Consider the following 143,276-nt stretch of genomic DNA (forward strand, 5'->3'; position numbering starts at 1 on the left):
TTTCTAACCTTGCCCTTGTTAGCAGCCCAACATATAACCCACTACGCCACCAGGGGGAGAACAAAGTCAAAATGACTTGTCTGAGAAAGAATGTAGGGAGTAGGGTAAGATACCCAAGGTTTCCAAGAAAGCATCAGTGGTATGAAAGAAAACAAGGAATGTAAAAACAATCCCAAAGAAATATTAACAGAGCTTGCTGATTGACTCGATTCAGGGAAACTAGGAGAGAGGATGAAAACACAGGGCGTTGCATTTTCCAGTCTGGGATGGCTGTGTGAAATGGATATGTTTCGGTATACACTGTGATGTTAACAATGGGATGTCTTTGGTAAGAGGTCTGGGTCAGGTGTATATGGACATGGCTTTGGAGTCATGGAAAAGGAGGAACAAAGCTCAAAGCTTTGTGGGGGCTCCCATTTAAGGGGTGGAAGAAAGCAGAGGGCAGGCAAACACACCTGAGGGGGGAGATTATTAGCAAGGTCTTGGATGACATTCATAAGGATTTTGGGACTAGATGATGTAGGTCCTATTAGCCCAGCACCTTTGTGAGTTCTCCCCTAGGTAGGACTAGTTGCTATTTCTGTGCTCATTCTCACAGTCCCCAGAACCCCTCGGGTGTCACAGATAGCATTTAGAACGAATTCTTTGCTGGACCTGGTAGAGAAGTCCCCTTCTGGTCTCTAGCTGCAGTTTCGGAGCTTGGCCACAGAGGGCGGACTCTGCGGCGGCCTGGAAAACCGGCGGCGGCTCCAGTCGCCGCTCTCTCTCCGGTCAGGCTCCGGGCTCCCGATTCCCAGCTTCCAGCTCCCGGCGCTGAGCCGCTCCTCCAACGACGCGCAGCGGCGGCGGGTGGGGGAGAGGACACGGGGGGCCAGCGACGTCCGATCCGCCTGCAGCCCGCAGCCCCGCTGAGGCCGGAGGCCGCCGGGATGGAGCTGCCGCTGCCGGTCGGAACCCAGCCCCTTGCTGTATCCGCCTGAGAGGAGGGGGAAGGGAGGCCGCGCGGGGCCCAGGGTGGCGGCCGGGGGACTGCAGAATCCCGGGACGCGGGTGGGGACGGGCGGGCCCCCCGCGGCCCAGCCATGCCACGGGTGCGGGGTGGCGTAGGAGGCGACTCCGGGTGGGGAGGGCGGGGGTCGGGGGAGGTTCCGTGCGCAGCGCGCCACCCTTCCCGGCCGCCTTCTAGAGGAGACCCTTAACCAGTGCCCCCATACTGTCGAGGGTATGGAGATGAAGGGCCCCCTCCGGGAGCCTTGCGTCTTAACCCTAGCCCGGAGGAACGGGCAATATGAGTGAGTAACCCCAGGATCCCACTGTGGGCCAACCTGCCATTACCCCCCCACACACACACCCAAACCGCGAACCCCCCACCCACACCCCAACCGCGACCCCCCCACCCGCTCCCCCCATCGCTGCAGGTCTCCCGCCTCAGCTGCATAGGCAACAGGTTCGGGTCCAGGTGTGAAGCGCCAGGGCTTTGCGACAGGATTGTGCATGGAATTCCCTAGCTTCTTGCTTGGGCCGGGCAGTGGTTAGGTGGGAGGACTTCACGGGCAGGGAAGTAGGAAGCCTGGGTTCTTTTTCTTAGGTTCCTGCGGCCGCCACTGCCCTGTGTTGTGTAACCTTGGCCAAGGCCTTTAAAGCTTAGCTTCTTCCTCGGTTAAATAAGACTGAACTGCCTTCCCTTAGAACCTTTGGAGTTATAACGGGGAGAGTAATCTATGTGAAAAATAGGGACGCAGAAGATGTTATAGAAAGGCCTCATGGCAAAAGTTACAGACTTGCCTTTTCATAACCCCATTCAACTGGTTCCTCCAGTCTTCCCAGGCTCCAATCTGCACAATTTCAAGATTCCTTGCGGTGAGGTAGAGGTATGCATCATCTTTAATTCAGTGGCTTTAATGTAATGGCCTAGTTGAAGGCCTCAGTTGAAGGCTTGACTCAGAAAAGAAAATTGTCTCTGTGGAAGTGAAATGACATTTGGCATTTTTTCACTGTGTGTATTACCTTTTGCTTGACATTTAGGCTCAGGAAATACTGGTGATGGATCAAAAGATGGTTTTGATAAGGTATCACTGTCGCTGCTAATCACCTTGCCTCAAACATCTCACCTCAAAAGTACCCAGGGTGACCAGGACTTATAAGCTCCTATCCCTGTGTGCCCAAGTGACCTCCCTTGGGTGCCCACTGGTTTCTTGAGGTCAGATTTCTTCTGAGTTTAGGTGTTGACTTCTTTTTGATCTTGTCATCGCCCAAGATTGGGTTCTGCCGAAACACCATTTCCTGCGGCCCTCACTTTCACAGGCTCTAGCATGTGTCTGGCTGGCTGATTGACACGAGAGAAATCCCCATGGGCCACTGCTGAGACTGGAGCCACTTCAACTGGACCTTCTTTGGTTCTGTGAAGTAGTTCTCTAGGTCCTGCTGGCGTCGTTCTGTTGCTGTGGGAACTTCCTGGTGTTGTCCCAATTTCCTCAAACCCTAGAAGCCCTATTTCAGAAAAACAAATTTAACTGAATAGTGAATTGATACCTGGACCACCACCACCAAGGCTAAGATGGGGTGGGGAGAACACAGGATTTGGAATGCACAGACCTGCCTTGACATCTCAGTTTCATTGCTTTTGAAACGGGACCTTTGAGCACCATGTTGCGTGACTCAGTTTTCTCTTTTGTAAAAACCAGATGCCGAGGATTTAATCAAATAGTTTCCTTCTTGAGATGGCCATGGTCCCGGAGCTGGCCCCTTGGTTGCACAAGGTTGGAAGACTGTGCAGCTCATAAAGCGACTGGCCTTGGGAAAAGTGCTTCACCTGGGCTGAGCACTTCTATTAAAGTACTTTTAAACTTTACACTGTAGCTCTCCTGACTCTGTATCCCCTCTCCAGAGAAATCAAATTCTTGTATTCTAGGTCTGTAGACATCTGTGGAAGCAGTAACCAGCATTCAGTAGCTTACTAACTGCCAGGTCCTCACCAGTCGGTTCATTTAGCTCTCCTGGGGTGTTCTACATGTGTGGAAATGGAGGTTCAGAGAGGTTAGGTCACTTGCTCACAGGAAGTATCAGAACTGAGTTTTGTAACAGCCCTTGCAACAGCCCTGTTGCCTCCTAGAGATGTTGCCGTCTCAATCAGGAACTGACTGGAAATACCTTAGCAGAGAAGCTTTTGTGACAACACTTTCATAACACTATCTCGAAGTCATGTCTTTTGGGGTGCCCTTCTCTTATTGAGGGTCCCAAATTTCTTTTACCTTTTGACTTTTAAGAAACTAAGAACTTGAAGTTGATCATCATCTCTAGTTTGCTCACAGCCATGAAGGAATTTGACTTGAGAGGCCATTCAAAAGTGTTTAAAAAAGTGTCTTTTGGAAATGGAAGCAAACCTGTCCATTCTTTTAAGGATAAGTGGTTATGATAGAAGCTGTTGGTTTACCTTAAATCTTCCTTGAACCAGTCAAAGGATTTTTCTCCCTAGGGCTAATGGGGAGTCCACATGGCAGTTTGTTCCTTTCTGTATGAAACGGCCAGATCTGGGTTTCATGGTCTTGCCCTTAATATTATACACACACACACGCACATACACTTCTATCCACTCACACGCGCAGAAATAGATGTATGTATTTAGAAATATGTATATAAAGAGAAATACATATATAAAGACATTTCTGTATCTATATTCTTAAATGTAGTTATTTCTGTATATATAGGTACATATGCAGAAAGATATTTCTGCTCTGATTTTGATGATTCTTCCAGTGAAGTAGAATTGTTCCCACCATTTCTTTGTTCCAAGATGGTCTTTTAAATTTCAATGAAAAGTATTCTCCTCATGTTCAACCCCCTTCCCTGCCTACTGAGATTATATTGGTTCATATTCATTTACCGCAAAGTCAGCTCGTCCTCCTTGACCCTTGATTCATAAACATTTTTTATCACGCATCTGGCCTCCACCAAAGTTTACAGGGTTCCAGGGACCTCTGAGTCCCTAGTTTTGCCAGCTAAGAAAGACAGAGCTTTCTATTCCTATAAAGAGTTACAGTCTCGTAAACTCAAAGGGACAGGTCTACCCTGTTCTGAGTCGGCATAAACTCAATGGCAGTGAGTTAGGTGGGGTACTTTTTGAGAAAGCTCTACCCGATTTTCTCCAATTACCTTAAAATGTCAACCTCTACAAACAAAGCAAACAGGATCACAGCAGAAAGGCAGCGTCCTTTCTTTTATTTCCTTTAGTTCCATCTTGGAGCCCAGTCGGCCCGGTGATTAACGTGTTCAGCTGTTAGCCAACAGGTCAGTGGTTAGAGCCCACCCACCACTCTGAATGGCAGTCTGCTTCTGTCAAGGTTTAAAGCTGTGGAAACCTTTAGGGCAGTGCTTTTCAACCTTCTTAATACCACGACCCTTTAATACAGTTCCTTATGTTGTGGTGACCCCAACCATAAAGTGATTTTCTTTGCTACTTCATAACTTAATTTTGCTACTGTTATGAATCATATTGTAAATATTTGATATGCAGGATATAGTTTCATTGTTATAAATTGAACATAGTTAAAGCATAGTGATTCATCACAAAACAGTATGTTGTTGTATATTGTGAAATATTTGTTTCTAATGACAAATCAAAGAAATTTTGTCTTGAAGCATGGTGTAGCAGGAGTAACAGTCTTCACGCCAGGTGCTTGTATATGGACCTATCTGCTTGTGGGTGGACCCGCCTGGAGACGGATAGAAGATCGGTGTCTCGGTTCCTAAGATCATCAGAAATGTGTTTTCCGATGGTCTTAGGGGACCCCTGTGAAAGGGACATTCGACCCCCAAAGAGGTCACGACCCACAGGTTGAAAACCACTGCCTTATGGGAAAAGCAAACTCTGTTCTATCAGGTCTCTGGGAGTAGGAATGGATTTGAGGGAAGTGGGTGAGTTTAGGTTCATCTAAGCAACTTCCCCAGGCCTTCCCCTTCCTGATGAATACATTGCAGGGTGGGAGTGGGGTGTGTGTGCAGGATCCAAAAAGCGAAAATAGTAAGCCCCCAAAAGATAGCATAATAGAAATCAAAACCTTCCAAACAAATAGTTTTAAGGTCCGAATAGCCATATTTAAAATTTAGCCTCTATTCATAGCTTAGTTAAGCTAGTTCATTTATTCCACAAATATTTATTGAATGCCTGTAGACAGAATACAAAACGCAATATGATTGGGTCCTTGCTTTTCAGGAGCTCAAATCAGTAGAAGAGGAGAAATACTGATATAATACACACACCCCCCTAAAAAAAACAAACAAAAAAACTCCTCACTGTCATCCAGTCTATGCTGACTTATAGTGACCCGGTGAGGGTAGGACAGGGTAGAACTGCCCCTGTGAGTTTCTGAGATGATCACTTTTTTTAAAAAACATTTTATTAGGGACTCATCCATCTCTTATCACCATCCATACATACATCAATTGTGTAAAGCACATTTGTACATTCATTGCCCTCATCATTCTCAAAACATTTGATCTCCACCTCAGTCCCTGGCATCAGCTTCTCGTTTACCCCCCCCTCCCCACTCCCCCTCCCTCATGAACCCTTGATAATTTATAAATTATTATTTTGTCATGTTTAGCCCTGTCCGACATCTGTCTCCCTTTACCCACTTTTCTGTTGTCCACACCCCAGGGAGGAGGTCACATGTAGATCCTTGTAATCGGTTCCCCCTTTCCAACCCACCCTCCCTCCACCCACCCAGTATTGCCACTCACACCACTGGTCCTGAAGGTATCATCCATGCTGGATTCCCTGTGTTTCCAGTTCCTATCTGTACCAGTGTACATGCTCTGGCCTAGCCAGATTTGCAAGGTAGAATTGGGATCATGATAGTGAGGCGGCAGGAAGCATTTAGGAACTAGAAGAAAGTTGTATTTTTCATCGTTGCTACATCGCACCTGACAGACTCGTCTCCTTCCCGAGACCCTTCTGTAAGGGGATCTCCAGTGGCCTACAGATGGGCTTTGGGTCTCCACTCTGCACTCCCCACCTCATTCACAATGATATGATTTTTTTGTGTTCTGATGATGCCTGATACCTGATTCCTTCTACACCTCGTGATTGCACAGGCTGGTGTCAGGCTGGTGTGCTTCTTCCATGCGAGCTTTGTTGCTTCTAAGCTAGATGGCCGCTTGTTTACCTTCAAACCTTTAAGACCCAGACGCTATATCTTTGATAGCCGGGCACCATCAGCTTTCTTTACGACATTTGCTTATTCACCCGCTTTGTTTTCAGCGGTTGTGTGGGGAAGGTGAGCATCATAAAATGCCAATTTAATAGAAGAAAGTATTCTGGCATTGAGGGAGTACTTGAGTGGAGGCCCAATGTCCCTCCACCACCTTAATACTAAACCTATGGTAATATGGATAGATGCAGAAAAAGCATTCGATAACATCCAACACCATCCCACTGAAAAGGGGGACCAGACAAGGATGCCCCTTGTCCCCACTCTTATTTAATATTGCGCTGCAGCTTTTGGCTAACAGCATAAGGCAAAGAAAAGACATCAAAGGTATTCGCCTGGGGAAGGAAGAGATGAAACTATCATTATTTGCAGATAATATGATTTTATATATGGAAAATCCCAAAAGTTCCACAAGGGGAGTACTGGAAGCAATAGAGGAGTTTGGCACAGTGGCAGGATACAAGATCAACAAACAGAAGTCCATCGGACTGTTATACACATCGGATAAGACCACAGAAGAGGAGATCAAAAAGGTGATTGATCTTGACAAGAGTAGAAAGCTCTTTCTTTTTCCCTTGGAGTAGCTGGTGGTTTTGAACTAGTGACCTTGAGGTGAGCCATGCAGCACATAACCACTATGCCCCCAGGGCTCCTATACAAGTATAACTGAGTAGGGGAGCTAGAATTTTCACTAGCATACTTCCCCAGAGGGGCAGCAAAAGGAACCAAGGCTACTGGCTCTGCTTAGGAATGTTGGGAAAACTCCACGTAGGAGGTAAAATTGAGCTGGACCTTGGAAGCTAAGTAGATGTTCTTTGAGGGGCGGATGGAGGTAGCATTTCTGGCAAAAAGAACCATTTGGAGAGTGCTTGTCTTTAGGCAAGGGACGAGACACTCAGAATGGCTGTTACCCCTTAGGCTCTACCTTGACAGGGTAACCCTTGGGTTGCTAACCACAGAGCAGTGAGGAAGACGAAGCTGTCCACTCCTGTAACAGTTTCCAGTCTTGGAAACCCCGCCCTACAGTGTCTCCATGAGTGGGAGTGAACTTGATATGCGGTGGGAAGGCTAAGCAATAAACCAAGATGACTGTGTCAGGAGCGCACCGAGTTCTGGAAGGCTTGCATTCCACTCAGAGGAGCCAAGTGCAGTAATCCCTATTCAGAAACACCAACACGAAGTTGGAAACCAAAGGAAGAGCCCTATGCGACGTGAAACCAGCGGCTCGCTGACGTCACTCTGATGGACCTGGTGCACTGACACCACCTCCTTTGGGGAGAGCAGTTGGAGTGTAATTGGAAAGTTAACATGCATTGTCTAATTCCTTCAACGAATAGGAGTTACTGCTACATGCCAGGCACTGTGCTATTTATTTATTTCTATTATTACTGTCGTTGAGGCAATTCTACCTCCTGGTGATCCTGTGGGATAGAGGAGGACTGCTACTGTGGGTTTCTGAGACAGTATCTCTTTATGAGAGTAGGAAGTCTCATCTTTCTTCCACAGATCAGCTGGTGGTTTTGAACTGCTAACCTTGTGGTTAGCAGTCCAACATGGAACCCACTATACCGTGAGAGCACTGTGCCAGGTACTAGAAGTACCGTAGTAAGAAGACAAACATGGATCCTGGCCTCGTGGCTTTCACATCTAGCTGTTCTTCACCCTGGCGTGGAGGTGTAATAACTGTAATTCATGCTCTTAGGATGAAAGCTGTTTGGGGGACATACGCTGTTGAGTGGGTTTCTTTTTTCAGGACAATGTAGGTATTCAGATATGGTTCTAGAGCAATATCTAGATGGAATAATGCTTAGATCCAGGGAACTAAATATAGCAAATCTAATAAATACAGATTTGATTTATCTAACCAGACCACACTGTATTTTGTTGCTAAACCTGTGGGGTTTTTTTCACTAAACTTCGTTGATACATTCTTCTGTTTCCTAGGTTAATAATCCAGTTGTACGAAAAGGAACAGCATGTTCAAGATATCATTCCTATAAATAGCCACTTTAAATGTGTTCAAGGTACTAGCTTTAATTGCTTAGCTAATTTTATAATGTTTCCTTAGTCATTATTGCACTGTGTAACACTACATAACAAAAATGTACCATTGCATGTAAACTGGAATAAATTACTCTTTGCATTTAAAGGATAGCATTACTAATCCACCATCAAGAGAATGCTGATAGAATGATAGTAATCTTTATATACATGTATAGACTCACCTATTCTCTGGCCAGGATTAGAGATGTATGTGGTAGCTTACATGTGTATAGTCTTTTATGCTGACTGACTTATATCTGGATTCAAAGGGCTATCTTGGACTTTACAGACACAGTACTCATTGTAATGTACCAAGGTCTCTTGGATTCACACACATTCAGCACTTTCTTCTTACACTATTTGAAAATAAAAATGTTTGACTACAAGCCTTGCCAGATTGTAATACCTCACACTCAATTGTGCTGATTCGCAAACCCTGGCATTGGTGAATCGTAAGCAAAGCAAAGCCCATTGAGGGAGTAGATGGCTTCCTACCCTCAGATTTGGGGACTGAGAACAGAAAGTCTGTTATTTCCTCTGCTAAAATGAGATACAAAAATTGGGAAGTTTGTGTTGGAGGTGTTGCTTCTGTCATCTCAGATTGCTCTAGATAGGAAATTGATTAATCGAGAACAAATGCATCAGCAGGCAGAAATACTTGTGGATCAGTTTTTGCTTTGGGAGAAAGCCAGGGAAAGCCTGAGAAAAGCTCGTGGAATCCTCTCATGCATTGATTTATTTTCCCTTCTGGAATTTACCTTTTAAACGTTACCTACCAGAGAAATATACTTCCTGTAAAAAGTTTGGAAATCCCAGAACAGTGTAAAGAAAATAAGTGGCCCAAATCCCATTCTTCAAAGCTAAGCTTTCTACACATGGAGCTTTCAGTGGTGGCAGGACTCCCAACAGGCTGTACAGTGTTTTAGTCTGTTCCACATGCTGTCAGACTGTGAACTCTTGACCTGACTCTTAGGGACTGTATATGATTTCACTTTATAAATGGCCCATTGTGTAACTATTCAGCTGTAGTTGACACTGGATTTCTACGCCCCCCCCCCTCTTTTGTGATGAACATTACTGTACACCTATCTTCCTGCTCATCTCTGATCTCCTTAGCATGTATTCCTGTAAGTGGCAATACTAAGACAGAGGGTATGATTTTTAGTTTGTTTAAGGCAGCATGTTTCAACATCTTTCTGTTGTACCAGGGTCAGTTAAAAAGTACTGCTGCTAGGTTTCCAATCCATACATGCACATGCTTTACCCAAACAAAACGTGCTTAGGCACAACTCGGCCATCAGTGACTGGCTGCAGGCAAAGTCTCTCAGTAATACCCTTGTCTTACTGTTGTTAGGTTGCCTGAAAAAGGGTACAATCAAAATAGTGGCTTCCAAGAGCTAGTTATGTTCATGGTCAGCTCAGGAAGCTATGGAGACTTTTATTTTTGGGGATCCCGCCAAAGGAGTCTTCATAGATTTTCTCAAAGGATATAGGAGAGTTATGGGGGCATATTAGGAAGAAAGGGAACCCTTGTAACATCGGTACAAGTTGGCCTGCTAACAACAAGGTCAGCAGTTCCAATCTACCAGCTGCTCCTCGGAAGAAAGATGAGGCTTTCTACTGTGAAGAGTGGAGCAGTTCTATCCTGTCCTATAGGGTCTCTGTGAATTGGCATTGACTTGATGATAGTGTATTTGTTTATTTTTATTATATTTTTTATTAGGAAGAAAGATCAGGAAAGTTGTGCCAAGGACAACCCCCACCCCTTCAGAACCGTGTGCCTGGTGTCAACTTCAAGGGTAGCAAGGACTGTCCTAGAAGAATTTCTTTGGGAGACCTTGACTCATCCACTCTTCAGCCCCAATCTTTCCCCTTCAGACTTTCTGTTCTCCAAACTCACAGACTATTGAAAGGGGTTTTGTCCCTTGAAGATGCTGAATTCTTTGAGGAAGGATTGTTGTTGTTGTTGTTGTTGTTTGGTGCCATCGAGTCGTTTCTGACCCATAGCGACCCTGTGTACAACAGAACGAAACACCACCAGGTCCTGAGCCATCCTATACCTGACTCCATTATTGCAGACCCAGTGTCAATCCTCCTCGAGGGCTTTCAATGCCCCTCTTCCCAACCTAACATGTTGTTTTCCAGGAACTGGTCTCTCCTGACAACATGTCCAAAGTATATAAGACAGAGTCTCACCATCCTTGCCTCTAAGGAGCACTCTGGCTGTACTTCTTCCAAGACAGATGGGCTTCTCCTTTTAGCGGTCCATGGTACTTCCATTGTTCTTCTCTAGCACCATAGAAACCCTCCCTTCAAAAGTGTATGGACCAAGATGGAGGATATGTTGGGAACCAGTAGCTTCCCATTCTTGAATTTTTGGTTCATAAAAGGTGCTAGGATTTTGGTAGCAATACTGGGAGCTAGGAAAGGCTGCAACTGCTCCACCCTAAGTCACTCTGCCTAATCCACAGGGGTTGGTGCTCAGAGTTCAGCTTGCCGGAAGGGTCTGGCAGATGCCGAAAGTTAGAGAGGAAGAGGTAGGTTGTGCCTAGACACCAGAAGTAAGGAAGGAAGTTCACGAGCCTGAGAGGTGATTACTCAGAGCCCTGGATCCTGTGGCTTTGTGCTCTCTGTGCTTTGTGTTGGGGCGGTAGATCTGGGGTCCACAGGTGTGTGATCTGGAATGTGAGTTTGTCAAAGAACGTCTAGTAAACGCTGCTTCTGTCCCAAGCAGGGGCAAATCCTGAGATCCCTGGGAAATTTCAGAGACTAGAGCTGAGCTAAGAAAATCATTCCCTTTGGAGTCACTTCCTTGACCTGTCAGAAGTATTTAAATGATATGGATGGATCATTATAAAACCGCTAATGCTGTAGTTGAGGGGCCTTATTAATATGCTGTTACATACATACCTGCTATCCACCTGCCATCTCACACTTTATTCTAAGGAGTTTTCACTGGTTACAAAACGAGACCTGGTGGTGCCATAATTGAAGAACTCCCCTGCAAACCTGCAGGTCGGTGACTCGGGCTCACAGCTGCTCCATGGGAGAAAGCTGTGGCAGCGTGCTTCTTTCAAGAGGACAGTCTTGGAAACCCCGTGGGCTAGCTCTCCTCTGTCCCGTAGGGTCGCTGTGAGTCAGAATCAACTTGACAACGATGGGTATTTGATAACGTGTTCAGTTCATTTTCCTTTCAGTTGACATGTTCATGGTCTTTAGAGTCGAGTACTTTTAAACTCCTTTCGTAAAAAGAAAAAAACATGCTAAGCAAAGGCTTCTTTGAGAATGTGTTTTAAGACCTAAGAGTGATGACTAAGAAGCATTTCTTTAGTGGAGCAGATAATTCTTTTAGTTGTAATGAATGGTTTTCCCTTCCCTGATCCTGCTCCTTTTTTTTTTCCCCTCCTCAGAAGCGGAAGAAACACTTTTGATTGACATAGCCTCAAACAGTGAGTATCATGCTGAATGGAGTTGAATTGCATTGCACTGATAGCTACTTGAAGTCTCACTATACTTAAGACACCTTTTGGGGGTGAGGGAGGGACAGCTTGCATTTTACCATCTTGTGTCAGTCTTCATTTTCTTAAAGCAGCCATATGAAGCAGCATTGAGAGGAATGCTAAAAAAAGAAAACATTTAAAATGGCAGGAATCTTTATAAAAATGTAAAATATGATTTATTCTTTCTTACATACATTTTTTATTGTAAACCGGGTGGGGTTTATATTTCCATATCATTAACTTGGTATTCAGCAGTTGAAACTACTACCCCCCCCACCGATAGTTTACCTTTTCACCCACTCCTTGCTTTCTCTTCTGCCTCATGTGGATCACTATCTTCTATTTTGCTCAAGTTAACACTCGTCTAGCCCATCCATTACTTTTTCTGCCCTTTCTTGCCCTTGCCACCCTCACCCCCATCCTCCCCGTGCCTGGCAATCTGGAGTCTGTTCCCTTTGGTATGAAAGTCTGTGTCTCGATGTTTTTTTTCCCCTTGGTCCTTTTTGGGATCTGCTTTTCCAAGCCTGAACTCCTTTAAGCTATCGATATTGTTGCTATCGGTTAAATCACTGTGGAACTGTTCATTGCAGGACTCAAACCCAACTCACTGTCATTGAGTCATTTCTAACTCATAGCAATTCCATAGGGCGGGGTAGAACTGTTCCTGTGGGTTTCTGAGACGGTAGCTCTTTGCAAAAGTAGGTAGCCTCGTCTTTCCCTGTGGAGCAGCCCGTAGTTTTGAACTGCTGATCTTGTGGTTATCAGCCTAGTCCATTTGACAATTGTAGGAAGGGCTAGTAAAATGTTCGAAGCACATGAGGTTTATGGATTGTTTGTTGCTCTCTTTTTACCTGCTGCTAATACTTCATGCTTTTATTATTATTATTAGTATTGCCTGAAGCCCTGGTGGTGCAGTGTTCAGCTTATATATTGGGCCGCTGAACACAAGATCCGTAGTTTAGACCTACCAGGTGCTCTCCAAGAGAAAGATGAGGCTGGCCGTGCCGAAGCCGTTCGGTTGAATTTTACCACCTTATCAATTGATCTGCTTTCTTTTCCATTGAGATTTTTCTTTGTTACTTTTTGTTGGGCTTGATTCGTATATGTTCCTGACTGTGAACTCCAGGACAAGCAAATCTATCATGAGTGTAACTGGATTCCTGGTTCTTTGCGGGTATGGCAGGAGAGTTGGGGGAAATGGAGAGCTAATAAAGGAGTACAAGAAAGGAAAAAAGAGTTCTAAATTGATTGTGTTGATAATTACACAACTGTTAACTATTGAAGCCTTGAACGATTGAATTGTATGATATGTGAATCATATGCCAGTACAACTTGAAGAAAGAGTCACAGCCTTGGAAAGTCTCGGGGACAGTCTACCCTACACGCTATAAAGTTGCTGTGAGTGTGCATCAGCTCGTTGATTGTCATTTTGTGAAAATTTAGATGAACTTGTTGTTCACTAAAGACTTCCAAGTCCATTCCAGTTTTACTTTTCCTGCCCCTTTTATTAAGCCGCTCAAACCACTATTTAGGTTGAGGGATAAGGAATCTGGAGTGATTTTTTGTTTGTTTTTAAGAAATACTATATTATATAGCACAACCAAGAAATTAAATCAGCAACAATACCCTGTTATCATTTTTGTTTTCTGTTGTTTATTACTTTGGAAGGCTTAAGAGTCCATTAAATTGCCTGTCTCCAGCATACTATTTTTAAAAGGCAATATTGTTCATCTTGTTTTAAGCCTGGTCCTTTCAAGCCAGCTGATTCGATAACAGAGGGAACATAGTCTACCTACCATCTTGTTATCTCTGTTCGCTTATTTTTATCTGTTTGCAGCAAAGCATCATTCACTCTCTGTCCAAGCTGTTCCTTGTTTATCATCTAATTGTTTTTGCATTAAGGAGATGAGAAATGGGCTCTCCGCTGCCAGGGCTGCTCTCTGGTTACTGTGGAAAAGATTATCTGAGCGCATGAATTCAAATCAAACAGGTGCCTTATCAGCTTGCAGTGGGCTGTGTAGGCCTTGGCTCTTAGCTAGGGGCTGCACATCATTTTGTTGAAACAACCCCTGCCCTTACCTCAAACAGCACTGCCATCAGGTCAGTTCCGACGCATAGTGACCCTCCAGGACAGTGGAACTGCCCCTGTGCAATTCGGAGACGGCACCTCTCTACAGGAGTAGAAAGTCTCATCTTCCTCTGTGCAACAGTTGGTGATTTCAAACTGCTGACCTGTGGTTAGCAGCCCTACTGATAGCCCATGGCACCATCAGAACCAGAAGGTGATTGCTTACACGGGTCATGGCGCCAGGAGTTTTCATCGACCTGGTTAAGTAATCATGTTCGGGTGCTGGCTTCATTGTTATTTTTGGAAGCTTTAAGGGCCCATCCCAAACTGCTAAGTAAACTCCGCTGTTTCTGCTACAGGTATGCAAGAATGCAAATACTCGTTTACAATCTAGCCTATCCTTTTCTGCTTAGAAAGTGGAAGGGAAAATAGCACTAAAAAAAGGCAGAATGAGAGCTAGAGCAGTTCAGCAGCGATGACTATCCTTCCAGAAATGAGAGACAGAAATGTCCTCTTCTGGGTGTAGGCATAGGGCATTTGATCCAAAGCTTTGTGCCTTTGCTGTGATGTGGACTGATTTACAGAGTTGGTTCTGTCCCCTGTCCTAACTAATGCATTGCTTCGTCTAGAGGTCAAGATACTGGGCCATAGTTAGGTGACCATATGAAGAAAAACTTCTGTAATTTCGCCCAGTTAGTAGTATTTACATGGAAATTTTATAAAGAGCTTTGGTGGCCCAGTGGCAAAAGCACTCTGCTGCGCTCTAAAGGGCCTGCACTTGGAGCCGCTGCACCAGCCACTCTGTGGGAGAAAGATGTGGCAGTTGGCGTTTGGAAAAATTACAGCCTTGTAAACCCTGTGCAACAGCTCTCCTGTGCCTTCAAGGTCACTGTGCATTGGATTAATTAAGGGACCTGAAAGTAGATAAATACATATTATTCAATTATTCATTCTCTCTCTCTCTCTCTCTCTCTCTCTCTCTCTCCCCCCCCCCCTCCAGACCCTGGGGCACCTCAGTTGTTATGGCAGGCCTGATTTTATTGTAAATTGGCTTGTAAATTTTTTTTCTGATGATAAAGGGTAGGATATCTTGATTACATGCAGTTTTTTAGGTTGAGTATTTTATGGTGGTGGATTTAACCTGTGTGCGTGCTGCTTCAGTGGATTTGCTGTTATTTTTTTCTGAATGTATTCTAATTGTTTATTATTATTAGTTTACAGAAAGCGTATTGTGTTTCAGATAGTTATCTTTTATCCAGCCATGTCATTTAAATTTATTTCCATTTTTTTGCCTTTGGTAGTTAGAATTGTATTTTCTTTACAGTAGCCTAATGAGCCTTGCGCTATCATTCCGTTTTTGTTCATGTTGATAACATTGAGAATTGGGGGGCCAGTGTTTAATAATGCGATGATCCATGTTTAACACCTGATTTAAGCTACAGTATTTCAAAGGTTGCTTCACTGTTAAGGATATCCTTTCCTGTTGAGAGTTTTGTTTCAAAACTCTGGCCCTGTTGCTGTAGTACTATTAAACTGCTAACTATAAGTTCATCAGTTCAAAAACACCAGCCGCTCTGCTAGAGAAAGATGAAAGTGTCTACTTCCATGAATAGTTCTAATTTTAGGAACCCACGGGGACGGTTCTGCTCCATCCTATAGGGTCACTATGAGTGGGAATCGACACCGTGGCAGTGAATGAATGACTAAATTTAACCATATTATGAAAATGCATCGATTTCAAGTTTATGGATTTTTTACAAATTAGGACTGTATGTTGAATTTAAGGAACCCTGGTGGCATAGTGGGTTACGTCTTGGGCTGCTAACCATAAGGTCAGTAGTTTGAATCCACCGCTGCTCTGGAGAAGAAAGATGAGGCTTTTTGCTCCAGAAATATTTATAGTCTCAGAAAACCATCAGAGGCAGTTCTACACTGTCCTATGGAGTCACTATAAGTCAGAATGACTTGATGGCAGTGAGTTTGTTTTGATTTACCATATACGTGTATAAGCCGAGTTTTTCAGCACATTAAAAAAATCATTTTATCGGGCACTCGTACAACTCTTAATCCGTACACATATCCATTGTGTCAAGCGCATTTGTACATTTGTTGCCATCATCATTTTCAAAACATTTTCTTACTATTTGAGCCCTTGGTATCAGCTTCTCATTTTTCCTCCCTTCCCCACCTTCCCTCATGAAACCTTGATAATTGAGAAATTATTATTTTTCCATGTCTTGCACTGTCTGATGTCTCCCCTTACCCCTTTATCTGTTGTCCATTCATTCCCCTGGGAGGAGGTTATAGATAGGTCATTGTGATCGGCTCCCCTTTTCTCCCCGCACCTTGCCCTTACCCTCCTGGTATGGCTACGCTCAATATTGGTCCCGAGGAGTTTATCTGTTTTGGATTCCCTGTGTGTTGGCTTTTATCAGTACACGCTCTGGTCTATTTCAGCATAATTTTTGTGGTAAAATTAGGTGCCTCGGCTGATATTCGGGTTGGCTTATTGTACTCGAGTATATACAGTATGTTGAATTTTATTAGACTTTTTTCCCCAGTATTTGTGGAGATGGTTATATTGGTCTTCCGTTTTTGACCTGTTAGTGGCTTGTGTTATACTGATTCCTAATTTTAAATTCCTCTCTAATTTATTCATTATTTACTATGTATTTTCTGAGTGCTTTCTATTTGCCAGGCGCTGTTCTTTTTATTTTTTAATTTAATAAATCTTTTTATTGGGGCTCAAAAAACTTTTATCACAATCTATACATACATCAATTGAGTAAAGCACCCTTATATATTTGTTGCCCTCGTCATTCTCAAAATTCTCCTTCCTCTTGGGTTCCTGGAATCAGCTCGTTTTCCTTTTTTTCTCTCCCCCTCCCTCCCCGCTCCCCCCTCTCCCCTGAACCCTTCATAGTTTATAAAAGTGCTGTGGAATCCTGGTTCCTGCTTCTGGGCTATCTGGTCCTAGAGTCAGTCACATAGATGCCTGCAGTTCATGATATGAATACCTTTTATGTGCTGGGTTGTATGGATTGTGTCAGAAAAACATATAGTCATGGAACTCAGTACAAGAAATGGACTTTAAATCAATAAGGTGTAGATACTTACACAACTACAGCTTCAATAAATGCTATCAAGAAGTACAAAAGTATATAAGAGGGATAGCAAAATTAGATAGGTGGTCAGGGAGGGTCTCTTACAGGTGGCAACATTTAGTTTTTATTTATAGATTTGTTTTTATCTGAGCTATTTCTTTTTATTATGACTTTCCCTCTGTTTTATTGGAATTTAATTTACATATCATACAATTCCATAGTTCACATAAAATTCCATAGTTCAATCACATCAAGAAGAGTTGTACAATCATCACCACAATCAGTTTTACATTTATTTCATTCTCGTATTCATTATTTTTGGCTCCTGAATTCCCCCAACCTCCCTTGCCATACCCCCAAGGAACCATTAACCCAGTTAGTGTCTCGAGATTTATCCACCCTAGATCTCATATACAGGAAATATTTTTAAGAATCAAAACAAAAACTAACAGCAATAACCAAGTAAAACAGATAAAAACTTCAATCGAAAGAAAGAAAATACTGAAAACTGAAACAAATTTAAATGGCTCATGAGGGAGAGCAAATGATAAGAATGCTAAAATGTTACCCTAACTCCATCTGCAACTTTCCACTTTCCAGTGTATTCTACGTGCAAAGCTAGCCACACCCCTGGTACGTGGTCAGAGGGGAGTCACCAGGGACATAATCCACGTTTATTGCCCTTTCACATTTTTTTAAACTGAGAGCTTTAAAATGGTTCAAAGGGAGATCAAATGATAAGCAACTACATTTTAACCTAATTACGTCTGCCTGAATCGACTTTGATAACAGGGCTAGTCACGTCCCTGAACTATGATCAGAGAAGAGTCACCAGAGGCTTACACCATATGTCAACCCTGCAAATGGATTTTGGGCTTCCGCTGTCATCCATAGCCTTCTGCAAACCAGGTTTTCACAATTTAAGCTCTGATACCATTCCCTCTTTTAGATTTAAATTACATTATTTAAAATCCTTGGATCACACAGGTGGTGCGCTTCTTCTGTGTGGACTTAGTTGTCACCTCACCTAGATGGCTACTTGTTTGAAGACAAGTGTTTAAGACCCCAGATGCTGTTCTTTATGAGAGCTGGGAGCCATCTAGTTTCTTCATCATACTTTGCTGTAGCAATTGTATTTTAATGAGGGTGAGCAGCCAAAGGGCCATGTCATAAGAAATAATTGTTCTTAAATTGATACTAGAATTAAGTGTGTGCCCAAAATCTATCATTCATCTATGGTTTATTTATGTCTCTGGTTCACCTCAGAGACATCATTGTCATTTTATGTTAGAGAACCTTATTGATGATCCCCCTGGAGCATCACTTACACTGGGGGGAGGCAACACTTAAATTGAGAGAAGGACCATTATTTGTTTGCTTTTAAATACTTTTATTGGGGCTCTTACTTCTCTTTTAACAATCTATACATTCCCTCAGTGTGTCAAGCACATTTGCACATATGTCACCATCATCATTTTCATAGTATTCTCTTCCCACTTGAGCCCCTGATATCAGCTCCCCATTTCTTTCCCCTCCCTCCCCTGCCTGCTCTCCCTCAGGAACCCTTGATAAGTTATAGATGATTATTTTCATATCTTACATCGTCCTCCATCGCCCCTCACCACTTTTTCATTGTCCATCCCCGAGAGGGGATTCTAGGTTGATCCTCGTGATTGATTCCCCTTTTCTCCCCCCACCCTCCCCTAATCCTCCTTGTATCTCTACTCTCCTTGTTGGCTCTAAGGGGTTTCTCTATCCTGGATTCCCTGTGTTTCAGGCTCTTATCTGTAGCAGTGTGCATGCTCTGATCTAATCTGATATGGAAGGTAGAATTGTGGTCATGATAGTGGGGGGAAGGAAGCACCAAAGATCCAGAGGAAAGTTGTGTGTTTCATCGGTACTGTACTGCACCCTGACTGGCTCATCTCTTCCCTGTGACCCCTTTGTGAGAGGATGTCCAATTGTCTACAGATTGACATTGAGTCTCCACCTCATGCCCCCACCACATTCACCTTGGGTATGGTTTCGTTCTGGGTCTTAGATGCCTCATACCTGATTCCATCACACCTCATGATCACACAGGCTGGTGCGCTTCTTCCATGTGGCCTTTGTTGCTTCTGAGCTAGATGGCTGCTTGTTTTTCTTCAGGCCTTTAAGACCCCAGACGCTGTATCTTTTGATAGCCGGCACCATCAGCTCTCTTTACCACATTTGCTTATGTACCCGTTTTGTCTTCAGCAATCGTGTGGGGAAGGTGAGCATCACAGAATGCTGGATTGTTAGAACAAAGTGTTCCTGTGTTGAGGGAGTGCTTGAGTTGCGGGCCAATGAAGGACTGTTGTTTTAGTGTTCTCTAGTCTCTACTTGTTGTCTCTGGGTTCTAATATCCACTGTCATGACTACACAGGGCTCACAGACAAATTCATGATTAAAGGGTTTATTAGGGAACTTAACAAGTTGTGATTCCATTGAGAAATGCTCAGGAATGAGTTGTTGAGCAGGACGTGTTACAAAGTTCTTTCAGGTCTGCTAATAAAATGCTCACAAGAGCACATATCTCTCCACTGTATGCCTCAATCTGAAGGCATTCTGCTCAAGCTCTGTGGGTCAGCAAACTCAGCTCCCTAAATTAAGATCCAGATGTTCCACATTCCAGTAAGCTTCAAGCGAAAGGCACTCAACTCTACTTCCATGTTTTAGCTAGTCCAATTTCCCCACTTAAGTGTCCAGAGGCATCCCACTCCACAACCCAGTCTCCTGCACAAAAGCACTCAGCTTTACTTGGATTGGGAAGTCTACCACTCAGTTCCAAGTTCTTGCTCCTTCTTCTGCTGTTCCTCTGATGTTGCAGCTGTCATCTTGATCCAAGAAGGTCACTGCACAGGGATCTTGGATGCAGAGGATGGGACCCATTCCAGGCGCTTGCTGATAATGAGATCCTTCCTCCTGCTGCTCAGAGGGCTCATTTTATACAAGGCAGGGTGGTGCTCCAGGAAATCCTGTTCACAGTTACTCACCTGAGAATCCTATCAGTATCTTCTCCTACCTTTTTACCAGACCCTTGGAGGGAAAGGCTGTTTGGTGGGAGTTAGACGTTGACTAGAAGAGCCACATTAAATCATTCCCTGCTCCTGCAGAGGACCTAAGTAAAAGTTAGATGACAACGAAGGAAAGAAGATTATTCCAGGCCAAGGGAATGGCAGGCGCAAAGACCCTGAGTTGTACAGCTGTTTGTGTTGCTTTGGACTCAAAGCAGCCCCAAGCGACAGAGCAGAGCTGCCCCACAGGGTTTTCTTGGCCGTCATCTTCATGCAGCCACTGCGTGCCTGCAAACCGGCAGCCTTTAGGTTCATAGTCGGGCGTTAAACCGTTGCATCACCAAGACCCCTTATGTTGGGAAGAAATGGCAGAAGGCCTGAGTTCTTGGAATTGGGAAAGAGCCAGAGTGCCTGAAATACTTTGGGTGCCAAAGTAAGGCAGGCACGGACCAGATTAGAGAGGTTCCTTGCAGCCACAGTCAAAAGCAAACCCAAGCTCCCTGTCACCGAGTCCATTCCGACTCATAGCGGCCCTGTAGGACAGTAGTACTGCCCCTGTGGGCTTCGAGGGCTCTGACAACTCTTTACAGGGAGCAGAAAACCTCAGAGTAGCTAGTGGCATTAAACTGCTAACCTTGCAGTTAGCTACCCAAAGTGTAACTCACTACTCCACCAGGGTTCCTGAAAGCACAGTGAGGAATCTGCATTTTTCTATCATAAAAATAGGGAGCACATGGAAGGTTTGAGGCTGGTGTGCCTCAGAGAGAGAGAGAGAGAGAGAGAGAGAGAGAGAGAGAGAGAGAGAGAGAGAGAGAGAGAGAGAGAAGTTCGCCGACTGCTTCAGTCGTTGACACAAGAGAAGTGGAGAGAAGCAGCAGCTGATTTGAGTGTAGAAGAGGGGGCTGAAGGAGAAATGCGGGGCGTCCGGCAGGAATGTGCTTGGTAGGGCCATAAGAGACACTGCAAGCGCAATAATGTTTCTTGGGGCTTGGGGGTGGGCAGTCAGGTTATAAATTCAATTTGGGCCATCTTTAGTTTGAGATTTCTTTGAGCAAGCGAGGTGTCAATGTTAAACTGGCAGGTTGAACATGTGCATGTGAAGCTGAGAAGAGAGGTCTAGGTCACTAAGAAGTTGCAGTCTCAGAAACCCATAGGGTGTCTAATGCAGTTGCTATGAGGGACTCAACTGGATGGCAGTTGGCTTTTTATTTACCCCAAAGAGCATATTGTACTATGAATTGTAATAATAATGGCAACAGAATTGACTCAATGGCAGTGAGTTTAGTTTTGGTTTATCCTTTATGATTGGGTGGGGCTGTTGGCTGGGCATCAGGCAGTTAACCTCAAAATGGGCAGTCTCAACCCACCAGCTGCTCCTTGGGAGAAAGATGAAGCTGTCTGCTCTCCTAAAGAGTTGCAGTCTTGGAAACCCACAGGAGCAGTTCTAACTCTGTCCCACAGGCTCAGTATGAGTCAGAACTAAGTCGACTGGGTTGGGTGTGAGTGACCCTACAGGACAGAACGGCCTGCTCTCCTAAAGAGTTGGAGTCTTAGAAACCCACAGGAGCAGTTCTAACTCTGTCCCACAGGCTCAGTATGAGTCAGAACTAACTCGACTGGGTTGGGTTTGAGTGACCCTACAGCACAGAGTAGAACAGCTCCGTAGGGTTTCTGAGACTGTAAATCTTTCCAAGAGCAGACAGCCTCCTCTTTCTCCCGAAGAGCTGCTGGTGGGTTTGAGCCACTGACCTTGGCAAATACAGCCCAGTGACTAACCCACTGTGCCACTAGGTCTACTTAAAAATAAGGACCCCCAACCTTAAATTATATAGAGTGAGGGAGACTGTGGCAGAGTTTTCATCAAAGCTGGGGAATGCTGTTCTCTGGGCTCAGCCTGCTTTGGGCACCACTGGTTATCAAGTTGCATGCACATTAGGCTTACCGGGAAGAGTATTTTAAAGACTACCAGTACCTACCGATTCCCCTAGCTTTTCTGTTTTAATTAGCCTGGGGCAGGGCAGGACTCGTGTTCCATAAAAGCCTCTCTGGTGATTCCAAGGCACCCATAGTGAATTGAAATGGGGAAGGGGCTAGTGTCCAGAAATGTTGCAATTATAGGGAATTGGAGGTCCAGAGGGTGTTGAAAGGGAGAAAAAGAAGAGAAGATTGGGTTGCGGGAGGCATTTGTCTTCTTCGCCACCCAACATGGTGAGATAGCATCCTATGTTACTTTGTAAGTCATTTCTGGAATCTTCTGGCCATTAAATGGGTACGTTTCAGTTGAGTTTTGTTTGGTATGTGCTACAAATATATCTTTCAAGGACTGTGAGAGAGAGGCTGTGTTCTCACTCTTATTTATCAGCTAGATACTCCCCCTTTTTTCAAGACTATTAAGATAAATTATCTGTGAAAAGGAGGCCTTGTTATTCTCTGAAGTCATGCCCCTTGTCTCTTGAAGGCTGCTTCTCAGGGACACAATCTTTCCCCTTCCTCACGAGTTTTCTTATCTCTGGTCCACTTGGGTGCTTTCTCTTACATTTCTCTCTCCAGTTCTTCTGGTCACTACTTTTATTTTCCTTTTTCGCACACTCTGCAAAGAGAAAAAACATTGGAAGTATAAAGGGATTATAGAAAGCCTGTCCATCGGAAGACACTACGACTTTCACTTACCTGGTGGCATGATGGGTTAACATGTTGGCCTGCTAGCTACAAGGTCAGCCATTCCAAACCACCAACCACTGAGAGGGAAAACGACCGGGCTTTCTATTCCCATACAGATTTACAGTTTTGGAAACCCACAGGGGCAGTTCTCCTCCTGTCCTATAGGGGCTCCATGAGTTGGAATTGACTCTGGCAATGAGTTTAATTTTTAGTTTGGTCATCAATCATGTAACCAAAACCTCTGGTTTGTCTGGGACTTTCCTAGTCTTAGCATTGCAAGTCCTGTATCCCACCCACGCCTAGCCCTCCCCTAGGTCCTAGCAAGACTGGACCAACTGATCCCTCTAGACTGTTGAGTTATGTAAATGTTAGGTTATATTATCTGCCTTTTGCCCAAATCAGTTAAACTGATCATATAAAAGAGGGCATGCAATCTTGAGTCCCCATATCCAAACAGAAGAGAACTATACTCACTGCCATCAAGTCAATTTCAATGCATAGTGACCCTGTAGGACAGTGTTTCTCCTGTGAGTTCCTGAGACTGCAACTCTTCACGGGAGTAGAAAGCCCCATCTTTCTCCCTTGGAGTGGCTGGTGGTTTCGAACTGCTGATCTTGTGGTTAGCAGCCCAGCATGTACCCACTACATCACCAGGGCTCCTGATGAGAACTATAGGTCATGAGAAATGGGAAGATAATATGTTATGCGAGGAGGCTTGAAAAATCCTGTGGGAAAATGGAATTCAAAGACAGTGGAACTCTTCCATGAACTTTTCTAAAGACCCCTGCACACATCAGAAACGAAAGTTCTAGATAACTGCACTTTGCTGCTCTTTTCCATCTTGGCTGTTACTTGATAATAATGGATAACTGAACAGCTACTGGACGTAGCTCATTACAGTGCTGGCAAGTTTGTTCAAGACTTGATGTTTTCACTTGTGATAATGAAGTGTAGAGGCATCTTTTCAGAATACTCTGGACCAAGCCCATTAGCCATTTTTGAAATTGAATTGGTCAGTTCATCTACCCTGGTCAAATGCATACCTGTGAGCAAGTCATTGGACTTCCTTTATTTTCCACACTTCTACCCACTGCTGTCAAGTCGATTTTGACTCAGAGTGACCCTATATAGAGTCCCTGAGATGGTGAATCAGGAACAGGCAGCTTTATCTTTCTACCAAGGAGCAGGTGGCTGGCTTGAACCGCCAACCTCACGCTTAGCAGCCCAACACTTATCCAACTACAGCATCAGAATGCATTCTTCAGATATTCTTAATCCGTAATCTGGATTTATAAGGGTAGGAATTTCCAGCCAATGGATGGAAGTGGGGAGGGGTGGTTGGAAACTTCACCGACTTTGGAGGCCCTTGCATTAACATCTATCTCAGCATGAACCAGTGACTTGAAATCTACCTGAGGCACCGTACTATGTGACGGGAGAAGGAGGCAGGGCCACTCGAAGAGTGGCAGCAAGGCGATTAGAGAGAGGCCTTGCAGCTGAAGTGGCTCCCTGGTGATGACAAGAGCGATTTGTTTTCATGTCACCGCCCAGTAGGAGGCAGGGGCTTTAGGACTTTGGTAGGCAAAGGTGGCTGCATGCTAAGACTCGGTCCTCTAAGATCACCCCATCAGAAGTGGGCAATCAGGAAGCAAGGGTGACCATTGTCAGCCTCACAAAACCTGTTTTCTCTTCCGCAACTGAGAGAGGGGTCAAAAGTAGGAAGCGGATAGATTCAAGGTCTGCTTTGTCACTCTTGGGTTGCTCATGGACCAGCTCTAGCAGCATTAGCGTCTCATAGGTTTCCTTCCCACCTCCTCTCCCCCTGGACCAACCACGCCGAGTCCTTGGATCGCCTGTACTTACGGTATATATATTAGAAGTCTGCAGTAGTTATGATCTAGACCTGGGCCTGTTAGACTGCTAAGTTGAGAGTCCACTCACAAGAAAGCATTATGATTCACAGCTATTTGTGTGTGTGCGTTTCTATTCTTTTTAGGTGGCTGCAAAATTCGGGTTCAGGGGGACTGGACCAGAGAACGCCGCTTTGAAATCCCTGATGAGGAATACTGCTTGAAGTTCCTCTCAGAGGTCCTTGCTGCTCAGGAAGGTGACTCAAGCCTTAGCAAAGGACTTAACCTTTTCAGCTTAAATACGGGTTGTTGTTTTTGTTTAGTTTGGGGTTTTCCCCCTTCAGAGATGAACCTCGAGTTAGATTAGGGAACAGGCCTATTTAACTTTCAAGACAATAGGAGGCAATTTCCAGATCCTTCAAGGTCATGGCAGGCAGATTTTTCGTAGACTTTTCTGTGTTACATTCAAGATTGGTGCTAGTCTCTGTGTGAATGGTTTTCGGTTATTGTAAACTCAATGACAGGATCCCCAGTTCCTGACCACGACCCTTCTCTCTCCAGCTCAGTTACAACTCCTTGTTCCAGACCAAAAGGACTCGTCCAGCTGGTATCCGAAATTAGACCCAAAAGAACAGCCTGGTTTTTCAGGTACTGGAAAGCTCCTGGTTCTCTGGAGGCTGGGAGCATTACAGAATCCACAGCTCTGATCTGGACAGGTGACAGGAGATAGACTTACAGCAGCGTGGCAGGGCACATTGTCCTGCGGAGTGGTTTTAACTCGCTCAGGCCTCTGACTGACGGGGACTCGCATGCCTCTCTGTAGCGTGATAGCTCTTAGATTTGTGCAACAAGTAAGTGAGGCCTTACGCTCAGTCCTCAAGAAATGCTAGCCATTCTTATTCCGGCCCCAGAATCCTGTAACCCACTGTTCTCGGTATTATAGCAGTGCTAATTTAGGGACAGGTGTGCTTTCTCCCTGAGGGAACTCGCTATCGTCCTTTTGATGGCTTTTTGTTGACTAACAACCCTAAGGAAGTCATCTACCCCATCGACCAGATATATTGGTGGTTAGCTTTTCCCCCCTCCACCTCACCCCTGCAGGGCTTCTTGGATTTGAGGATAACTTTTCATCTATGAATTTGGACAAGAAAATCAACTCGCAGAATCAGCCTCCAGGGACTCATCGGGAGCCCCCGCCACCGCCCACTTCCATCAACAGAATGTAAGTGGCGCACCTGAGATGCGTTTCCCACGCAGAAGTCTGTTCTCTGCAGCCTTCCTGTGGAATTCCGTATTGTTTGTCAGGCTTCCCCGGGACAAAGAAGCCAATAGCAAGGAGCAGCCCAAAGTGACCGACACCATGCGGAAGCTCTTTGTGCCAAGTAGCCAGTCTGGACAGCGAGAGGGTTTCATCAAACACATCCTGGCAAAGCGGGAGAAAGAATATGTCAACATTCAGACTTTCAGGTTGGTCTCTCTCCTACCACTCGAGGAGTAGATGTTGTACAGAACAGCCTCTTGGCACCGAAGTCGTTGACACACTTGAGAATCACAGCGGGAGGACACGAATGACCACCTGACTCGAGAGCTTGTCTTCATGCTGCCAATATAGTGTATATCCCAATCCAAGACCCCCACTCTTGATACCACACCTACTCTTGTTTCTGTCTACACTTAGAGAACTAGAGCAAGCTCTGCGCACGTGCCATAAGCATGCATGCACATGTCTCTGGCCTGCTGGGTTTCCCCCCAGCAAATATTGAAATGTAAAGTCAACCGTCACCATTAGGTCCAACCTTAACTCTGTTGCACTAAGGAACACTTCACCCATTGTCCTCTTTGGATCGGGAGGTCTAAGTCCAAGATTCCAGTTCCATCTGTTAGTCCATCATGCCTCATTCGCTCCAGCTCAGTTATCACTAGATCCCTGTGCTGAAACCTCCCGTTCCCTCCAAGCTCTGTGGCGGTTGTATTTGTTTGTAAATGATTGAGACCGTCACGAGTTTTCTCGTCTTCCTGCCTTAATTGTGTATCTGCGTCATCAGAATTTCCTACACAAGTGTCCTACTAGCCTTTCATGCAGTGAGTGTAGTTGCTTTCAGCTACAGCTCCACAGAGGACTCCACATTCGAGAACCTTACAGGCCAAGGAAAACACTTTCCCATCCCCATGCTCTTCTCTCAAGTCGGAATCTGGATGGAGTTTAATTGAAAGGAAGTGTGGGAGAGCAGTTAAGTCTGTTTTTAAATAGAAGTTTCATTTGTTTCTGTAAAGTCGACATAACAGTGACATTTAGAAAAACTAAGCTCACTGCTTCTGTGTTCTAAATGCAAGGTTTTTGGGTTTTTCTGTCTTGTTTTTTCCCTTGGGTTTTTTTTTCCGGTTTGTGTTTAATGTATGTGGCCGCTCATTTTGAGGAATGATGTTAGCTTGCATCAAAGTGACAAGAGCAAACTTTGTTTCCCTTCTGTTTTGGGGGGATCGTGCATTAGATTTTTTGTCGGCACGTGGAACGTGAATGGTCAGTCTCCAGATAGTGGACTTCAACCTTGGCTCAACTGTGACGCGAACCCTCCTGACATCTACTGCATTGGGTAAAGACCCCTTCTGGCACTCACAGCGGGCTGTCTGCTGGGTATTCGTGGTGTGTTGTGTACTTGCCTTCTCTTCCTCTTGCTCTCGCTCTTTCTGTACAAAACCATCTCATAGAAACTTAGGGGGCACCCTGTGTTAGAGTTAACCTGTGGGGCCAAGTTGTGGACTCAGAAAAGAACAGTGGCTGTAGTGATGTCAGGAAGCATGGAACACTCTGAAAACCCACAGAGACTGCAGGCCAATTCCAACAAAGGTGATCTCTAAGCTAGAATAGCAGCTCTCTGCTGACGTCCCTCGGGGCGTAGATGTTTGGAGCTTGTTTTTTATATCTCCAACAAACCTGCTAGAGGGGAATCTTTCATTGCCCTTACTGATCACAGACCTGCTAGAGGGGAGTCTTTCATTGCCCTTACTGAACTAAGGAATTCTGTAAAAAAATCTCAACATTCCTTCCTCACCTCAATGCTTGTTGTGATGTGTTTTTTTTAACCTGATGTTTTAGAAAAAGGGGCAAGAGGTGATTATTAGGGGATCTGTAGACCACTTGCATCCTCTTGTTTTCTCAGATTCCAAGAGCTGGACTTAAGCACAGAAGCATTTTTCTATTTTGAATCTGTGAAGGAACAAGAGTGGTCCTTGGCTGTAGAGGGAAGCCTGCATCCTAGAGCCAAGTATAAGAAAGTAAGTCACATGTCAACGTTGCCTTTGGTGTATGCCTCTATAGAGCTCACTGGGACCTAATTCCATTATGCCTAACTTTTTCCCGCAGAGCAATTGAATTGAATTCTTCCTTGTATGGAATACTGGGATAAAGTAGATAATTCCTTGATATCTCTTGCTTAGGGAAAACTTTACCCGAAGCTTTCCCATTCCATATTTTTATTGTTTAGATGGCTTTTAAGAGGAAGGTAAACAAAACAAATGTTACTGTTTTCCTCTCATTGATTAATGCAAAGGCATTATCTATAAGGTAGCTGATTTGTCGATTGGCATGTTCGGCATTGAATGTCCAACTGAAAGGCAGTAGAATTTGAAGGAGTTCGGGTTTGTGAGGGAAGGTGGGAGGGGGAAGAAATGGGGAGCTGATATCAGGGGCTCAAGTGGGAAGAGAAGGCTTTGAAAATGATGGCGGCATATGGGCAAGGTGCTTGACACACTGGCTGAATGTATGGATTGTGATAAGAGATGCAAGAGCCCCCAAGAATAGTAGTTCATACAAGATTTTGAAGTCGTTCTCAAGTGGGTCGTAAGTCCCGAGGAGGAGACTTGGCTCTAGCAAGGGCAGCCAGCTTGTTGGTCTTTAGGAAGCATGCAGGACGAGCATTTCTCTACGTGGAGAGTTGTTTTCATTATAGAGCTACAATCCTGAGCCCTTTCAAAGACGTAATCTGACCCAGTGGTTTTTGCCTAGAGCTCCTAATAATTCACTTTGGTAATACAACTCCGGCAGATAATATGCCTTACATGTAGGTTCCTGACTACGACCTATTTCAGCCCTATCTCGGGCTCAGGTTCACAAAATAAAGATAATCAAAGTTATTCATCAACAGATGAACGGATGGGTAAATCAAATGTGGTCTAGTCACATAATGAGGAATGACGTTCTGATACATCCATACCCCATCGATGAAGCTTTCAAACATCATGCTGCGTACAATATGTCAGACTCAAAAGGACGAATGTGTGGTCCCGCTTAAATGAACTATCTAGATTTAGGCAAACGCCTGGAGTATTAGCAGGAGGTGGTGGGAGGAGGAAAGGGGGAAGCATTGCAGAAGGTGCACTGGGTCTCTGTTAAGGGAGATGCAAGCAGTTATTGGTGGTGGTTGTACATAGTGAACATAATTAATGTGGTTGAATTGGACATGTGAAAATGGTTGAAATAGCAAATTGTGTGGGGGGGGGTACCACAATAACATTTAAAAATGGATTGTTTTACAAATTGAGCTTGCTTAAAAAGAAAATTTGAAATGAGAAATTATAGAGGAGCAGTTCTCAACTTGTGGGTGGCAGCCCCTTTGGGGGTCGAACAACCCTTTTACAGGGTTCACACAATTCATCACAGTAGTAAAATGACAGTGATGAAGTAGCAACAAAAATAACTGTATGGCTGAGGTCTCACCACCAATGAGGAACTGTCTGAAAGGGTTGCAGCATTAGGAAGGTTGAGAACCCCTGCCCTAGAAGGCGAGATGGAAGAAACAGCCTGTGAGAGAGGCTTTATCTTAATTGTTTAGACGTTTCCTGTTCCCTCCTCCTGACAGGTTAGGACGAGATTAAAATAATGGATCTAGGGCTTGAGTGTATTCATTGTCCCTCAGGACCTTTTACTTTCAGAGTCAGACTAGAGCTTCGCCAGAGGGTTTTGTGTCTTCTTGATGGGGGCCCCTGGGGAAAGGAGAGCATTTGGATTCCGATTTGGGTAGCATTTCTAGCTTCTCGGTGGAAAGTCCTTTGCGGGAAGTTAGATGTGTGGCAAAGAATGGTGTTCATATGAGCCTTCCTGAACTCCCTGGATTGCAGGTTCAACTAGTCCGCCTGGTCGGGATGATGCTTCTTATATATGCCCGGAAGGACCAATGGCGATATATCCGTGATGTGACGACTGAAACCGTTGGAACTGGAATCATGGGGAAAATGGTGAGCTAACCTAGGACATGAGGTTTTCTCTGGTGTATGCCCTCGTGAAGTTCAGTTGCGACTTGTGTCTCCACACTAACCGCCGCTCAACTCCTGTCCACAGGGAAACAAAGGTGGGGTGGCGGTGAGATTTGTGTTTCACAACACCACATTCTGCATCGTGAATTCCCACCTGGCTGCCCACGTGGAGGATTTTGAGAGACGGAATCAAGATTACAAGGACATTTGTGCGCGAATGAGTTTTGTGGTGCCAAATCAGAACCTGCCTCAGCTGAACATCATGAAGCACGAGTGAGTCGTTAATCCTCCGTCGTCGACTAAAGAGGATAAGAAGCGGCACCGTGTGGAGACCAGCTGTGGAGCCCCTTGGGAGTGGGGAGGGAGGCGTTAGCGTTTAGCAACCCTAAAGAGCAGTGTTTGAGGAAGAGCAGACACATTGAGGCAGAGAAACGCGATTTGACGTCCCAGGGAAGGTTAACGGGCCATCTAAAGCACTGCGAAGAGGGGGCCGGGTCGTCATTCCATTTTTTTTATAAAAGAGAGTGCTTGTTATCCATGTATCACTTTTTTACACAAATAACACGCAGGCTCCACATTTATTCTCTCGCCCCCACCGCCAAATGCCCTCTGACGTATTTTAGGAAGCACACTATACTGATATTTTACAACAACAAGTTAAAAGAAAAGCAACAATTGATGTAGTGTGTTTAGAAGAAATACCTTATGAGGAGAATGTGGGGAACAAGTTGGCAAAGGACAATTTTATTCGTGCCGAAATATTGTAAGAAAAGATTATAATTAAAAATCCCCCATTACTTATTCTTCACTCTCCCCAGTTAAGCCCCTCTCCCCAAGGAAACCCCCACGAACCACTCAGTGTGGACGCTGCTAACTCTGGGCTGTCCAGTATGGCAGCCCAGAGCCACAGGCATGTGGTGAAATGAAGCTGGACTCTTAAGTGTAAGTTGTGCAGTGGATTTCAAAGACTGGGTAGGAAAAACATGTAGAAGAGCTCATTTTTTTAAATGATAATATTTTGGAGATATTGGGTTACATAAACTTATTTTTGGTTTTTAAATTCTAGAAGGAAGATTTAGAATTTCACTTGTGACTTGAATTGTATTTTTTAATTGTATTTTGATTGAGTATAATAACTTAGGTCTATGATGCACACACTTGCTGTTTATGACCGTAATATCCTATTTCTTGTGGATATCTTTCCAAGGCAGTAACTAGAGGTCTGTAGTCTACTTTTTCACACCTGTGAATCATTAACAATTAGGGGCAAGGGGTACTTAGAGACATGGAGTAATGGGATAGTATGAGTGAGAAATCACGAGAGTCGACACAGAAATCAGTTGAGGAAAGGACTGGGTGGTAGCAGACGATTAGATGTAAGGAAATTAACCCTAGTCATTTAACATCTTGGGGGGTCACGTGAAATACACGACTTGAGGTGGGAATCGATAGGGAAAGCAAACGATCCTTTAAGGGTAGTAGCATCGAGAGGTGATTGAGGACAGGGCAGGGAAGGGTATTGCTGGCTGACTGTTTTCTGATTATGCCAACAATTAGCAATGTCCTGTTATTCTGTGTCGCTGTGGTAAAGTCAAAGCATCGAAATTTATGGTCATCAAATTGCCCTGAGTGAGTTTCCATAAATGTCTTTCTCTAGGATACCATGATCTGCATGTTGTATTTGGAATCAGCAAAATGACCCATTTGGAACTTGAGATAACAAATGGGAGAATCCTGTGGGGTGTGAGAATTTCAGGGTCTTCCTCTATGGGGTCCTTCGTACCTCAAGGGACCTGTTATGGCGATGGAAAGCCTGGACCACTTGGACTGCCAATGTTGGCCAGGGACAGACAGACAGCTTGGCGACACTGGCGAGTCCTGGGCTATTTGCTAGCAAGCCCAACATGAGAGAACTCTGGTTCAGACCATGCAGACTGTAGCAGATAGCCTGCAGAACTTCAGTGTTCCGGGAGGCAGAAACCGTTCCCATTCTCCACCCTTACAGGCCTGGCAAGCAGCCCGGCAAAATGTTGAAGGCACTCCAGCAAATAAACGCCACACTTCCCCATCAGTCAGTTAGCTCCTTGGTTCCGAAACCCATCCAGATACTGTATTTCCCCTTTATGTTTTTTGTGTATGGGGTGCCTATTTCTTCCACCTATTTTACCATCCATGGTGGATCTAGAGTCCCGCCACGAGTCAGCATCAACTGGATGGCAGCGAGCTTAGTGTTTTTGTTTTGTTTTTTTGGAGGGCATTATGTCTAGAGGCTGTTTGCTCCCCAAAGGGTAAGTTATAGCCTTAAGTTCCTGGTCAGATGGTTACTTCTTCTTTATAAGTTAGCCATATTTTTATTCTCTCCCTCCTTCTCTGATTGACTCCTTTGTTGTTGTTTTGGTGTTAATTACTGCTATTTCTGTGTCTTTATTTCTTGATTCTCAGTGTTGTCATCTGGTTGGGAGATTTGAACTATAGACTGTGCATGCCTGATGCCAATGAAGTGAAAAGTCTTATTAGTAAGAATGACCTGCCGAGACTCTTGGAATTCGACCAGGCGAGTGACGTTTTCTTGTTATGGGAACTTTCCCAGATAGCAGATGAGATGGCTAGGGTTGTGAGGCCGGCAGGAGGAATGTGTGTGTCTTCCTCCAGGAAAGGATGGTAAGATCATAATGGTTTTGCCGTAACCATGTGACTAGAGACTTAACACACAGTAGGTCTTTGGCTGGGAGATTATGCATGCTAAAACGTGATTATAATAACTTGTTCAGACATTTAGAGAAGTTAGAGAATGGGTGGGGTTAATTGGAGAACACTTCCTGGAGGAAATGGGACTTCAGTGATGCTGATGTGGTTTGGCAGCTGGAAGGAGGAAAAAAATATTGTATGATTACTTGGCCACCGAGCAACAGCTTAGAGGTAAAAGCGGGAGGTCTCATGAGGGGATGGGGCACCACGGAAGTTTGTCTGGGATAAACAGCACAGGCGATGGCCTAATGGGAAAGGATAGCTACACTGGGGCTTGCTGAGGGGATGCTGAGAGATGTTAAGCCTGTGGGGAAGCCTTGATGCTGTAACATTTATAAACAGACTGCCATTCAATAATCTTGTTTTCCATAGAGGAAACCCTGGTGGTGTAATGGGTTCCACCCACAAGGTCAGCAGTTTGAAACCACCAGCTGCTCCACAGGAGAAAAAATGAGACTTTCTACTCCTGCAAAGTATTCAGTCTCAGCAACCCACAGGGGAAGTTCTACTTGGCCCTAGTCAGAATTGACTTGATGACATTGAGTTTGGGGGGTTTGTTTTTATTTTGGATTTTGTTTTCCATATATTTGGGGCAAGTGCATTTGCCTCAAAAGCTGGTATGAGATTTGAATTCTTACTGCAGGGTGTGGCTACTATCTTGTAAAAATGAATGCTTATTGGGGGCAAAGTTTTTACTTGATTCAAATGTTGTTCCATCTTCATGTGAATCTGTTTGACCTTTGGACGCTGAGATTCAGGTGTTCTCCAGTAGGCTGGCTCTGGTAGTGAGTGAGCCTCCTCTCATGCTTGTGCCCCTGCCCGCTGAGGTTGGCAGATTCATTTCTTGGCATTTCTTCCTCCTTCCTGCCTTCAAAAAAGGCACAGTTGGAATAAGTGCTGACTCTTAAATAATGCTTCTAAAACATGTGAATAATTCAAACCAATCTCTAACTACTCACTGTGTCTGGCTTTTGTGATTATCCATTCACCATTTGTGTGCTTTTTAAAAACAATGCGCAGTGGTTCCAGTCTGCTTTCGGGGGAAGCCTCGATGATTCAGGTTTCATTTCCCCAGTACCCCTGGGCACCGTTAGTGCTGAAAGGCGGGGGGATGTGCTGGTGGCGAGTATCCCATGTGCAGGGAGTTTAGGTGCCAGTGGGAAAGCCAGCATTTTGTCAATAAGCTCCGGCAGCCTCACTGTCGTAAAATCGGTGCAATCAGACAGGAATGGAACGGGAGCCCAACGACCTGCTTTTCAGTTCTATGACTATGGTATTGCCCTGCTCACCTGTTGCTGCTTTTTTATCTCCAGTTAAATATTCAGCGTACAAAGAAAAAAGCTTTTCCTGACTTCATAGAAGGGCAAATCAAGTTCATTCCCACTTATAAGTATGACTCAAAAACCGACCGATGGGATTCCAGGTAAAGTCGCTACGAACCTTCTCATAGAATCTGTGAAGGCCTGGTCTTTTTGCTGTCCTTGCATAGTGATAAGGGCCTAGCAGCTTTTTAGGTCATGCCCCCAGCAGATATAGCAGCCCGGCGGCTCAGCACTATTCCAGAGGAGGGGGGTTGGTTTAGTTTGGTTTTTGAAGTTTGTGGTTATGAGTATACACATGGAAGCATTCACCATCCATCGGATACAATTCAGTGACAGTAAGGACAGTCTGAGAGGTGCTCCCCCAGGCTCACTCTCCCTTTCTGAGTCCTTCCTCCCCTGTTCGCATCACCTCGCGGTTCCCGTCCAATCTTTCAAGTTGATGCTGTCCGTTGGATGCTGTAGAGATAGTTCTGCCAAGTGCTCAAGGCCTGAGGCACCCGTTCTTTGCTAGATGTCTAAGCTATTGGTTGGTGGTCTGCAGACTTGGGCAGGTGGGGGAGGGGTGAGTGTGTGTGTGTGTGTGTGTGTGTGTGTGATATTTTTTATTTCGGGAAGAATGCAACAGTTGCTAATCCATGCATACTCCCTGGTGGCTTGTTTTAGGAATGAGGTACGTACAATACACGTCTGAGCTGGCAAGGTTTTCCAGGCTACCCACAGTACCTTACTGTGAACACGGCACAGGACTGGGCAGTGTTTCATTCTGTTGTGCAGAGGGTCACGATGAGTCAGAACTGACTCTACGGTCTTTAACAACAGTTCCTTACCTATGGCTCTATTCTGCCCACCTCATACCCCCAACTACTTCTCAGCTATTGAATTCAAGAGACAGAACAGTGAAAACCCTCAAAAGCCTCCGCCAGACCCTTACAGCATAGTGTCCCCCCCATCCTGAGGACCTGTTAGAATTTCCTGGGGAGCTATTAAAAGTTCCGTCACCTGGATGCCAGCTCCACCACAGCCAGCAACTGTTCCCCAAACCTCCCGGTGCTATCCCTCTGCCAGGAGGGCCCTGGTAACAGTTTGTCTTTCAAGGGTTCCTGGTAGTGCCGTGGCTTAAGCACCACGCTGCTGACCAGGAGGTCAGTGGTTGAAACCTACCAACCATTCTGCAGAAGAGAGACTGTCTGCTCCCACAAAGATTTGCAGCCTTGGCAACCCCTTGGAGCAGTTCTGCTCGGCCCTACAGGGTCCACTATGAGTGAAAATCCACCCTCCCGCAGTGGGTCTGGGTTCTTTATGTTCTCCCTAACATGGCTCTCTTGGTTTCCAATAGCCCCCAGCTGGCTGAGTGCAGGAACCTTTAGCTCCCTTGAGCTCTGAGAGCACTAGGAGTGGGCCAGGGAGGACTCGGCTTGCATCCCTGTGCTCAGAGGCTGCTGATCAGCAGCGGGAAATTGGCACCCATAGCTCCTGTACACCACACCACCCGCCTGACTCACAGCCAAGTGCTGAGCGAGTGGTATTTGTGTCAGAGTCTGGCTGTAGGGGTACAGGGTGCTGCTGCTTACAGAACTGTCACTAGGCGCTCTCCTAGCCAAAAGCAGGGCGGCTGGGGAAGGAGAAGTAGCTGGTTCTTTGAGAGAATACACGAGTAAGGCAGGAAGCGTTCCTACCGCACTGGCGGAACCTTTATCAAGCCAGAAATCTCAAAATGCGAAGGGTTTGCTTCTCAACACAGACTCCATCCAGGTCTGTACACTTCTGCAGGCAGTGGTTCTGTTTCTCTAGCCCTTCCCTGAAGAAGTCTGCATCCTGCGAGTTACACTCCATCCAAAGCGGCCGTCTCGGCATCCTCGAGGGGCTCAAATTGGGCTCCTTCTAAATAGTTGAGTTTGGGCAGCAAAAAGCAGTTGGACGGATAAGGTCCGGGCTGTGGGGCAGTTGGGGTAAGGTTTCCCCAAGGGGTTCTCCGCGGACAGCCCTTGCTGCCCTCCAAGAATGCACAGGCATGTTATGTTGGGGGTAGAGGGGGGATTCTTCAGCAAAACTTGCCTGGCTTTTTTTCTCACCAGTGAAGTTTTCCATTGTGTTGAAACTTCTGAACAAGCCCATCAGATTGCCCTGTGTCATGGAGAAAATCTATCAAGAGGACCCCTTTTGGAATCCTCAGAACAGTTCCCATAACCTTCTGAGCTAACCTCTCTTCCCTGAACGTAACTGACCCAGCAGCTCCCCTTGGAAACCACTGTTCTGATCGGACCTTTGTGGTTGAAGGCACCCAAACGAGGCAAAACCACGTGTATGACTGAGACAGCCTGCCTGCATGTGGTGTTTGGAATAAACTCATGTAACTGTGTGCTAGATCCCCAGTAGCATGCTTTGTAATCTTCCCTTGGTCTGACAGGAGGGTCTGACCAAGGCCTGAGCCACTGTGCAGGGCTATCACCTTGTTGTGTGGTCTGACCCATGTCCTGTGTCTAACTCATTTCTGTGTTCGTAGTGGAAAATGTCGGGTTCCAGCCTGGTGTGACCGAATTCTTTGGAGAGGAGCAAACGTTAACCAACTGCATTACCGAAGTCACATGGAACTGAAAACCAGTGACCACAAGCCTGTTAGCGCTCTCTTCCATATTGGGGTAAAAGCTTGTTTGTTCATTCATTCGTTTTCATGCTAAGTATCTGTTCTTAGAGCCTGGTGTAGTCTCACCAAAAAGCAGTAATTCAGTGAGCCAAAGGGTTTCCATAACCAAATAATCCCTTGCAGCACTGAGAAGTTAGGGCCTTCGGCCCTCCCAAATACTCACCAGGCCTCTTGTTGAGGCCCTCCCTTCTTAGATTGTTCAACCTGCTGAAGTCCTTCTGCGTAAGGAAGACGAGCGGGCGGCTAGGTTGGAACGCATAGGTTCTCAAACTGATTTGGTCTACCCGCCCCCTTTTTCAGAAAAAAAAATTATACCCAGCACCCCCAGCGATGAAAAATGTTTGTATTACAGCCCACACCCCATGAAAAAGTGTGAGTGTCTGCTTTTGCAGCTCCCCTGGATCCTTCCAGTCCTCCCCAGTGGGTTTGAGAAACAAAGGATGCTTCTTAAAGCTGGCGCCTAGCAGTATAGTGGTTATGCGTTAGGCTGTGAGCTGTAAGGTCTGCAGTTTGGAAACACCAGCTGCGCAGTTGGAAAAAGACAGGGCTTTCCATTCCCACAGTTAGTCTCAGAAACTCAGAGGCACAGTTAGACCCTGTCTTATAGGGTGTCTGTGAGTCAGCATCGCCTTGATGGCAATGAGTTTTGTTTTGTTTTCTTAGACTGGTAGTAAGGAGGAGCGGCTGAGAGGATGAGGAGGGGAGAGTGAACAGAGCAGGAATAAAGACTCAGACTGGTGTGTGTCCAAATACAACCAGGTGTTTGTCATCACCATGAGAGCCTTGGAGTCTTTTCATCAGGAGCACAGGGGTCCCCCTTCCCCCCTTTTTCTGATCTCTTGCATCCTAGGCAGGGTTAATGTCCAAATATTTTATTTCTGTGTCTCTATTGGCAAACTTGATTGTTTCCCATTGCATTTTCTACTGGTGTGCTACCAGGACCCAGGGCCTCACCGCTAACCTTCCTGGGCTAGTGTATTGCAGCCAGCGTGGCAAACCAGCTTCTCTCTTAGGTATCTTCTGGACCTGAGGGCAAGTAGCCTGGCAGAATTGGTGGCATGTATGCAGCACTGCATAGGGTGGGATTTATAATCACACTGCTTGGATTTCAGTCCCATCTTGGCCACTGTAAAATCGGGCCACCGGCGGTACCCACTTCAGAGGGTGGCAGAGTTCCAGTGGGTGAAGAGTATGGTAGAGTCTACATGTTACCGCTGGCTGCTGAGACAGATGCGACCAGCATGCTGGGTTGTCCTGCTCCTGTTTTCAAAAGGAATAACTGGAGAACTTTGCCTTGAAGTAAAACATGCATTCTTGGCCTCAAGAAGAGGTTTTGAGTTTAGCAAGTGTCCGGACTTGACTCTTGCCCATTTTGAAATGCGTGACTCATAGCAGTGTTCCTCCAGTGGCTACCAGTGTGCCAGGCCAGGTACTCTGCTAGGCAGTCTGCGGGCATCTCATGCACGTCTTCCAACAGCACTGCGCATTAAGCGCTGCCCGTGTAACAGGCAAGTGACTGGGGAGGTGGCACATTTCAATGAACTTGGAGAGCATTCAGCTGGATTCAGAGCTGCGATTCAGAGCTGAAGTCTGTCTAACTCGCAGGCCGGGGCTCTTTCCATACCAGCCCATGATACCTCTAGAGTTCCAGAGCACATCCCAGCTCAATATGTCATCGGATGGTTCTTTCCGTGCAGGCCTCAGCAAATTGCAGCTCGAGAGCCGTATGCGGCTCTTGCAGTACATACATGTGACTCTGAAGTAAAATGGGAAACGAAAATAAAGCTATCGTAGTTTCTTCTTTCTAAAAATCATTTTATTAGGGACTCATACAACTCTTATCACAATCCATGCATACATCAATTATGTAAAGCACATTTGTACATTCATTGCCCTCATCATTCTCAAAACATTTGCTCTCCACCTCAGTCCCTGCTATCAGCTTCTCGTTTTTCCCCCACCCTCCCCGCTCCCCCTGCCCTCATGAACCCTTGATAATTGATAAATTATTGTTTTGTCTTATCTTGCACTGTCCGACGTCACCCTTCACCCACTTTTATGTTGAAGGATAATATTCAGATAATGGGGATATCATTTGCTTTTAAAAATATATTTATGGTTCTCGAATACTTTTAAATTGTGAGGGACAGGATTTGGCTCTTCTGGCTCAAAAGTTGGCTGCCCCCTGTTTTAGCTCACTGCCTTTCTAGTTTGCATTTGTGGGCTTGGAGCCCCGAGGACTCAGTGGTTCAACACTCAGCTGCCACCTGAAAGAGAGTCTTGGCCACCCTGCGGGACAGGTCTGTCCTGGTCCACAGGGTCACTGTGAGGCAGAGTGGACTCGATGGCAGTGGGTTAAGGCTTTGGTATTTGGTAGGCTGCTCTATTTTTATTTGAATTTTCTTAATCCATTTTTTAAAAGTCTTTGATACCTTTACCCCCCCCCCTTTTGGGTTGTAAATGAGGTAGAAGGGTCATCATTTTGGGTTATCAGCTTGGTACTAAACAGTTCAAACCTCTCCCCAAAAGTTTGCCCTTCATTCACTCCTTAGTTCCTATTCTCCGTTTCTTGGGCTGCTTAATTCATTTTCCAAAGGAGCTCTCTCCCCATACACTGACCTTTTTGGTTTTATTAGCTTTGCTTGACTTTTGGGACTCAAGAACTTTTCCTGTTCCGAATCTTGGACTAGTTTTTTTCCCTTTTTTATTAAATCATTTTATCGGGGGGTTTGTACAACTCTTACCACAATCCATACATGCATCTATTGTGTAAAGCGCATTTGTACATTTGTTGTCATCATCATTCTCAAAACATTTGTTTTCTACTTCAGCCCTTGATATCAGCTCCTCATTTTCCCCTCCTTCCCCGCTCCCCCCTCCCTCATGAGCCCTTGATAATTTATAAATTATCATTATTTTCTCATCTCCTGTACTGTCTGACGTCTCCCCTCACTTTTCTGTTGTCTATCCCCCAGGGAGGAGGTTATATGTAGATCCTTATAATTGGTTCCCCCTTTCTATCCCATCCTCGCTCTACCCTCTGGAATCATCACTCCAACCACTGGTCCTGAAGGGATCATCTGTCCTGGATTCCCTGTGTTTCCAGTTGCTATCTGTACCAGTGTACATCCTCTGGTCTAGCCAGACTTGTAAGGTAGAACTGGGATCATGATAGTGGGGTGGGGGTGGGGAAACATTTAGGAACTAGAGGAAAGTTGTATGTTTCATCGTTGCTACGCTGAACCCTGACTGGCTTATCTCCTCCACGTGACCCTTCTGTGAGGAGGTGTCCAGTTGCCAGAAATGGACTTTGGGTCTCCACTGTGCACTCCCCCTCATTCACAATGGTATGTTTTTTGGCATCAAAGGACTAGTTCTAAATACTTCATCCAGGTGAGGAGGAGCCCTGATGGCATGGCGGCTCTGTACTCACCTGCTAACCACAAGGCCAGCAGTTCAAACCCATTAGCCTTTCCATGCACACGAAAGAGGAGGCCATCTGCTCCTCCACAGCTTTACAGCCTCGGAGACACTGTGAGTTGGAATCTACTCACTGGCAGTGGCTGTTCACCTGAGGGGGGCTTCCACAATTTCGTAGAACTCCTGTCCTTTGATTCCTCACCTGTTGAGCTCAGCAGAATCTCCCAGCACTTCCAGTCAGATCTCTTTGAAACTGGCACGTTTCCTGCGTTACTTTGGATATCTTTGGTAAAGGCCACCCTTTTTGTTTATAAGAATTTTCATATCACACAAGAATTGAAAACTACTTTTTTTTCTAAAATTAAAAAAGTTTTTTAGCAAACTACAGAGAGGGCTGAAGTTCTTTCATGCATGCTTGTTCTGGTCCCGACTCCCATGTAAGTGACTTCTCCCCCTGGTCCCCAGCCACCCCGATGACCCAGGATGTGGTTTTCTAGACCAGCGCTGTGTCGTGGGGCATTCTGGGATGCTGGGCATGTTCTGCAAGTGCTTTCACCAAGACACTGCTAGCCGAGGGCTTGGTGTTGAGTGCTGGGCGTGTGGCTTATGTGCCACGTGTGACTAGCAGCTATGGGACAGAGCATTCGGAACCTCTGCGGGTACATTTCTGTTTTCAATCCTAATTGTGTTCCAGCTTCATTGTGTAAGGAGTAGGCCAGACTTAGTGGCATAGTGGTTATGCTTGGGCTGTGATCTGCAAGGTCAGCTGTTTGAAACCAGCAGCAGCTCCGAGAGAGAAAGAGCTTTCTACTCCCATAAATAATTAACAGTGGCAACATATGTACAAGTGTGCTTAATACAATTGAATGATGGGTTGTCATAAGATTTGTAAGAGCCCTCCAATAAAATGATTATAACAATAATATATATTTTTTAATTGAAGTATCGGGAAACTCACAGAGGCAGTTTTACCCTGCCCTGTAGGGTCGCTGTGAGTTGAATCCCCTCGACAACAGTGAGTAGGGTTTTGTGTTTTATCCTTGTCTGGCGAGGCTGCATCATCTGGTGAGGTTGGGTGACGCGTATTTTTTCCTCCCTTCTCACTGTGCCACCATCTGGGTTTGGGATCTTTGGTTGGACAGTGATTTGGGGCATTTCACCACGGTGGGCCCTGGTAACTGTTGCCAAAGGCCCCAAGTGCTCAGTGGCCGATTGATTTCAGACAGCGTGCTGTGGGCTGGCTAGGCAGAAGGTGAGCTAGTGTCCACTGGCCTGCCCTTAGAAATATGGCCAGCTGCCACTCTTCTCAAAATATGATGGACCGGAATTGAGTAGAGAGCTTTCACAGATGCAGATGTGTGGGCCCTAGCCAGGGAGGTGGTGATGAGCTAGCCCAGGAATCTGCATTGCCAAGCCATCACTGCGGCGATTTTGTTGCTGGCAGTCCAGAGAGCACACTGATATGTTGGCCAATGTCTTGTACTGGAGGTCTACAGAGCACCTTTGCTGCTAACTGTAGCAATGAATAAGTTAGTTGATCGTTTTCTGTCTCGATGTTTGTACCCAGCAAACCAAAACATTTACTGCCACTCATAGCGACCTTTATAGGACAGGGTAGAATTGCCCCTGTGAGTTTCGGAGGCTGCAGCTTTTTCTAGGAGTCGAAATCCCCGACTTTCTTCTACAGGATACCTGGTGGTTTTGAAATACTGAGGCTGTACTTAGCAGCCCAACGTGGAAGCCCGGTGCCACCAAGGCTCCTCCGCACCAGCAGAAGGACAGTAGTAAGCTTTGCTATGAAAATAAAATGGCATCTGACACACACTGTTTTGAACTCAAAGATGATGAGATTATGTAAAAAATATATAACACATATTCTTGGCCAGAATCCATCTTCCCTTTATATGACATGTATGCACGCCCCGTGACACTGAAGTGCTTGCCTGATCCTCGGTTCTCTTGAAGGTACTGTTCAAAACTGTCAGAACCTCCCCATCTTTGAGGTGTTTAGCTCAGTTTCAATGTTGTTCAGGCACTCTACGGTGGCTGTGGGAGAAATGTTGGGCTGCTTATCCTCAGATCGTTGGTTCTAACCCACCGGCCACTCTGCAAGAGCAGACTGAGGCTGCCTGTTCTTGTAAAGAGTCATTCCTCTCAGACACCTAAGGTAGGACCGCTGTTGACCAGCATCGGGTTGATGGCAGTGGGTTTGCGGTTTGGGTTCTCCATTTCCTTTAGCACCTCTGCAGCAGACGTTCATCGTTGTTTCTGTCTGTTTTTCTTTCTTTTTTGTTTTTTGGACATGGAGGTTTGTGGCATTTTCTATTGTAAAAAGAAACTAGTCTCTCAATCATTTTAAGGGCGCTAACCTCGTTCACTCTTGGCATTAATTTGTACGTTTCCATAATGAAAAGCAGCAACGACATCAGGAGACTGAAACTTGCGGGGTCCTTCAGGAGGCAGAGTTTGTGATCTTTCAGAGGTCAAGATATGGTGTGTGTGCTGGTCAACAGGAGTCTGTTCTAGTCCAGGACATTAAGAAGAGCCCTGCTGGCATAGTGAGTTACCACGTTGGGCTGCTAACACAAAGTCAGCAGTTTGAAACCACTGGGTGCTTCTTTGGAGAAAGATGGGGCTTTCTACTCTCATCAAGATTTATAGCTTTGGAAACCCAGAGAGACCTAATCTGTAGGGTTCTGATAAGTTGGCATCGACTCATTGGCAGTAAGTTTGGTTTGGGGAAGGCATTAGGTAGGTATCAACTGTTTTCTGACATGGACTCCGTTTACCCGTGTATCTTTGTCATTGTAGAATCTGAGTATGGATAGGATGATGCCCGGAGTTGGGCATAGCAGGCTAAATCCTTGAGTTCTATTTTCTTCCATGCCCTAAATGTGGGAATTTGTTCTGGGCACGAAGTCATTTTCACCACAGCCGGCACACACTCAGTCATGGAACCAACAGTTTGTATTGCACCGCTTCTCGACAGAGAGCGTTAACCTCTCCAGGCTGATGAATCTTCGCCACCTTTAATTTAAAGCGCGCTTCTCCGTTGCTCAGTTTAATTTATGGTGGCCTTAGTGACCTTGAAAAACTTGTTCAAGGAACCTTGGGAACCTTGTGGAAATAAAACTGGGAGCGCATCAGAATAAAATGAGGGCCTGTTTGCTTTCTGGTATCAGGCAGTGCTGGAGAATGTGGCTGGTGCCGCAGCTTCTTTGAAGTGACTACTCTCACAGCCGGTTTTGTTCACTCATTCCAAAGGGCAGTGAGCTAAGAACGTGTCCGACTGCAAAGAAGGGTTGCTTTCCTTGCAGGTGAAGGTTGTGGATGAGCGGAGGTATCGGAAAGTCTTTGAAGATAGTGTGCGCTTCATGGACCGGATGGAAAATGACTTCCTTCCTTCATTAGAGCTCAGCCGGAGAGAGGTGAGTCCAGCTCTCCGTGCCCCCGCCCCCCCCCCCCGAGCTGCTGCCCTTTGTGGTTAGCACCAAGAAAAGCATTGGGCTTAGGGGGCGGTAAGCAAGCGTGGGCCTTGGCGCAAACCCCAGTCCTCTCAGTGCTACCCTGTCCTCCTCCGGCCAAAGGGGTATTGGTTCGGGTTCCCCGAGCTCATCCACGTAAGGCTCTCAGCGCTTGCCCACCACCTAGTAAGTCCTGGGATGGGGGCTGCTCTTCCTTAATATTTTAAGAGCTGCTGGTTAGTTCCTACCTCTGGCCATTGGAACTGGGCCACACGAGCAGGAGCCAGAACCAAGAGAAGTAGCCAGAGCCTCGTAGCCCCTGCTCCAGCAGAGTGGGCATGCTAGTTTCTGGAAGTGGGTGATACAACGCTGGTGTTGCACCTGGTGAATTCGGACCATGCCCCTTAGTCGTATTCCCCATGGAGGAAATCCTGCTACTGCCTGCCCCCACTAGTCATGCATGTTTGTGTCTGTCTGTTATTCCCCAGTTTGTGTTTGAAAATGTGAAGTTTCGGCAACTACAAAAGGAGAAGTTCCAGATCAGCAACAACGGACAGGTTCCCTGCCATTTTTCTTTCATCCCCAAACTTAATGACACCCAGTACTGCAAGCCATGGCTTCGGGCTGAACCCTTTGAGGGCTACTTGGAGCCAAGTGAGTGCCTCCCTCGCCGTTGTATCTGCCTTGATTTTTATACCAGTTCTTCCTGCCCTCCCTGTCCCCACCCATAGTCCCACTTCTCCTTTGCTAACCCCGTCTGTCCTTCTATTTGTGATGCCTCCACACTGCCTCTTTCCTGGGGTTTGTTTTCCAGGCCACTTTTTCTTGGCTTCTCATGTCTCCCTGTTGTCGCTTTTCCGCTGGCAGTGTCTCCGTCCTCATGTGCCATCTCTTCTATTTCAGATGAGACAGTAGACATTTCCCTCGATGTGTATGTTAGCAAAGATTCCGTGACCATCTTGAACTCTGGGGAAGATAAGATTGAAGATATTCTTGTCCTGCACCTGGATCGAGGCAAAGACTACTTCTTGACCATCAGTGGAAATTACCTCCCAAGCTGCTTTGGCACTTCCTTAGAGGCCCTGTGCCGGATGAAACGACCGATCCGAGAAGTCCCTGTAACCAAACTCATCGACTTGGTAAGATGCTTTCGAAGACATACCCTTCCTTCCAATCATGCCTATTCTCACCATACTTAAGTGATTTCCCCATTGCCTGTTCGATAGTCTCCAGGGTTATGGGGTAGTCACTGAGCATGTTACTTTACTGCTTAGAAGGCAAGGGAACAAGTGCTCTATGGCTGACTTGGGTCAAGATTCTAAGACTTTTCGACCCACTGAGGAAAAATACAAGTTCCCTTTCTCACAGAGAAAATGCTTATTTTTGAAAGCTCATCATACTTTCTAGGAGCCTTGGAGGTGCTGTTAGGTTTAGCATAGGATTGCCAACCACACATTGAGCACTTTAAACCGACCCGCTGAGAGCCTTGACAGAAAGACAAGGCTGTGTGCTCCTGGAAAGACTGCCTGTATAGGGTTGGGAGGAGTTTGGATCAACTTGATGGCCGTGGGGTTTTGTTTGTGTTTGGTTTCAGGTTGTCAGTTCGCTTTTGTGTAGCTTCTTAGCACGCGCGTGAGGTACAGTCATGGGAGCAGGAGGTATTAGCCCCCTTGAACATAGTCTCCAAGAAAACAGAAACACGAACCGACCCCTCATCCAAAAAGTCGATGCCAACACGATTGACCTAGTTTGTGCTTCTCAGTCCGGTATGCCCCACTGTCACGCATTCATGTCTAATCAGCATGAGCCTTGGTAGCTTCCTGTGATGGGTACTCTTATCGTGCAGTGAGTAGTTGCCACTTGGGGGACACCGCATCTGAAGCCCCAGGGTGTCCCTGGGGTTGCTTATTACAAGTAATGGTGTTTGTCCCTGCGCACAACAGAATTGGAATCTCAGGGTGAAGAATCTGCCATTTCTTAGCATCCCAGATGATTAGAATGTGCATTGACATTCGATGTTCATTGGATGTGACTGGTTTAAGAAAGGAAAGAAGCAGGCCTACCCCACCGTCCAGCCCAGCACTGGTTTCGGTGTCTTAATAGGGGCAGTGTATTCAGTTGTATTCTGGACCATGAGTGGATTTAGGATAAGGCCATCCTTCGAAAGGCAAAGCTGGTTGGACCTGCGTGCAGACTTTTTCAGGCTCTAAAAGTAGATTCATGATCTTTTCCGCAGAGCAAACTGGGCCACGTGCCCTCTAATCAGTGTGCGAGCTCTTCTCCGGGCCTTGCCCTGAGTCAATGATTGGCTGGTGGGGGAGGGTTAGCCCGCTGGCTGGCTGGAGTGTGAGTTCTCCAGTTGCCATGGCATTGTCAACAGTGACTCAGAGAGCAGCTTGCAACCCTGGCGTCTAGCCCTGGCCTTCTTTCTTGGAATTCTCTTGTTTCCCTAGAGCTTCCTGACCAAACGCTCTCTTACCTCAGGCTGAGAGAGAACTGTTTGCTTCAGAAATGCCGATCCTGCCATTCTGCCATTTCTGCTGAAGACTTGTTTTTCTCTTTTATGACCACACTCCTGCCTTTCCACTCCTGCCTCGTCCTTTAGAAAAGCCAGCAATCTCAACAGTGGAGCTGTTTTTCCTTTTTTCCGACTCACTTCCTTCTGTCCCAGCTTTTAATTTTGTCAACTTTTCTTTATGAAAAACGCCAAATATGGAGGGGGGAGGACAGTAAACACCCACCTTATGAACTTATATACGCTTACACGTTTTGTTTTTTTGTTGTTGTTGTTTCCTTTGAAATCCAGTGGTCCTATCATGTCCCGTGGCCACAAACCACTTCAGCCTGCATGTCTTAAAACAACTCCTTTATAGTTGTCTGTATTATAGTTATATAAACAAAAAAGAACTCATTGCCATCAAGCCGATTCTGACGCACAGCAACCTTATAGAGGCTAGAACCGCCTCTGGGAGTTTCCGAGGCTGTAACTCTTTATAGGAGCAGAACGTCTCGTCTTTCTCCCAAGGAATGGCTGCTGGTTTCAAACTGTGGACCTTGCGGATCATAACCCAACATGTAACCACTCCACCACCAGGGCTCTTACTTATTATAACCAAGAAAACAAGCAGTAATTCTGTGTCTTCCATTCTTCCGTTTATATTCACAGTTCTTCAAGAACTTCTTATTACAACATTTGAAAAGCCACCGTCCAGGCTGGGTTCCTGCATCCCGCTGGGCTGGCTTTTCTTTTACAACATTGGCTTGTTGTGAGTCCAGAGCATGGGTCCTGTCCAGGGCACATTCTTTGGATTGATGGTTTCCTTTTAGTGTTGCTTTTTTATATAACTTTATCACTTTATGCTCCTTCGTCCCCACCTGTTTCACAGGAACTAGATTTCAGAATTATTGTTTAGTACAATTGGGAGAGACCCGATAACACCCTTGGCCGTAGTTTCCCCAGATTCATTCTGGACACATTTAGGAGGCTCAATTAAGCAGCACACATTTCTGTGTTGTTGTTGGTAATGTGCTCTCAGGGCATCCAGCCACATTTGCCTGTGAGGATGAAGTAGCCAAAGTCAAGTTCATGCCTCTGGAACCAAGTACTTACTTTCTATTGGTGGACCACTGATACCTGCCCCTTTTAACAGGGAGCAGATGGCTGAGTTCCTTCCCAATTGTATGTGTGTGGTCATGGTTTCTTCTTTTAAAGGTGTTCTTTCATAGAATTCAAGGTTCTGGTTCCTTGTGCAGTCTGTTCCAGTGCAGTGCTATTTAATTCCTTATCTTGTTAGTGACGTGTTCCCTATCCTAGTCCAGCTCAGTACATGAGAACTCCGAAGGTTATCTAGATCTAATTCTCACTACTTTCCCAACCTAGCTCCACTTGATGTTGGCCTTCTGAAGTGCTTTCCAAAGGGTCATGCTTGTTTATGAGTCTTTCACCTGAAGCATCTTTCACATTCCGTAAGGTGATGGATGCAAATAATCATCAGTCTGTGTCCCTTTTGGTCTTACTGCCTCTCACCTGCTTGTGGAGCTGGAGCAAAGCTCAGGGCCTGTGTTTGAGAAGGATTCCTGGGCCACTTCCTCTTCCTCCCCAATACAGAAAGAAATACCTGGCTGCCGTGCATCCCGTTCATTCTCCCACCCTCCTTAGGGACCATGCCTGTGGCCAATGTCTAAGACTCCTAGAACAACTTGCATCAACCCCAGCACGAAGCAGAGGGAGAGCGACCATCGGCAATGATCTTGCTCCTCCTCCAGAACTGAGACATCATTTTTGTTGTTATATTAAGTAAATAGCATCTACTCATCAACACTTTTGCTTTCCCTGTTGAAAACAAAACATTAAATGTGGGTTCCTGTGAATTGGTGGCGATAGACGTATACTTGTAAGATGTGCAATGTGGCTGAATTCTCAACTGGGGTTCCCGGGGAGTTGGCTTCCTGTCCAGGGTGTTGAGTCAGTTTTTGGTCAAGCCCGTTGCAATGAGTGCTATGGAGCGTGCAGTTTGTATAACAGAGTTCTGTGTTATTTACTCAAGCCTGCCTGTGCTCTAAACGCTTATTGACTGACCAGCTGATCTCTGTAAAGCGCAATCTCAGAATCAGCCTAGGTTAGCTTTAATGTGATGCATACAGCATTACCATGACTAGAAATGATAAGTTCAGCACCCAAGCCTACTCTGGAGTTGAAAAATGATTTGCGGAGAGTCAAGAAAGTCATTTGAGTCAGGTCCAAGAGAGCAAGGAATTTGCCTACGCTCCTCGGGTGAGCGGGCTCTTCCGGGCATCAGGGGCATCTTGAATAATGGCGAAAGTCAAAAGGTGATGCCGAGCAAAAAGTCCATTTTCTCTGGGAAGAGGGAGGATCGAGGAGAAACATGTGGGAAGCTGGGTAGCGTTGAATGGGAGCAAGTGATAGCGAGCAATGACATCAGCAGATGGCCAGAGTCCACTTGAGCTGTAGGACATGTAGCCTAGGGGCCAGCAAGACTTTGAGACAGAAGAGCCCATCCTGTCCCTTATAATTTAAAGATGATTCGAGATTCAGAAAAATATTTTTACAAACAAATGAATTCACCATTATCTGAATGTCATTGAAATTTTTTCAGTTTTACTTCAGAGCCACATGTACATACTGAAAGAGCCACATAGGACTCACGACCTGCAGTTTGTGGATCTAGAGCCAGCAGAAGGCTTTGGGTGAGCAGTAGGTGGTCCGCAATCACACACATTCAGGCATTGCTTTTAGAATGGGAAGGTGACCAGGCTTGAATGAGCTGGATCTGCTTATGGGACTATGCATGTAAAGACAACATTGGGAAAAAATGCAAGACAGGGTGGAGAATGTATATACTCGGGGACATGCCTTTTGGGAGAACCAAATACCACACATATGGAATAGCATCATTGGATGGAGTTCACTCCTGCGTGTTTACTTTTCATACCAACCTTAACAACTCATCCTGTATGCCATTTGGTGTCTAATCTGCGTTCCTTAATCTGCAGTGAAACTCCTAACCCTCTTCAGAATCTCAGCCTCCATTCAGCATTTGGCTGTTGGACTCTCAGTGCTTCAGTCATGATTGCAGCGTGCATTTGGGACAGAGCAAACCCTGCATGGATTTGCTCTGTAAATCTGCAGAGTGGAGGGTGTTTGGGGAGGGGCGAATGAGTTGCATGGCATTTGGAGGGGCTTTCCACTCTTGTGAAGAGTTACGGTCTCAGAAAGCCCGCAGGCAGCTCTACCCCATCCTACGAGCTTGCTCTGAGTTGTCGACTCGATGGCAGTGAGATTATGCTTATCTCTCTGCCTACACCCAAAGAACAGACACCTAAGGCCAACCTGCTGCCCGTCACCAGGAGAGTCTCAGCCCTGTGAAGTCTTCTTTCCGTTGACTCTTGTGTCCATTCATTTTTCAAAATAGTCTTTTCCCGTTTCTAGTTATGGTGCTTACTCCCTCCGGCTTGACCTACCCCAATAGCCTTCTCCTGATTCCCTTTGCCTCTCGCACTCTACAATCCTTCCGTGTTTCCCATTCAGGGTGGGCAGCTTGATCTTTCTAGAACATTGCTCTAGATGGAACCCATCACTTAGTGGTTTGCATGGAGACTAGTCCCCTCACTTGCTGAATCCAGCCTCAATTCCAGAAGCTGTTTGGCTCCAGTATCGCTATTCAGATTCATCGCCCACTATCCTTGTCCACATCCCCAATGCTCCCCTCAAGTCATGTGCCTCACTTGACCCCATAGTTTACCTTCTCTGTGCCTTGGCTTGGAATGGCCCCCAGTCATCTCTACCCTGTCAGAGTTTGTAACATGTTTTGTTTTTCACAGTTTTATTGGCACATGATGCACATATCATACAATTCAGTAGTTCAGTCACATCTACAACTGTACAGTCATTATCACAATCAATTTTGGAATATTTTCTTCTTTCTTGTAGTCCTTGACTCCCCATTTCCCCCCACCTCCTCTGCAACACCCCCAAGAAACCATGGATCCAGTGACTGCCTCTACAGATACACCTATCCTGGGTTTCTACACTGGGAAACATACACGACAGTTAACAACAATAACAAAATAAAATTGAGAAAAACTTCAATATAAAAGAAAGCAGAAAATACTAAAATGATAGATCCAATGATAAGGTTTCAAATTTTAACCTAAGTATATCTGTCTTAATCCACTTTCCAATGCTCCCGGCATGATCGCAAGATCATTCACATCCCTGCTCTGTGTTCACCTGAGGCCTAATCCATGTGTACTTTACCTTCACCTTTTTTTTCCACACTGAAACAACTTTTAAATGGGTCGTAAGCAAGATCAAATAAGGTGTTCCATTTAATCTCACTATACTATAATGGTCTCTACAGTGCTCTCTGTCTGAGTCTCATAACAAGGCTATTTCCATCCCTCGGCTATGGTCAGAGGGCTTCACTGGAAGGACCTGTGGCTCTTAAGGGTCAGTTAGGTCGCAGTTCCCTGGTGAAACCTCCCCTGACAGCAGTGACTAAAAGCCGTGTTCTGCCTGATTGCTGTGCTCCCCCACACATACACATATACATACACACCATCGAGTGGGAATTTGTATTTTGTGACAATTATGACAACATAAAACTAGAAATGTGGGGCTTCCTCCATGACTCAGTTACCAGAAGGGGCCAGGCAGGGCCCTTGTGCTTTTCCTGCATGCATTCTCCTTGTTTCTCTTTCTGTCTGCCACCCCTCCCCCACCAATAAAGGTATTTAGCCTGGTGCCACCTTATTCCTGGCAGATGTTCAAAGAAAGCTTTGAGAGCCTAGTTTGACAAGTTTACGTAAAAAAACTGCCTTGTTTACACAACATATGTCATCCATTCCTGGGTAGAAAAACAGAGAACCTTGTTAGACATGGGCAGGTTCTCCAATTGTCAACAGCAGTCCCCAACTTCACAGCAGCTGCTTCAACTAGATGGCATGCAGAATTCATTTTCACGTTAAAAAGTAATTGCACTACAATCTTAGAACGATTGAATACTTCCCAGCACAGAATTATTCTGAGTACCGTTTAATTGGATCTCCTATGTGGCATGTAAAAGGCAAGGAAGTACGTGGGCACAAAGGCAGTGGTGAGAAATACTGATAAAGCCCGAGAGTCGACAGGCATTTATGAGCAGTACCCAGGTAACTATGTAAGCTGGCCAGGTGTGGGATGGCATAAGTGTACACCTATAAGCATATATAGGTTTGGCAGAAGGTATTTCCACGTATGTGTTTGTATGGACTGCAAACATATACAGGTATACAGTAGAATACACAGGGAAAAATTATGCCAACCTTTTAACCATAATCAAACCTCATGAAGGATTGAATCATTAGGCATGAAGGCTGTGGACCATGGTCTTGAGGGACATCTACGCCTACTGGCATACCGTAGTCCATAAAGGCAATATTTCTACTTTGGTGAGTAGCAACTGGACATCTTAAAAGCACGTGAGCAGCCATCAAAGGCACAACCATCGGTCCCCTGCCATCTGGAACAAAGAAGAGCAAAGAAAAGCAAAGATGCAGGAGACAGTAGAGCCCAAAGGCTAATGGGGCCACACAAAGCACAGCCTTCACTAACCTGAGACCCGAAGAAGCAGATGGGGCCTGGCTACCACTAACAACCACTTTGCCCGCGTCAAAAGAGAAGGTCTTGGCCAGGGAGCAAAACATAGAACGGAATTCAGAATTATAAACAAGACCAGACATTCTGGCGTGACAGAGACTGGAGCCACCAGAACTCTGGCCAGTAGACACCCTTCCAACCTGGAACCGAACCTACTTCCGGTGATCATCTTTCAGCCAAACAATAGACAGACCTGGAAAGCTCCAGGCAGGAACGCTACCCCTAGTACAATCAGTAGGACGACACCAAAAGGGCAGCATCTGCCCCCAAACAAAGTTCAGGAGGTGGGGAACGGGGGTAATAGAAGCAAACTCGGAACTTTGTGTATAATTTTTCGGTAAACCTAAAGCTAAAAAGTATTTCGGAGAGAGGGAATAAGTAAGGACACAAAAGCTTGTGTAAGTCATAACGTATCCAGTAATACTGAAACTCCCAGCGCGCATTCAACTTCACAACTTACAATGTCCAAGAACAATACCTACTCCCCAGCCCGGCGTTTCCAACGGTACCATCGGGATTTCTCTTGCTACCCTCTGAAAGGGTGACTGTGATGCGTATGGGAGTTCTCCGTGGCCTCTAATGGGACTGATAGGATGCCAGTTAGCAGTGGCTTGGAGGGCAGGAGTGCAGGCACCCTCCCTGGTGGGTGTACCCACCCCCACCCCCCTTGGTTTTAGGCTGCCTCCCTGTCCCAATGAGGGAAATATGTTTGCCTCTGATGAGAGCTAAAGAAGCAGAGGCTCTAGGAGGTTTTTAATAACTTGCCTAAAGTCTACAAAATTAACAATAGGCAGAATTAAGGTTTGGCATCCTGGCGTGTAAAACACCTGCACTCTTTCCAGAACCCTGCAGCCTTGAAATGAGGGCTTCGGGCTGCCTTGAACTTGTTACAGAGAGGAATAACTTCTGAACACTGTCCCCTGCCTCTGTGTCCAGGCAGCTATTGCCTTGTCCTTTTTTGAGTTGTCTAAGGGAGCAGCTGAAGATGGGCTGTGGAGGCCGTCAGACCACAGATTCTGATTCTGATTCTGCCACTTCTTACCTGATTGGAAGTGTGATTTTGAGTCAAGTCTGTTGTTCCCCCTGACAAATGGAACAAACGGCAACATCACGTACACATGCCAGTCAGGTTGTCACTGTCTGCGAGCGCGCTACCCCGCTCCTGATACACGACAGTGGTCGTTATTGTTGCCGTTGTTGTTTTTGATCAGAATAACACAAAAGACAGAGGAGGATGAAGAGGTGCCTTCTTCCCTCCCCCCTGCTCGATAGATGGGGCTTCTGGTCATCAAAGGTCTGCCACAAAATTCTGTGCATTTCAGAGGGTGATCTAAAAGGGGGGTGGGGGCGCTAAAGGCCTTTGAGGAGGGATCTGGCCATGGGGCAATGGAAAGGAGCCTGGGATGCACCCAGGGGGCTAGCTAGGGTGGGCAGAATGGCAGTGGAGGGGACAGAACAGACCATCTCCTTCCCTGTGGCCACATCCAGATCTCTCATGGTCATGGCCTTAGGATAAGAGACAGGGGGACACAGCAGAGAAAAATGCAGTGGGGTCTGTGGGCTTTGGGGTAGGCCAGCCAGCAGCTGCCACAGGGCATAAAGGTCTAAGACCTTTCTCAGAGAAAAAGCACACACATTAACAGTGCACTCTGCTCTCTGAAGGCATCATGGATTGGGAGACCGTAAAGCAGTTTACAACCTATGTGGCTAGTACGTGTGTGTGCGCACGCGAGCGCACGTGCGTGTGGGCACTAATAGTGCTGTTGCTAATTTCTGTGAATTAATCCTGTCGTTTTCTGTCTGTAAATGACTTTCTTTTCCCTGCTCTGCTCTCAGGAAGAAGACAGCTTCCTAGAAAAGGTAATGCAGGCCCTTGGTGGCATTGCGAATTCCCCTGTGCTTGATTAACACTTAATGGGCACCGGAGGGTAAGCCTGGGGCTGCCTATGACAAGGTCAGCGGTTCAGACACACGAGCCACTCTATGGGAGAAAGGGGAGGCTGTTCACTTTCTTGCAGATGGACAGCCTCAGAAACCCTAACTAGGGCCACTAGGAGTCAGAAGCAACTCTATGGCAGTGGGGTTGGTTGGGGGTGGTCCCTGAAATGTGTCCTACCAGCTATATCTGCATTTGGGATACACTCTGGATGTTCCCTGCACAGGCCAAGCCATTGAGGTTCAGTCCATTGAGGGAGCTGAGAGTATGGCCGGTGGGACTGAGTGGGGCCAGGAGGGCTTCTGGGCCACACAGCAGAGCCCCAGGAAATGGGCAAACCATGCTAAGGTCATGCTGCTCCAGATAGCACGAGGGGGGTGGAGGGGGGCTGGAGCCTTGGGCAGCTGGCAGGGAGGTGAGGGGCAGGCTCATAGCAGCAGCCACACCACCCCATCCAGTGGAGCTCTGAGTTCACTGCGGTTTGAACATTTTGACATGGGGGCGGCACGCTGCTGTTCCTGAGCTTTCGCTATTAGGACTAGAGTGACACGGGGTTTTGTCGAGGGAAGAAACGTTTTAGACTCAGGATCATCATGTGGATTTTTTTCTTCCAGTCTTCTTGCATGCACATGAGCTCTTCACTCAACCTCGATACATGTGTGCGGTTTCCCAGCCTCACAGGGGACTTTGCACAGGGAGCAGACAGGGGGGGATCTAAGCGACTGACACCTTAGTCACCTTGTTACACCCCTGATGTGAGACTGCGCTGCTCCTCAGAGTGTCCCCGGGAAGAGCTGCCCACAGCCTATCTGTGCACCTTGGCCAGTGCCTGGTGTGGCTCTGATCCCCTAGTACAGGACCCGTTCCACTTGGCTGTCACACTGGCTCCCAAGCCATGAACCAGGGCTGAAGAATGTAGACATGGTGAGTGTGGAGGCACCAGCTATAACACATGTTGTGTTGAGTCCCCAAAGTTCACAGGGTGCCTCCTAGGACAAGATTGGGGCAAGGACGTCACCGGGATGCCCAGGGCAGGAAAGCAGCTCAGGGATGAGCCCTGGATAGATGTTCTGGCAACTCAAGGGAAGATGAGTCAAGGGACGGAATCCCCAGGGATGGCAGCCAGGCAGGCAGCTGAATGTAAGCGTTTTAAACACTTGCCAATTAGGCATGCTCCCTTTTTTCTGCGTCCCCCCCCCCCACCAAAGACACTGGAGTGTATTAAGGGTATTGGGCCCTCCTTGGGACCCACTAGGTCAAAAGGAAGTCCGTACTCTGCTGGTGTCTGGGTTAGCAACAGGCTGCTCCTATTCTTTCCCTAAAAGCTACACAGCTGAGTGTCACAGGTGGGATTAACAGACTCCCCAGTGGTGTGCTGGAATTTTCAAAAGTTTATACGATACTGGATTTTGAACTTGGAGGGAGGAGGGTGGGGGAGATAGAGAAATTTGGTCCCGGTTTTCACCATTCAGAAGGTACCTTTTAACCGAATTCAGACACCTTTGACTATAGAAACATACAGGTGAAAGTGCTCAGCTGCCAACCTCAAAGTCCGCAGTTTCAACCCAGCAGTGCTTTTCAGGAGAGAACATGGCAGCCTGCTTCCATAAAGCTGCACAGCCTTGGCAACCTCATGGGGCTGTTCTGCTCTGTCCTAAAGGGCGAGTTGCTGTGAGGTAGAATTGACCCACCCCTATGAAATGGCATGACGATGACTGTATAAACCCAATCCTCGGAAAGGATGGACCTTATTCCCCTCCCTCATTAGTTGTGGTTTTATATATATATATATATATATATATATATATATATAATCATTCCATATTTCAATCACATCAAGTAGAATGTTCAATTGCTACCAGTTTCTAAACATTCTTTTTCTCCATGGACTCCTTGACATTGTCTCCCTTTTACACCCACTCACCACATCCACTGTGCTCCCCTCCCTCAAACCCCTTAGTCTACTTGCTGTCCCTGTAGGTTCCATTCAGGGTTTCATATACCGAAAAATGGAAAAAGCACACACCAGCTGTAAGAGGGCGACTTCCATTGACACGACACCTCTGAGATCCACTCTATTATGACCAAAATCCAAGCAATACAAACCAAAACTGTAGACCATTTGGAAAGCAAATCTGGTCCAGCCCGTCTCATAGGTCCCCAAGCATCCATTTATAATTGTTATTGGAGGTTCTTACAGCTCTTACAATCCATCCATTGTGTCAAACACATTTGTACTTATGTTGCCATCAACCTTTCCAAAACATTGTCTTTCTACTTGAGCCCTTGGTATCAGCTCATGTTCCCCTCCTTCCCCCTATTTTAATTCAAAGATTTTATTGGGGGCTCTTGCAGCTCTTAAAATCCACACGTCCACTGTATCTCCTTACGCTCCCATTTCCTTAGTAACTGCCCGATGTGGGCTACTTGAATTTTCCCCCTTCTCTCAGAGGGACTTCCAAGAGAGGAGAAAAGGGGGTGGACAGGGTAAGCGCTACTAATACGCACTCCGGCCCTAGACGTTTCCTGGGCTTTCTGGCACTCAGTGTGCTGGTTTAGGAGTGTTTTGTGGCTGATGCACCCAGGTGGAGGGCTTGCCCTTTCTTCCTGACCAAAGGATGGCATCTAAGTCCAAAGGGACAAGAGAGAGATTGACAGCCAGGCTGGAAAGAAAAACCAGAAGTACAGAAACCCCTCAATCTTGACCCTGCTGTCTAAAAGCACCGTGCTGACCATTGTCATTTCTGTGTGGGGCCCACTCTGGCAGTGTCGCTGGCGCACTGGTCCAGTGTCCGTGAGTACGTCCACATGGTAACAAACCCACATGAAGGGCCTCCAGTTCAGAAGCATTTTGGCAAGGTCCTTGAACTATGAGGATCACTGGAATACTCGCTGCCCAGGCTCGCCCCCAAGTGAGGGGGGGGGGGGAAGATTACGCTATGCTGGGACCCACATAAGTTACACACACAGGCCTTTCCTGAGACCTCTTTGATAATCCCTTTTCATCCACTAGGAGAAATCTCTTCTGCAGATGGTTCCCTTGGATGAAGGTACCAGTGAGCGACCCCTCCAGGTCCCCAAGGAGATCTGGCTTCTAGTGAATCACTTATTTAAACACGCCTGCCACCAGGTGAGTGCTGGTGGTGTAGGTGACAGCACAGAGGTTCAACCAGCTCAGCAGAAACCCAGTGACAGCGCCGGGGCTAGAATTGAGACCCTGTGGGGAGTAGTGGGTTGCAAGGTGGGGTGCTAACCGCAAGGTTGGTAGTACGAATCCACCACATGCTCTACAGGAGAGAGAAAAGCCTTTCCGTTCCTCTTCAAGATTTACAGCCTTCAGAGCCCCCGGGGGGGGAGGCAGTTCTGTCCCATCCTGTAGTGTCATTGCAAGTTGGAACCAACTTGAGAGCAGGGAGTTGTTTTCTGGAGATTTTTGTACCTTTGGGCACTCTGGGTCCAGATCTGTGGAACCCACTGTACCTTCTAGGTGGGCATTGAAGACTTTAAAGTCCAAAGCGGACTTCAAACTATATAATTTCTGTGATTTGGTCCGCCTTCCCCCACCCCCCTCATCATACTCCCCACAGGGAAGAAATACCCAGGGATCAAGTAGAAAAGGAAATTTTTTTTCTTATTCAGTGAAGAGTAATATCGCTTGAAAGTAAGGCTCACCCTGAATGTGCCAGGCCTCCTTCCCCAGCCTTGAGTAGGATCTGTTTGATGTATACAGATTCCTTGCAAGGAGCCCGGGTGATACCATGCTTCAGCCCTGGGCTGCTGTCAGGTCAGCAGTTTGAAAGCACCAGCCACTCCGAGGGAGAAAGATGAGGCCTTTTACTCCCATAAAGAGTGACAGTCTTAAAACCCCACAGGGGCAGTTCTGCCCTGCCTCCTCATGTGGCTAGGAGTCGGCACCAACTTGATGGTGACAAGTTTGGGTTGGAGGATATATCGTTTGGGTTGGGAGGTATGTAGTTTGCAGGGTATATGGTTTGGACTATGCCTTGTTACTTGTCAAGTGGCTAGAACTCATTTCCTGGTCGGTACCCCTGCCCTAACTGGTAGAGGATAACCCCTTGGAAGAGAGAATTAATTGTCTGGGCTGAAATCAGACTTCACACAGATTTTGGAGATTTGGGATGGCCGTTTTTCCGATGCCGCCCTGGCCCTGGTGAACACCTTGTTCTCACCCCTTCTTTAGGAGGACCTGTTCCAGACCCCGGGAATGCAGGAGGAATTGCAGCAGATCATCGAGTGCCTGGATACCAGCATTCCCGAGGCAATCCGTATCCTTTCCAGCACAGCTCGCTTTTGCCTGGGTTTCACATCTCCGTTGCTCTGGTTTGATTGTCTTTCGCTCAAGGTCGGGGTTGTCGACCTCTCTTCTTTGCATCACACGCTCAGTCAAGGCAATCAAGAAGTAGGAAGCAACGTGCCTTTCTCCAGGAAGGACACACGGCCCACATAGCCGAGGACAGGGCCAAGGCTACAGAGAGCCCTGGCAGCGAGTTTGTAGGACAGAGCCAGTGTGAAGGGAGCCTTCTGCAGGCACAAGGAGGGAAAATGGAGTGGAAAGATAATGGAAGGCCTCTGGTAAGCTTCCTGCCTCTGAAGTTGGGCCAGACCTCCTCAGAGCATGATGGAGTCTGTAACCACTCCAGAGGGGTCCGAGTGCAAGAGAAAAGCCACTCGGAGTAGGAGGAAGGGGTGGCCAGGCCCACGTGCCACCACCTTTTCACTGGCATGCCTTTCCCTTGACTCTGGCCCACCCAGCTGGCAGCAACCACTCCGTGGCTGAAGCCCTGCTCATCTTCCTGGAGGCACTGCCGGAGCCAGTCATCTGCTATGAGCTGTATCAGCGATGCCTCGACTCAGCCCACGAGCCCCGGGTCTGCCGGCAGGTGGGCTTCATTCATCACCCCACTGCCACTGCCACTGCCACCGCCACCACCCCCAATCTAAGGGGGCCTGGGGCAGGTCTTCTCTTTTCCCCATCCCACTCCCCCAAACTGGTATACAAAGCCAGATGAGCTTCCAGCTCCTGGGTGGGTGGGTCTGCATCTGAGCCCTGTACAGGCGAGGAACAAGTGTTTCCTATTAGATTGACTACCTGTCCTGGTGGTCTCTTCCCATGTTCAGGAAGCCTCCTGGCATGGAGTCCGCCCCTGTGGCTGGGGCGATGGGTGCAGCAGACTGCGCGGGCCACTCAGGCAGGCTGGATGTTGCGCCATTTTTGGTCTCCATGTTACATAACTCCTGAAATAATTTTGGTGCTTAATGGTCGAAAATGCCTAAAACTTCCATTTGGTCTACAAAACGCAGGCCCCCGCGGACCTACTTGTGAGGCAGGGTGTGCGTGTGAGCGTGTGAGGGCCCCAAGGCCTGGTGAGGGGGTGGTCCTTTGGCAGGTGTCATAAATCCTAGGGGCGCCCCTCGGTTCCTCTGACTCCCTGCTATCCCCTCTCATCCCCATTTCCTACCCGCCTCTTCAAACAGGTCATTTCGCAGCTGCCAAGATGCCATCGAAATGTGTTCCGCTACTTGATGGCATTCCTTCGAGAACTCCTAAAATTCTCCGAGTACAACAATGTCAGCGCCAACATGATCGGTAAGGTGATGACTGGGGGGCCGGGGAAGGTGAGGGGCGTACTGGCCAAGGGTGGATGCTGCCAAGTGGGTGCCATATCATAGCTACTTGGTATGGCCAGAGCAGAACATCGCTCTGTGGTCTCCTCACGGGTGTTCACCGTTTGCACCGATGAGGGACTCCACCAATGTGATCACTCCCCTCCTGCTGCCCTTGTCCCTGTCTCTGAAGTGTTGCTCCCGAAGTGTCTGATCAGGACTTTCCCCCTTTGCCATCTCTCTCTCTAGCTACCCTCTTCACCAGCCTTCTCCTAAGGCCTCCTCCCAACCTTATGACCAGACAGCCTCCAAGCGACCGCCAGCGTGCCATCCAGTTCCTGCTGGGGTTCCTGCTGGGGAGCGACGAAGACTAATTCTCCTCTTCTTCCGGTTCACCAAGATTCCAGAGCTGGAAGAACTTGGGCTCCCGGTTTTTCCAGACGGGGTGAAAAGCCATGTCACGCGCAGGGTCTGCTGCAGAGGGCTCAGGCTGTGGGCATGGAAAGGTTTTTGTTAATGATGCAAAAGGATGCACGTGTCCTCACCCTCCCTGTGCCCCTTTGCCACAGCCAACCCAGCACACTCCTTCTAGACTTTGAATGCCAAGCCAAAGTTACTATATCTCGGTGTTTTTGTGTTTTCTCCTTATAAGGCCAAGAGCTCTGTATTTTGCACTCTTTCTTAGGGATGTGCTTGTTGCCCTCCAACTCCATTGTCAGGATCACCTTTGGTGCATTGAGATGTCTCCCCACCCCCAGGTGCACAAGCTAGCTGTAGCTCAGACTTGTCTGTAATTCTTCATCTGAAGCACTTTGGCCCGCCGTCCCACCTCACTCCTTTGCACCCCGCTAGTATTGTTACTTTGAAGGACATCTGGGTTAGGCTAGTGACAACTAGGGTGTCTCCCAGCACTGAGTTTGCTGCCTCGATGAGGTCATTCCATGCCTTTCTGGTTTCTGCTACAGGGGCGTCTCCTTGTCCGTTCAATTGGCCTTTGTGTTGACCGGCACTAGGTGGAGCCATAGCCTCTTGTCTCTGATCCCACTACGTAGCATAAGTGCAGAGACAATGAGAACTTCCCACTGATAGAAAATGACAAGCGGAACGGAGGCCTTTTGAGTATGTCACACGGGGGAGACTAGTCATGTCTGACAGGGCTGGCTTCCTCCTCGCCCTTTCCTGCCCCTCTCCAGAACGTAGAGCCTGGGTGTCCACAGAACCCACCTCCAGTGAGGATCCACCTTGTCCCGGCGTGAGCATCTGCACGCCAACTTGTCTACAGCTACTGCTCCTCCGCAGCAGGGGGGTTGAGGGTGGCCATACCCATCCCCTCAGAGTCTCATGAAGGAGCAGGGGTCAGGGGTCGCTCTCACCCTCAGCAGAGTTGGCTCTGAGCGTGACAGCCCGCTCCTACCATGAAAGGATTTGCAGGCTGCCCTGGAGTCCCATAGCCACCTTGTCCAGCACTGTGGTAACAGATGGAGGACAAGAAGCACCGTAGCTCTCCTACCTGAGACACCCCTCGGGGCTCTGTATCGAGTCCAGCTTGGCAGGGGGTTAGGGTCGGCCTTTACGAAAGAAGATAGTCCCTGAGGGCCAGTAAATAAGCCACTGGTCACAGACGGCACACAGCTGCCCGAGACGACGGGTGTCCTCTGATGGACTTAGTCATTACCAGTTTACAGTCAACCCAAGGAGCACTTTGGGCAGGCTCTGGGCATAATCACAGGCATGGGTTCCCCTACAGATGGGTGGGGGTGGGTAGTTCCCACTGAGGGCCAACTCATGCAGTGTCTATGTTCATGCAATCTTCTACCTGGAAGTTAGGGAAACCGGACTTGTTATTGGCTGTCAAATTCCTGGCCATGTGATGAGTCTAGGCCGGGGAGTTGAACTTAGTTCACGGACAACTGCAATCAGAACAGCGTTGTCATCGGCACTAGGCCAGCAAGTTAGCAGGAGAGGCAGATGATAGGTCAAGTTAGAGACACCATGACAGAAGGGAGCCTCTCTGGAGACCTGAGGCTTGCTGGCCAGGATACTGCCGGCCCAGGGTCTCCGAAGGCCTACGGGCAGGGCCGGCAGGGGGCCATGTGCAGCTGCCCACCCCCTTTGTGCATGAAAAGCACTATGCTGCTTTACTGCCTCCTCTTCCTGCCGGTCTCTGGCTGAGGGATGTCTACGTGCGGGGCTTCTAGACAAGCTCCAGGTGGGAGAGACCAGAAACAGCAGGACCCCAACCTCACATCCCTAAGTCACTGCCAGGGGTTCGGCCAGAGCAACTCCTGCCAGCAGGCCGAGAAGGACACTGTGCTGGTTGCAATCCTAGGGATGAAGTCACCTCCCCACCCTCCCTCTTCCTCTTATCAGATTCTTCTCCTGTGACTGTTCTGTTGTCCCCACCTGTCTTGGTCACTAAGCAGAGCTGCTAGTGGAATCCTGTATTTCGTGTCACCTTTTTTTATTATAATTTATTGCCATTTTCTGAATAAATATATGTTGTGTGGAAAGTGTGCCCCTGGTAAGGAAGAAGTCGATCGGACGCTCTTGTCACTGGGTCTCTCTCACAGCAGCCCCGTCGGCCGGCGAGCTGCTTCCAACAAAGTGGACAGCCGTGGAAGCCATCGGGGCAGGTCTCGGCCCTACAGGCTCACCGTGAGGTGAAAGGGACTTGCTGGCAGTGAGCTGGGATTTTTAGAGATGGGAAAGAAGCCATGCGTTTTTCACACCCCATAAAGAAACTATATCCTGTCAGAGGAAAAGAGATTCCCCCAGCCCTCAGTAGTGTTACTGGCATATAAGTCACATTTCATACAATAGTTCAATCACATCAAGGAGAGTTGTACATTCATCACCATGATCAGTTTTACAGCAGTTTCTTCAACACTGTACTTGTTGTTAGTTCCCCATTTCCCCCCAACCTCCCCAGCCACACTCCTCCCAAGGAACCATGACTCCAGTTATTGTCACTGGAGATTTACCTATCCTGGTTTTCATATGCAGAAAAACATAAAAAAAAACAAGAACCAAGGAAAACAAAAACCTCAATCGAAAAGAAAAAATATTCAAAACCAGAACAAATTTAAAATTGGTCAAAAGAGAGGTCAGCTGATAGGGGGCTAAATCTTAATCTCACTGCACATTCCAATGCATTCTACACAACAGCAAGGCCGCTCACATAGATAGGCAGAGGGCACTCGCCCGGGACTTAATCCACCAGTATTTTCCCTTCACTTTGTGTGAACTGCAACAGCTTCCAAATGGGTCACAAGGAAGAAGAGACTTCTTTTACATGGGTGTCAGCCTCACACTGGCCTCAGTAATTCCAACGCTCCCCAAAAGCTCCTCGCTTGCCATGATCCAACTGACAGTCTGGGGCACCCAGATTGGACCATGTACCACCTCGAACTGAGGAAGTCCATCGTACTTTGGTTGTCTGGGTGGTTTTTGCATCAAACCTGAACTCTGGCCCTTCAAGAGGGAAGCCCTCATTTGCACCCAGGGCCATGGCTCCTGGCCAAACCCCGGACGGGCGTGTGGGCTGAGTCTCTTCTCATGGAGGCCACAGCTGGGGAGGTTGCTTCTCAGCTGTGAGCTCGTCCCAGATGAACGTGCTAACACAATGTGCTCATGAAGTTTTGCTAGCCCCACCCAAACCCTTGGCCAGTGTGTCTCCTTGCTGGGGCGGTTTGCTCCCCAGTGGGTAAATGACGGCCAGCAGCTAGCCATTTGGCAAAGTATCTCAGGCTGCGGGGGTGTCCGTGGCAGGCAACCCGCTGTGGCCTTTGACGCCACGGCAAGTGGCAGACCTGGCTTTGGGTGTCGCAAAATAAGCTCAGGTCACTCAGGTTAGTGAGACGGCTTGAAATTTAGTCCTGGTTACATTTTCCAATTTTGTTACGAAGAAATTCTCCGAGCCTCCAAGCTGAAAGATGGCTACAACGGACACCCCACCCATTTAGCTAAGTTCACCAGCTGGTAGGATTTCGCCATATTTGCTGCCTCTCATATTGGCCCAGTTTTCCATCCAGACTGCCACATGGTAGCCGCCTGTCACGCTGGACTAACTCAACCTCCTTGCCATCGAGTTGATGCTGACCCTTAGTTCTCTCGTACAGGACAGAATAGAACTACTGTGGGTTTCTGAGACTGGCCCTTCACAGGAGTTGAAAGCCCTTTCTCCTGTGAAGCAGCTGATGGATTTGAACAGCTGATCTTGTGGTTAGCACCCCAACATGTAACTACTATGTTACCAGGGCTCCTTGACCCCCACCCCCAAAACAGAATGGGATAATGCCCGTGTCCTAAGCATGACCTCGCATTGCTTCCTCAGGGGCTTCGCAGCAACTAGACGTCACTTCACCCCAAAACCCTGCACTGGGGAGTCTCACATCTCAGTGTGCAGAAAAAGCACCTTGAAAGGTGATTGCAGATAGGTGCCATCCCCACCCCCCGAAAGTCTGCTTCTGGTCAGATATTAGAGTCTGCATTTTAAAGTAAGCCAAGACCAGGGGAGTTGGCTCACACTCCCCTGGATGAGCACTACCACCCTGAAGGGTCTACCCCCTGGCTGGTCACCTAAGCTGCCCCATAGGGATTCGAAAGGTAAGACTCTTGGGGTTCGTCATATCTCCCAACAGCCAGGCTGCCTGGGTTCAAGTCCCAGCTAGATTACTTATTGGAAGCTTGACCTTGGATAAGAAGAAATTGACCTCAGTGCTCCAGTGGCATGGAGAGCGAGGCATTGGGCTGCTGGCTCAAGCATTCCAACTCTCCTGCCGTTCCCTGGGAGAAAGAGGAGGCTGGCTGTTTCTGTAAAGATGTAGTCTCCAGAATCCTGTACAGAGTCACCAAGAGTCAGAATCGGCACGCTGGCAGTGTGTTAAAGTGAAAGAACTGCCAGCACCTGGCTCAGAGCTGTCAAAGTGAGGGTGGAATGAGGAGGACATTGAAAGGGCGGGAAGCGCTTCCGGACCCTACGTGCTAAATGAATGGCAGCTGTAATCATTATTCCCCGAACACCTCCATTTTCCCCAAACCGCTTCCGTTCAGACTTTGCTCAGGGGAGTGACATGGCCCGATGTTTCTCTCGCACTGTACGCTCCTCCCCTGACCTGGATAGCTACTACTCCCACACACGAGTTTAAATAGTTCTCATTTACGGAATCGCCGTTGTTCCTCCCAGGTGCTGCACGAACACAGCTACCATCACCTGTAGTCTTGCCCCGCAGAGGAAAGATGAGGCTGTCTGCTCCCGGCAAGCCTAGGAAGCCCTATGGACCAGCTCTGCTCTGTCCAACAGGCTCACTAGGAAGGACGCAGAATCAACTCTGGTAGTGAGTGTAGTTGCTAATCTTGACAAACCCACTGGGCAATTCCAACTCTCAGCAAGCCTGTTGGATGAAGTAGGACTGCCCAGCAGGGTTTCCCATGCTGTCATCTTGATGGGAGCACAGGGCCTCAATCTTTCTTTTGCAGAGCAGTTGGTGGGTTTGAGCTGCTCACCCTCTGGTTAGAAGCGGAGTCCTTCCACTACTGCATCAGCAGGGCTCCTTGCCCTCTTGGCAAACAGCCTTACAAACCACTGCCATTGAATCAGTTGTAGAACGGCCCCTGTGGGTTTCTGAGACATAATCTCTGGGAGGAGACAGCTGCATCTTTTGTGCAATAGTTGGTGGGGTTCAGCTGCCGACCTTGTAATTAGCAGTCCCATTTAACCCACTGTAGCCCGAGGGCTCCTCACAACCTTCCAAAGAAGGACTACATTCCCTCCTTTATGGGGGTGGGGTGGGGTGGGGAGGCAGAGACTGACTTGTCTAAGGTCACATGGCAGTGGGTGGCAGCACCAGAATGTCAACCCAGAGCTCACGGGGTTGAAGACTGGATATGTCTTTAAATCGCTGTCCCTAATGACACATACGCACAATCAATGAAGTTCATGTCCCTGAGCTGTATGTGTGAAACATGTTGAAATGGCAAATGTTTAGTACTACGCACACGCACACGCACACGCACACACACACACAATCACTATCCTTCGTAGCTACATCCTCAGATTTCAAGTCAGCTAGATAGCTTGCCTTCTGGGTGGTGCAAATGGTTAACATGTTTGGCTGCTCACCAAAAGGTAGGAAGTTCAAGTTAACCCAGCGGTGCCTTGGCAGAAAGGCCTGGAAATCTACTCCCTAAAACCCGGGCATGGAAAACCTACGGAGCACAGTTCCACAATGACACACATGGGTCACTGGGAGTGAGAACCGACTCCACGGCAACTGGTGTTCAAACAACCTGTAACTAGTGTGGATTCGATGTGCCTTTCCCCCTGGCTTGAGCCAGGACGGGGTCACTTGTGGCCCCCACCCCACCTCTTAATCAGCTACCCATTGCAATACAACCAATTTATTAAGGCATCTACTCAATGCAGGGCGCCTGGCAAGGTTCTGGAGGAAATGCAAATGAGAAAAACTGGTTGATAAGACACCTGTATGGGATATTGCTTCTGGAAAAGGAAAAATAGTGGATAAATGGGAGGAAGGAAGAAGTGAAGGAAGGAGGCCAAAGTGAGATTATTCAAAGTGTCTCCATCCAGCCCCTTCCCACTACCTACTCTCAGTAGCCACCACTCAATTCAAGCCCTCAAGCCTAGGGTAATTAACCTCCTTCAAATTCCTTTGTTGCCAGCTGCTCTCGCTCTCACTCTCCCCGCTCTACACACACACACACACACACACACACACACACCCCACACCCACACACCCACCCACACCCCCACACCCACCACACCCCCGCCCCACTAATCTCCCCCAATATGCGGCTCAGCAGCCCCTGTCCACCACCACTGACCACTGAAGTTCCAGTCCTTCAGTCTGGCATTCAACGTCTCACCCACCTCTCTGGCCAACTCCCACTCTACCTTCTCATTTCCTCCCTTTCTCTAAACTCCCACACCCTCTGGGTTGCCTCAGTCTGTTCGTCACCTGGAACCTTCTGGCTCCTACCTCACCACCTGCCCAAACTCTAGCCAGAAAATTGCTGGCTTCTCTGAACTAGCACCTTCCATTTGTAACATTATTTAAATAAGTCTTCATTTTGCCCCTTAGGGACTCAAAGCTTGTGAAAATGGGAGCCAAGCGTTGCATACTATGGTCTTCCCCACAATGCTTTGCAGAGATGTTGCGTAATGTTTGACAAACCAAGGGGAGCCCTGAAAGCTCTGAAAGATACAAGTCTGGATGTGAGAGTTGCTCCCAGAATGAGCATACCTTCAATCATCCATACTCAGTTTGCTTAATTTCAGAGGAGCTTGCTTTTGCCAGTGTAGCCGTAGTGAAACATGAGGGGTCTTCTTCCCCAAATGGGTGCAACAATGGAATGGAGAGAGAATGGAATCTTTCCACGAACCTTTCCAGGTCCCCTGGTATTTTGCTGTAATCCACAAAGAGAATCGTTTTCAGCAGCCAGGTTGTTAGCTGCCGTCGAGGTGGTCCCCGACTCATGGAGACCCCAAGAGCAGAAGGCAACACTGCCCAGCACTGCACCGCCACCAGGACTGGTTGCTGAGCACACCCTTAGGAGGTGTCGGGTGTTGGCAGACTGGGGGAAGAAGATGGCCAAGTGTTTCTTCCTCATCCATCTTAGTCTAGAAGTGCCGATGGAACCGGTTCCATGTCACAGCAACACACAGACCACCACTGACTCTGTGTATGGGGGTGTGTGCGCGCATGCATGCATATGAGGAGTGTTCGCAGGGTCTTCCACATGGACGTTGAGAATTCTACCACCAAGCCACCAGTGTCCTCTTAGCCATACCAAAAACCAAAAAAACCCCTTCCTGCCATGCAGTCCATTCAGACTGCCAGCAACCATCTAGGACAGGCTAGAACTGCCCCCTGTGAGTTTCTGAGGGTGACCAAGTAGAAAGCCCCGTCTCTGTCCCACACACAGAGCTCCTGGTAGTTCTGAATTGCTAACCTTGAGGTTCGCAGCCCAACATGTAACCCACACCACCACCAGGGCTCCTTAGTCAGACTATGTTATTCTATCAATTTATTTCATTACCTTTGGGTTTTATTTTGTTGAGAATTTACATAGCAAACATACACCAATAGGTTGGGTTTTTTTTATAGTCAACAAAATCAGCCTTTTCGAATTAGCTTTTAAAAATGACACTCCAGAGGCCAATCTGATCACACCATGCCCGTTACAAACCAGCCAGCGACGGCTTTGAATTCTGCCTGACCTGCTGCAGCCTCCTACCACGTCCTGCCACCCGGTTTTCTCTGCTTCAGCCTCTCAGACCATCTTCTGAGGAAGAAGGGTTTTAAAGAACGAGCGACGCTCCCTCTGGAGCCCTGGTGGTGCAGTGTATAACGAGCTTAGCTGCTGATCGCAAGGTCAGCAGTTCAAATCCACCACCCACTCCATGGGAGACCAATGAGGCGGCAGTCTACTTCCATAAAGCTTGACAGCCTTGGAAACCTAGAGGGCAGGCCTACTCTGTCCTAGAGCAGCGGTTCTCAACCTGGGGGTCGAACGACCCTTTCATCACAGTAGCAAAATCACAGTGATGAAGTAGCAATGAAAATAATTTGATGGTTGGCGGGTCACCACAACCTGAGGAACTGTATGAAAGGGTCGTGGCATTCAGAAAGTGGAGAACCCCTGTCCTCGGGGGTTGGTGCATATTGGGATACATTCTGACAGCACATAGCACCTGTAACATGCTCCCTCTCTGGTCCCTGGAGGCCAAAACGCTTTCCTCTCAACCACTCACCTAAAGGTTGATGGTTTGAACTCACCACGGGACAAAGGCCTGGTGCTCCCCTTTCTGCAAAGATGACATCCAAGAAAGTCCTGTGGAGCTCCGTTCTGCTCTCTATGCCCCGGTTAGGTCATCATGAGCCAGCTCCCACAGGAAGCACTTGCATGGGCTGCTCTCCCCTGCCAGCCTTAGCCCTCCCAGGGGGAGAGATTGCAGGCCAGGCCTCAGGCTAGCTGCTTGCTGGCGGTGCCAGGACCAGTCTGTTTTGCTGGAGACTGGGAAGACAACAAGCACTTTAAGCTGCGAAGGAAGTTAAAGGAGGAGATCTTTGATGTTGTTCACCTGGGCCATCCATCAGGTGGCGGCAAGGCCGGAAATGCCAGTCGGAAATGCTGCCTGCACGGGTTTCGATGGTAAACAGCCGTTTGCTGCTCCCTCTCTGTGAGTCCCTGGGTGCTGTGAAGTGGGAAGCACTTGGCTGCTAGTCTTCCCAGAGGCCCCTCAGAAGAAAGGACTGGCTGTTGCCAAGACGACAAGGAGCCCTGAAGACGGAGTGGTTAAAGTGCTCAGCTGCCTTAACTGATCAAACTCACCAAGTGCTCTACAAGAGAAAGATGAGGCTGTCTCTTGCCATCAAGATGACAGCGTGGGAAACCCTGTGACGCAGTCCTCTCCGTCTGCCGGGCTCGCTAGGAGTCAGAATTGACCAGTGGGTTCATCCAGATGACCAGAAAAAAAACATGAAGCATGCACTGCGGCACCATGAATCAGCTCCGATCACTGTTCCCGCCGACGGCAGCCGTGCTCCACGAAACTCACAAACTCTGTGCTGGAAATTGATGCGTACTGAACAGATGACATGTGAGGGTCTCAGACACCCCCACCCCTTGTACACACACATGCACACCAGGAAATGGTTTGGTGTCTAGCCTTTCGGCTCCCTCTCCCCACAGAGCCAAGTTGTCACCCCTCCTCCCCCAGTAGTCACAGTTAAAGCAAGGCTTTCCCTGGAAGACCCCCTTGACCATCCCTATCCCAGGCCAGGTCACATCCTGGTTGGATGCCATCATAGCCTGTAATTACACATTCTGAATTTGATGGCTGCCACTCTCCCAGCTTGCGCCCAGCCAGGAATGCCTCAAAGACGAAGACGGAAACCAGGGCTGCCCGCTTTGCTGCCCCCACATGCCAGTCTAGTCTCCACGCCCAGCAGAGTGCCTGGCAGCCGTTCATCTCTGTTGTTGATTTCTCTGATGCTGGCAAAGGCAGGGGAATTCACTCCCATCTGTGAATGATGGTCAATTTTCCAAAAGCACCAGGAGCTTTTGCAGAAGTCTGAAAACCACAAGGTCAGCAGTTCAAAGCCACCAGCCATTTCTTAGGGAGAAAGATGAGGTGTTCTCCCATAAAGAGTTCATTCTCAGAAAACAACAACAGGCCCAGCTCTCCTCAGTCATGTAGGGTTCTTTGAGTCGGAATGGACTCAATGGCAGTGAGTTAGATTTTTTTCCCCCTAGAAACAAGTTCCAGAAACAAGTTTACAATACCTGTAACTGCAGAAAGGCATGAGTCTCTGTGGATGGGGATATTCAACCCAGCATTATTTATTCACTAGAGAAAAAAAAAAAAGAAACTGTTGGCATATCCTTAATAACCAGAAAATGGGTCAACATATGGTCGTTTTGGAAAACAAGAGTATTATGCAATCTTTCCAAGTACTGTTTTCAAGCCTACTGGCATGGAAAAAAGGTTCAGCTCTAATAACAAGAGAGGTCCTTGGGTGGCACACAGCTGCTGACGTTTGGCAGTTTGAGTTCACCCGCAGGTACAACAAAAGAAAGGCCTGGCCATCTATCTTCCAAAGATTGCAGCCCACGGAAACCCCTAGGGAGCCCAGTTCAACTTTGACTACACATGAGGTCACCATGAGTTAGAATCAATTGGGTGACAATGGATTTAGCTTCGGCAGTTTTTGTTTGTTTTATTTTTAACATTAAATGGAAGACCTATCACTGCCATCAAGTTGACGCTGATTCATAGAGATCCTACAGGATAAAGTACAGCTGTCCTCCCCCCCCCCGCACACACACACCTGGGTTTCCAGGACAGCTAATATGTATGGAGCATAAAACCTCATCTTCTGCCCACAGAGCCATTGGTGGGTGCAAACTGCTGACCTTGCTCCTAGGTTCGCAGCTCCGTGTGTAGCCCGCTGTGCCACCAGGGATCCTTACGTGGAAGAATGTTCCCAAACGTTAAAATTTCCATCTGAATTCCTGCCCTCCCTCCTCCCCCCAATATGATCCCAATCCTACCTTACAAACCTGGCTAGACTACAGGATGTACACTGGTACAGATAGGAACTGGAAACACAGGAATCCAAGACGGATGATCCCTTCAGGACCAGTGGTGAGAGTGGCGATACCAGGAGGGTGGAGGGAAGGTGGGGTGGAAAGGGGGAACAGATTACACGGATCTACATTTAACCTCCTCCCTGGGGGACGGACGACAGAAAAGTGGGTGAAGGGAGATGTCGGACAGTGCAAGATATGACAAAATAATAATAATAATAATTTATAAATTATCAAGGGTTCATGAGAAGGGGGAGCCGGGAGGGAGAGGAAAAATGAGGAGCTGATACCAAGGGCTCAAGTAGAAAGCAAATGTTTGGAGAATGATGAGGGCAACAAATGTACAAATGTACTTGACGCAATGGATGTATGTACGGATTGTGATGAGAGTTGTATGAGCCCCCAATAAAATGATTAAATTTTTAAAAATTGGAAATCACATGCACAGAACCATCAGGAATAGATGCACCATAGGAAAGTTCAGAAGCTGTTGCCGCTTCATGGGTTCTGTGAACCTTGTATGTGTCAGAGGTGAACTATCGTCCATAGGGGTTTTCCTGGCTGATTCTTTCGGAAGTAGATTGCCAGGCCTCTCTTCTAAGGCACCTTTTCTGTTAGCAGCCTGGGAAGTGCATTGCTGGCACCGCCTAGAAGGCAGGAGAGGAACTTGTCTTGGAGCTCCCTGCAAGTACACAGCAGCGCTTTTCCTCCCATCCCAGGCGTCTTTGGAGTGAGTCGGGGACTCAGATGGGGCTTATAGGAATGCCTTCGAATCGCCCTGTGGTGACAACCAGAGTGATTTTCATTGACTGGAGGATTGGCATCATTTTGAATCATCAGAAAATGGTTCGAGACACCGTAGTTGTTTGTTTATTGGGATGAATTAACAGTGTGCAGCTGAGGTGCGGAGGCGGTGACAGGGGCCAGTCCCCGGGGCCAGGCTCCCACCCTCCCGCCAGAGGCGTGCTCCCTCCCTGGCCCCATGCTGCGCCTCTGCAGCCATCTCTTCCAGCTGACAACTCCGCAGAGCAGGAAGCCCTGGAAATGGCCCCATCCGGACTCCACACTCCACACTCCAGGGGCTTCAGAGCGATCTCTCTCAAGGGCCATTTGACTTCCGGGGCCACCCCTCTAGCTCAAACAGTGGTACTGGCTTGGAAGAAAAATCCGGCTCAAAATCAATGGCAGTGGGTTGGGTTTGGCAAAGCAAAACCGCTCCCTGGGGTTTCCGAGGCTTCAGAGCTTCGCGGGAGCAGACAGCTTCATCTTTCCTCCTCCGAGCATCTGGTGGATTTGGACCATGCCCCACAATCTTGCAGTTAGCAGCCCGCCACCGAACCGCCTTCACCACTGGAAGATGTGTTCTACCACCCGCCCCGTGGTGCCACAGAACCAAGGCCTGACAATCTGCTCGGTCACGAACCGGGGGGCCACGAGTCAGAGTTGACTCCCTGGCTGTAGATTTGGGTTTGTTTGTTTGTTTGTTTGTTTGTTTGTTTGTTTGTTTGTTTGTTTGACTTGCTCTCCGAATCCGTCTACTGCTGCTGTGCTTGTTAGCTGCCATTGAGTCTCACGCAAGGGGATCCCAGGAATATTCAACAGCTGATTGGCAGACCTTTCTTCCAAGGCATCTCTGGGTAGATTTAAACCTTCAACCTTTCTATTCACTGTTGAGCGTTCAGTGTGTTATGTGTTGGCACCAGCCAGGGGTTCCTTAGTGGAAAACCAGGCTAAGTTAAATAGCATTGTCTTCCCTGGCCTCCTTGGCAGGAAGTCTTCTCCAGCCTGAAGGCTAATGAGTTAGAACTTCTGGGGGCTGGCGAAGAGGGAGGAGGCAGTTAGAGGTGGGGGTGGGGGTGGGGTTGGTGAGCTGGGAAGGAACAAAGTGGTCTTGGTCAGATGATACGGAAGGAAGTGGGCAGAAAGGGAAATAAAATGGTACCAGAAACCAGGTGCCATTTCTTGACACTCACACACACACACACACACACACACACACACACACACACACAGGACTCAGGCATGGAAACCTGCCTGCTCTACCAATCTGTTAAGGCCACCCCAGTCCACGCCACCCCTGGCATGGCCACAGTCATCTTCTTGACACAGGCATCTGCACTTGCTGACCCCACTGGAACAACAGGCTCCCCAAGGCCACTGGCCCCCAGCATGCTGCTCGGGCTTTCTTGCCTTCCTTCTGGAAGCATGCCCCCCTTCCGCTGCCTCACCAATGCCATTTTCCAGGAGAAAGCCCAGCCTGCGGCTGCAGCTGGGCCTCTTCCTCTCCAGAAGCTGTGGTGTCACATCTTTTTCCGGTTTACATTACAAAGGCAAAAAGGACTGTTCTCATAAAAATAGCTCAAATAACTCCAAAAAGAGTATGTATGCCCAGGAGGCAGACACACACTCACATATGTACCCACATTCATGTACTCTCACCTGTCGCACATGCAGACACACTCATGCACATGTATAAGCACATGTATGTGTACGGGTGCTAACACACTCACACACATATTCATGCACCCTCACCTGTCATACATGCAGAGATGCTCATACACGTGCATGTGCGCACATGCAGACACACATGCAAGTCGAACACACTCATGTATGCACATGTGCAACTGCATGTGTGCACAGTGTGCATCATATGCGTGCATAGATGGACACACAAGCACACACTCATGAATGCGCTCATGTGTGCGCATGTACACACACTGTCTCACCCCCATGCACATGTGCAGGCATTTAAAATGTGAGAAGAACCAAACTCAACACTGGAGGTTGTAGGAGTAGAGAGCCCCCCGAGGGATGGCAGGCCTGCTTCCACCCCCTCACTTAATCCTGAGCACATGCCCACTTGGTGGAAGGGCAGGAGGGATCGCCAGAATGCTTCCCACTGTCTATCTCCTTTGAGCACGCGAGTGGAGTTGAACTCTGTCCGCCTCGTGAGGAGCCCTGGTTGCACAGTGGAGAGTGCATGGCAGCTAACGGAAAGGCCAGCCGCTCAAAGCCACCAAGTTCTCTGAGGAGGACAGATGAGGCTGTCTGCTCCTGTGAATACGAGAATACGACAGCTTCAGGGCTTGGCAGGCTAATGCATCCAAACTCGGCAGGTCAGATGGCTCCCAGGATCAGCGCGCAGGAGAGTGAGGCATTGGCTCAAGTCCAAACAAGCAGAGGTGGCCTCTTGTTTCCTGGTTCCTTTTCCTGATTCCTGGAAGCCCCCATAACTTAGCATCTGGCCCATGAACCTGAAGTGGATTGGAATTAGCCACTTCTGCAGTTGTATGAACCATTTTGTTGATATAAAGTTTCTATTGATTGTCCATCTATCACTGGGTTTGCTTCTCGAGAGAAGGCAACCTAGTGCAGGAACCATCTGAACGTCGCTACTCTCCTGGGGTAAGTCCTTTCCCGGGAGCCTCTTATGAGTCTCCCACTAATCACTCTTATGTTTCTTGCCTCTGTGAAACCCATGCTGGGAAGCTGTGCCAGAGAATCCAAAGTGGCTTCTCGGATCAGTGCTTTGTTTCCCTAACCCGTGTCTGCATGGCCCTGCCTCATCATTTGGTGGGAGGGGCAAAGACAACGGCTAGAAGAGCCAAATCACGGAATTCAGCCAGTGAGCCAACAGAACCTATGTGGCACAGGCAGAGGGAAAAGACCTATGTGCGCAGGCCCTGCCTGAGATTTGGACCCAGAACTCCCAGAGGGCCCACTCTGTGAAGCTGGCCATTGGCCATATGCCCTGTCCACCTGCCCAGCCTCAAAGGCCCCCGAAGATGTCTACAGGAACTCTGGATGCCCTGCATGTGACTTATGGCACTTTTCTGTGTGGCTGACTGATGTGTCATTTACCCCTGGTGGCATCGTGGGCAGATGGTGGGACGCTAACCAGAAGGTGAGCAGTTTGAACCCACCAGCCGCTCTGCAGGAGAAAGCCAAAGCTTTCTACTCCCGCAAACAGTTGCAAGCTCAGAAACCCACAGAGTAGAACTTGCCCTGTGGGTCTCTGAGACTGTAACTCTTGGCGGGAGTAGAAAGCTTTGGCTTTTTCCCACAGAGCGGTTGGGGTTTTGAAACGACTGGCCTTGTGGTTAGCAGGCCAATGTGTAGCCACTGGGCCACCAGGGCACCCAGTACATACCATAGAGCATTTACCTCACAGGGATTCATATGTCAGGGCTGAGCGCACAAAAAGAGTTTGAAAAGTGCAGCGCCTTCACCCTCCTCCCCACCAGCTCCGCCCCGCCCCTGCAGCTCAGCCACCCCATACCTGGCATGGGCCTATGGGAACTATGAGCCTGCTCGCTCCACCCATTTCTGTCTCCCCCCGCCCCCGCTGGGTATGACTCTAGTGTTGACTCATGAAGAAATGGCGCTTCATAAATGGAGTATGTGAAGAAGCACGTGGCATCAGGATCAGAGGAAGAATTATTAACAACCTGTGGTACGCAGATGACACAACCTCACTCGCAGAAAGTGAGGAGCACTCGAAGCACCTGCTGGCGAAAATCAGAGACTACAATTGTGGATTACACGTCCACCTCATTACTGGACCAATAAGCAATATCATGCTAAACGGAGACAAGATTGAAGTGGTCGAGGATTTCATCTTGCTTGGATGCACAATCAATGTTTGTGGAAGCAACCATCAAGACATTAAAGGACACATTGGCTTGGATGAATCTGCTACACAAGACTTCTCTAGAGTGTTGAAAAGCAAAGATGTTACTTTGAGGGATAGGGAATGCCTGGCCCGGTGGTATTCTCAATTGATTGCCTCATATGCTTGTGAAAGTTGGACACTGAATCAGGAAGAATTTATGTCTTGGAATCATGGTGCTGGTGAAGAATATGGACTATACTACGGACCGTGAGAAGAAGGACCAACTATGTCTTGGAAGAAGTACAGCCAGAATGCTCCTTAGAAGCGAGGATGGTGAGATTCCCGTCCTATGTACTTTGGACATGTTGTCAGAGAGGCCAGTCCTTGGAAAGGGACGTCATGCTTTGTAAAGCAGAGGGGCAGTGAAAACGAGGAAGACCCTTGACAGATGGCGCTGTAAGTCGGACCGAACTTGATGGCCCCTAAAAATAACTGTCTCCCTCACTACCTTGTGAGGTGACTTCTGGCCAACAGCAGGGGTAGAACCCTTGTGTCCTGCCAGGGCAAAGCTGGGGAATAGATGTACTACCCCAGTTACACAAAAGAGCCTCCTTGTTTACCTCAGCCTGAAGTCTCCCGTATTATCGCTAGGTGGCACTGTTGTGTCACAAGAAGCTCTGCGAAGCTGGGGCACCATTTCAGACCCACCTTTCTGGAGGTGAGGCAGCCGCCAAGGAACACTTCTGGGGCTCCAGGAATGCTTGGGATTTTCTCCCTTTTAGGAAGGATCTGTCTCAGCAGTGGGGGTCTGGGCTGGGTGTTTCACACCAGCCAGTGGGAAGCCCCCGAAAATGAGGCCTTAAATAAATCCCTGGGTGATGTCAAGTTCCTACCACACTCAGCTGTTACTCCAACCAAAGGAGTCCAACCAAAGGAGCCTTGGAAGAAAGGCCTGGAGATCTCCTTCATCACAAACCAGCCACCAAAACCCCGACAGAACACAATTGTACACACCTGGGGTCACCAACAGTCAGAATAAATTCCCCAGCAACAGGTGGGTTTGTTGTTGCTTTTTTTTCCTTTTAAAAACAGGTGGCTTTTCAAGGGGCCTTAGTGCTTCATGCCATGAACTAGACCCCAGCGAATTGCCTGGACCAAGCAGGACAAAGGAGGATGAGGGTCAACAGGCACCTTGGCTTTTAGGTCCTGGGGTTTTCTGGGGCACCATAAGCACAACCTTTGACCTCAGTGTGTAAACAGTCCAGCCAGAGAATGGGTTTGATGTTTGCTGCCTCCCTCTCTGTCGCCTCCCCACAGCCATACCACCCGGTGCTCTTCTATTTCCAGTCTCTGGGATTGCCCTTGAATTCTTTCCCTCCTACCCAGCTCCACAGCTGCCACCCGACTGCTAGCCGCCATCATCGCTCCTCCCTGGTGCTAAGATAAAATACAGGACGCCTTGTCATAATAGAATTTCACATCTCCCCCCAAAACCAAACTCACTGACCAGAAGTTGATGCCAACTCATAGTGACCCTGTAGGACAGGGTAGAACTGCCCCCTGTGAGTTTCCCAAGAGTGCTCCCCATGAAGCAGCTAATGGTTTCAAACTGCCGACCTTGTGATCAGTAGCCTGATTCATAACCACTACCCCACCAGGGCTCCTTGGAATTCCAGATAAGCAAAGGAGAAGTTGGAGTGGCAGGGTCTCCCAGGCACTATTGGATACCTACTTACACTTAGAACCTTGTTCTTTACTTGAAGGAGGCCTCTTGGTATTTGTTCAGTTTGTTTCTAAACCTGGCAACCCGACTAGGGCCCCTCCTCTCCAAACCATTCTCTACGAAGCAGCTGGATTGAACTTGCAGAAAATCACATCTAAGCGTGTTGCTGCCTGGTGCAAAGCCTGTCATGACATGCAAGGCTGTCCAGGTTGGGCCAGCCACCTGGCTCGCAGCTTCATCCCTCACTGGTCTCCCAAACTTACATCACTTGCTTTGTCACAGCAAGTGCTCTGCTGGCCCCTGGATGGGCTTGCGCCTTTACACCAGGGCCGGGGAACGCACCTCCCCTCCCACCCCCTACCCCTGAGCTGTATGCAAAAAAACACACCAAACACAGACAAACCCACAGCCATCTTGTTAATGCTGACTCACAGCATCCCTTTGTGGGGGTCCGAAACTATAACTGTTCATGGGAATAGAGTAGAAAGCCCTGAGTTTCTCCCAAGGAGATGCTGGTGGTTTGAACTGCCAACCATGAGGATCGCAGCCCAACTCACAACCACTCCACCACCGTTTAAGGCCCCTGAAGTCATCAGTACCAGCTGCCATCACCCACCTCACCAAAGAGAAACAGCTGCAGCCATCCCATGAGGGGTGAGTTCCTGAAATGTTTGACCACATAGAGCAGAGCAGGCTAACATTGCAGGTGACTGCTTGGCGTGGTCCACAAATGATATTATGTACAGCCAAATGGCCCCTGCTTCAAACACGCTCATCTCTGTCTAGAAGTTTCTTTTACAGCCACCTGGGGACTTCAAACTCAGTCCTCAAACCCAACCATCAACTCTTCACTCCAAACTCTTCTTGAGATGTCCTCTACTTCCACCAAGCAGAGCACCCCTCTCTGAAGACCACTTTTGTGTCATCCACTGGCCTTTTCCGTTTGTTGTCAGGTGCTGTGGAGTGAGTCCCAACTCATAGCAACCCCACAGGTGGCAGAACGAAACATTGCCCGATCCTGTGTCATCCTCCCCAGGGGACCTCTGCCTGCGCCCAGTGTTGCAGCTGCTGTGTCCATCCAGCTTGGGGAGGACCTTCCTCTTTTCGCAGCTCCTCCGCTTTACCAAACGTGGTGCCCTTCTCAAGGGACTCGCTCGCCTCTCCGGACCTGTCCAAAGTCTGTGAGACCAAGTCTCACCAGCTTTGCCTCTAAGGAGCATTCTGGCTGTACGTTTTCCAAGACAGAGTGATTTGTCTTCTGAGCAGTTCAGGCTTCTGTCAATCTTCATCTCCAGCACCACAATTCAAATGCATCGATTCTTCTCCTTCGGTCTTCTTAATTCAATGTCCACTGTTCACATGCGTGGGAGAGAGGGGGAAATACTACTGTTGGGGTCAGGCATGCCTCAGTCCTCAAAGTGACCACCTTCCTTTCCAACACTCAAGAAGTCCTGTGCTGCAGATTGGCCCAAGACAGCCTTAACGGAGTGCTTGCTTCCTGGCACAAGAAAGGTCTGTTCATGTGTCTGTCTGTCCCCACCAGACTGCATCCTCCCTGAAGGAAGGATCCGGTCTTACTTACTTCTGTGCTTGCAGTGTCTGGCCCAGCGTGGGGGCACTTCCTAAGCTTTTGAGGCGAGAATGGCTAAATGAGATCATGCTAAATCTGGAACAGTCCACTGGGGTTGACTGCAGTCACAGTCCGAGACACCAGGGGGCAGAACAACCTAATTTTCCTTGGTTTGAGTGCTTCCCACAGGCTCTTCGCTCCGCTGCTTCCCACTTTGTTTATTGTTTTCTTTTTAAATCATAGAAACACAAAACAGGAAAGGGCAGTAATAAACCATTTAGATCAGTCCTTTGCTTTCGGGTAGTTAAAAAAAGATTTCCTTTTCCGTTTCTATTGTTGTTGTTAGCTGCCGCGGGTGCGTTGGCTCAGACTCAGGACGACCCCATGTACGACCAGAAGAAACCGTGCCTGGGGCCTTCGCCATAGTGAGCCTCCCTGGAAGGCTCAGGTCCATTGCTCTGGCCACGGGATTCAGAGCACCCTCCCATCTGGGTGGGGGTAGGGGTGTCTCATCTTGCAGCACTAGTCTACCGGGCAGTGTTTATAAGGTTTGCAAACTGGCCAATATTCACGAGTAGGTTGCCAGGCCCTTCTTCTCAGTCTCTTAGGCTGCCAGCTCTGCTGAAACCTGTTCGTTCTGGGAGACTCTGCTGGTACTTGAAAAACCAGGGATCCCGCTTTCAGCATCACATCAGCAAGCATTTCCTGAGGACAATCTTTTCTTTGTCGCAGAGAAGTAGCAGCGAGATGAGGGGGCCCGGAGCCCAGTGCTTTGTGTGTGTGGGGGGCGCTCTTATTAGCTGTCTCGCAGATGAGGGCAAAGATACCTAGAGGCGACGATGTGGCTAAGATGGTTCACACAGGAAGCCAGTCCAGACTTCAACACCAGTCTTCTGTCTAGAGCCCTTACCTCTCTCACTCACATAACCTTTTTGGGGTTTGTTTATTTCTCAAAAAAAAAAAAGCACAAAATAACAAACTCTCACTGCCATCGTATTAATAGTGACCCAATAGGACAGAGAACTGCCTGTGGGTTTCCGAGACTGCAACTCTGAGCCAAGTGTGGAGAGAGAGGCATGGGGCCAATGCACTGGGTTCAGGACTCCTGGAGACAGGATAGAAGGAGGAGGGGGCCTTCAGAGAGACTCTTAGCAAGCTGCAGGACAGGAGGCACCCCGTGGTTGGTTTTCTTTTGTTGAAAGCGCCTTGGGAGTTTGGTTCTTGAAGTTGGTCCTTAGCTTTAGGCCCTAGTTATCAATTCTAGGGCCACCAAGTCCCACACTCATCCTGTTAAATGTCATTTGCATACCTTTGTGTACCTCAGCTCCCACTCCCACTCAAAGGAGCGCCCTTGATTGATCTTGGCTGTTTTAAGTGGGATGGAAAGAGGGCTGAGAACACCCAGGTGCCAGGAAAGAGGAAGAGATTAATTAGGACCCATTTACAAGTTAGAGAGCCCCTTGGGGTAGCAGAAGGAGCAATCCACTGTCCCTCCTTAGATGCTTGGCTCACATGCTTCAGGGAATTCTCCAAGGCTCAGGTTCCTCATCTGCGAAACTGGGATACCACAGATGCCTTGGAAACATACGCAGGGACCCTCTATAAACTTGGAGATGCTATGCAAAAGCCCCAACCCCACCACCTTTGAGTATTCCCCTTTGGCTTTCCAAGGTTCCAAATCTCTATGGGAGCAGCAGCCTTATCATTCTCCCACAGGGCAGCTGGGGACTTGTACCACAAGCCTTGCAGTGAGCAGGCCATGGTGTAATCAAGTGCATCAAAGGCTTGTTATTAACCACTTAGGAGAAGGCTTCCTTCCCTCCTGAAGAGTTTGCCAGCATTAGAGGGGCCTGAGCTGTGAGGGGTAAGTAAGCCAGGCGGCGGTGGGGAGCAGGCTTCCAGCTCAGGCCTTCCTAGCCATGAGACTTCTGACTGGCACTTCCCCCTCAGAGCCTCAGCAGATGGCAAGTCCTAAGGATCACACCACCTCCCTCAGGATTTGGGAGGGTCAGAGGAGATGGTGGTAGGAAAAGAATGAGCTAAGGGCATACGTTATTGCTATTTGGGGACAGAGGTGGGTCAGTAGTAAAATTTTTGCCTTCCACGTGGGAGGCCCGGGTTAGCTTCCCAGTCAAATGCTGCCCTGGGGCAGCTTCGACTAGAGCAAGATGAGCTAGGAAGAAAGGCCACTTACTTGCCCAAATCAGCCAATCACAGGCCTCAGGATGACGATGGTCAGATCCACAATGGATCTTGAAGATGACCGCGAGTTGGACATGTGTCGCCATGAGTTTGAGCACTGACTCAATGGCAGCGAGCAAAGAGAAGCAACAGCTCTTACTAGGACACCAGGGGCCACTACAGAGGGAGGGAGTCAGGAAAGGTTTCCCGTGGCCTTGAGGTTGGCTTGAAAAGAGGAAGGTCATGTGGAAGAAGATGCTTGTCGTTAAGTCTTGCCAGGCATTAATAAAAAATTTTAAAAAGCAAGGCATCACAGCAAGGCGATGGGAGTTGGGCCAATTAATCTCAAAAGTGACCTAAGGAGATGGTCATCTGCATGGCCTGGTCCAAGAGGGACCATTTGAGTGAGGAGTCTCAGGGCAACTGAAGGAATGAGAAGGGGACTCTTGCTCTGGATGAAATTCACACGTCCCACTAGACACTTCCCCCAAGGAAGGACGAGGCTGTCTGCTCCCATAAGAGTTGCAGTCTCGGAAACCCACAGGGGCAGTTCTACCCTGTCCTATAGGGTCTCCGTGCGTTGGGTTTGATTTGGTTTTCATGGAGAGGAGCAGAGACAGCCCTGCACCAAACTCCTTTCAGACCCAGGGTCACCCCCAAGGCCTGAGTGTGCTCCACAGCTCATCCCTAAGAAACCCATCCTTAACAATGTGCCTCTGGGTGTAGGCCGACCGGGAGAAAAGCAAGAGCCCTCCCAGGGAATGGACCTGCATTTCAATAGGGACTTTGAGGAGACAAAACCTTACCTCCCAGGGTAAGCAGCTGGAGCTCTTGCTTTCTGGCTGGAAGCTTCTGTGGATTCCACAGAGTCACTGACATGGCCATTGTCTCCTGAACCCAAAGACCTAGGGAGCACAATTTGTTACTGGGAGCCAGCCGGTGGCACTTGTGTTCTTGTTGGACGAAAATGCCATAGTGTGCCCTGTTCTATCTAGACAGACTTCTTGAAGCGTGTTGTTGGTACCGTTGAGGTGGTTCCGCCCCTCAGCAGCACTGGGAAGATCAGAACAAACCCCCGCCCCCGTCCCGTGCTGTTCTCACAGTCGTTGCTGTCGTTGAGTCCACTGTTGCAGTCACCGTATCCATCCATCTCATCGAGGCCCTGCCTCTTTGTTGCCGCCCTTCTACCTTACCAAGCAGGATGCCTTTCGCCAGGGACTGGTCTCTCCTGACCGCTTGCCCAAAGTACAGGAGATGAGAAAGCACTCTGGCTGTGCGTCCCGCAAGACAGATTTGTTCGATCTCTGGGTCATTCACGGTCTAGTCAATATTCCTCACCAACACCATGATTGAGAGGCATGCATTCTCCACCCATCTTTCTGATCCATTGGACAGCTTTCACGGGCATAAAACGGGGGTGAAAAGACTGACTGGCTCCAATCAGGTGCACCTTAGTCCTCAAAGACCTCTCAAGAGGTCTGTGCAGCACATAGATTGACCCGATGCGATGCATCTTTGGATCTTGGAACTGCTGCTTCCCTGAGCATTGGCTGTGGATGCAAGCAAGACGAAGTCCTTGACAGCTTCCATCACGTTGTCTATTGGTCCACTCATGAAGAGTTTGCTTTGTTTTACATCGACTGTTACTGAAGACGACAGCCTTTGATCTTTATCTGCAGATGCTCCAAGTCCTCTTGGCTTTGCGTCATCTGTAAAGTGAAGGCTCTTCATGAACCTTCCTCCAATCCGGATGCCACCTTCTTCTTCACAGAGTCCCATTTCTCAGCTTCTTTGCTCAGCAAACACATAACATATGGCATGGCTATGACCTTGATGCACGCTTTTCCGGGTTTCAAACCAGGCAGCAGTTTCCTCATTCTGTTTGTACGACTGCCTCTTGATCCATGTACACATTCTGCAAGAGCACAATGAAGTGTTCTGGAATTCCCATTCTTCTCAATGTTAGGATGCACACAGTCGGATGCATTGTCTAGTCAGGTAAACACAAGCAAATACCTTGCTGGTATTTTTGGCTTAGAGTCAAGATCCATCTGATGTCAGCAGTTCCAGATTCTCTTCAGAATCTGGTTTGGATTTCTGGCAGCTCCTTGTCAATGTACTGCTGCGACTGTCCTTGGAGGTTCGTCAGCAGCATTTTAGTTACGTGCAATATAAATGATACTGTTTGATCATTTCCATCTTCTACTGAGTCACCTTTCTTTGGAAAGGGCACAAATATGCATCTCTTCCAGTCAGTTGGCTGCGAGCTGAGGGAGTGTTTCCAGCACGGGCTCTGTTTATTGAAGCATTTCAATTGGTATTTTGTCAATTCCCGGCGCCCTGGTTCTGGCTAATGCCTGCAGTGCAGCCTGGATCTCTTTCTTCAGCACCTTTGGTTCCTGAGCAACTGCTACTTCCTGAAATGCTAGAAAGTCAGCTAGTTCGTGTTGGTGCAGTGATTCTGTGTATTCCTTCCATCTTCTTTGGACGCCTCCTGCATTGCTCAATATTTTGCCCATCGAATCTTTCAAGATGGCAACTCAAGGTCTAGAGTCTTTCATCTCTCTCAGCCCCAGCTACACGGAGCGTGTTCTTCCCTTTTGACTTTCCAAGTCCAGCTCTTTGCACATTTCATCACAATACTTTGTTTTGTCTCTTCAAGTCACTCTTTGAACTCTTCAGTTCGTTTCGTCATTTCTTCTATTTGCTTCCTTCTTCTTGTCCTCCCTCACCTTCTTTTACCTGGACCCACCAGGAAAGGCCATGCTGCAGAAGAGCCACATTAAAGAAGTGCTATGGGTGTTTCTATGATGTGTTAGGTTTCATTGCCTAAATGCTCTGAGAGTTAGTTGGGAAACCACACACATCTGGAAATACCTGCCAAGCAGGTTCAGGGAGCCAAGGCCTAGCACCTGACTCTGAAGAGGGTGCTTGGAGGGGGCGTGTAAGGAACTGCTTCCTGGCTTTCCTATATTTGGATGCTGACCATGTCTCCTACACAGAATGTGAACATGTACTTTTCATCACAGATGTAGCAAAAGAGCCTCTCGATAATCCGGTGAATTAGGCAAAACCAGGCTTTGGATTATACGTCCCCAAACCAAACTCACTGCCATGGAGTTGATTCGGATTCAGAGTGATCCTACGGGACAGGGTGGAACCGCCTCTGTGGGTTTCCAGGACTATAACTCTTTATAGGAGTAGAAAGCCTCATCTTTCTTTACGGAGCGATTGGTGGTTTCAAACTGTTGACCTTGGGGTTAGCGGCCCAATGTGTAGCCACATGATACCACCAGGGCTCCTTGATTTTATATATATATATATACAAACATGCATGTAATTTTCACATGGCCTATGGTACAGTGGAGGAGCCCTAGTGACGGGTGGTTATGTGTTGAGCTGCTAACCTCAAGGTCAACAGCAGGAAGCCATCAGCCGCTCCTCGGAAGAAAGATGGGACTTTCTACTCCCATAAAGAGTTACAGTCTCAGAAACCCACAGGGGCAACGGCACTCGATTATACATGTCGACGTTACAGAATTGGAGACTGTTTTGTCGTGTGCATTCTTGCCAGAAAAAAAATAATAACAATGAGTACGAAGAAGAAGAAAAGGTTCTAGAATTGATTGCGGTAATGAGTGTACAACTCTTCTTGATAGGATCGAATGATATGTGCATGAAGTGCCAACAAAACTGCTTAAAAAATATGAACAAAACAAAAGCCCAGGGGCCGTAGAACAGCTAGAGGATCACTGTGAGTCAGAATTGACACGACGGCCAGTATGTTGGGTGTTGGATGCGTTTGCTTTGAGTTTGGGGTTCATGGTATAAAGGGATATGTGTTGGCAGCGAGTTTGGATATATAACATACATGTGAGATATAAATCTATCTACATCTCATATAGAGTGTGTAACAAGGCTCCCTGCTGGTACAGTGGTTAAGTGCTAACCTAAAGGTCAGCCGTTTGATCCCACCAGCTGCTCCCTGGGAGAAAGATGCGACAGTCTGCTTCCAAGAAGATTTACTGTCTTAGAAAACCCAAGGGGACCTTCTATTCTATGCTATAGGCTTGTCATGAGTCCGAACAGACTCGAACATGATAGGTTTGGTCCTTTGGTTCGGTTTTATCTTCGTTCCCTGGTGCTGCTGTGACACAACTATCACTCAGGTGGTTTCAAGGAACAGCACTTTGGGGCCTCACGATTCCAGAGGCCCAAATGCAGGGCACCAGCTCCAGGGGACAGAGTTCCGGGGCGGGCGACGATCTGCCTCGTGGGTCTGCCTTCTTTGTCTCTGGAGCCTGTGGGCCTCTGCTGTTCTGTCTACAGGGGACTTCTGAAAGTTGGTGGCTTTTCTCATGTACTTTTCATCAAACGACTCTTTCTTGTGAAGGAGGGGAAGGCTTACAGAGTTTCCTGCTCAACAATTCGTGCACATTTTGTTGCATGATATCGATTGCAGGCCTCACAAGGTACCATCCCTTGTCCCCTTCCTCCTAGTGCTTCCTGTCTCCGTGCATCTTTCTTCCCTAACCCGCCCACCTCGGTAAACGCTGTCCTTTAGATCTGCAATGGTTGCTTACTCTAACATGGGCGTGGTGAGTTCAGTTCCAAACCGGAAGGGCCGTGGTCTTGGGTTTCCTACCATTTGCTCTCTGGCCAGTAAGCCTGGTCTCTTTTATCATTGTGAGTTCTGTTCTACACCCTCCCCCCCTTCTATCCAGAATCATCTACTGTGGTCCTTTTCAGAGCAGTTGGTCTCCATCTGGCTCTTCTGATCTCAGTGTCAGAGAGCTGATGCTCACGTGCTCCATTAGTCCACCGGACGCATGGCCTCCACGAACTTCATGTAACTCAGACAGTGATTGCCCTTAGGGTGTTAGGGTGTGCCCTCCCCTGGTGGGACCTCACTTGCTTGACGGACGACAAGCTATTCACTCGTATTAGGGAGGGTGGTGCGGTTACAGTAGATATGCAAGTACAGAGGTTATGATTCCAGCAGATATCTTGGAGGAATTCAGTTCAGTCCATAAGAGAATGCTTCTCCCCACCACCAGCACCCCCAGTAGGTTTTCTGTCTTGTTGGAAAACCATGTCTTTTCTTGCGGTGCGGTTGAGAGCATCCACAGCAGAACAGCCACCCAGAGCAGTTTCTGCATGTACAACGCTGGGCCTGGGTGACGTTCCCTGCATTGCGAAGCCATTCTCACCATATCAGCTCACTGGTCCCCTCGGCTTCCTAGCTGACCTTCCAATTGCTGCTGTCCCCGTCATCTTCCAAAGCATCTTCTGCTGCATACATGTAGGGAGACGGTTAGCAGCAACCACCGCAACCTGGGACTGAGTAAAAGTTCCAAAGCATCCTCTGCTCCATAGATGCAGAGACTGAGGAAACGTTTCCAGGCAGCCCTTTACTCCGATCTGCCTGCTCTGTGACCTACTAACGGGTTGCTTCCCAATTTGCTGGACAGGTTGGTCTGTTCAACCAATGGGCTCTGCTTTTGGTGGTAGCCGAGAGTCCACTGTCCCAGAGTCATGCCCACACTGTGTGTGTGTGTGTGTTGAGTTGCTGTCAAGTCAATTCTGCCTCATGGAAACCCCATGTGTTACAAAGTCGAACTGCTCCAGATGAGTAGAGCAGCGTTTCTCAACACCTGTGGGTCGCTACCCCTTTCGGGGGGGGGGGTGTCGAACGACCCTTTCACAGGTGTCCCAATTCATAACAGTAGCAATTAAAACATAAATCATTTTATTGGGGGCTCATACAATTCTTATCACAATCCATCCATCCCTTGAATCAAGCACATTTGTACGTTTGTTGCCCTCATCATTCTGAAAACATTTGTTTTCTACTTGATCCCTTGGTATCAGCTCCTCATTTTCCCCTCCCTCCCAACCCTCCCTTCCTTATGAACCCTTGATAATTTATAAATTATTATTATTTTTCCATGTCTTACACTGTCCGATGTCTCCCTTCACCCACTTTTCTGTTGTCCGTCCTCCAGGGAGGGGGTTATAGGTAGATCATTGTGATCGATTCCCCCCTTCCCCGCCACCTTCCCCTTCCCCTCAGCAGTAGTACAATGACAATGAGGAAGTAGCAATGAAAATAATTGTTTGGTTGGGGGGGTCACCACAACACGAGAACCTGTATGAAGGGGCTGCGGCATGAGGAAGGTTGAGAACCGCTGCTGGAGAGAGAGGCCTCAGTGGGGTGGGTCTGGCCCTGCGCTCCCAGCCCTGGGGCAGCTCCCCAGCCATGGGTCCAGGGCCCAGTGTGAGCAGCATGGCCCATCCTCCTCTCCCTTGATCTGACCGCCCAGCCAGCTGGGCCGGCTGGTTCTCTTCTAAGAAACCTCAAGCCCTGGGGCCCCTGCACTTGCTGTTCTTGGGCCTGGAAGATCCTTCCCCTAGATCTTTGCAAACTGCTTCCTTTTCATCTTTCGGGTCTCATTCAAAGGGTCTGTCCCTTGTACAGGTTTGGCCACCCAGAGGGGACCATAAAGTTTCCCTGCTGCCGCCTGGGCCACCCACATAGGCATACATACCCGGGAGTCTTAATATCTGCCACTTGGTTTCCTTGCTAACAGTGACCAAGGAAGGACTTGTGAGGAATTTCTGGGGGCTGGACCTGCCGATATGGGGTATCCTAAAAGAAAGAGAGCCTGAAGTCTCAAGCTCCCTTCTCTCCCCCACAACAGGAAGGGGGGGCAGTGATGACACATGTAGAAGAGTATTTGAGTCATATGCAAGAGTTTGGCTCACATATAAGCGTAAGGAGTCTTGGAGACACAAAAGTAAAGCACTCAGCTGTCAACCACAAGGTTGGTAATTCTAACCACCTAGAGATTCCTTGAGAGAGAACAGACTCACAGTTTGCTTTCCCCCAAGATGGCAGCCTTCAAAACCCACAGGGGCCCTTCTACTTGCTCCTACAGGGACGCTATGAGTTGGAACTGACTCAACCGCACCCAACAACAGCAGCAAGGCAAGAGTGCGAGGTCATGGTGGTTCAGAAGTAGAAATTCTCACCTTCCATGTGGGAGACCCAGGTTTGATTCCCCCCACCAATACATTTCAGGCCCATTGGAGACCAGTGCGTTGCTGGTACATTGAACAGGTTTCAGCAGAAAACTGCCAGACTAAGAAAGACTAGGAAGAAAAGCCTGAATAAAAACAACAACAACAACAAAAAAAAAACTTCCTGTGGATCACAGCAATCTCGTAGACGGATGCGAGCCCTGGGTCAATGTCACCCGTGAAATTCAATCGAGCACCTTCCGCGCCTAGTTGAGCACCCAGCATGCTCTCGGGCTCCAGACTGTCATGGTCACTGCCTGCCTTCTTGGAGCTTGAAGTCCCTGTGGAAGAGAAAGCCACAAATCAAATAATGAGACTAGAATCACCACTTCTATTAGTAAATATTATTTGAATAGCAGTCTTTTTGTTCCAGGCACCGAAGGATAACTGAGGGGAGCTTCCAGCAGTGCGTGGGAAAATGCAATGAAGGATAAGGGAAATTTCCCATGAACTATTTGAAGCCCTCACAGAGATCCCATCCACCTAACAATAATGCAAATAAGAAGTCACACTTTTATGGGGACTCTTCTGTGGCATGCAGTACCTTATACCTGTGAAGTCATTCAAGCCTTCTAAGGGCGCTGTTGGTGGTGGTGGTGGTGGGTACCTTTGAGTCTGATCCTTCTCCTAGCAGCGCTGGGAACAACAGAAGGAAACACCAGCCGATTGTGCGTTGCCTTCGCCATTGTTGCTACCGTATATACTCCAGTATAAGCCGACCCAACTATCAGCCAAGGCACCTAATTTTACCACAAAAACTACATTAAAAATGTGCTGAAAAACTCGGCTCCTACACAAGTATATAAGGTAGGTTTGAGCCCATTGTGGGAGCCGCTGTCTTCATTGGGCTCGCTAAGGCTTTCTTCTTCTTCACTGCCCCTTCCCCCCCCCCCCCCCGCATGTTCCCCCGCACCTCCCCCGCCCCCCAGGCTGGTACTTGATGATGACATGCCCAAAGTGAGTAAAATGAAGTCTCTCCATCTCACTTTCAAGTGTCTCAGAGCTTCAATTCTGAGCACCCCGTTTGCGGAAGGCTATGGATGACAGGGAGAACCCCAGATCCATTTGCAGAGTCCTCACGTGGACTAAACGTCCATCGAACCTCTTCTGATGATTAACCAGGGAGGAGAAGAGTTTTGCCCTCGGGCAGCATGTTTTGGATAGGCATCACCTTCACCGCTCTCCAGCTATCCCAGGGAGGAGCAGTCTCCCTTAGCAGCTTGCCTGCAGCTGTACTGGGGCTGCACAGCCATGAGTCGCGCCCTGACCCCCCGGGATCGGGAGGCCCAGGAGAAATGGTGTAAGCTCTTCTGTGTAACATAATGTGCGTGTCCCAATCCTGAGTCCACTCCCGTTTCTGAGGTCCCACCCATCACTGTGATGCCCTGATCTACCACCAATCATGACTTGGTTCCATACCTGATTTTGTAGCTATGAATCCTTGGTCTACATTGTGACCTCGTGCTAAAGGGCTCTCTCTCATCTGCATGAGGTGCCTTTGTCCTACTTAAGGCTTCATAAATGTTCTCCTTAAGTTACATTTGAGGCTGGCCTCGGAGGCACACCGCCACTGGTCATGTGCTGTGAATGCAGCAGAGGGGATCATGGACCAGGGCTGCCATGTCCCCACCCCCACTTCCCATTCCCCTCTGCCTGGGTGTGCAAGCAAATGGAAAGATAGGTGGTTCCAATTGCCTAAGAGGCACCGAGGAAGAAAGGCCTGATGATTCACATTTGAAGCCTGAGCCATGGATAACTCCAGAGGGCACATCTACTCTGACACATAGCGGGTCCCCAGGAGTCACTTGCAGGCAATTGGTTTTGTCTTGTTTTCCTGTTGTTCTTCCAGGTAGCAGAGAGCCTTCTCAAACTGTCTCATCTAGGAACCTAATTTTTTTCATAAATAGTTTTATTGGGGCCTCTTACAACTCTTACAACAATCCATCCATCAGTTGGATCAAGCACATTTGTACATATGTTGCCATCATCCTTTTCAAAACATTTTCTTTCCACTTGAGTCCTTGGTATCAGCCCCCACCCCCAATGAAACCTTGATAAATTATTATTATTTTTATATCTTGCACCATCTACTGTCTCCCTTTACCCACGTTTCTGTTGTTCTCCCCTCCAGGGAGGGGGGTTAACACATCGATTATTGTGATCGGTTCCAAGAATCTTTTCAGTGAACAGATTGCTATTCCAGGTGAAGGTGCTGGGCTTTTTCTGGGTATGTGGGTCTTCTACTTCCAACATTGGACACGATAGCAATGCATGCTTCTGGGGGTGGAGTTGGGGGCGGGCCTGAAGGTTTGCCACAGGGATCTTGAGCACAGATCATTGTAGGGGGATCATTTTCAGATCATCAGCTCTCCCATGAAACACAGCTGAGAGTGCATCTTCCCTGGAGACCAAGCCCACCTCCTTCTCCCCGTGCCATGGGCCTCGGCTCCCAGCGCAAGGGCCTTCCTTAGTGCTGTGGTTGCCCCTGCTGTCAGTGCCCACCTTGGGGAGGGCATAGAAAGAATGACGTCATGGAACCTGCCTTTCTCTAAGGAAGAGGGAGCTCAAGCTCACGTACCCCTTCCTCCCAGGCCGGGTCACTTCAGATGCATTTCCAACACAAATCTACCTTTATCCTTAATTAGATTTCATCTAAACTTGCAGCATTTGCTATTCTATTGTGAATTATGACTTGCTAGTGTAGTTGTGGTGGTAACTCAGTCCAGAGGGGACTTAGCGATACTTGGAAGAAAGTGAAAAATGAAGGGGCAATATCTGTCCACCAGGGAGAAAGACCAGGCTTTCTAATCCCGTGGAGAGTAATGGTCTCAGAAACAAACCCACAGGGCTCATTCCACCCCATCCTCCAGGGTCGCTATGCGTTCAGCGAGTGTGTGAGGGCACAAGGTTTGTGTTACAGGGGGGCAGGATCAGGTAACTATTAAAATACTGTAGGACATACACTTTTCAAAATCATGTGTGCGATCTCTTTCATAGCCTAAGACACAAGGAACATTCTGACTATACCTCTTCCAAGAAAGGTTTGCCCGTTCTTCTGGCAGACCAGGGCCCTCTCGATATTCTTCGCCAACACGGTGACTCCAAGGCGCCGCTTTTTGTTTCTTCTGTTCTTCCTTGTTTGTTGTCCAGCTTCCGCATGCATATGAGGTGACTGCAAAAACCCACGGCTTGGGAAAATGCACTGTTAGCGGGCCCATATATAGAGACGCGGAGGCTCCTGAGGTTGAGAGGTTTAGTCACTTGCCCAAGGTCACACAGGCAGAGAGTGTGAAAAGACCTATTATTAGGGCCAGATCTGGGTAGTCCCCCTGCTTGTGTTGTGGTGGTGGTTGACAGCGGTTGTTTAGGAAGCACTGCATCAACTCCCACTGCAGTTTAGAGCCCGTCGGTTTCGAGTTGGCGGCAGAGGCAGTGCCCTCAAGAGACGCATGTGCGCTGCTGTGTCCGCCATTCATTGATTTTGGAGCTGTGTGCACAGTTCTGAACCTCAGTCAGCAAGCGAGCGAGCGCGCAAGGCCCTGCCTTCCACAGGAGTGAAGATTGCCAGAAGTCAGTAGTCTTGGCAGAAAAGTCCTGTTTACAAGAATTCTTCTTTGTTCTAAGTTAGGATCCCACACTGGCCAGGTGAATGGACTATAGTCCCAGACGTGCGCTGCCTCCCCTCTTCGGGTGGCTGAAAACACAGCACAATGTCAATATCATCTTATTTTCTGTCTGTCGTCGATATTGCTGTTTGAGTCAGCTCTGACTCACAGCCACCTTGCAAATCATTGAACTCAACGAATTCACTCAACGAGCTCTTCTCGAGTGCCAACTATGTGCCAGACTCTCTTCTTGGTACTGGGACTACAGCACCAAGTATTTTACAGCCTCAAGCCCCCGCTTTCCTGGTATTTACAGTGGCGCTCAGAGAGAACAACAAGGAAAATGAATATGTAAAACAAGATCCTTCCATGAGAAATGCTGCTGGAGAAAAAAAATAAAGATGGGAAGGGGAACAGAGTGAGTTGGGGATGAATGCAATTTTTAAAAGGTGGCCAAGGTAGGACGGAGTGAGGAAGCGTCTCCTGATCAGTGGCCCAAAGTTGAGACCCCTGTGTGTGCAAGATCTTAGGCATTTGCCTAACTTGCCCAAAGGTGCAAATTGCCAGTTGGTCGATTCTAAAAGTGACCTGTGTGCATGTTAGCGGCATTGTGGGTAGCCATTGGGCTGCCACCCACAATGTTGGTGGTTATAACCCACCAGCTGCTCCATGGGAGAAGGAGGAAGCCATCTGCTCCTGTATAGAGTGGCAGCTTCAGAAACCCTATAGGGCACTTGTACTCTGCCCTCTAAGGGCAAGATGAGTCAGAATCAACTCAAAGGCAGTGAACTTGGTGTTTTCGTTTTCTTTCAAAGTTGTCATGTTCTCCACACTTGAAAATTCTCGTGATTTCCATCCTGGTTATTCTCTGGCCATGAATCTAGCTTCCCTGTACCGTTATATTCTCATCTTTGTTGTACTGCATTTGTTGATGGTTAGATTCATAGGGTTCTTAATTTTTTTATATTTTACATTTTCTTGTTGCTTAATTCTCGGTTGAACATTCATAGTCAAACACACACCCATTTACCAGTTATACAACCAGTCCACCTTCCTTTGCTGATAATTTCAGGGCAATAGTTTCAGGACTTCCTGCAGCTTCTATGGCTGTTTGCATTTCCCCCACTGTTTGCATCTCCCCCACTTTGATCAAGATTCTTCTGTGAAATCTTTGATCAGTTCAGTAATGGTTCTTGAGCGCTATGGAGTTCTTCTGGTCGCATAGAGACAATTATCCACGTAGTCCACATTCTCCTCCTATTCATGACTCTTATTCCTCTGTTGCTCCAGGTGAATAGAGATAAACCATTGTACCTTGGATCCACAGGTTTTCCGTGGGTCTACAGGGTTTGAGAAATAGGTCAACAAGGCCTCTCTTTCAACGTGCCATGGGCTAGATTTGAATCTCTAACCCTTTGCCAAACAAATTAACCATTTATTTGCACTACCCATGGATTCCTGCCCAAAGTGGATTTCTTCTTGAATCTACTTACCAGGTCCAGACAGAGCTACGTACCCACCCAACCTGCCAGATAGATCCCCCAGAGTCTCAAATCAGGGATAATCTGCCCTGCACCTTCCCAGGGTCCAGATGCAGGCAGGACTGAGGAGCTCAGCTGCTGCCTACCCTGGTGGCTTTGTGCTTTTAGCCTGAAGGCAGCCCTCTCCTAGCCTCCCCGCCCCCATACCCCACGAGCTTGTACTGTGCAGAGCCACTCCTCTGCGGAGGGGTGCACCGTTTGCACCGAGGGTGCTTTCAAAGTCCAGGCAGGGCTTGTGTATGTGGACATGTGCATGTGTGAGCACTGGGGTGGGGATCTGAGGTCCTCCTAATTTATCCATTCATATGCTGATCAATTTCCAGCATAGGGCTAGTGAGTTTCTGGTCATGGACTCCAATCGCCTTCGTTCATTCTCCAGTGTAGCATGGATCCCTTCCCAGGACAGAGATCAGCTCCAACAAGAAGCACTTGCATGGGGCAGCTCTCCCAGGGGGAGAGATTGCAGGCCAGGCCTCCGGCTCCCTGCTTGCTGGTGGTGCTGGGCCCAGCCTGTTTTGCTGGAGACTGGGAGGACACCAGGTGTAGAAGTCACGTTGCTTCCTTTTGGTCCCACAGTCCCTGTGAGCTGTAAGTGAAGTTAAAAGAAGAGATCTTTGATGTTGTTCACTTGGGAGAGCCATCAGGTGGGGGCAAGGCCGGAAATGCCAGAGTGAAGGGCTCGGGGTAGGGTTGCATTGATGACGGAGGCGCTGCCTGGACTTTGTTTTTCCCATGGTAAACAGTCCCTGGCATAAACACAGGCAGAGCAGGGAATAACAAACAAAACAGGAATGGGACCTGCCTCATTGCGAGGAGGGGGGGGGGGTGACGAGGCAGCTCAAGAGGGGCCTTCACTGTGGAATTTCCTGCCAGGAGCCTGGTGGATTTTCCATTCTTGTCCTCAAATGAACACCTGCCTAGGGGTTTAGTGGATGGCCAGAGGCGCTCAGCAAGGCGCCACCCCCCCTCCCCGAGAATGGGTGGTATTGTGGCACCTTGCCTGGACTCAGGGAGCCATCCCTCTTTCTGGAGTCAGACCTGGGCTGAGAACTGCCGCAACATTCCTCCAAGCAGCCCCAGACCCTGATCTGTTCCCAACCCAGTTTGGCTCATTCCATTTCATTGCACTGGAAACTCTCGCCAGAACGGGCTCTGCCCGGCCCTGCTTTGCATTGGGGCAGGGGTGGGATAACCGTGGTTGCAAAGGAGCCTGGTGAATCAATGGTTGTTTCACTGTGAGCCAAAGGTCAGTGGTTTGAACCCACCCACTTCCTCTGCTCCTGTAAAGATTGCAACCTAGAAAGCCCTATGGGGCAGTCGGACTGTGTCACACATGGGGTGGCTGTGTCAAAAGTGCCTTGACCGTACAACAACAGCAACAAGCGTGTCTTCTGGCGTCCACTCTCCGTGGCTGCCCACTGCAGAGGCACTGCGGGGTAGTGGTGGAGAGGCCGGACTCTGTGTGGAGTTGCATCTAGACTCGATCATTTATGATCTTAGATTAACCACTTAACCTCTCGACTAGCCACTTAACCTCTCTGTGCTTCTACTTCCAGAGCTGATAACGGGAACACTAATGGCCCTTACCCCACAGCACGGTGGTCAGCTCTTAAATGAGTAAAGATTTTCCCTCCACTTAACAGAGTGTCAGGTCCACGCTGTCGCTGTCGCTGTGTGCTCAGAAGCTCATCATCTGACTCATAGCAACACTGCCCCCTCCCCCCGCCCGCTGACAGAGCAGAATTGGAGGGTTTTGGGTTTTTTTGGGTTTTTTCTAGGCCAAACAAATCTCTCCCTCTTTCTCCCAAAGAGCCTTGGTGGGGTTTGGACCACCCACCTTCTGGTTGGTACCAAGTGCTTAACCTTTGAGCCCCCAGGACTCCTCACATGGTGCACAATGAACACTCTATGAAATGTTAAGAATGCATACATCTCAATCCTCCCCCGGGGAACAGGCAGCTCAGCTGCCACCTCTGTCCCAAGGTCTTGCTCCACCCACGTGGACCAGTCTTCCTCTTAAGGGTTTCTTCCCATTTGGGACAATGATCTTCTTAGTTATGTTCATGAAACACACAAGCTGGGGCGACAGGTGCCACGGGAGGATCATTAAGAAACCAGGGAGCACCCATGGCCGAGCACCACTGAAGAAGGAGGGGCGGATGGCCGAGATGCGGTTTCTGTTGATGCATGCCACGCCCCCACCCCCGGTGGTGGCACTGTCGGTGCATGCCACCCACTGGCGTTGGTCCTGCTCTGCCAGTAGTAAAACACCAAGCTGAGCCCCCACAGCCCATGCATATCCACCAACCGCCTGCCGGTGGGCCCCTCTCCACCCGGCCCCAGGGACTTGCATCTAGGAAGGGACTTAGGGAACCTTGGTGAACAGCAGCACGGAGATGCTCAGAGGATCCTGGAGCTGGGCATGGACACTCTCCAGTCCTGAGTGGCTTCTCTACGTGAAGATGAGGTTGTGCACCCCCTACCCCCCACCTCTCTGCCATCAAGGTATGTGGCTAACAGCTGGCGCCAGCTCATATGGGCCCAGCACGACGCTCTTCTCAAGCCTTCCTCTGGAGTACTGGCAAAGTTTGGGGCAAAGGCAGCAGGGGATGGAGGGAGGGGATAAACCCAGAAGTTCCTACCAGGTTTTCCCTTGAAGGGACCCATGAGGCACCCTGGACTGGATCCTGGCTGCTCAATGTGCCCACTGATGCCACGGTTCGGGACCAATCCTAACGGAGCCCAGAGGCAAACTACACACTCTTCCCTGCCTTGGAGTTCTGCCCACCCAGTGCTCTCCACCCGCCGCCCTGTGGGGTTCCAACATGGCCAACTCTTCTCCTAACCCAAAGGTCGGCAGCTTTCCCCCTTCCGGCGGTACTGAGGAAGACAGGCCTGGTGATCTGCTGACTGCAGCCAACATGCAGGCTTGCCATGAGTTGGAATGGCTCTCTTTCCAATATGCTTGGCCTGGTTCCTGCTGAACTTGAGGCCTCCAGATGCTACCCATCTCCATTTCCTCCTGGCTTACGACTATAGAGACCACCAACACTTCCTGAGTCACTTCTGTTGTCCATTGTGGCTGAACTTGGACTCTACAGGGTGCCCAGCTATTTTCTCAGTGGCCCCAAGCCACTGACTCTAACCTGATTTCTGTTCTTTGTGCCGTCTCTTGCAAAAGTGATTTCTCTGTGGGCCACAAGTGACCAAGGCCTTTTAGTATAATTTCCAGCACCGAGCCAGAAAGACCCTGATACTTTTTGGTTCAAAATCATTTCAAATTGTAGAATCCAGAGGTGGAAAATTAAGCTGCAGTCCCTCTGATCATCCTTTCTTAACTTTATAAATACAGATTGTATGAGCGAACCCCTGAGGTACTTCCACATCCCCTAAGATCCACATAGCACAGTTTTGAGACCCACCCTCTACCCCTGTGACAAGACCCATTCTAGTCAAGATCCTTGTCCAAGAGATGTGTGGCTTTCTTAGAGCAAGAGCCATTCTCTCCTTGGGCCTCAGTTGGCCATCAATCTGTGAATGGATCTGATCAGCCCTGCCCACTAGAAACGCCACTGCAGAGATCATGGCACATTGTCCAGTAGCTACAGTGAAAAGGAAAGTAGAGACAATCATATGAAGCGAGTTTGTTTTGTTTCTTTGCTCTTTATGGTAAGCAACAGGAGAGCTAACTGCAGGCATTCGGTTTTTGTTTTTTTTTTCAATCTTACGGAGAACAGAAGTATGCCATTCTCTCCAAGGTGTAAGTGGACAATTCAGTGGCAATAACTCCATTCACCACACTGTACAACGAGCACTATCTTATTTACTAACATTTTCCTTCTCGACAAACAGAAACTCGGTGCCCCTTGCGCAATAACTCCGCACTCCACCTCCCTTCCACCCACCCCGCTGCTCCTGGAAACCGCTAATAAACTTTTTGCTCTCTGGGCTCGCCTATTCTGGGCACTCCGTGTAAGTCCAATGATGACAATATGCGTTTCGTGATGGTCTTAGTTTGCTCCGCATCATGTTTTCCAGGTTCCTCCATTTCAGAGCACACCTTGGAACTTCCTTCTCTTTAGGGCTCAGTGCCATATATATGGATATATGGCTATATGGACATGCCACGTAACACCTATTCACGCAATGCCTGAATGCATATACGTCTGTGGGCCCATACGATTTTTTGGTTTTTAAAGGGAAAGCAACTGTTCCTTTGGTTATTCATTACACACACACACACACACACACACACACACACGCACACCCCCCAATGGTTTTTATGGAGCCATGGTTGTGTAGCGGTTATACACTGGGCTGTGATCCACATGGTTGGCAGTTCAAAACCACCCAAGCACTGAGGGAGAAAGACTGGACTTTCTACTCCTGTAAATAATTACAGTCTGAGAAACCCAGAGGGGGTCTCCCTGACTCAACACTAACAGGCAGTGATTTTGAAATTTTTAATTGTTTTAAGATGTCAAACTCAAACTCTTGAAGAACTGAACCATGAGTTGAGATATAGGTGAGTGAGGCAGAAGACTTGGCTATGAGATGGGCACATCTGTCAGCTACCTGACAGGCAGGTGGCGCAGTGGGTGGGGCTGGGTGCATTTTATTCCCTACCCACTCCTTTCTCTTGCTCTGCTCCTGCAATCACCCTCTCAGCCTCTGTCCCTCGGCAGGAGCTTTGGTGGCTTAGTGGTTACACATTGGGCTGCTCACTGTAAGGTACCCAGTTTGAGACCACTACTTACTATGCAGGAGAAAGATAGGGCTTTGTACTGTCATAAACAGTTACACTCTAGGAAACACACAGGGGCACTTCTACCCTGTCCTATAGGCTGTGAGTCTGCATCAACACAATGGCAGTGATTTTGGTTTTGGGGCTTATTGTTAATTTTGTTGCTGCTGAGTTGGGTAGTTTGCAACAAGCTAAATTAAAATAAATTATAAAGAAGGAACACAGACTAATCACCATGCAAGTATTTGGTAGCCACATGTGGCTGGTGGTGATGGTGTTGGAAATTGGACCAGATACTCTCTGGTTCTCATGGTGAAGGGTTTCATGTGATTAATCATATCTTCCATTTATCTCCTGCAGTGTGGCCTCATCTGTGGGCTTCCGCCTCTATAGCCCCTTTGACCCTGGAGCACTTCAATGGTGGCTCTGTGTATTAGCTCTAACTCTTTGGCGTGGACCCACAGGATGGTGAGCCGATGGCTTCCCAGGACTCAAGGGGCCTTGAACCAGGCACAAAGGTTGCTATTCTTCTGTGCTTACAGCCTGGCTGATGGTGGAACCTGCTATCTAGACTGATAGTCACTACCACCTCATCCCAGCAGAGACATCTAGGGAGGGCCAATCCTTGGGACCTCTCTTAGGCATTTGAATTTCAGAGCAGGTGCTTGAATGGGGCCATTGTTTTCAACCACAGACTGAAGGCAGATCCATCATGAAGTGTGCTACCTCAAGGTTTTCAACCGCCATTTGTTGGTCAATTTGCCCTTCTGTCTGGTGGTTTGCATATTGTTATGATGTTGGAAGCTCCACCACCAATATTTCAAAGTCCAGCAAGGTCACCCATGATGAGCTCATTCCAGGAGAGCTTTCGGATTAAGCCAGACTAGGAAGACCAACCTGCTGATCTGCTTCAGAACACCAGTCAATGAAAATCTTATGGATCTTTTTTGAAAAAAAAATAACTTGATTGGGGCCTCTTACATCTCTTATAGCTTTCCAGACACCAAAGTTATCAATCACATTTGTGCATATGCTGCCGTCATCATTTTCAAAACATTTTCTTTCTACTTGAGCCCTTGGCATCAGCTCCTCTTTTCCCCCTCTTCCCCCACTCTCCCACCCTCTTGGACCCTTGATAATTTATAAATTATTATTATTTTCATATCTTCCACTGTCTGCTATCTCCCTTTACCCACGTTTCTGTTGTTTGTCCCTTTGGGGGTGGTATTTATACATCAATCATTGTGATCGGTTCTCTGTTTCTACCCCTTCTTCCCTCACCTTCCCCCTGCCCTCCTGGTATTGCTACTCTCGTTATTGGCCCTCAGCGATTTATCTGTCCTGGATTCTGTGGGTTGAGAGTTCTTAATTGTACCAGTGTACATGCTCCAGTCTAGCCGGATGTGTAAAGTAGAACTGGGGTCATGATAGTGGTGCTGGGAGGCGGGGAGAGAGCATTAAAGATCTAGAGGAATGAGCCTCTGAGATGGGGGGGAATCCTCAAACTCATTGCCATCGAGTCAACACTGACTCATAGTGATCCCCTTGTGGGTTTCCATGACTGTAACTATTTACTGGAGTAGAAAACCCAGTCTGCCGGCCATGCAGATCGTAGCCCAACTCGTGGGAGCGCACTCTAAAAACCTAGTAGCCAATATACTGTGATTCATGTCATTTTACATGGAGCTACCAGGAGTCAGAGCCAAGTCAATGGCAGCTAATAATAGCAACCACAATGCAAATGGGTTCCGTTTGATCACACCCAAGAGGAAGTTGTGGATGATTCCTATTTCAAATGTCATAGGGTCAGGGCCACTGTGAGAATGAGCAACCTTTCCCTCCAAAGGGCCTTCTGAAATGGGAGAGAAATGGGTGGCACTGTGGCTTCTGTGTTGGGAATCACATGGGAGCTGGGCTTGTCTTTTTCCTACTGAAACATGGACAAAGATCCCTAACCAGTGTGGCCATGGGGGCTACACGTTTGCGGGGTGGGTGATATCACCAGTGTCTCTGGTGGGTGCTTACAACACTCAACTGCTAACCTAAATGGTCATCAGTTTGAACCCACCAGCTGCTCCTCGATAGAAAGATGTGACTGTCAGTTTCCGTTCAGATGTATAGCCTTGGCGACCCAATGGGGGAAGTTGGCCCCTGTCCTGCAGAGCATCTGTGAGTGGGCATGGACAGAACACCTGTGTGTGGGTTGGCTTTGGGTTTTGTTGGGCTATCCCAACATGAACATGCCAGTGGGAGCATGCCACAAGCATGCATTGCGGTGAGGCAGGGGGTGGGGGTCGGGGGAGATTGCAACATTCTGGGACAGGGCATCAGAGTGAGAGGCCTCAGTTTGTCTGGGGCCTGGTGCTACTCACTGGGGCAGCTATGGAAGACCAGTTTGAGCAATGCTCAGGAAAAGCCCAGAGGAAGGGCCAGCCAACAAACCCAGGATCCCCACCGGAGAGCCCTCAGTACCTGCCCCTCTTTGGGCAATGAAAGCATAGGTCTGGGGTTGGCCAGTGAAAGAGACTTAAACCATCCCTGCGTTCTTTTAGGAATGGATGCCCTGCTGCGGGTTGAGGGAGCTTCCAGGGGATGGGAAGGAAGATGGGGATGCGTGACTGACGAGGGTCCTACATCTCCCCAAGTGTAGGAGGGGCCACCTCAGGCCAAGGGAAGCAGCAGCTTTTGCTTTTGCAGCTGCAGCGGCAGTAAAGAAAGCGGGAGGGCATCCTGTGGCGGGAAATGCCAATCGGTGTCATCCCCAGCTGCTTCCGGCTTCCTCCTGCAAGGAGTCCATAGTTCCTCTGTATCCCAGCCAACTCCTTTCCACTGCCCAAGTCCTGGCATGCAGCTGTGCGCCCCCACCCTCACGCCCAAGGTCTGCATCACAGGTCCTTTGAGGGGCTGTCAGCTCCCCATTGTTCTCAGGGCTTCTCCGGCATTCCTTTGGCTTATGAGGGGAAATGCCTCAGAGATGCTTGACCTAATAGTCACCAGCACTTCTGGTCCCTCAGGGGACACTGCTCAAGGGGGTCTGACTAGCACACCTTCACCAAAATACACATCTGAGGGAATAGGTAGGCTTCATGGATTGAATTGTGTTCTCCCCAAATATGTCTCAACTTGACTATGCCATAATTCCCAGTATTATCTGCTTGTCCTCCATTTCCTAATCTGATGTAATTATCTTCCATTTTCTCTGTGGTAAATCCTAACCTTTATGTGTCCAGGAGGCAAGATTAGTATAGGGGGTATCTTGATCCACAGCCTTACAAGAGAGTGTGACTTAAGGCCCCACCCTTACTCAAGTCACACACCTATAACTTAAGTCACACTTTTGCTTGAGGTATACCTTTTATCTTCAAAGAGCAAAGAGGAGAGAGAATGGGGCAGAGATGAAAGGGACCTCACTCTCACCAAGAAAGAAGAGCTAGGAGCAGAGCACTTTCTTTGAACCTAAGATTCTTTTGCTGAGAATCTTCTAGACACTGGGAACGATTGATGCCAAGGCACAAGGAGATGTCCAATACGGAACCCACAGATGTTGCAAGGAGACAAAAGACTTCCCCCAAGACCTGACAGAGAAAAAAATCCTTCCTCTAGAGCTCACAACCTTTACCTAGACTTCTAGCCTCTTACACTGTGAAAGAATGCATTTGTTTCTTTAAACTACCGACTCATGGTATTTCTGCACCAGAGAACCAAGACAGCTGAGCAAACCCCGAAAGCCACAGCTGTGTGTCCTTCCTCTCTCTATCTCATGAGCTGATGTGCACACATACTCACACGGTTCTACATCCACAGTCACACGCCCATTCCCAATCGCAAACATTTCCACACAGTTCTGTACACCTTCTTACACACACACTCCCACTCAGCCCACTCTTCCAATGGTTGCAGGAACAGACAAATTCCATAACTGGCAGACAAGATGGCAAGTTGCTGACTCAAGTGGTTACTGTTGTTGTTAGGTGCTGGTGAGTCAGCTCCAATTCATAGCTACCTCATGCTCAACAAAACCACACATTGCCTGATTCTGCACCTTTCTCATAAGTGTGGCTATGGTTGAGTCCATCGCACTGATGGGCTTTATTATTTTTTTTGTTGCCATTCTACTTTGCAAAGTATAATGTCCCTTTCCAGGAACTGGTCTCTCCTGACAACAGGTCCAAAAACCTTGTGAAGAAATCTCGCCATCTTCACTTCTTTTTTTCATGAACCACATAGTCACCTTTTTTTTTTTACCCCCATCATTTGCCATCCTCACGTCTGAGGAGAAGTTATTCTGCCTATACGTCTTCCAAGACAGATTTGGTTGATCTTCCGGCAGTCTGGGGTACTTCCCATATTTGTCATACTCAAATATTTGGATTTCCTGCAGTCAGTTGGCCAGGTAGCTGGCCAGGTAGCTTGACACCGATGAGTGAGTGCTTCCAGTGCATTATCAGCTTGTTGAAATATTTCAGTTAGTATTCTGTTACTTCCCTGAGCCTTTTGTTTTTACTAACGCCTTCAGTGCAGCTCAGACGTCTTCCTTCAATACTATTGGTTCTTGATTATATGCTACCTCTTGAAATGGTTGATGGTTGATCAATTCTTTTTGTTACAGTAACTGTGTATTCCTTCCATTTTAGTTAGACAGTCCCTGCATCATTCAATATTTTGCCCATAGCATCCTACAATATTGTGATTTGACACGTGATTTCCCCCCCTTCAGTTCTTTCAACTTCAGATAGGCTAAATGTGTTCTTCCCTTGTGGTTTTCTAATTAAAGATCAGTCTTCTTGAGCTGCCTTTTAAATTTTTCTGTTCAGCTCTTTTACTTCCTTGTTTCTGCAATTTGTTTTAGCTACTTTAAATGCAAGAGCAAGTTTGAGAATCTCTTCTGGCTCCCATTTTGGTCTTTTTTTTCTTTTCCATATTTTAACAACCTTTTGCTTTTTTTGTGTAGAATATTCATTTTATTTGTTTGTTTACCATCTAGAAGATTTCTTTTTCCCCCCAAAACTATTTCACTGGAAGCTAATACAGATATCACATCATTCTATAGTTCAATCACATCAAGCAGTATTGCAAATCATGCTCTTTATTCTTGAACTCCTTGACATCAGCTCCCTTTTATGCCCCCATCCCCCACCACTGTACCCCACCAAAAACTCTTGTTCTACTTGTTATCGCCATAGGTTCATCAATTCTGGATTTCACATACTGAAAATCAGAAAAACACACAATTCAAGAGGGCTACCCGCCAGTGACAAAATACCCCAATATGGAAAAAACCCACAGAAAGTATTGAAAACTAGATCAGGCCCAAAGTGCATCAGATGGCAGATCAAGTGACAAGGATATAATCGTACAAGTCAAGTTTATCACTTTGTTCTCCTACAGTCCTCTCTCCAATACTCTGTTTGTTACTCAATTGATTCCTATCCCTCCATTGTGGATAGAAGGTGTATTAGTCTGGGTAGACTACAGAAACAAATTCATATTCACTCATGTGTACATGTGTATAAGAAAGAGCTTTACTAGCTGAGAAACAACAAAGCCCATATGGAAGAAACATACTAACCTGTGTGACCATGAGGTGTCGAAGAGATCAGGTATCAGACATCAAAGGAAAAAAATTCCTATCATTGTGAATGAGGGGGAGTTCAGATTGAGGACCCAAAGCCCATCTGTAGGCAACTGGACATCCCCTTACTGAAGGGTCGCGGGGAGGAGATGAGTCAGTCAGGATGCAGTGTAGTAACGATGAAACATACAACTTTCCTCGAGTTCTTTAATGCCCACCCCCCACTATCATGATCCCAATTCTACCTTACAAATCAAGTTAGACCAGAGGATGTACATTGGTACAGATGGGAATTGGAAACACAGGGAATCCAGGACAGATAAATCCCACAGAACCAGTGGCAAGAGTGGCGATACTGGGAGGGTGGGAGGAAGGTCGGGTAGAAAGGGATAATGGATTACAAGGATCTACATATAACCTCCTCTCTGTGGGATGGACAACAGAAAAGTGGATGTAGGAAGACTTCGGGCAGTGTAAGATATGACAAAATAATAATTTATAAATTATCAAGGGTTCATGAGGGAGGGGGGAATGGGAAGGGAGGGGAAAATGAGCTGATACCAAGGACTCAAGTAGAAAGCAAATGTTTTGTGAACTATGATGGCAATAAATGTGCAAATGTACTGGACTCAATAGGTGTGTGTATGGATTGTGAAAAGTGTTGTATGAGCCCCCAAAAATGATTTTAAAAGAGTTTTATATAGAAGAGTAATTGAGTATTGAGAAAACATCCCAGCCCAGTCCACATCAAGTCCATAAGTCCGATATTAGTCAATATGTCTGATACCAATCTATAAATTCTTCTTCAGACTCATGCAACACATGCAATGCTGCCAAATGCAGGAAAATCACAGGCCAGTGGGTGGAAAATCTTGTGGATCCAGTGGTGGTGGAAGCATCTCAACACTGGTGTGGGTCTCTGCGTGACTCCCCCAGGTTCAGAGCTCTGCCTGCCATCAGCAGAGCTACATGTGTCTTGTCAGTAGAGAGTCTCTCAGGGAGTGAGTGTGTGTCTAGCCTTCATCAAGCTATTTATCTCCTTAGCGCCTCTAAATGAGGTCATCAAGCTATGACCCAATTGACAGGTTAGACTCCACCCCTTCACTCTTAATCCTCCCGAAATCGACCCGCAGATTATGTAACTGCTACGGAGGGAAATCACTAGTGTCTTCTTTCCCGATGTCATCCCACAACTGATTTGGTCTTCAGTCATTAATGTTCCATGTGTCAAATTTGTTTTAGAAATGGTCTCTGAATTCACGTGGGATCTAGTCAAAGTCATATTTTGGCTCCCATTGGGCTTGTTTTAATCTTCTTCCGTTTCAACCTGCACTTGCATATGAGCAATTGCTCTTCCACGGTTGGCCCCTGACCTTGTTTTGCCTGATGATATTGGGCTTCTCTAGGGTCTCTTCCCACAGGTGGACTCAATTTGATTCCTGTGCATTCCATCTGGTGAGGTCCATGTGTATAATCACTCACCGTCTACATTGTGGAAAACAGGCATTTGCGATGAAGATGTCACTGGTCTTGCTCTCGGTGCTGGTATACAGAAGAAATAATGGTGGTATAAATGAAATTAACAAAGAAACGAGACCATGTATGGAAAAAACACAGGTTGGATACAATGCCTTGAGGAGAAGCTAATGGACCCTGGCCGGATCCTGACAACCAACATGGTGCTGCAAGCCAACCCAGGACACCGAGTCAACCAATGGCCCTCCTCGAAGACCAGGGCCAACTCAGGACACTTGTGGTCACAAGTGATCTAAAACGGCATTCTCTGCATGCACGTGGGACCTGTACTTTGGACACGTTGTCGGGACAGACCAGTCCCTGGAGAAGGACATCATGCTTGGTACAGTGGAGCGACAGTGAAAAAGAGGAAGGCCCTCAAGGAGTTGGATACCATGACTGCAGCCCTCAACTCTGGCACAGACACAATTGGGAGGATGCCGCTGCCACATGCAGTGTTGGTGCGGTCGTACACCGAGTCACTGTGAGTCAGAACTGGCGTGGCACACACCAACAACAGCGTAGTTGTAATTTTTGATGCTTTTTCTACTCCCATGAAGAGTGATGTAATGTTTGGGAGTACTAAGCACATCCATATGAAATAGCTGGCTATTGCTGTATACTGCAATCTCTGTGCTTTGGATCATTAAGTGACAGGCATTAGAACAGACCATATCTATTGATTTCATTGGGTCCTACTCAACAAGGAGGACCAGGACAGATTTCTCCCTGGTAATATTTGATTAGCCACAATGTCCAAGCTACTGCACAAGGACAGCAGTGGGTTTCACTTTTCAAATCACCCCAATCTTAGTAGCTTAAAACAGCACGCACTGCTTCTCTCCTCGTTGCTGAAGGTTGGGAGTGTGGTTGCATTAGCTGGGTCCTCTGGCTTAGAGACTCTCACAGGCTGTACTTATACACCAGCCAGGGACACAGTCACCTCCCGGGTCACCTGAAGGGAGAGCTCCCTCCAAGCTCACTCACGTGGCTGGTGGCAGCAGTCCTCAGGTGTTCAATGGCTGTTAGAGTGAGAACCTCGGCTTCTTATTGGCACACTGGAAGGCACTGACAACGAAGCCCATTCACTCGTTGCCATTGACTTAACATTGACTCATAGTGTCCCTGTGGGACAGAGTAGAACTGCCCCAGATCATTTCCAAAGCTGTGATCTTTATGGAAGCAGTCTCTTCTGGAGCTTCTGGCAGGCTTAAGCCACTGATCTTCTGGTTAGCCACTGGATCCTTAACCACCTCACCACCAAGTGTCCCATTACATCCACAGGGATATAGACAAAACTAAATAATTTATGGAATTAATTCAGACTCATGTCAACACCATGTGCTCTACAGGACTTTCTGGGCCGTAATCTTTTTTTTCTAAAGTAATTTTTACTGTGCTTTCGGTTATTGGTTATGGATTACACAGCAGGTTAGGTTCCCAGCTAACAATTTCCATACAGTTGTTCAGTGGCATTGGTTATATTCTTCACGATGTGTGAACATTCTCATCATTTCTATTCTGGTTGTCCCATTTCCATTAGTCTAGTTTCCCTGGCCTCATATAGGCTCAAGTTTCTGTGAAAATGTTTGGTGTTTATGTTGACAGTTCAATTTTTTTTAAGGAGCACAGTACTCATGGGTAACCACTAGACCTTTCCTCTGTCTCTCCTTCGTCCTCAAAGTAACATCTTGCTTTTCAACATTTTTAAGAGGCCTTTCTTGTGAAACAGATTTACCCAATGCAACACATATTTTGATCTTTTGATTGCTGCTTCCAAGAGCATTGCTTGTGGATTCAAGTGAGATGAAATCATCGACAACTTCAATCTCTTCTCCATTTACTGTGATGTTACCTACTGATCAAGTTGTGAGGATTTTGGTCTTCTTTACATTGAGTTGTAATCTGTACTGAAGGGTGTAATCCTCGATCTTCATTAGCAAGTGCTTTAGGTCCTCTTACTTTCAGCAAGCAAGGTTGTGTCATCTGCATCTCACAGGTTGTTAATAAGCCTTCTTCCAAAACTTTTGATGCTTCCTGAATCATTCAATATTTTTTCGATAGTCTTTCTAGATTGCAACTCAAAGCTTGAATTTGTTCTTGAGTTCTTCCCACTTATGTTACTAACTCTAGGTCTTTGCACATTTCATTATCATATTTGACTTTGTTTTCTTGAGCTGCCCTTTGAAATTTTCTATTCACCTCTTTGACTTTCTCATTTTTTCTATGTGCTTTAGCTAGTCTACGATGGAGAGCAAGTTTCAGAGTCTCTTCTGACCTCCACTTTTTGCTTTCTTCATGATTGATGGTCTTGTCCTCCCACAGCTCATCGGGTCTTCCGTCATTAGTGTCCAATGCATCAACCCTCTTCTTGCGTTGTCTTTCGAAATTCAATTCAAGGTAGTATTTTCACTCTCTCATTTTACTGTTCTTCAACTTTGACCCGAACTTACATTTTAGCAATTGATGGTCTGTTCCACACTCAGCCCTGGCCTGGTTTCAGGGGTTGAGATTTCTGCATAGTCCCCAGGGAATGCTGAAAGTGGACTTTGGGGCCAGGGCATAGTGCCCAACAGACTGAACTGGAAAACACTCCTAAAGGCCAACAAACAGTCCTCAAAGTAACTGCAAGCTTCTCTTTCTTTTTGTTTTGTTTGTCATTGGTTTATTGTTGTTTTTGTTGTATATTGTTGCTTGGTTTTGCTCTGTCTTGTTTTGTGCATGTTATTATCTCCGCAGGTCTGTCGAAAAAAGATAGGCTGGATGAACAATCTGAAGGAGAGAACAACGGGACCAACAGTTCCGGGGAGACATGGGAAAGGGGAAGGGGGGGGGAAGGTAGTGGTGTTAACCAACCCAGGCACAAGGGAACAATAAGTGATCCACATCATTGGTGAGGAGCATGTAGGAGGCCTGGTAGGGCATGATGAAGGGTAATGTAACCAAGAGGAATTTCTGAAATCCAAATGAAGACTGAGCATGATAGTGGGACAAGAGGAAAGTCAAAGGAAATAGAGGAAAGGGCTAGGAGGCAAAGAGCATTTATAGAGGTCTAACTAAAGGCATGCACATATGCAAATATATTTATATATAAGGATGGGGAAATAGATCTATGTGCATATATTTATAGGTTTAGTATTAAGGTAGCAGAAGGACATTGGGCCTCCACTCAAGTACTCCCTCAATGCAAGAATACTTTCTTCTATTAAATTGCCATTCTATGATGCTCACCTTCCTGACACAACTGCTGAAGACAAAGTGGGTGAATAAGCAAATGTGGTGAAGAAAGCTGATGGCGCCTGGCTATCAAAAGATATAGCATCTGGGGTCTTAAAAGCTTGAAGATAAACAAGTGGCCATCTAGCTCAGAAGCAAGAAAGCCCACATGGAAGAAGCACACCAATCTGTGTGATCACGAGGTGTCGATGGGATCAGATATCAGGCATCATCGTCAGAACAAAAAATCATATCATAGTGAATGAGGGGGGGAGTGTGGAGTGGAGACCCAAAGCCCATTTGTAGGCCACTGGACATCCCCTTACAGAAGGGTCTCAGGAAGGAAAGGAGCCAGTCAGGGTGTGATGTAGCAACGATGAAGCATACAACTTTTCTCTAGTTCCTAAATGCTTCCTCCCCCTCCCTCCCACTATCACGATCCCAATCCTACCTTACAAATCTGGCTAGACCAGAGAATGTACACTGGTACAGATGGGAGCTGGAAACACAGGGAATCCAAGGCGGGTGATCCCTTCAGGGCTGGTGGTGTGAGTGGCGATACTGCGAGGATAGAGGGAGGGTGGGTTGGAAAGGGGGAACCAGTTACAAGGATCTACATGTGACCTCCTCCCTGGGACACGGACAACAGAAAAGTGGGTGAAGGGAGACGTCGGATCGTGTAAGATATAACAAAACAATGGTAATTTATAAATTATCAAGGGTTCATGAAGGAGGAGGGAGTGAGGAGGGAGGGGGAAAATAAGGAGCTGATACCAAGGACTTAGGTGGAGAGCAAGTGTTTTGAGAATGATGAGGGCAATAAATGTATAAATGTGCTTCACACAATTGATGTATGTCTGGATTGCGATAAGAGTTGTCCGAGCCCCTAACAAAATGATTTTAAAAAGAGATCACTAAACTGAAACGAAAATCTTACAAAAAAAGATTTCAACATTAATTAGTATCTATCCAACACACATGAGTATATATTCTTATTTGATCTTCATATTGCCCTGAGGAGGAGAGTGGAGCCAGGTTACAGCATTGTCCCCTTTTATATAGATATGATGAAACAGGTGCAGAGAGGAGACGTGGCTTTCCCAAGTAAATAGCAGAGCAGTGACCGGACTTTAAATAGTCTATCTCAGAATGTTTCAAGCCCAGTCCTGGTTCCTCATTAGGCTTCAAACTCTTTCAGCTCAGAACTAGCTTCTGCTCCCTTGGGCCTTGTGGCATTGAGGAAGTCTCCTCGCCCTAGAAGGAACTGAATGAGGGACCACAGTTCCCATTAAATCACGGCAGACTATCAAAAGCAAACCAGGAACAGACCCAGTGCAGGAATGTGTGTCAGAGAGCCAAGCAAGACTCCCCATAGAATGCAGGTGGGCTGGGAGCTAGCTCTCACTGCAGAGGGGATGGCCCGTTTTTTACTCTTCTGGCCACAGCCTGGTAGGGCCTTCAGGCAGCTAACACAAGAACAACAAGAGAGTTTTCAGCCATGACTGGAAAGTACCAGCGAGATCTGGGCAGCTGCTTTTATCCAGGCTGGGCAGAGTCTGCCTTTCCCTTCTGCTGGAGCCTGACCTGTTTAGGGCAGCGTTTGGAAACTCATTGGCAAAATGAGGATCTTCTTTTCCGGGAACCCTTGCCTCAGGTCCTACTCCTTCCCCCACTCAGGAGGCTTAGCCCTTCTCCGGGAGATTTGGAGCACCTTGAGACTGGGGACTGTGCTTCTCTCAGTCTCTCAGGAGGCAGTACCCATACTGAAGATTGAGACCTGCTCTTGATGAGATATCAGGACAACCCCCCTCCCCCTAGACACACACCCATATACACACCAACATTAGACCAAGGTGGCAATGAAAACCAGACATCTAAAACCACCTGAGACACAAGGACCCCCAGGGAGCTTCTGTTGCTAGCTGCCATTGAGTTGCCTTCCGTCTCATGGCAACCCCATACACAGTGCAATTGGGGTGGTTGTGAAGCACAGGTTTCTCGTTGGCTGATTTGGGGAAGTACTGTAAATCACCAGGCCTTCCTTCCTAGCCTTTGCTGGTCTGGAAGTTCTGCTTATATCTGGTTCAGATCATAGCAACACACATCCACCCCTAACAGGTGAGTGAGTGGTAGACGTACACGAAACACAGTGGCTGACCATCACATCCAAGGCACAGAATAGGAAGGGGTTTTGTCCTGGATCAGAGTGGCAGAGGATGACAGCCAGAGTTATAAGGGGACTCAGTGCAAAAGAAGAAAGGACTACGGTCGCTCTGAGCAGAGGTGAATGAATTGATCCAAGGTACGCTCCAGACGGGATGAGATTGGCATATAGTAGGTGCTCAACTAATGCATCAGACCTAAATGAGACGGATTATTGCTGCCAGGGGCAGATGGAATCACAGGATTCAAAAGTTTTATCCTCCTCCAGGTCCTGCTGGTTCTGAATCAGTCTGGGAAGCCAGTCAGGGCTTTCCTCTCATGAGAAGTCTGCCCTGAAGCTGTGGCGATGGAGGGGGCAGTTAGGGTTAAGGGAAGGAAGCTCACCCTTATTGGAATGAAATATTTCCCCCGGCTTCCTCTTTCAATTTTTACTGAGTGCTTACAAGGTCCTGAGCATGGTTGGAAACACACGCGTGCACATACACACAGACACACACACACCCCACATGCTACATCCTCACCATCACCCCACCATACACTGTCATCGCCTTCATCCTACAGAGAAGGAAACTGGCCCTGAGAAGTTCAATATCTTGCCCATACAACCAGTTGTTGCCAAGTTGATTCATGGTAACCCCAAGTGTAAGATGTTGCTCAATCGGGGTTGAGTTTTCAGAAGATCGCCAGGCCTTTCTTCCAAGGCACCTCTGGGTGTTTGCCAATGTACAAGTTTTCCGTTAGCAGATGAGTGCATTCACCATTTGTGCCACTCAATACCACTCTTGCCCATAGTCTCACAGCTGGCAAGTGGTAACGCTGGCATGGGAACCATGTGATCTGATGGTACCACCCAGACTCCTCCTCACTAAGTTACCAGGTCTCTTGGCTGAGAAGGGCAGCTTGACAGGGACCTGCTGGACCTGCTGATCAAAACCTACTGCTCAAGGCTTGGAGGTAGCCTAGCAGGGCTTGACTTGGGGTTGCCAAAGGCCACTATGTCTCCACACACCCTCCATGTATCAGGGGGCCTGCAGTCCATCCCTTAGATGGGAGGCCTAGCAAACCATTAGGCCCAGGGAAGGTCTTGTTGTGGATCTCCCAGACCCCTGTAAGGCTAGTAGGGCCCTAAGGAAACTGAACCAGGACAGACAGGTTAGAACAGGAAAGAAGAAAGGCTGCCTGAAGCATCCTATCATGACCTATGTACATTTGTCACTTATGAAGCAAGAGGCCAGAGAGCCCTGGTGACGTACAAGGTTATGCATGGGGCTGCTAACTGCAAGGCCAGCACTTTGAGCCTCAGGGAAAAGATGAGGCTTTCTACTCCCCCTTAAATATTTGAACCCTCAGGAATTCGCAGGGCCAGTCCTACCCCCGTCTCATAGCATGACTGTGGGGCAGAATCCACTCAATGGCAGTGAGTTTTGGGGAAGCCATGGGCCCTGGTGACACACCGATTAAGCACTTGACTGCTAACTGAAAGGCTGGTGGCAGGAACCCACCGACAGGCTACACGGGAGAAGCACATCGTGATCTGCTTCCATAAGTAGTCCAGCCCAGAAAGCCTGATAGTACCCTTCTACCTTGTCACAGGGCCACTATGAATGAGAAATTGACTGGTGGGCACCCAGGAATAATGTGCTGAGCAATGTGACCCAAGCTGGGTTGCCATAATGGACCAGAGAGACCTATCCCTGTGGTCACAGACCTCACAGTCAAGAAAGAGAGAGAGAGAGTACAGAAGAGGGTGGGGAGCATGAGAGGACTGTGGGGCCACAGAGCGGAGCCGAACCTAGACCTTATCTCGATCCCTGTCATCAGCCCAGGAAACCCTTTAAGCGGAGGTCTGATTCCATAGTCGCACTAGACCCACGGTCCAAAGCTAAGGCCCCCACGCCATCAAATGACTTGCCCAGGGTCACGCAATCAGTTAAGTTTCCCACTGGGACTCAGGGTCAACACTCTTTTTTTTAAATCATTTTATTGGGGGCTTATACAACTTTTATCACAATCCATACATACATACATCCACCCTGTCAAGCACATTTGTACACTTGTTGCCATGTTCACAAAACATTTGCTTTCTGCTTGAGCCCTTGGTATCAGCTCCTATTTTTCCCTTCCCTCCCCGCTCCCCCCTCCTTCATGAACCCTTGATAATTTATAAATTATTGTTATTTTGTCATAGCTTGCACTGTCCAATGTCTCCCTTCACCCACTTTCCTGTCCCCCAGGGAGGAGGCTACATACATGTAGATCCCTGTAATCGGTTCCCCCTTTCCACCCCGGGGTCAGCCCTCTTGACACCCAGTCTGGTGAGATCCCCAAGATAGCAATACCTAGAAAATGCCAACAAGCTGAACAGAAGAAGCGGGGCTGGGACCTGAAGCGAAGGTAAGATGCAGGCAGGTAAGCAGGAGCGTGGTCTGAGAAAAGATGGGGTTCCAAGGAGGGGAAGGATGTCCAGTAGTTCATAATGCTCCCTGCCCAGTCAAGCTCAATTAAGGCTTTTTGCTCATTGAAGCCCTGGGAACACCTGCCCAACCACTCAGTCCCCAGACCAAGGACTGACAGCCTGGGAGTCTGGCCCAGGAACGCCATGCATGGAGGAACTGGGGACGGATCCCTCGGTTTGTGGCTGGCCAGCTTTCCAATGAATGATCACATCCCAGGAGCCCTTGGGGCATAGTGGTTATGAGTTGGACTTTGATCTGCAATGTTAGCAGTTTGACACCATCAGCTGCACCATGGCAGAAAGACCGGGCTTTCTATTCCTGTAAAGAGTTACAGTCTCAAAAGCCCACACGGGCGGTTTTATCCTGTCCGATAGAGTCACCATGAATTGGCATTCACTTGATGGCAGTGAGTTTTTTGTTCAGGTGGTATAGTGGATATGCATTGGGCTGCTAACCGCAAGGTCAGCAGTTGGAAACCACCAGCTGCTCGGTGGGAGAAAGATGAGACTTTCGTCTCCAGTTAAGAGCTTTAGGCTCGCAAACCCACAGGGGCAGTTCTTCCTTGTCCTACAGGGTTATTATGAGTCAGCATCTACTCGATGGCAGGGAGTTTGGGTTTTTTTTGGAGTTTCACGCAGTGTTCATGACCCTTGGGTTCCCATGGCAACGTGGAATCACCATCACCACCCCCACCCCCATGCCAACTCACAAGATGTTCTGCCTATCTCTCCAAGAGTCCTTATCGCTGAAACCTAAACAGTGATCAGAATGAGAGAGAAAGAGAGCGAGAACTGAAATGGAAACTTTGGTGACAAAGAAGTTCATCTAAAAAAAAGATATTCTGCCTGTTGTGACTTTAGAGATTGGGTTTACCCCTGGTGGTGCAATGGTTAAGCACCCGGCTGCTAAGCAAAAGGTTGATGGAAGAAAGAGCGGGCGGTCTGATGTAACGGCTACAGCCTTGGAAACCCAATGGGAAGGTTCTCCTCTATCCTGTAGATGGCTCTGAGTTGGAATCAACGGGGGACCTAACAACAGCACCCCTGCTGGAGCAGAGTCCCTAGTGGATGTTAGATAGTGGTGCTTGTGAGGGGTGTAGCTTTGGTTACCCCTAGAAGCCTTGGTGTAGTAGTGGTTACGAGTTGGGCTGCTAACCGCACGGTCAGCAGTTCAAAAACACCAGCTCGATGGCAGTGAGTTTTTAGTTTGAAGCTTCCATTTCCTTACCTGGTAGTTACGTGAATTATGCCTGTCTTAATAGCTTGTGACCAAGAAGAAACGAGATGGCATCTAGCATATTGGCTAACATATTCTAGGGGCTCAAAAATGTCAAACCTGGAAGGTCTGGTTTGAATATTTCTGCCTGCCCCCACAAAGGCCCTTTCTCTCATCCCTCGACCCATGCACAATATCAGGTCCAGGAATTGGTGAAAAGGCAGATGCTGCAGGGTAAGAGTCCTGCTTAATTTCCTAACATCCTTGGTTACAGGGAGTGACCTATCAACGTGGGATCCTGGGGTTTAGCACTCCCTAGCCTAATGGCAGCTCAAAAACCAGCAGCTTCTCCTTGGGAGAAAGACAGTTACAGTCTCAGACACCCACAGAGGCAGTGGGGTCTCATGGGGTCGCGATGCGCCAGTATGGACTCGGTGGTAGTAGGTTTAAGTGAATCTAGTAACTAGATGTGAGACCTTGGGTAAGTCATGTGCCCTCTCTGATAATCAACTAATCTCTCCATCTGGACTATGAGGTGGACTGACTTGGACTACTGGCTTTTCAAATTGTCTTTCACAGGAGGCTAGGTGAGTTAGGGGAACGTTTGGTGGGGACAAAGCTCAGAGTGGGTGGATGGGATCCTACTGGGATGGGATTGGCATGCACCATCACTGCAAAAGAAAACAAGTTTCAAAACGCAAACCATAGTTTTGACAGAGCGGGCCAGGAACCCCAGTGACAGAGGAGATGCAAACCAGGAGATGTCCTCCACGCCACAGGCACTGTTCCCCTGCCTTTCCGCCCCAGGCCTTCTCCTGGGCAGTTCTAACTGCTCCAAATGCAAGTTGCCCCAAGGAGCGGTCTGGTGTGGGACCCTGGGGCATAGAGGGACCCTGGTGAGAGACAAGCTCTAGCCTTCTCTTTCCATTGAGATGTAACTGCAAGGGGCGTGTCCTGAGGACACCAGGCCAGGGGCCTGACCTCCCAGTGCCCAGTATGGAAAGTGGGGCCTAATCTGCATTTGGGACAAAGCCTACCCGGTGCTTGAGCATTGTTGCCATGGAGACTCAGAAAGGTGTTATTAAGCATCTTTTCAACTCCGTGGCCCTGTGTGGTCCAGTCCCAATAAATCTTAGCAATAGCGCACCATCACCCTGGCAACTCATTAGCCTAGTGTAGTTACCATGGAAACCCCAGGATGGTCTGCCTGGGGCCAAGAAGTTCCCCAGAGGAGAAGATTTGTGCTGGGGGATCCGCCCATGGCAGTACCCACTCCTGGGGCCTCCTGCCGGACAGCGATTCGCTCTCTGGACGCTGGCCACGGGCAGCCATTTCCAACCTTTTCTGGACGGAGCCCAGAGTCGATGTGGCAGGAAAGACTTCGGCCCTGGCAGAGTGGTAGGGTTGTGTCTCATTACCATGGAAACGTGGCTTTGCAGGACCTCAAAGCTAGAAATGAAACGGACTCTTCTAGGGCACCTGGAAAGGAGGCTGTAAGCTCGTCCTGAGTCAGTTGCCCATTCGTTTTCAACGGAGACATTGGGTGGCGGTAGTGGGGGTAATAGGAAGCAAACTTGCCAACAGAAGTGGGAGCAAAAGTTGGGGATCCAGAGGGTTGGGAACTTCGGGTACTAAGGATCGCTGAATGTTGGCAGGGAAAATGCTAGCAGTCACAGCTGTGTGGAATTGGAACCAGCAACCCTGGGAAGTAATGACCTTACCGTCACTAATGGCGTGCAAGCAGGTCAAGCTCCTGGCCAGCAAGACCGTGGGGCATAATGCTGAGGAGCATAGGTTCTGGAGCCGGGTAAACAGACATCAAATCTTGACTGTGCAATTCCTTAGCTGGGTGATCTTTGGCAATTTCTGTAAGCTTGATAAGCCTCAGTTTCTGCATCTGTCAAATGAAGATGATGAGTTTTTATCACATGGGGCGTGTTGAGGATAAAACGAGATAATATATGTAAAATAAGTCCCAGAGTACCTAGCACGTCGAGCTGATTCTAACTCATAGAAACCCTAGAGGACAGACCTGAACATGCCCCATAGGGTTTCCGAGGCTGTAAATCTTGATGGGAGCAAATTGCTAGGTCTTTTCTCTCATGGAACTGCTGGTGGGTTCAAACCACCAGAGAAAACATCTGTTAGGTTAGTGTAGAGAACATCTGTGAGATTAGTGTTTGCAATGGATGGATTGTGATCAGAGTTGCATGAGCCCCCAATCAAATGATTTTAAAAAGGAAAAAAAAGTGGAAAAAGGAATTCCACATAACCCACTTAAAAAAAACACTACAGATAAAAGCCTGCAACACAGGGAATCCAGGACAGACAAACCCCCAGGGCCAACAATGTGAGTAGAGATACCAGGAGGATTAGGGGAGGGTGGGGGAGAACGGGGGAATCAATCACAAGGATCAGTCTAGAACCCCCTCCCAGGGGGACAAATAATGGAAAAGTGGGTGAGGAGTCTGAGAGAGGATGATGTAAGATATGGAAATTATAATCTATAACTTATCAAGGGTTCGTGAGGGACGGCCGATGGGGGAGGGAGGAAGAGGAAATGGGGTGCTAATATCAGGGGCTCAAGTGGGAAAAGAATGGTTTGAAAATGATCATGGCGGCATAAGTGCAAATGTGCTTGACCCAATGGATGGATGGATGGATTGTGAAAAAGAGGTAAGAGACCCCAATAAAAGTACTTAAAAAAAAGACAAGTGGTCATGGTGAACTTACATTATCTAATGAAGACTCAACTAAGGCCCGAGCCCACTCTGGGATTCTCTATGGCTATGTTCGTTACAAAAGGATTCCTGGTGATGTGGTGGGTTACTCATTGGGCTGTTAACCACAAGGTCAGCAGTTTGAAACCACCAGCTTCTCTGCACGACAAAGGTACGGCTTTCTACTCTCATTTCAGAGTTACAGTCTCAGACACCCATAGAGGGCAGTTCTACCCTGTCCTAGAAAGTTTCTGTGAGTCGACGTCAACTCATTGGCAGCGCGTTTGGTTTGGTCCTGTTACACATCTGCACAAACGCTCCAGGAATTAGAGAGGGAGGGACAGCCTCCGGCTGAGGGTAGCACCTTGGAGCAATGCTTTCCCCCCCATTGCATCCTCCCGGCTCTGGTTGTGTGAGTCCTGGGCTGCCCAGCCCCTGGCAGAGATAAAGAAAGTGAAGCCGAGAGAAGAGAGTGAGGGGCGAATGCAGGTTCTCCTCCATCTTGCTGCCCCACAGTCCTTAGCAGCGCCATTTGTGGGAGGACAGTAGTTGGGATGAGGCAAGTTGAAGGGTGATCAGGGAAAACTCCCTACCTGGCTGTAACCTGTGAGAGGGAGTCCCCGCTGATTACATGACTCCAAGGAGGAGCAGGAGCCAAAGGCAGGGGGCACAAAGGAAGGTGTTTTCTAGAAATGAGGTAGGTGTGGCTGGTGGGCCCCACCCAGGGACAAAGGACAAAGCTAGACCTGAGCCTGACTCCTAGCCCTCTGAGCTCACTTCAGAGAGCTGAGCATTTGGGCAAAGTCCATAGACTCTGTTGTGACATTTCTGGTCCTAACCTACAGGTGCAAGTGTTTCACTGCTGCATGACGGCCTCATCAAGGATCCTGTTTGCTGACAGCAGCATGGGAGGCTGCGGTAGTCATGCCATTTGGGGAGTAAGGGATGGAGACGGGCTGAAAAGCTGACTAGTGGTTGGGCTTGAGAACCAGGGGAATGTTCTGCCTCTTGGTCTTCTGAAGCTCGTGGTTAAAGTACACATCTTAGCCAGGAGTGCGGGACGTGGACAGGGGTGATGCTGAAAATCTGTAGTAGCCAGAACATCTACTGACTTGAACGGCCCAGTAAAGCTGTGCCAGCACACCTGGAAGAAAACATCACCCTTGGTGGTGCGCATTAGCAGGAATCAGGGTATCTTCAGGTTTCCAGTGGCTACAAGATTCCCCTCCTTGGAGGCCGCGTATCTGCAGGGGGGTGGCGGGGTGGCAGGGGGTGTGGTACCACCTGGGAGACAGGCTGCACTGAAGGAAGTCTTCATGGGTACAGTTCTCCAACCAGACAGCCTACGGCCAGACTCTCTGTGAAAACCCTTCCATAGGATCCCACATAGTCATTTGGAACCACTATTCTAGAACATTCCTAGATGAATACAAACAAGGTCTGCCCTGAATTCAGAGGCAAAACCTATGGACTTGACCCCAGGTACCTTTGAGTGGCCACTCCTCCTTCACCTGTTTCCCTGTCCACAGACCACGAACAAGCACAGCATATCAGACAATACATAGTGTTGCCATTGTCAGGGGCCTTCCAGTTGATTTCAGCTCAAAGCAGGCCTTTCTCCCTTTGAACTATTTGTAAGGTCAAGCTGCCAACCTTTCCGTTAGCAGCTGAGCGCTTCACCATTGACCCACAGACCTACTTCGCCTAATTGCTTCGGGCTGATAACGACCCTGTAAGAACAGAGCAGAACTGCCCCGAGAGGGTTTCCAGGACTGTATCTTTTCGGGAGCAGAGAGTCACATTTTTTTCCTTTGGAGTGGCTGGCAACCCTGGGTTAGCAGCCAAGCACCTAACCCCTGCGCCACCAGGGCTCCTTGATACAGTATGTATCTCGTCACGAATATGTATGCGCTGCCAGTCAGTGCTAATACATATGCGCACAAGCAGGCTGAGTCCATATGCCTATGACTTTGTACCCGTACATAGCAAGTCACGGGCATAGACCCAGACCCAGCAGAACCGTAAGACTCAGCATCCTGGTGCAGAAGTGGCATTAGAGTCAATTTTGAATAACTCTAATCAACCATCCCTTCCTCACACCTCTTGACCTTTGCTCTGCCTCACAGAAAAGATAAGGCCACCTGGGAGCTTCCCTCTCCGGCGTGCAGAAGCCTGGCTCAGACAGTAAGAAGTTGCTGCCGTTCCTATACTTCGCCAGCAGGAGGAGCCCTTCACGCCACACTGAACTTCACGTAAAGACCTAGAGGCCTGGAGGAGACAGGGAGGTGGGGCACAGGGAAAATGTAACATTTAAGCAACTTTCAAAGTGTGGGGGCGACTTTGGAGTTGTGGCGGAATGAGCTGGCCGCTCCTGTGGTGCGTGGGGACAGGGGAAGGCTCAGTCTCTCCTGACTGTGAAATCAGTAGAGCATTGGACAGGTTATCGTGTTTGAAGTTATCCAGCATGTTCCTGGCCTGTTCAACCTAGAATCCATAATGGAATCAGTCAGCATGCACGCGTTGATACCGCTCTCTCTCATTCTGCCTACCATAGCCCTTATCATGACCTGCTTCCTCTTCTGTGAAATGAGTTTAGGAGTAAATCTGCTGCCTCCCTCCCCAGCGTTTGGACACTAGCTATGTGCTCTCTCTGCCAGGATTTCTCTTCCCTTCAGGTCAAACTTCTCAAGGAAGCCTCGTCTGACCCTGCTTCCTTGCCCCACTAGCTCTTGAGCTCTGGGATAAACTTCTCAGAGGCCTGTGTTTTGCTGTTTTTTTATGCCCCTCCAGACCCCTCCCCCCATCACACACACACAGTTCCTACTCAGACATTCCAGTGTGCTTTTTAAGTAACATTGAGCTCCCTCATGAGGCTGTCCGGGGGCATAGGTGGGCACTCAACAAACACAGAAAGTCAAGAAAGAACATCTTACATACAAGTCCTTGTGCCCACCACCTAAGGGAGCCATTTTCTTCCCCGTTTCATATTGGCAGAGCGTGCTTCAGTTTACAAAACAAAAATAGTGCAGATGTTTTTTATTGTAGCTGCTTTTTAATTGTGGTAAAGATCTTGACAACCAAGCCATTGTTATGTGGCTAGTTCAGCGACACGGATTATGTTCATCATGTTGTGCAACCCGTACCGCACACCCCTCCGCCCCTGGGGGCTTCCAGAAGCCCGGCAAGGAGCAACTCTCTCTTCTTCCTTACTGGTCAGGGTGGTATCCCTCACCCCGTTTCCCCAATGTCCCTCACATGGGGTGGTGGGCGCTTTTTAACTGGCAGGCCAGGGGATTGAAGAATGTGAGTCATTTCTCAGAAGAACCAGCTGCTGTCAAATAGATTGTGACTCATGGTGGTCTCCTGTGTGTCAAGAGTAGAACTGGGCTCTGGCAGGCTTTTGATGGCTGATATTTTTTGAATATAGTTCACCAGGCCTTTCTTCCGGAGCACATCTCTGGGTGATAGGCTTGAACCTCCAACCTTTGGGCTCACAGCCGACTGTGTTAACTGTGCACGTTTCCTGTTTGGCTTCTAAAAGTGTTGGCATCGATTGAAGGGAGGAGGAGTTACTTTGGACGCTTGCACAACATGGGACTTAGAACTGGAGAGGCAGTTTAGGAGGTGGGGGGTGGGGGTAGGTGTGGAGGGGGGTGGAGAGGGCTGTGGAACTGAGTTGAGAGGTCGTCTTGAGCATCCTGGGTGGATCAGATAGGTATGCCTCCAGAAACAAGTTTCGGAGATCGCTGAGGTGAAGGATGGAGGTGACCCCTTCTGAGACACCCCCCCTTCCTCCACCCTTTTTGTGTGATCGCTTCCCTCCCTGGCAAGTTTGTTTTCCTCCCTCACCTTTTCATGTTCCTCACACCTGAGGAGGTGAGAGTTCCCTAAAAAGGTGAGAGGGGAACTCTAACTCTCTAGCTGTGGAAAAGGTTGCGATTTCAGACAGCCCCCAGCCCCACACTTGCTGAAGACAGAGCCAGAGAACTCCTTGCCCAGAGGAAGCACAGGCTTCCTCTTCCCAGCAGGCATGGCACAGCCCAGCAGGTATGTGTGAAGGGTGCTTCCCGTTGGGGGGGGGGATGACTGAGCCCCTCCCGGGGGTCAAGCCGTTGCCACTGCCCTGAAGAGAATGCTTGGCATTTCGACACTGCCTTTGCCTACCTTTAGAGCGAGGCCACCTGTGTTCTCTCGTTACTTTTTCACGTTCCACACAGGATGCTTACTTCTGTGGCTTAGCCTCTCCATGCCTCAGTTTCTTCAGCTGCAAAATGGGCTTGTGAGTCGGAATGAAATAAGTCAGGACAACTGCAGTGTTTGGAGCCGTACCTGTCACACGGGAAGCATGCATTCCATGTTCGTTCCTATTGGCTACAGGAGTCCTGGGGGTGTGGTGGAGACAAGATGGGCTGTGAACCGAAAGGTCAGCAGTTTGAAACCACCAGCCTCCTCGGGAGAAAGACGGGGTGTTCTACTCCTGTAAAGAGTTATGGTCTTGGAACTTCACTGAGGCAGTTCTACCCTGTTCTAGCGCGTCACGACGAGTCGGCATCAACTTGGAGGCAGTGCATTTTTAATTCTATTAGTAGTGTTTTAAGTATCAGCTAGCCTGAGTGCCTGGGTAGTGTAAATGGTTACGTGCTTGGCTACTAGCCAAAAAAACAGGCTTCTGGAATCCACCAAAAGGTGCCTCCAAAGAAAAGCCTGGTGATCTGCCTCCAAGAAAAACATTAGCCACAGAGAGCCTTCCTCTGCAACACACAGACACAGGGCTGCCCTGAGCCAGACTCAAGGCAACCACCACTTTGTTAGGTTTCTTGGTTGCTCTCTTCCTGAGTCCCTGAGTCACTGTCCCCGAGTCCTTCTTGCTTCAAACTGAAGGGGTTTGAGGGACTGAATGCCATAAGGCAGTCTGAGGTAGGGAGATCAGCGATTGGTGTCCTATGACAATAGATATAGGAGTACTGAGACCCCCAGAGATGAACTGACCTGCCAAGGGTGACAGCCAAGCTGAGCATAGGACCCAGAGCTTCCAACCTCTTGTATCAGGCCTGGGGTGGGGAGGGGTGTGCGTGGCTTGGGTGCAGTTCTTCAGCACTAAGGATACGGAAGACCAGAGAGCACAGCTTTGACCATGGGGTGGTGCCTCGGGGAGAGCAGGGAATGAAATGGAGGTCCCAGCAACCCCTGTGGTCAAGGGAAGATTTCTCCCTGGCTGAGGTGTCCCTTTTCTGGTCACGTGCCCTTTTTCCTCCCAGAATTCCTTTTGACAGTGCCCCTGTGGCAGACCCTGAAGCCTTCCAGAGGGTCAGCCTGAAGCAGGCTCACTGTTTGCTAGGAATTACCCCCTCCCCACAACAAAGCCCCATTCGAATGCAGGAACTTCACACTTCAAGTCCCCAAAGCCCCTTATGTGTCCCTACTCCAACCCCGCAGGTGAGGAGGCTCAGCGCCAGACAGGGCAAAAGGCCAGGCTTTGGTGAGCGATGGTTTTTGGTCCCCTGCCCTTGTGGAAGCTCCCTGTGTTGCACAGTTAGCAATCAGTCACTCTGTGAATCTGAGCAAGCAGGAGGCCAAATGCTGTCGCTGCGTCCTCTCACTCACTTTCCAGCTCTGCCCAGCTTCGGCAACTCTGGCTTGTCGAGCCAGACACATGCTTTAAGGTCCGACAGATAAGTAAACAGTAGTATCAGGATTCGAACCCTGATCTGACCCCGGCCTTCCCCCGACACTGAAACCGATGGCATCTTATCAGAGCATGGTCACTGAGGCCCTCTCCTAACCAGCTAGATTAATGACCTTCAGTCTGGACCTCATTCAGGTTTGTCTTGCCCCTGGTAAGGGTTCAAGGGCTTGCCCTGGGCCACAGGTAAGGGTTCAAGGGCTGAGTCGAAGGGCTTGCCAATCTGAGACAGGGAGCGGCAGATACCACTCCAGTCACCTGTTTCTAGAAATCAAGTTTGGCTGGCATCAGGTCACGGTCATTTATTTACATATTGTCTGTGGCTGCTTTCAAGGCCCTCTGACAGTTCCATGGTTAAGTATTTGGCTGCTAACCAAGAGGTCAGTGCTTGGAACCCACCAGTCACTTTGGGAAGAAGACAAGGAAGTCTGCTTTCGCTTAGATGACAGCCTGGGAAATCCTAGGGGCCAGGTCTACTCTGTCCTCTAGGGCCGCCGTGAGTCGGAATGGACTTGACACTAAAGAGGTGGGTTGCGGCTGCGCTGGCGTACTGACAGCCTGTAAAACCGAAAAATAACGACTACCTGACCCCTTACAGGAAAGGCTGGCTGTCCTTTGATGTTGCACATTCTAGGAAATGCCCTGGATGGGGCGCTTGGGCCTTTGGCTAAAGTCCAAGGCAGCAAGCAGCCTGGGATGGCCCTTGCCAGGTTCTCTTGCTGAGCGTGGGCCAGCTCACGTGGCCTTTCGGAGGGGTCCTGGAGTTGTCTTCCATGTTGAGGGTCCCAGAGACGTGGGCTGACTCCGCGGTCCCTCTTGGGCTGAGAGCAGAAGGTATTGAGTAAATGCCCGCCGCCACTTTCTATGGCAGTTAGCTGGCACAGGCTGACTGGTCAGAAAGAGACTTTGGACTGGGAAATTGCAGTTGGATAACCTTTAGGCCTGAAAAACATTACATTATATAAACGCCTCCGAATGGCTGCACGGGCCTGGCCCCGTGGACCCTTTGGCAGAGGAGCCCAGGCCCACCAGGGACACCACGTCTGCCAAGGCTTGTGGGACAGGCGGAAACAGTACGCTCGAGAGCTTCCCCGGGTCACCTGGCTCCTTCACATGCGGTGTGTGGGTCGACTTGGTTTTCCGCCCTCATCTCTGTAATTTCAGAGGCCCCTAATGGAATCGAGAGCCCTGGTGGCGGACGAGTTGCGCATCGGGCTGCGATCCGCATGTCGGCAGCTTGAAACCATCAGCCGCTCTGAGGGAGAAAGACTGGGCTTTCTACTCCTGACAACACTTAGTCTCAGAAACCCACAGCGGTCACTATGAGTCAGTATGGACTCAATGTCAGTGCGTTTGGAGTTAATTTCCAGACAGATGTGAAGCAGTATTGTTTTCCAGCTTCTCTACACCTACATTACAATCTCTCCGTCCTGGACTTACGGGTCCCCGGGCAGTTAAGCGAATTTAGTTTTCTTTTCTTAAAGCATTGCTTTTGGGGGGGGCGGAGTCGACCCCACTCTGATTCTTTACCACTAATCTGACAGTATTTCATGTGTGATGGCCATGCCAGAAGCTATGTCAGTGTAGCTTTGATATCAGCCAGTCAGATAGGGTTTGGCAGAATGCCCAGATTAAGACCAATTAGAAAGATGGGCCCGATGATTTGTTCTCCAAAATGAGGCAATGGAAACCTTATGGATTTCCATTGTAGCAGAACATCATCTACAGCCGGGAGACTCACCCAGGGGTTGGAAGGTTCTCAGGTCTACAGAGGCAGCCCCCAAGGACGCGAGCAGACCAGTGCAGGTGACGATGCTGCAGGAGCAGGCCGTGCTTCCTATCGATACTCACGGGTCATCATGAGTTGACCCCTACTCAAAGGCAACCAACAATTTACCAGAGGAGCTGTGATCTTTATTACACTCTTGGGTCAAGTCAAGGGATCTCCAAAGGGTGGTAACCCACATGTTCTGCCTCCTTCTGGCTTGATGTCTGATGATTGTCACAGGCAGCCACGAACACTCTCTCCCCCATCACCCCCTGCTCCCAGGGACTCAGGCTGGTACCCCCACCTAATGGCATCCAGTTGCCTACCTCTGCCCTGTGGATCCCAGCGGCTGCTCCTCCTTCCTTGTACCCACCTGGTAAGGGTCTCCACCATCCTTCCTGCCAACTTGACCAAATGCTAGTCAGTCTTCTAGGGCCAGTTTTCATATCTCCACTTCCACAAACCTTGCTCTGTTTCAACCAGCACACACGCGCATACACAACATGCCACCTCAAACTCCCACTGAACTTCTATCGCACTTTCTGAGAATACCAAACACATTTTGCACTCTATTCTTCTCTGGTTACAGGACCTCCTGGATAGAGAACCATAGAAAGAGTTTGTGTTCTAGAATTAGAAACCAGATCCTAGATTCACTCTGAGTTGTGAGGCTTTGGGTCAATTTCTTCACTTCTCTAGGCTGGTTTCCTCATCTGTGAACTCAGGGTAGTTCACAGGGGTTTGGTTACATATTGGGCAACTAGTAATCAGGTCAACAGTTTGAATCCACTTGCTGCTCCATGGGAGAAAGATGTGGCTTTCTACTCGACTAAAGAGTTATAGTCTCAGCTCATAGGAGTCACTAGTTCTGCCCTGTTCTCTAGGGTCACTAGGAGTCAGAATTGACTCCTTGGCAGAGAGTTTGGTTTTAGAAGGTACTCCCCAGGGAGGGGATAGGGTAGGAAAATAAGTTAATATTTGCAAAGAGCTCAACACACGCATACGTTAACAAATCGTTTAAGGACCTGTATCGCTTATGGGTCATATTAGGTTGTCCTACCCTGCCATCTGTCTGTCTGTGCCAGGAGATTTGGAAGACAACTACTTGGCAAACTGACTAGAAGAGGTCCATATGTATGCCCATTCCAAAGAAAGGTGACCCACAAATTATAGAATATCACTGATATCACATACCAGTAAATGTTTGCTGAAGATCATTCAACAACGGTTGGGGCAGTACATCAAGAGGGAACTGCCAGAGGTTCAGGTCAGATTCAGAAGAGGACGTGAAACAAGGGATATCATTGGTGATGTCAAATGACTCTTGGATGAAAGCAGAGAATACCAGAAAGATGTTTACTTGTGCTTTATGGATCGTGCAAAAGCATTAGACTGTGTGGATCATAATGAACTATGGAACACCTTGAGAAGAATGGGAATTCCGGAATACTTCATTGTGCTCATGAGGAACTTGTACATGGATCAATAGGTGTGAAGAGAACAAGGGCATACTGCCTGATTTAAAATCTGGAAAGGTGTGCCATAGGGTGGTATCCTCTCACGAATGCTTGTTCAAGCTGTCCGCTGACCAAATAATCAGAGAAGCTGGATTATATGAAGAAGAATGTGACATTAGGATTGGAGGAAGAGTTATGAACAGCCTGCGGCATGCAGGTGACACCACCTTGTTTGCTGAAATCTAGAACTTGAAACACTTGCTGGTGCAGATCAAAGATTGCAGCCGTCTGAAGGGATTACATCTCAATGTAAAGACAGCCAGTCTTCACAACGGAACCCATGGGTAACATGATGAATGGAGGAAATGTTGAAGTGGTCAAGGATTTTGTCATTTCCACAATCAATGCTCATGGAAGCAACAGTCAAGAGATCAAAAGACACAGTACATGAGATCAATCTGTTGTACAAGACCTCTTTAAAGCAGTTAAAAGCAAAGCTGTGACTTTGAGGACTAATGTGCGCCTGACCCAAGCCATGGTCTTTTCAGTGGCCTCATATACGCATGTGAAAGTTGTACCGAAGGAAAAAAAACGATGCATTTTAACTGTAATGTTGGCGAAGAATATTGAAAGTACCGTGAATTGCCAAAAGAACAAACAGATCTGTGTTGGAAGAAGTACAGCCAGAATGCTCCTTCGAGGCAAAGGTGGTGAAACATATTATCAGGATAGATCAGTCCCTAAAGACTTGGTAACGTGGAAGGGCCGTGGACAAAAGGAAGATTCTGGCTGAGACAGATTAGCCAAGGGGCTCAAATATCAGAACAATTGTGAGGGTGGGGCAGGCCCGGGCAGTGTTTTCTTCTGGTGCATGGGATCGTTATGAGTTGGAACCGACTCAAAAGCACCCTGCCACCACCCCTCTCTCTTCGATTGCACTTGACAGTAGAACTTGGAGAAGGTTATGGAAATAAAAGTGGCTACTCATGAGTAGTGGCTACTCATTGGGCTGCTAAACATGAGGCCAGCAGTTTGAACTCACCACATGAGACTTTCTACTCCTGTGAAGAGTTAGTCTCAGAAACCCATAGGGCCAAGTTCTACTCTTTCCTGTAAGGTCACTATGAGTCAGAATCGATGTGATGGCAATGAGCTTTAAGGGAGGTAATAGACCATCTGCAGCAAGTCAGCCCACTGAAGGCCTGAAAATCAAATGAGTAATTTGACAATAAGACCCTTGACATCAGTTTTCCTAAGAGGCCCTTCCAGTATCATGTCACATTTTAAGTCACGGCAGCGCTTTGTCACCGATGCAATTGCTTGGTACGCCTGTGGATCACTTTTTCTATTTTATCTACTGAACACGTTTGTGAGATTTTTAAAGAGCAACTGTGTCTATTTCTAGTACTAACTACTTGCCAAGACTACAGAATTTCCCACATAATTTATCGAATGCACTCTTTCTCATTACTCCCCCTCCTCTGCCCGCCCCCCGCCCCCGTCTCTCATCTCTTCCCCACTGGGTTTTGTTCTGTCCTGTGTCTGTCTGTGTGTACCTAATAGGCTTATTAACCTAAATTAGCACGGACCCGATGTTCCTTCCTGTTTGGTGATATATTGGCGTTTTGACAAGCATCAAGAAGGGACACAGATGGGACCACACTGTATCCAATGCTCCCATTTTATTGTTCAGGCTCTCATTCATCACAAGCAACTCAACATGGAGAAACAGAAGCAATACATACAAAGGCATGACCACAGCTATTTATTGCGGGAAACCTAACATTTCTTTCTTTTTTCAAGAAAGGCAAACTGGCTAGAAAGTCCCGGAAGTATTCACAAGTAGCTAAAACTCCCAGATTCACAACAGTTTGTAGGAATCCCACATCGCCTTAGGAAGTTCTTTGGTTTGGGTTTTGCTTTGTTTTGGAAAAGTGCCTTAAATGACACCACACAGAGAGAAAATTGAGGACACACGAACACTCCAGTGAGCCAGTTGTATCTGCACAAGGCATATTAAGCGGAGGGAGGCCATCTGGGTGTTTGTAGCGAATTGGTTTGAGGCCAACTGACCTAGAACTCACTGGGGAAGCAGGCACTGACCTCAGTACATGGGCGATCCGTGTGGGCCATGGGGGACAATCACAGACCTCAGCAGCCAGGAGTATCTCTCCTGAGTGTGCCCTCCCCCAAGGAAGGGCTAATTGTCAGCTTTGAACTATTTATTAGAAAGACATATTTACATCAAACAAGTTGTACACACACAGTCAACACAATTACAGGAAGGGGGACAATTTCGTAATGAAAGGGCCTTCATATCTTTGTATAAATTAGTAAAAGAATCATACATACCACTTTAAATAAGACAGACCCTCCCCAACCATACTCAGCCCCCACTCCATGATCCTTCTCTGACCCAGATCTTCCAACTTCCAACTCAGCGGTCCCGTTTCTCCCCTTCCTCCCCTGGGGTCAGGCTTGGCTACAGGCTGAGGGAGGTTGATAAGGCACGTGTGGGAAGGGGGTAGATGAAGGTCCCGTCTCTGGCAGGAGCGTCAGTGGCAGGAGAGACTTTCTGGGCACTGGCCGGGTCGGGGAGGTCAGTGGCCAGCCCAGCTCGTCGGGGCAGGATCTGAAGCAGCAGCGGGCAGCGCTAGCAGCAGCATAGGTAAGGGGCTCGTGGTGGAAGAGGAGAGGCACACACATTGGGGGCTATTGTGGGACTTTGGGGGACCCTGGACCTCTGTCCCACACACCTAAGTGGGCATTAGGCTCGTCTCCCCTCTCCTCCCTCCTGGGAGGCCTGAGAAGGAAGCCTGCCCCTATATAAGGTGAGAGAGGTCACCTTCCAGAAGGTCCTGAATAGAAGGTGGGCCTCCTGAGGGGAAGGGCTCTGGGCTTGACCCAAAAAGCCTCCTCAGAACCAGTTAAGGAAGGTGTCTGACTGGCGTTCTCAAGGCAGGGACAAGGAGGGGCTGCAGGGGAAGGTGCAGCTGACCAGTTCTAGAACTTGCCAGTCTGGGTTGGCAGACTGGGGAGGGATGGCAGCTCCGTCCCACCATAGGGCGGTTCACTGCCAGCCTGCCTGTCCCTCCCCAGGCACCCCCGGTCTGAGAAAAGGCACTTCTTTCTCATTTTGGGGGAAAGCATTGGAAAGGGAAGTGCCCAGGAGGCAGTGCGAGCTGGGAGACCTGAGCAGCAACACCGCCCTCCCCCCCCCCGCCAATTCCCCCTTACTCAGGCCTTTGCCTTCAGCGATGACTCAAAGAGCTCGCCAACGTTTCTTTGGGCTGTGGCAGTCTGTGATTCAAGGAGAGTTAGCGGGCACAGACGGAGAAGTGAGCCAGTGCTTCCGGGCCTTTGTACCCAAGCCCTTTCTTCTCCAGGCCAAACATGAGAATGAAGAAGATGCTACCTCAGCGTTCCTCCTCTTCTCCCCTGCTCCACCCTCTCTTTGTCAGGCTCCAATGCCCCCCCCACCCCCAGCCACTCTCTCTGGCCCCCTGATGTCCTCACAAACTAGAGTCTCTTCATGGTGCATCTACTGGAGGGTCCAAGAGACAGGAGACAAGGAACGATTGAAAACGTGATGTGTCCACCTGGATCGCGAGGCCGCCTGCTCGAGGCTCACCAGCTGCCCGTTGGGAGAACGATGCAGCACTCTGCTCCCATAAGGATGACAGTCTCACCCCTAGCAGTTGGAGTCAGGTTTTTGGCCACCAGCACCCCAGAGGACGCATGAGGAAGGCAAGCCAGCAGAAGGGCTGGACCATCTAGGCAGCAGTGGGTAGGACGGAAGGGGCACTTGGGAGAAGAAGGATGGCGAGGAAGGCCTTCCAGTGCTGGGTCTCCTAGTCAGGCTGGGAAGATGCCCAGACGCTAGGCTGAGTGGATCCGAGAGAGCCTGGGTATTGGTGGGGCTAGAGGCAGGGCCACCGTGGCGAAGCAGCTGGTGAGTGAGGCGAGCCGGGACCATCCGCAGCTAGAACAGGGGCGAGATGAGAACAGGCCAAACCGTGGAGCAGAGAAACAGGCACGGGGTGGGCACTCGGCGACCCTCTAGTCCTGAAGAGACAAAAAAAACAAAGAGAAAGGGAAGTCACTGATGTGTCCCAGGCCAATAGAACCCTCTTGGTAAAGGGACAGAGCCAGCCTCCCCTTCCCCTCACCCCACACTCTGGGCCCTGGCTACCCATAGCCACAATTCCATTTTCTCAGCAAGACCTCCTGGGGCTGGAACCCCCCAAGTAGGTCAGCAGGCCCCACCCCAGGCAGGAGGGTGCAGCACCGAATTCTTGAGGGGGGTCTGCCTCAGGTGCCACCAGCTCTCCCCTGCACCCCCAGCCCTAGTCTCCTCTGGGAAAATAAAAGGTTGGGCAGGTGATCCCAGGGTGCCTGGCAGCTCGCAGTCTCTGCGCTGTGGGTGGTGCTTGGTGGACGTGTCCACGCAGGGACCAGGACAGCACAGCCCAGCTTCTAGTCAGCAGCCCCACCCCTTTCAGTCCTGCCCACCCAGCACAGGCTCAAGTACCTGCTTCAGAAAGGCATGGGACCCTTATGGGAAAGGCGGGGCCGCTGGCGGCGAAACTTCCTCCGGCCTCCCTGCCAGGGCCCAGGCCCAGGCCCGCTCCTCTGCCCTCTGGGCTGCACCAGGTGGCGGATATTCCCCTCCTCCAGCCCCTGCAGGTCAGAAGGCTGCATCAGTGGTCCTGTCGGGAGAAGAGAGTGAGAAGGTGAGTGAGGAAAAGAAAAGAGAAAGACATCAAACTCGTTGCTGTTGAGTAGAGTCAGTTCCAATTCATGGTGGCCCCTGAGTGCGTACAGGCTTTTCAAGGGTGTGACCTTTCAGAAGTCGATCACCAGGCCTTTCTTCTGAGGTGCTTCTGGGCCAATTTGAAACTCCAACCTACTTGGTCAGCAGCCAAGTGCATTAGCCATTTGCACCACTCAGGGCTACTCTAGGAGTGAGGATCCCCACCCCCAAACCCCCTGCCATGAAGTCGGTTCCAACTCATAGTCACCCTGTGAAGGGTTTCCGAAGCTGTACCTCCTCTCAGGAGCAGAGCGCTCCATTTCTAGCTATCAGAGCGGCTGACGGGTTGGAAACACCAACCTTGCAGTTAGCGGGCCACTGTTTACCCAACTACACTGCCAGGGCTCCTTCCAGGAGCGAGGACTCAAACTCACTGCCGTGGGGTCCACGGCGACTCACAGCAGCCCTGTGCGACAGCGTAGAACTGCCCCCAGAGAGTTTCCAAGACTGTAACTGTTGACGAGAGTAGAAGGCCCTGTTTTTCTTCTATGGAGTGCATGGTGGTTTTGAACTGCTGACCTTAGGGTTAGCAGCCCAAGAGTGAGGAGAGTTAATAAAAATGGGCAGGGGCACCAGCGATCGCAGGTCCAGGGTAGAGGGCCACCTCTCCAGGAGGTGGCGCTGCTCATAGTCTTTCTTTGTAGGTTCCCCCCAGATGAAAACAGCTTTTTTCATATTGGTTTGAGGTATGGACCCCATGAGACACAACTTGCAATAGACGTAAATGACATTGTGTCCTTGTGTCAGTTGCATTCTGCTTTTGACTGGTACAAATGTGTCCTTTCTTTGGAACATCACTGGGACTGTAGTTTGGGACATTTTGTCATTAAAACAATTACAATATTTCAAACACAGTTTACAGGGGATGTCCCACCATCCCGCTTCAACAGTTACTACAATGCTGTCCTATACTCGCCTGTTGCCTCGGGGTCTATTCTTTGCCGAAATCATTTAAAGCAAATCCCGGGTCTGGTGGGACGGCACTTCTACATTCTTTGGTATGCAGGTTGACTCAGTTTTGAATCTTATAGATATCATCCCACCCCCAGGACACTCATCACTCTTTAGGCTTGTGCTAGGCTTCCTTCCTTTGGCCGCTGCAAGAGTATGGTCTGGCTGGGGACGTGAGGGTTGGGGGCAGTTGGCTGGGGGTGGGATCTCAGACTCTGCTTGCCTTATGCTGGGCTCTACCTACCTGTGACTAGATTTAACCAACCTGCTATCATTAAGTTGGCTCTGACGCAAGGTGACCCAATGTATTACAGTGTAGATCTGTGCCTCATATATACGGTTTTCTTGGCTGTCATCTTTAAGGAATCAGATTGCCAGGCCTTTCTTCCATGGTGCCACTGGATGCACTTGAACCACTAACACTTAGGTTAGCAATTGAGCACACACTGCTTGCACTACCCAGAGGTCAATCAATCTTGGGTGGGTGAAGGGATAAGTTAACAGCTGACTGGTCACTGGCAGCAGCTATTGGAGCTGGGATGCGTGGGCTGGTACATGGTTGGGTGGATGGATGGAGGGGTGGGTGGAGACATGAATGGGTATGTGAATGACTGGTCATCTGTAGCAGCTGTTGGAGCTGGCATTTCCTCACTCAATTTCCTACACCTCCCTTTTACTCTCAGACTACACACCACGTCCCTCCCATCCTGGCTTCTGTTCTGACTGGAATCTCTCTCACTCTCTTTCTTTTTCTTCTTCTTCTTCTTCTTCTTCTTCTTCTTCTTCTTCTTCTTCTTCTTCTTCTTCTTCTTCTTCTTCTTCTTCTTCTTCTTCTTCTTCTCCTTCTCCTTCTCCTTCTCCTTCTCCTTCTCCTCCTCCTCCTCCTCCTCCTCCTTGTCCTCCTCTTCTTTTCTCCTTCTTCTAATTCTTCTCTCTCTCTCTCTCTCTCTAATCTGCCCCCCATCTAGTTAAGAGCATACACTCCCAGAGCCCTGGCAGTGGCGTCAAAGTGGTCCTGGGTGTCCCTGGTGTCATGAGAGAAATGGCACCCAGGCTGCTCTCGTGGAGCACTCTGGGGACAAACTCTGGACGCGAGAGGCAGGTAAACTGGGTAACAGACCCAGTTAAAATGGCAGACTGGGGAAACACTGTTTGTGATGTGAGGCCTGTGGCAATTAGCCCCAGACTCATGTCCTTCAACACCACCCCCCACCCCCGGATCAGATTTGCCCTCAGCAGTTCATCCATCCAGGAAGCCTGAGCCTGAGCTCATTTTCCATGCAAGCTCAACTCCCATTAGCTGTTGGCCCCCTACTCTTATCCCTAGCAACTCCTCCTCACCCTCCTCCTTGGCCTCCACCCCTACTGCTCTAGTTCTTTTCTTGGCTCCATGACTTGGACGATTTCTCCTCTGTTAACACACAATTTCCAGGCAGTTATTCTCCTCCTGGGCCTGGTGTGCTCCCCACTTACACCCTGACATGCTCCCCGACACACATTTCCTCTAATCCTCCATCCCCACTTTTCCCAGCCTCCCCATGAGCCACTCCCATCCTTTCCTGAGCTTCTGGCTGGCGTTGGCTCATGTGTCAGCTGTGACTGAAACCATCACCTGTGAGAATGCAAACAAGAATCCCATCAGCACTTTGGGGCCATTGGGCCGATGGAGCAAGTGAGAGGTGGGCACTCTCACTGATTATCCCACTCTTGGTGGCCTGAGTAGGGACTGTGCCCTTACTAAGCTCCCACCCCAGCCCCTATGGCTTCTGCCTATATTTTGTGAGATCAGAAAGGTGCTGATGTGGAATATTTCCCATAGAAATACTGGGGGTGAGGGGATGGGGGGTGGGCAGTGGTCAGGACTATGCTGAGAGTGTGGCCAGGCTGCTGGTGGTGGCTGTGGGGACCCTGTTGTTGGGGTCCATGTAGTCAATTCAGACTCATACGTGACCCCATGTGACAAGAGCATGGTGGCCCCATCGTGTCCCGGGCTGTTATCTTTATGGAAGCAGCTTGCCAGGTTTGGGTGGGTTTAAACCACCAACCCTTCGGTTAGCCACTGAGCGCTTCACCACTGCCCCACCAGGGCACCTTGGAAGGGCCCAAGAAGCCTTGAAGATGTCAGTGAAGCCTTAGTTCACCCTTCCATATCCTGTCACCAGGGGTGGGATGACGGCACAAGCGACAGCACCAAGGCCACCATTAGTTTGGAGAAAAGATGGGGGGCGGTCATCTCCATAAATCCAGAGGGGGGCCAAAGTCCCGGATGGGAAGCAGGGTGTGGCTCAGACTCTGTTCAGGAAGATTTCTAAGATGCCAGGCCTGCAGCCTGAGCATGTGTCCAAGACAGCAGCCACCCAGAGGTTTCCGTGAGACCTGCCTTCTAACTTCATGCCCTATCTCTTCACTTTCCTTCTCTCTTGGGGTGCTTGGCTGGGCTGGTTCTCTCCCAGCTGCCTGTCCCCACAGCACTTTGGAAGCCATGGGAATGTGACTTCTTACAAGTTACAAGGGCCACCAAGAGTGGCCTTGTCCCGCCCCCCCCCCCGACCCAAACTTGCTGCCATCAAGTTTATAGTGATGCATTAGCAAGCCTACATAGGGCTTCCAGGGCTATAAATCTTTCCAGGAGCAGGCAGCCTCTACTCTTCCCCACAAACTGGTTGCTGGGTTTGAACCTCAGAACTTCTGGTGGGCACCTCAACACTTACCCGACCATGCTACCAAGGCTCTGTTCTAGGTTCTAGAGCAGATTGATACTGATGTTATTTGCAATAGCTCCTCCAATCTTGTGACCCGCACCTCGTTCTCCCTGGGCAGGGCTTCAGGATCCTCCTCAGAGCCAGGAGTCTGCAGGCACCCTCCCTCCCCCCCCCTCCCCCCCGCGCGCAGCACCCTGATTCTGCTACCCATCTGTTTCCTGCCTCCAAAGATGAGCTGACACCCAAAGCCCTGGCTTGCTCCTTGACGGGGCACATTAGTGGCTGCTGAGTTCCAGGCCATACAAAAGAATTCCCTTTCTGAAAGGGCCCCTTGGTCCCAGAATCCTCTTCTAGCGCTCTGGCTACTCACAGGTACGGAGAGCTACGTCTGACTTTTCAGGAACCCACCAGCCTCACCAGGAATGATGCACCCGGTTTGTCTCTCACAGCTCTTTCTTGTGATGGCTCGAAGAGTCCCCACATGTGCTCTGGTGGGGACCCTGCAGGTCGCTATGACCCCTCCGCTACTCTGTGACATTGCGCGTGTCTCCAGGATGAGGCAGGGCTTGCCTAACGCCTCAGCTTAATGTTGTGAGATCCTCTCGGCCAGCTCGGCTGCCCTCTAGACATATTGCCCTAGCAGCCTGACTCTCCACACTTGCCCACGTCCTTTACCACTGGAGGCCAAGGCTCAGGTTACAGGGCTACTAAGCAATCAGGCTGGAGGGAGGCTGACCCCTCGCTGAGCTAGAGGAGGGTACAGTAGGCTGTTCTCACACTAGCCTGTGACTGCAGGCTTCAAGCTGAGGCTGAGGGAGGGGCACAGGGGTGGGAGGACGGTGCTGGCGCAGAAGAGCAAAGACTGCCCCAGGTCAGGAGACAGGAGGAGTGGTGGGGTTGGGGTGGGGGCATTCCAAGTCAGAACAGACTGTGGAGTGGAGGAAGCATGGTTCTCGGCTTTGGAACTCTGACTGGGGACAGCATGCCAGTCTGGGCCAAGGACAAAGTGTTTCTAGGGTTCCTGCCTCCAACCCAGGGTCCATCCCCGACTCCAGAGGGGGTCAGAAGGCGGAGAAGGCAGGGGCTACCTTGGCAATTTCCAACGCTTAGGGGCTATGAGTGGGAGTCAACGCGATGGCACAGAATGGGGTGAGGCTAAGGAAAAGATATACTCAGAAAACCAAAAACCCCAGTCCCATGGCCATCGAATGGATGCCAACTCACAGCGACCCAACAGGACAGGCTAGAATGGTCTCTGGGTTTCCGAGACCATAACTTTTTACAGGAGTAGAAAGTCCGTCTTTCTCCAGAACGCGGAGCACCTGGTTTCAAATTGCTGAGCTTGCAGTTCACAGGCCAATGCGTAACTACTACGCCACCAGGGCTCCTTCAAAATCTATAAGCAAATATTACACATTTCCCTAAGTCCAGGTGTAAAGACAGGTGACTAAACGAGTAAGTGGCAGGGTTGTGGACAGCCCCACATGGTCTGGCAGCCCAGCCAATTCCTCCCCGCTGCTTTTGGAAATTAGCTCTTCCACGTCCCAGTAGTGCTCCCACGGCTGGACCCTGACAGGGCTCCAGTGCTGGTCTCTGAGCAGATGGAGGTGTCCCAGCTTCTTCTGGGAAGCCCTCTCGACACAAACTCTATTTTCCCTGAAGGTGGCTGCAGGATTGGATGCTTACGGTATGGGAGTCTTGTCTGGCCCACTGCACTGCAAGGGTGGGAGGCTCCGGGGTCACTTCGTACCAGCTTTTGTTTTCTTCCCACCTGACAGGTGTTTCTGAGGAAAATCTGGCTCCCTCCCTACCGAGGAGGGGACTGGCCCAGGAAAGCCACTGGACAAGGAGGGTGCCAGCCTCAACCGACATGCCTTCCTGAGCCGTCACAGCTTGGCGAGTGCCAGGGCAGCACCAAAAGGCAAGAGCAGAGAGAACAGGCTGCATCTGAGAGAAGGAGGCCAGGCCGATCGATTGCTGCCCTCCTCAAGAGGGCTTGTTGGGTTCGTTGGGCACCTTCCCCTAGAAGGTGGTGGCCCTGCCCTCCTTCCTTCGGCTCCCACCTCCCTGTGACTCCAGTACGGGCACTGGCCCACCTCGGCTTGGGTTCCTCCACCCCCCCCCCACCTCAGGTCAGTGGTGCCAGGCAAGCAAGCAGCAGTGACAGCCAGATCATAGGACTGTGGCAGCTGGAGGTGGGAGCTGGCAGCCCCAGGAGACACTGACGCACAGAAGAAGCCATCAGGCTGGAGCTACTGGGGACTCCGCTTGGGGGCTGCAAGGGGACATCTGCACCGAGTATTGTCAATTGGGTAGTGTGGTGCAGGTGCGGGGGGGGGGGGGGAAGGACTTGCTCTGAGCTGCAGGAGGTGACCCTGCAGGCCGATTCTTGGGCTGGTGTCTGATGACAGGGACTAAGGTGCAGTTTGCCAGTGACCCGATACACAGTGGGGATAGCGATAGCAGGGGAGGCCCGCACCATGAGATTAAAGAGCCGATCCCTGAGGTCCATAGAAACTTCAGGAAAGCACCTGGTGTTGGACTTCGGGTTAAGGGAGGTGCTGCCCGGCTGACCCCCTGCTCCAGCCATTGCAGCAAGTGTCACCTCGGCAGGTTGGCACAGCATCCCAGTGGCCTGCACCCCCGCACCGGCCGGCGGCCTCTGATGGCCCCACACCCCCAACCCTGAGCCACCTCCCAGGGCCCCAAAATTTTCAGTGCGAAACCAGCCCACCGGGCTCGGGTTCTTGCCCTCCACTGACCCGTGGAGCTCTGGGTCGACAGGGGACAGGCGCCCAGGTGCAGCGCAGCGGGGCAGGTGGGGATGCCCAAGGCGAGCCCAGCCCAGGAGGAAGGTCTGGCCGCCACAGCTGAGGCGGGGAAGCGAAGGCCCGGGAGGCTGGGAGGAGTCGCGGGGATCGCGGGGCTGTGGCTCACTCACCTCCGCACACCGAGGTCAGGGCGAGCCAGAGTAGCAGGAGCGCCCGTACACAGTGGCGCACGTCCATGGCCCGGCCGGGGAGCAGGGCGCTGAGCAAGAGCGAGCAGGCGAGCGGGTGAGCGGGCTGACGGGCGGACGGGCCGAGGGGCGCTGATGGGCGCTGGGGGTGCGCTCCCACCCCTGCAGCCACTAGCGGAGCCGAGTCCAAGGCGCTGTGGGCTCTCTCCCAGGGCCGAGCTGCTCCGCTCACCGCCGCTGCGCACACTGCCCGCGGCCCTGGTTGCCAGCGCGAGTGCGCCCGCTCACTCCGGGGGCTGCATTTTGTAGCGGGTGGCTTGGCCGCGCGCCCACTTAGTCATGTGGTCATCGGGAGGGCTGGCGGGCGGGGGGCAGGAAGCGGGGGAGAGCGCGCCACCCGCACCGCCCCCTGCCCGGCCTGCACGCGGCCGGCAGGCCAGGGCGCCAGCGGGAACCCCCAGGGGCCCCGCCACAAAGGCTGCCGGGCGCTCCCCGGACAATGCCCGCCTGGCTCTGGTCCAGAGGGTTGGCCCAGAGAGACCCAGACTCGGAGGGTTTCAAACACAGGAAGCCTTTGGGGGAAGGGGGAACAGGGGCGCGGTGGAGGGGCACACTTAACCCTTTCTCGCCTTGCTTCCTTCTCAGCTGTCAGGAAACCTGGGCGCTCAGGGAAGGCCCCAGCCCTGGCTGCCGCCCTGGCTTGCCCATTCCCCCCACCTGGGGCCCCAGACCCAGGACCCGGGACCCTCCCGTGCTGCTCCCCAGCGTCAAGGGCTGGCCCAGGGCCTCTTCCCTGCAGCTTCAGCTGGTTTTGAACTGGGTGACTTCATGGGCTTGTGCCCAACGTTGGTTAATTACTGGGCACTCCCAATGTCTCCCACTATCTGCAGTGACTTAGAGCCTCCAGTAGGAACACTCCCTCCGCACTCCCCTAGCCCCTGAGCTCTTCTTTCTTACAGCACCTCAATCCTGTCTCCCACAGAAGCCTTCCAGGGATAGCAGTCTTGGGGGGTGCCCCTCTGCTCCTATGGCACCCCTTTCTTGTTCCTCAGCATGGGGGTGCAGGGTTGGGACACTAAATAAAACACAACCCATTGCCATCAAATGGATTCAGATGAAAAGCGACCCTACAGGATACAGTTGAACTGCCCCTGTGGGTATCCAAGAAGCTGAGAGTTTAGTTCTTTGTCCCCCAGAGAAGCCAGTGGGTTCCAAGCACCCATCTTTCGGTTTGCAGCTGAACTTCCAATGCCCCACCTGGGCTCCACAGCAGGTGACAAACTATCTCCAAACCGTCTAGGCTGCATCCATTTGGCACATATTTAAGATGCCCTTTTTCTTTTGCCTTTAGGTGCCAAGCCCAGTCTAGTTCGATAACCCCTTCTCCAGCCAGACAGCGCCCCAAAGGAAGGACTGCTCCATCACACAGGGAGCCTCTGAAGACAAGCCCGTGAGTTCTCCTTCTTCGGACTCTCCCTTCAAAGTCACCAGTGTCACATTTGGCACATAGGTGGCACTCCACACTTGCTGAAAGACGATGTGGAAAGGTGTTTGCACTGTTTAGTCCACCTGGCAGGTTGCTCAAGGTGCAAGTCCAGATTGACAGAAAAGGTATATTGGATGGTGTTTATGAGCACCATGCAAGATGAACGAGACCATGGCATATTAAATATGCTTTTCAAAAGGTTTTGCAAAATCTGCATGAACACAATTTGTTTATGAAGTGTCAAATCCAGGAGCAAGGGACTCATGGCCGTGGCTGTATAGCCTTGATCAGGGCCTGAGACTTGGGAGGTGCTCAGTAAAGAGTTTTCGAGGTCTCCAAGAGCATCTCTTTATCTCATATACCGAGGAAGTGAGCAGAGACAAAGATGGGGTTCTTGTCAATAGTTCTTGGCCCAATTTACCTTGGTGGGATAGGAGAAAGGCAGTGGGCAGAGGAAGCCTGCTCGTATTCTCCCTTGCTCTCTTCTTAGACAGAGTATTTCCAGGTAGGATGAGAAACACCTGGCCTTTAGTCTCAAACCCTTTTCACTTGTAGGACCCTGGCCTCACCTGAGTGTACTGTGTCTTCAGGGCTGGTATGGATTCCAGGTATGGAAGGTACTGTGGACTTTGGAACCAGCCCTTGCAAGGGGCATTTTTTGGATCTGTGGTGCTCCAGAAGGAGCCCTGGTGGCGTGGTGATTACGCATTGTGGTGCTAACTGCCAGGTCAGCAGTTCGAAACCACCAGCTACTTTGGGAGAAAGATGAGGCTTTCTACTCCCATAGAATCACAGACTGTGAAACTCACAGGGGCCAGTTCTACCCTGCCCTATAGGGTTCCTATGAACTGACTGGATGAGGGGGAGTTTGGTTTGGGCTTCGGTGGTGCTCCTTGATGGAGCAAGCCCCTACTCACCCAAATACGTCTCCCGTGAACAACATGAATGGAAACCTTCCAAATCAATTGCACCTTTACTAGGGTTGGTATGGGCTATCTGCTAAGTGCTTACAGCCGTACTGTCCAATACAGTCACTACTAACCACATTTGAAAGACAATCCATTCCGTTAGCTCTGACAGGCACGTTTTATGTAGCTGATGGCCATCAGATTAGCACAGAAGAGGACTTTCCAATCACCACAGAGGCTCTATTGGGCAGCACAGGGTTAGAGGACCACAATTTTATACAGTCCTCTTCCCCACCTTGGTGAGTTTGCAAATGCACAAACTAAGGGGGATACTAAGACAAATTAAATGCAAAGGAAAGTCAAGCACCACTCAGTATACAAAAAGCACGTGTTTGAAAGTAGATTTTAATGCTCAACATTTCGAGGAGTCAGGTTTTTTTTTTTTAAGAATAATTTTGCTGTTGAAAACATACAATTCAGCAGTGTCTATGTAAAACTCTACCATTGATTGCCTACTTTAAGCTGGGTAAGCACTCTCACTCTTCTTTTCTGACCTGTTCCTCCTGGTGGCACAGTGGTTACACATTGGACTGCTAATCCCCAAGGTCAGCAGTTCAAAATCACCAGTCAGTTATGTGTTCTGCCCTGTCCTGTAGGGTCTCTATGAGTCAGTATTGACCCAATGGCCATGAATGAGAAGCTTCTAGTTTACCTTTTGACTGAGTCGTCAATGTCAATCTGATTCCTTATTGGTAGTTCTTCAAAGAGCATGATGCCCATAGCAGACTTTAAAAATTTTACTAAATAAGCACACTTTATTTGTTTGTTTATTAAGTTTTATTGGCATATAATCCACATACCACACAATTCAATAATTCAATCTTATCAAGCAGAGTTGTACAATAATCACCACAATCAATTTTATACCAGTTTTTCTTTCCTGTACTCATGTTGTTAGCTCTCCACTTCTCCACAGTCTTCCCTGCCATACTCTCAGGAAACCATGGACCCAGTTACTGTCTCTACAGGTTGACCTCTCCTGGATTTCATAGACAGAAAAACATGCAAACAACAACAATAACCAAGTAAAACAGAAAAACCTTAATAAAAAAGCAGAAAATATTTTAAAAACGAGAACAAATTTAAAATGGGTCAAGAGGGAGATCAGATGATAAGGTGTTGAACTTTAAGCTAACTGCCTCTGGAATAACCCACTTTCCAATGCGCTCTGCATGATAGCAAGGCTACTCACGCCCCCGGTCTATACTCACAGGGAATTTACAGGAGGCTTAATCCACGTGCATTTCCCCTTCACTTGTGTGTGTGTGTGTGTGTGTGTGTGTTAAACCTGAAACAACTTTAAAATGGGTCAAAAGGGAAATCAAATGATAATCTAACTACATCTGTCACAATCAACTTGACAATGCTCTTTGTCTGATTATTCATATCCCTTGATTATGGTCAGAGGGAATTTACCAGAGGCTTAATCCATGTGTGGACCCTGAAAATGGATTTTCGGCTTCCACTGTTATCCACACACCTTTGCAAATCAGGTGTTCACAATGTAAGCTCTGCTGTAATTCCCTCCTTTGGATTTGGATTTTATTGTTTATAGCCCTTGCATCACACACAGGCTTCTATGCTTCTTCCTTGTGGACTTAGTTCACACCTCAAGCATTATTTTGAAGAAGACTTCTGGGACTAATTGTGCTTTGAGACTTAATGATGATCTCAGGGCAATAGCTCCAGACATTCATCCAGACTCCATGGCTCCAGAAAGTCTGGAGTCCATGAGAATTTTAAATTGTTCTGTATGCTTCCCTCACTTGATCTTAATCTTTGATAAAAATGCGTAGTACTGGTAGTCAGGCACCATCTGGTTCTTCTGGTCTCATGGCAAAGGATACAGTTGTTCATGAAGGCAATCAGCCCATGATTTGTGGGGGCAAATAGCTAGGGAATCATTTTTTAATCCAATTAGTCTCTCCACTTCACCAAATTGCACCCAGCTTTTCAGTCTCAGATCCAAGATGTCTTTTCCTCCTTGCTCAGGCCAATTTTTAGCCCTCTTCCCAGCAAGTCAGACTGCATCTTTCCCTGACATTGTGTTTGTATCTGCACACTGTACTCTAGCACCCTGCTGTTAGTCTGTGGACAGGGTCCACCACCAGAGTAGCCATTCAGGACTTGTGGTCCTGGGCCAAGAAATTCAACTTTGATTGCTCACTTCTCAACCCACTGTGGACTTCCATACACTATAAACCATATTGTAACGGCCACTTTTTTCTCATCTCTGTCTCCCTCCACCAGTCTTTAAGGTCAACACCATCATCTAGCACAGTCTCTGGCACAATGTTGCCCCTCAGTCACTGCTTTGTTAACATATAACAGACAGTAGAACTCTGTCACATTTGTTCAAGAAGATGATATTGCTGAGTTATTAGCAGCAGAAGAAACATTTTAAGGTGTTGTATAAACTCATGTATAAGCCGAGTCATTTTTTTTCTTTTTAAAAAATAATTTTATTGGGTGCTCATACAACTCTTATCACAATCCATCCGTCCATCCATTGTTTCAAGCACATTTGGACATCTGTTGCCATCATCATTGTCAATACATTTGCTTTCTACTTGAGTCCTTGGTATCAGCTCCTCATTTTTCACCTCCCTCCCTGCTTCCCCTCCCTTATGAACCCTTGATCCTTATAATTGGTTTCCCCTTTCCACCCCACCCTCCTTCCACTCTCCTGATATTGTCACTCTCAGCACTGTTACTGTAAGGGATCATCTGTCCTGGATTCCCTGTGTTTCCAGTTCCTGTCTGTACCAGTATACATCCTCGGGTCTAGCCAGATTTGTAAGGTAGAATCAGGATCATGATAGTCGGGGGCGGGGAGGAAGTATTTAGGAACTAAAGTTGTATGTTTCATCATTGCTGCACTACACCCTGACTGGCTCGTCTCCTCCCCATGACCCTTCTGTAAGGGGATGTCCAGTTGCCTACAGATGGGTCTTGGGTCCCCAATCTGTACTCCCTCTCATTCACAATTTGATTTTTTGTTCTATGATGTCTGTTACCTGATCCCTTCGACACCTCGTGATCATACAGGCTGGTGTGCTTTTTCCATGTGGACTTTGTTGATAAGCCGAGTTTTTCAGCACATTTTTTATGCTGAAAAAGTCTCCCCTTGGTTTATCCTCAAGTGAGGCTCCCCACTTACCCATTCTCCAGTGCAGCTAAGGTTTCTGTACTTTTAAAGTTGTTATTGATACTGTATTGGTTTTGTTGACCCTCTTTACCACTTATAGAGCTAATTTACTCTTTTGCTCTGAAATAAATACTCAAAAACATTTAACCTACTGATGCCTCAATTAATGTAATTTTATTGGTATCTGTTTTTATTTTGAAATTTATCAGTAGCTGCTGCATTTCCCACCCTAGGCTTATACTCGAGTCAATAAGGTTTCCCAGGTTTTTTGTGCCTTGGCTTATATTCGGGTTGGTATATACTCGAGTGTATATGGTATTTCTCTGGGGTTGGAAAGAGTCCTGTGACACAGTAACGAAAGCACTCCGAAGTTAACCAAAAGGTTGGTGGCTTGAATCCATCACTTGTTCCAAGGGAGAAAGAGGTGACAGTCTGCTTCTGTAAAGATTTCAGTCGTGAAAACCCCAAGGGCCGGTTCTACTCTGACTCCTATGATTGCTGTGAGTCCAAATCAACTAGCCAGCCGTGGGGATGCTTCTGACTTTCCTCCCATGGGGGAAAAGATGTGAAGCCATCTGCACTCTCCTCCCCTGAGGTCAAGTAACCCACAGCTCCTAGGTGCATTGTTGCATTGTTATGATCAGGGATGGTGTCAGTTTCAGGTCCAAGTGGGAGAGAATCCTGGGGTCAGAGATAGAATTCAGTGGATTGTTGGGGGGTAGACAGGAGATAGTTAAACTCTGACATCAGTCTGTCGGTTGTCCTCCTCACCAGCACTGTGCAAGAAGTTCCACTTCGTGCCCTGTGTCAGTATCACTAGCCATTGATCCTCAATGGACTTACCTTCCTTTCTGTCCCGCAAGGTCTGAATGAGCAGTGAGAAGCACTAACTAAACTTTCAACACTTCAAAGAACTGAATTCAAATCCTTCCCCTCAATCCTGCTCGTTAGTTGTGTGACCTGGACCAGGCACTTAACCTCTCGTAGCTTCAGTGTCTATCATTATTAAATGGGGGTGGGTGGGTAATAATAAATAGTATGGAAGAAGCCTTGGTCAAATAAGTGTTACATTTAGAACCTCAAGGTTGGTGATTCCAACCTACCAGTCTTTGGGAGAAAGATGAGGCTGTCTGCTCCCCTAAGATTCATAGCCTTGGAAGCCCTATAGGTCAGAATTGACTCCATGGCAGCGGGATCGGTTTGAATGGGATAACAGTATGGATTGCACTCCAACATAAAACAAAAATACTCACAATTGGACCAATAAGTAAAA

At 48.5% G+C, this 143,276-nt stretch overlaps 2 protein-coding genes across 5 annotated transcripts; one reads left to right on the top strand and one right to left on the bottom strand.

The window, feature by feature from the left end:
* Positions 1-755: 755 nt before the first annotated feature.
* OCRL (OCRL inositol polyphosphate-5-phosphatase) lies at positions 756-61,553 on the top strand. Of its 4 annotated transcripts, none has more exons than XM_075539517.1 (24): positions 756-967; positions 1,212-1,292; positions 8,154-8,233; positions 11,663-11,701; positions 24,620-24,730; positions 25,035-25,121; positions 25,575-25,695; positions 25,779-25,940; positions 26,966-27,067; positions 27,635-27,749; positions 29,592-29,708; positions 29,812-29,999; positions 32,169-32,280; positions 33,788-33,897; positions 36,300-36,435; positions 43,178-43,288; positions 43,813-43,978; positions 44,228-44,463; positions 53,319-53,342; positions 56,432-56,548; positions 57,620-57,704; positions 58,192-58,319; positions 58,915-59,026; positions 59,293-61,553. In XM_075539517.1, the coding sequence occupies exons 1-24, from the start codon at positions 930-932 to the stop codon at positions 59,415-59,417; spliced, it is 2,703 nt and encodes a 900-aa protein (XP_075395632.1). In that variant the 5' UTR covers positions 756-929; the 3' UTR covers positions 59,418-61,553. The 4 variants fall into 4 exon arrangements, with proteins under 4 accessions (XP_075395632.1, XP_075395633.1, XP_075395635.1 ...); XM_075539518.1 differs by having other exon boundaries at positions 56,450-56,548; XM_075539520.1 differs by lacking the exon at positions 53,319-53,342 and having other exon boundaries at positions 56,450-56,548.
* Positions 61,554-129,512: 67,959 nt separating this feature from the next.
* On the bottom strand, positions 129,513-136,658 carry APLN (apelin). Its single transcript, XM_075539692.1, has 2 exons — positions 136,384-136,658; positions 129,513-129,685 (listed from the first exon to the last, which is right to left on the bottom strand). The coding sequence occupies exons 1-2, from the start codon at positions 136,448-136,450 to the stop codon at positions 129,513-129,515; spliced, it is 240 nt and encodes a 79-aa protein (XP_075395807.1). The 5' UTR covers positions 136,451-136,658.
* Positions 136,659-143,276: the final 6,618 nt, after the last annotated feature.

Source organism: Tenrec ecaudatus, chromosome X (genome assembly GCF_050624435.1).
Source record: "Tenrec ecaudatus isolate mTenEca1 chromosome X, mTenEca1.hap1, whole genome shotgun sequence".
NCBI lineage: Eukaryota > Metazoa > Chordata > Mammalia > Afrosoricida > Tenrecidae > Tenrec > Tenrec ecaudatus.

Excerpts from the sequence above, each read along its gene's own strand:
- OCRL (XM_075539517.1), top strand. The coding sequence starts at position 930 with ATGGAGCTGCCGCTGCCGGTCGGAACCCAGCCCCTTGC. Across the intron at positions 1,293-8,153 it reads CGGAGGAACGGGCAATATGA|GTTAATAATCCAGTTGTACG; the intron begins GTGAGTAACCCC and ends TCTGTTTCCTAG. Across the intron at positions 57,705-58,191 it reads CAGCATTCCCGAGGCAATCC|CTGGCAGCAACCACTCCGTG; the intron begins GTATCCTTTCCA and ends TGGCCCACCCAG.
- APLN (XM_075539692.1), bottom strand. The coding sequence starts at position 136,450 with ATGGACGTGCGCCACTGTGTACGGGCGCTCCTGCTACTCTGGCTCGCC. Across the intron at positions 129,686-136,383 it reads CCTGACCTCGGTGTGCGGAG|GACCACTGATGCAGCCTTCT; the intron begins GTGAGTGAGCCA and ends TTCTCCCGACAG.